Source organism: Amblyomma americanum, chromosome 7 (assembly GCF_052857255.1).
Source record: "Amblyomma americanum isolate KBUSLIRL-KWMA chromosome 7, ASM5285725v1, whole genome shotgun sequence".
Taxonomy (NCBI): Eukaryota; Metazoa; Arthropoda; class Arachnida; order Ixodida; family Ixodidae; genus Amblyomma; species Amblyomma americanum.
Window position 1 is genome coordinate 134248864 of NC_135503.1, and position 107431 is coordinate 134356294.

Here is a 107431-nt window from a genome sequence, read left to right on the forward strand (position 1 = left end):
GGTACAGTCGCGACTGGCTCCTGCAGGTATGGCACAGCAGCGACGGGCGAAAAGGCTCGCATCGCTGGCCCGGGACATCGTAGCGCCTCGCTGTACCTCATAACGGAGGGCGCCGGGTGTGGAGCTAGGGGTGGCTGCACAACTCGTCAGATTTCTTTGCGGACCACGTCCGTTACGGCAGCGACGCTGACCTGTAGAGCTTCAAAGCGAAATTTCGCCAGTTCCTCGCGCAAAAGGCTTCTTACAAGCTCCCGAAGCTCCTCGGCGGGCAGCGACGTAGGCGTGTACTGGGAAGCGGCTGCTACAGTAGCCTAACATCCGTAGTGGGCGCCTCGTTCCTGCAGAGAGCGCTCGACACCCATTGCCTCCTTGGTGAAGTCGGACACTGTTCGTTGCGGGTCACGGACCAGTACGGCAAATAGCTGCTCTTTTACGCCACGCATTAAGTGGTGTACCTTCTGGGCTTCGGGCATAGCAGGGTCGGCCCGATTAAACAGTCGCGCCATGTCCTCCATAATCATCGCGACGCTCTCATTCGGCTGCTGTGATCTTGAGCGCAGGGCGATTTCAGCCTTCTCTTTTCTTTCGCTGCTGGTAAATGTTGCTAGCAGCTCTCGACGAAACGCCTCCCAGGTGGTGAAGGAAGCTTCGTGGTTCTCAAACCACGTTTTGGCCGAGTCCTGCAGCGGAAAGTAGACGTTGCGCAGCTTGCGCTTGCCGTTCCACTCATTGAAACCCGCCTCTCGGTCAAAGCTGGCCTACCAGTCTTCGACGTCCTCAATCCTCTCACCGTGGAATGATGGGGGCGGCCGAGGCGTGTGAAGGACGAACGGCGGGGCATTCCCGGAATGCTGAATTGTCTGGCTATCCGTAGCGGACGTCATGGCCCTTGCTGGTCTTGCGAGTTGGCCGAACTCTGGCTGTAGGCCTCGCAGGCGGCGGTTTGCTTTGTGGACTGGTGTTGTAGCCACGCGTTAAGAACTGACGTCAAGATTGACCTCGAGGTCAACGTACATGGACCGTTACCCAGCAGCTCCGCCAAATATGTCACCGACAAATGGTCGAAGCACTCAAACCAGGTTTAATTAGACGTGCTGGGAGTGCAAGACAGCAGGGAGCTCGAGCGAGGAAGAAGACGAAACCCTCTAGCCCCTCGTGTGCGCAAAGCATGTCAAGTCCCATCTAAAACAGTTTGGCCGCGGCATGGCGCCACTGGATTGCTTTGTACTGTGGCCATATGTACCTCAAGGGAGTAAACTTATTCCGGCCATAGCCACTAGTTTTTCCTACTTTAAAATTACGGAAAACTTCCTTGTCGCCGCTAGGCCCATGTTCACTCTACAAACAACACAGCAATTAAATTGAAGATTACAGACTATTCACTTTGCGAAAAGGATTCCGTTAAGCCGTATGTAACGGAAACACTCTTTTACGAGTGCGTCAGAAAATAGGTAATCGAAATTCATCACTTTCGAAAAAAATCGCTTGTTATCACGCTACATTTATCTTGTCCTGATACACACTATACTAACGCTTACTCCACTGCAGCATTATATCAAAATTTCTTGCTCTGTGAGACATTTTGCATGTGATTAGCTGCTACTACCTGCCCTAAGTTGACCCTTGCCACTTCCAGCACTACGCTGCCAATTGTGAATTGCTGCTCTCATGCTAGACTGCTGAACATATATTTGCTCTTCTGCTTGTCAATTTATAGGTTTATGGTTTATCAGTGTGTAACGTCTCAAAGCGACTCAGCCTATGAGGGACGCCGTAGTGAAGGGCTCCGGAAATTTCGACCACCTGGGGTTCATTAACGTGCACTGACATCACTGAGTGAACGGGCCTTTCCCCTTTACCTACATTCGACCGCCGCGGCAGTTATCGCTTCCGCGTCTTTCGGCCAGAAGCCAAGCGCCACAACCACTCAGCCACTAAGGCGTCAGTATTAATTTTTAGACCCTACTTTCTCCTCTGCATGGCAAATTTACTTATCATTATTTCCAGTTGACCACCTGAGTTACTCGGCAAAGCAATGTCATCAGCGAATTGCAGATTATTTAGGTATTCTCCAATAACTCTTCTCCAAACTATTTCCAATTAAGGCCTCGGAATACCTCCTGTAAAGAGGCGGTGAATAGCATTGGCGAAATCATGTCTCCTTGCCTGACGCCCTCCCTTTGTGAAATTTTATTGCTGACTTTATGGAGGACTATGGTAGCTATGCAGTTGCTATATGAATGGTATTTTGACTTAAGGCTCTTCTATACCATTATTCCGCATTGCCTGTATGGCTGCCGAGGTCCACTGAGTCGAATGCTTTCTGGTCATCAATTAACGCTATATACTAGGGTTGTTTTTTTCTCCGCATTTCCCTATCGCTTGATTAATAGTGCGAATATGATCTATTGTGGAATATTCTTTACGAAAGCCTGCCTGATCATTTTGGTTGATTCAATTCTATGGTTGCCCTGACTCTATTAGCGATTACCTCCGTAAGTATACCTTGTAGGCAACAGATAGTAAGCTGCCCGGTTGGTAATTTTTCAAGTCAATGACGCCTCCTTTCATAATAATTAAGATAATGTTTGTATTCTCCCTTCGGACGCTCTTGGAGGACACTACCATCCACCGCCGCAGTGCCAGCCTGGGTGTTGACCCAGCTATGTTCCTTCGCCACCTAGAGGATAGCGTACAGTTCCTGCTTGCTCAGACCCAGCAGGGCCGCCGCCTTCTCGATGCCCCTACCAACATGAAGGCCCCCAGGTGCCGCAGCCCCTCCCCTGCTCCCAAGGTGACAGACTACTCCCCGGCCCTCACTCGCCTTCGTGCTAAAGCCAAGGAATTCCTCAAGGCCAATGAAACCGCTGCCGCTGCAAATCTCCCTCCTCGCACTAAGAGGAAAGCTCAAGGGAAGATTACCTCTCTCCTGCTCCCCTGGACACATCGTCACAGGAGACTACCTCCTCGCCACTTCCTGAGCCTCAACAAGAGCCCCACCTTCCGACTGAGGAACCCACTGTCATCTCAGTCCCACCCCAACCTGAGGCCCCGGCTGTGGTGCTCAAACAACTCAGCCTCCCCCCAGCTTGACCATCCAGGCCTCCCAGGGGTGGACATCGTCCACTTTCGCCCGCTCCCACGAGAGGACACTGGACCTTCCTGTCCCCCCCCCCCCTCCTACTTCGGACGGCAACCCCCAGCCCTCGGAATCTCCTATACAGGAATGGCAAGGGGACACCAACGTAATTGAGCATCCCAGCACCCACCCAGCAGCAGATGCATTCACCCCGGATGTCCATCCCACGGCAAAAGGAGAGTGGACCACTCAAGTAACTCGTGGGCGCCGCCGTCGTCCTCGCCGCCCTCCCCTTCCCCCCGAGACAGTGGACGGACTTGTGGGGACTATCCTCTTCCGCCCCCAAAAGAAGGGCACCTCTTTCCGGCAGCTCTGCAAGTTCCGCATAGCTGCCGAACTCTCCTACATCCCTGGAGTCTCTTCCGTGAGGGTAAACCCCGCACGCAATATCGTCGCTGTGGACGTCCTCACCACCCAGGTAATGGAGTCCCTCCTGGACGCACGCAGCCTCGTCGGTGTGCCCGTTCGCCCGCGACCTGCCGCGGACAAGGGCACCTCCATGGGATACGTCCATGGCATTCCTGCGGACGTTGGGGATTCAGACCTCCCTTCAGCCATCGAGGCATCCGTGCCTTTTCTGGGTGTTCGTAGAGGCCCGCCCAACACACTCCAGATCCGCTTCGGGGCACCACTCCCGCCACCCCACGTTTCAATATTCAAGCTCCGCCTGCCTGTCCGTCCGGCCCTTCCTCGTCCCATCCAGTGTGGCCGATGCGGCCGCCTCGACCACGTCACGGCCAGTTGCACCCTGAATGAACGCTGCCGCCGCTGTGGACGCCAACATGGCTCCTCTCCCTGTGACGCCCCTGCACCCCGCTGCATTAACTGCGGAGGGGCCCATCCCCCAGACTACCCAGCATGCCCACGATGGCAGGAAGAGCGACCGGTGGCAGCGGCCGTCAACGCAGCAACAGAGCCTGTCTCCCGGAGAGCCATCAGAGCCATCCTCCGGACAGGGGAGATGTCCTATGCCCAGGCTCTCAAAACCCGGCCAACACCTGCTGCTCCTCCCCGGCCACCTCCACCCCCAGAACCGCCCGCAGGCACACAAAGCGACCCCGCGCCTGGCCATCCTACGGGCAACACACCCCCAGCCCTCCTAGGAGGGCATCTCGAGCATCTGACGCGGACTTTGGCAGCCACCCTCCAAGCCATTACGCTGCTCCTCCCCGCGGCTTCCCAGTCGCCAACGAGTGTGGCTCATGGACAGCATCCACAGCCAGTCCATCATGGCTAGATCTCTACCAGTAACCCCCCGCCCAAGGGTTCTCCAGTGGAACTGCCGTTCCCTGCGACCACGCAGAGCGGAACTCATCTTGAGGCTGACCCCTCACCCCCGGATGTCCTTGCTCTTCAAGAGGCTTACCTCCGTCCAGGGGAAATTCGCATTCCTGGCTACGTGGCATACAACAGCAGATCCTCCTGCCTCCTTACCACGTGCTCGGCCGACCCCTGTCTGGACCGTCTACACCCACCAGGAAGATCCAGAGCAGTACTCTTCGTCCGCTCTGACCTCCCTCAGGCAGAAATTAACGTTGACGATGCCACAGTGGCGCCTATGGAGTGTGTGTGCCTCAGAGTCCGTCTCAGGGGTGTCGACACTGCTGTAGCAAGTATCTATGTCCGCCCTGTAACCCCATGGGACGCCTACTCCTTGCCACATCTTGTCAGCCTTATAGGCGGGGACTGCCTCCTCTGCGGAGACTTCAACGCTGCTCATCCGAGGTGGGGCTCCCGCAGAGCTGATCGCCGCGGCCGTGACCTTACCGCTGCCCTGCGTGGTACCTCCCTCCACATCCTGAACTCTGGTGTTCCCACTTTCGTCCGGAGGGGAGGTGTTCGCTCGTGCATCGATCTGAGCATCGTGTCTCAACGGTGCGTCTATGAGTGGCGCCCCTCCCCGGATACATGGGGATCTGACCGCTACCCCATCGTCCTCAGCCCCAAGCCTTGAAGAAGGGCGGACGGACGCATCTACAAAGTGACCCATTGGGACCGCTTTCGGGACCTTCTTGGCAGCCTACCGCTCCAGGGCGATCTCTTCGCACATGTGGCAAGGTGCGCGGCAGCAGCAACCATCACCTGCGAAGTCCCCCCTCTTCAGCCCGTCCCTGATCTCATGTTGCTCCACCTAAGGGCCCAACGACGGCAGATAGAGAGAACGGCCCTCCGTACTGACAGAGCCGAAGACTGTACGGCGTACAACCGTCTTGACGCCACCTGCAGACGCGAGCACAACAGGAGCCGAAACAAATCCTGGGAAGGCATTTGTGCCTCCCTCGTTTCTGCCCGCACCCCAGCCAGGGCTTGGCGTCTCTTCCGCTCCCTCCTCGCCCCTCGGACCCAACTCCACCCCCACCTGGCCATTGCTGTCTCCTTGGGAATCACCTGCCAGGAGCTGGCGGAACGGCTGGCTGATGCCTTTTGCCCCTCCGGGGACTCCCGGCCACCAACCCAGGCTCCTGCCCTACCTGCCCCACCCCAAGGTCCTTCACCTCAGGAAGCTGGCATAATCTCCACCTGCACTGCGCCCTTCACCCTCCGGGAGCTCTCGGCAGTGCTGAACCGCTCCAGGCGTCGCACTGCACCCGGCATAGACGGCATCACCTACCAGATGCTACGTAACCTCGGCGAGGACCACCGGACCCGTCTGCTGTCCTCCTTCAACGAGGTGTGGCGGACAGGTATCCTCCCCGATGCGTGGAGAACTGCCCTGGTCGTTCCCGTCCTGAAGACAGGCAAGCCCCCATCTGCCATCTGCTCCTACCGGCCTGTCTCCCTCACCTCTGTTCCCGGAAAGGTGATGGAGGCCATGGCCCTGGAGCGCTTGTCTTGGGTGGGCAACGTCACCTGCCACTTCCCGGAACAGCAATCGGGTTTCCGTCACCATCGCTGTACCGCTGACTCCATCGCGGACCTGGTGTCAACCCTGGAGGACGCGAAGCACAGTCGCCATATAGTATGCCTGGCTGTACTGGACATACGAGGCGCCTTCGGCAACATCCGCCACGAGGCCATACTGGAGGCTCTCAACATCATGAGAATATCCAACAACCTCCTCCAGTATGTCCAGGGCTTCCTTGCTGACCGCCGAGGGTGCGTCCGTCTGGGCAATGTCACCAGCTCCCCCCGGCATATCTGCCGTGGCGTACCTCAGGGAAGCGTCCTCAGCCCCCCACTCTTCAACGCCGTCTTGGCCCTCCTGCCCAACTTCCTGCCCAAGGATCTCCGTCTACCCATCCACGTGGCCATCTACGCGGATGATATCGCCATCTGGTGCCATGGGCCCCGCAGATCCAGGGTCCAAACCATCAGAAACGTGCAGCGGGCCATCGATGCTGTCGCCGTCTTCTTGGAACGTGCAGGCCTCAGCATCTCCCCCTCCAAAACACAGGCGATGCTTCTCAACACAAGGGTTGGCGCCCGCCCTGGCCGGACCTTCCTCCACGTTGGTGGCCGTGACCTAGCCTGGAGCCGCCAAGTGAAATACCTGGGCCTGCTCATCGACGTTCGGCTCAGCTGGAACCCGGCAGTAAGCCACTTCCTGGCCCAGTCCTCCAGGATCCAGGGGGCTATACGTAGCCTCCTAGCCAAGGGAAATGGCATCACCCCCAGGCTGGGACTCCAGCTATACCAAGGCATGGCCGTCCTGCAGTTCACCTACGCACTACCGCTCATCCGGCTCACTGTGAGCCAATACCTGGCCATCGAGCGGAAACAGCGGGCGGCAATACCACTATGCCTTGGACTTCCCCGCTCCTCTCCCGTGGCCGCCACCCTGGCAGAAGCAGGTACATGGCCTCTGGAGCTGCTATCCAGGCGCACCTCTCTCCGCCACATCGAGCGCCTCCACAACGCGCCCGATGGCCGCCCCCTTGCGGACCGCCTTCTCACGAGGCCAAACTCCAAAATGGGTCAGATGGCCCAGTTCTTCGAAGACCTCGTGGGGGGACTGCCTGAGTGCTTCCCCCTCCCTCTTCGCCCGGACCTTGGACACCTCTACGAGGTCAACCTCTCTCTACCTGGCTCTCGGACGAGGCGGGACACTCCCGCTGTGGGCTTACGTCAGGAGGTCGCTGCGGTTCTTCATGCTGAACCCCCTGGCACCGTCACTATTTTCACGGATGGCTCCGTCCTCCCAGGACCATACTCATCTGCGGCTGCAGCCTGCACAGCCCCATCGCTCCACTTGAGCAGACAGGCCAGGCTTCCTTTTGTGGCATCGTCCACAACCGCAGAACTTGCCGCCATACACTGGGCCGCTGACATCCTAAACCAACGCCCTGGGATCAAGGAGGCAGCCATCTACACCGACTCCAGGGCAGCCCTCCAGCTCCTCCTGAGGCCATTCAAGGGTCCTCCCATCGCCCGCAGGCTTGCTTGGGGGCTCGACGCACTGTGCTCCAGGGGAACCCGCATCCGTCTCACCTGGGTCCCGGCCCATATCGGTGTCCAGGGCAATAAAGAAGCGGACTCCCTTGCCAAATCTGCCCACTCTCCGGGTACTCCGCTCTTCAGGAACCTGTGCCCCTTGGAGCTGGCAAGGAACACAGTGGACCGCCTCCTCCTCCTAGATCACCCTGATACCAGGGTGGCAAACGGCCATCCCCCCCATCCACTCCCAACTCGAGGCATGGACTGCAAAGAGCGCAGCCTCCTACTGAGACTCAGGGTAGGCTGCGCCAACACCGGCTCCCGCCTTTTCCGCATCGGCCTCTCTGACTCCCCGGGTTGCTCCTTCTGCACTTACCCGGAAGAGACTGCCCAACACCTCCTCTGTGTATGCCCTGCCCTTGTCTCTGCAAGGACTATCATGGAGGCTGGCTACCGCTCCCTGGGCCTCCCCTGCACATCAGCGGACCACCTTCTCTTCCCCGGCTGTCATAATCCTGCCAAAGCCCTCCGGCACCTCCTCAACTTCCTGGAGGCCTCCGGCCTCTCTGGCCGCCTATAGGCCACAGGGGACTGCGTATGTCGTTCGACATTATCATTGCGGCTGCGCGCCTACCCTTTCCTTTCAATCTTTTTTCCCCTCCCCTCCTCTTTCTACGACACGCCGGCAGTGGGCGTGGAGGCTATTTCTCAGTAGACAAGCCCGTGTCTCCCTCCTTTTCATCCTTCCCAACAATCACTGAAGAAGACTGAAGAAGAAGCTAAAGGATCGTGGCTTGAAAGATGGCGCTACAAATCCTTCTTCAGCGATTTATTGCATTAGTTATTACATGTGGGGAAAAATACAAATTTATAATAAATACAATAAATTACAGCATTGCACTTAATTCTGCTCAAGTGCGGAGATTCGAAACACTTTCTCAAGCCTCTGCTTCCCCCATTTTCAATTTTCATTTTAAATTATTTTCTCGTTTTTATTTTTCTTTAATAAGATTTATTTAGATTTCTGTTTATCGTTTTATTTTTATTTCCATGTCTGGTTTTTATTTCATTTCTTTTGTCGAACGCATCTCCGATGTCTCCGAGTGCTTCTCCTCAGAACCAGTGCAGCCTCCTTTACTTCCCAGATGATGGCCGAAATTTTTCAGCTAAGCGGTATGATCCACCGTAATACTACTCCTTACCACCTGCAGGCAAATGGGCTCCCAGAGCGGCTGAATAAGAGCGTGGCGGACATGCTGGCGATGTGCAACACAGGACATGGGTCATGATCATACCGTACGTGACATTCGCCTATAACACAGCAGTTCAAGAGACGACCCGTGTCACACCGTTCCGCCTCCTCTACGGCAGGGAGGTTCAGACCATACTCGACGCAATGCTCCCTTGCGCAACGAATGACGAACTTTCTGCTGACGCGGAGAAGTTTGTTTACGAAGCCGAGCAGGCTCGTCATCTAGCACGTATTCACTTCACACAGCAACAAGACAAAGGCTCGCGCCGATACAACCTCCTGCACAGACAAGTCTTACAATCCCGGCGACCAGGTTTGGATATGGATACCTTTTCGACGGCGAGGCTTGTCCAAAAAACTCATTTGCCTCTATTTCGGTCCTTATAAAGTCGTGCGGAGCGGGAGCGACGTTAATTGCGAGGTACTACCGGACGTGGCGCTTTCACAGCACAGAAGCCTTCGACTACCCCGTCCAGAGATCGTCCATGTTGTACGCATGAAGCCGTAGTTAGCATGGTGACCCCCCAGATACTTCGAGCCTTTCTTGTGTGCTTGACTTCGCGCGCGTTTTTCTAAGAGGGGAGGAATGCCAGGTGGCGCTGAGGCACAAAGACGTTGACGCTGGTGGCGCGCGGATTGAAGGACGTTGAAGTTCGCCGTCTCTCCCACCGAAGGACGAGCTGCCGAGCCCTCTCTTGCCGGGTCCCTGTCTTGTCACCAACACCGGGACAATATGTTGCTTATGAACGGTTGCTTGATCAACTTTTACATTTTTGCTTTACTTACCATACAACTCATGACTAACAGTTCATACGGACAACGTCCGTCCACGCCACTCAGGGGCCAAGAATAACGTATGTCTTAAAAGGAAAAGAGAAATGTGGATAAACTCTACAAAACAATTAAAAGTGCAACTATCATAATAAAAAGAAATAAAATCGATTAATTTTGTAGAAAATAATTGTAAGCAGAAAGAACGAAAATTACAGGATCGCACCTGTCTGCTTGCGAGCGCAAACCGAAACGGTTTCCCTGTCCTCTGTTCCTCAAGTTTTCATTCTTTTCATCTATTTTATTTTTCTTGTTCTTTTTATCTGTTATTTCTATTAAATTCCATTCAATATATGTCTATTATAAACTGTTGCTTCATTAACTTTAACATTTTACTATTTATTTACCATAAATCTATGATTGACAGTTCGTGCTAATAACTTCCGTCCACAACTTCCATTAACGCAACTGATGGGCCATGAAAGCCGTACGCCTTAAAAGGCCTCAAATGATACACGAAAATGGCAAAAATACAAATACAAATGAGGACGGTGGTCAAAAACATCAAGAACAAATAATATATGTCAATGGCTCAACAATAGTAGGGCGCATTACAGGCAGGGCAAGATGGTAGTAGTTCCTTTTGTTGACAGGACTGCACACATGAAAAATGAGGGACAAGAACATGGTGTCCGGCTGGTTTTCTTTCTGTCCTGTAAGTTCAGCCGCCTACGTGCACGAAATGGACGAGGTTCACCCAAAAACTAATAAAATACCTATGGCTTAAAGCACAAGAACCCCTATGGGAACTGTAAAGTGGGAGCAGTTTGTGAGATTCCTCCGACATTTGGCCGGGTCTACATTGGGCAGACATGCTGCTGTAGCAAAGTTCGCATGGTTATGCGCGGCCAATTTGAGACTTGAAGCAAGAGAACCAACCGAAAGTATGCTTGGCACGCAAGGTGTGGGGTTTTATTGGGGAGATAAATATGTTCTCCTCCATTTAATCACGGCTTACACAGTTCAAACCCGCCCGGACCCCACCCCGTGATCGCGTACGCTACCGAGCGCACGCCGATCACAGCGGGCTTCGCTCAGGCGGAACAAAAGAACGACACATGGGCTGACATAAGCAGGCATTTATTGCTGCAGCAACAATAACGCCAGCTAGCTACGAAATACGCTAATGAATCAAGGTCGTCCGACTCACCAGCAAGGTTACGACCGAATGTTCGCCCCCGCTAGGGCAAGGGATATTCCGATGGCCGGACGGGATGCGATACGGGAGCGCGTGTCCCCGCCGCTTCCTCGCCCCGCTGGCGAAGAACGGAGCCGCGAGCGAGACGTCCGCTCGCGCCGACAATCCCAGCCGAAGCCTCATGCGCTCTCCCGCGCGTGAGCTGCAAGCAGTCTCTCGCGTTGCAACGCTGGCGCCCTCTCTCGCTAGTTAAGGTAACTAACAAGGGAATGTGCCTCTCATCGATCCCGAGGCTGCTGCTGCACGGTGCCAAGCGAGAAAGTTTACACAGGGGACTACAGATCAGGTCCCCCACAAAGGGCAACGCAGTATTTCAAGATATAAAGATTCTGCGCAGGCGCAAACACAAAAGACCACGAGAATTTCTCGCTGCGTAATCAAGAAAAGAGCTACAGGGTGCATTAGTGACACTTCGTTCAGATTTGATGGTAGTGAAGTCCGGTTCCTCGAAGGCACGGTATCGAGTCTCCATCTTTTCGGCTTTTGATACCATTCTGAGTGTGGCATGCAAAACTATATAAACTTGCTTGTCTTCAACAAATCTCAATTCTAAGTTGCCAATCGTCGCGTCTTGTCCACACTTCTGAGCGTTTTTTGTGAAATATATCTTCCCAGAGTGCTTGAAAAAAATTGTTTTTATATGCTCAAAGTAGCTGGAACGTCGAGCTACGGCTCTGCGAAGATCAATGCGACCAGAGTTGTATGGTACGACTGTATCCCTGCCTGCACAGCGGCTTCATGGTTGTTTTTAATTTTTGTAGGTTCTTTGGGACGCTTTATCTGCAAAGTTGTTTATCAGCTTCAAATTCAACTTGGCCAGAGAACGGCGCTGATTCTATTCTTTGAACGATCAGTGAGCGCTATTCTTGGCGCAAATAAGAGGAATAAAAAGTTCTGTGCCTCGCTAATATATTCGCCTGTTGTCTTCGTCGTTATCACCACCACGTGAATAGAATATTAGAAAATTTTGATATAAAACAAGACAATTCATTTATTAACGCGAAAGTGTTAAGGTCACGTTCTCCAGAAAATCAGGTGTCGCGTCACCTTTGTTGTTGTTATCAGCGTTGTCGACGTCAGCGCTGTGAGCAAAAGATCGCGAGTATGGCTTTGGCAGCTGGTCCCCAAAGAGCAACCTACAAGGAAGGTGGGCCACCTAGGCAACGTGACCTTGCTGCGTCAAACAACCTTCCCACCGGGTATTGAGGAAACCGGCCACCGTGGCAGGTAGCGTAAATTAAAGATATTCGCACGGGAAGAGCAACCTGGGTCGCACAAGGCCCACCATTGAGAGCACCTGCCATTGCAGGGCAGGGCCGCATCTCAACCTCTGAACCACTGCGCCAAGAGGAGTATGAGGACTCCCACGTAACTATGTATGTAGTGAATGATCTGCTTATACGCCATTAACCCATTACGCTATCAAGTCATACGCTTAAGACGGAGGTTGAGTGTCCCCCTCCAATTTTTACGTAGGTTATACGGTAGGACAAGTAGATACGAAGAGGTAGGCTCTTAAAACTTATTTTCCTCTGTAGAGCTTCACTCTGGAAAGTATTTTGGATATTATGTGCCACAATGAAACAAGAATACAAGCTACATTGTATTAGGAGGCTCGATTCTGTCAACACCAATCAAGACTTACTTGATTCCACTATAGTCTCCCAACACACTTCAGCCAGTGGTGAATCCCTATAAGTTCTGAAACCCCAGGTAATGTATGTACCTCCTGCGAAAGGCCTGCGAACAACGGTTTACTCCATTAGTGCACCACCTGGTTCTCAGCGCTACAAAATGGAGCACGGAGGCGGCGCCTGCATAGCTGTGCTTTTTGGAGCCTACATAACCTGTAGATATTTCAGGTTTTACTAGGAATATAAATGATTACTCTAAAGACGCGTCTTTTCGTACGAATGACTTGTGCAGACTTCGAGCACCTAGAAGTCTGCAACGCATTATCAAAATATTATTTATTTAAAGAAACTAGTAAGCTTAGCTCACAACTAAAACTGGATGTCGTCTTGCTACCGAAAACATTACGACCCATCTGATGGAATGTCCGTGATCTGGAAGAGAACAGACGTTAAGATTAGTTCCTGGGTAGTAGAGCATTTAGGCAGTGCTTCATATTCGTATTAATTTTTGACCCATGTCATGAGATCCATGACCTTTTCTTGTCATTGCAGTATCATTTAGCAAAACCAGTAATATTATACAAGTGGCCTTATTTTGAGTCGGGGTTTGTTTAAACGAGTTGAGACGCCAAATGTTATTCATGAGGTTTTCTTTGGAATGACACGTTAGAGATTACAAAACGTAGTCACGATAAAAATAAGTTATAACTGAATTCTTTCTTTTAAGGCTGTTTTGGTGTCAACAGCAAAACAATGGCTGTGATGTAAAAGGCTAGCTGAGCTCACGTGAGTGATACAAAAACAGCAGTTTTGTAGGTTCTTTCATCCTTTTAATTCGACCGACGCTTACGCAAGCGTGCCCGGGTGCTGAAACGGTAGAAAATATACAAGCAGTTGTAACCATGTAGCTTTTGTAATGTTCACGTGACAGCAACTCGTCTTTTACATCACATCCATCGTTTAGCGGTAGAAACCGAAATTACAACGGTATGAACAAAAATATCTTTACCTTACTAAGGTGAACTTCCCGTCGTACCTTATGTATATTGTTGTCTTGGGCACCATTTCAAAGAAAATGCAAGCCTCTAAAAAATGCGCTGTATCTACTGATATAAGCGCTACTGGAGCTGTACTGTGTAGACCTAAAGCTCCTGCGATGACAATATAGCCAACAGGGCGCTCCCAGATATGGCTATAATATACGTGGCATGCAGGAGTGCGTCAGTGCCTACCTGCTAGCATATGGGCGAGCAGAATGCTGAACTAAGGTTTAAGTTTGATTTAGTGTCGTATGGAATAAATAGCATTGCCAAGTTCGGAAGGGTTAAAAACTTAATTTCTACAGCCATTCTGCCAAAGCGTGCCATAGATAAGATATAAAAGTGTTTTCTAAAGGTTTCGTGCTGATAATTCGTTCAAGCAATTTCGCGTCTACACATTCCTCTTTGTGTTTTCGGCTTGTTTTGAAAAGTTGATTTTGTTTTCTGTTATGTTTCCACGGAACTTCTAACGGCTAGATGACAATTCCTACTAAGCGGTATGTCATCCACAAGGTTCAACACCTTTCTTGGCGATGTGCAGTGACTGTCTTGAAAAAAGCGTGCAGATTTGAATCCAATCCCGGCGACAGTTTCTGCGTTTTTGTGACGGCCATCAAGTGGACGCATCATATACTGACCACCGATCTCAGTTTCATGCTTTGCGCGCTAAACCAAACAAATAGCTTGGTCGAAACGCTTTCACCTGCCTCTCCCTCAGCTACTCCAGTCTTACCACTGCCATAGGGCCATGCGTAAGGTGACAATAAGAGCAGCCACTATTTCACGCAATCGGGTAAGTTCTTTTTTTTCCATTTCATGTAGTGTCTGATGTCCTTTGCTTATATTTCTTAAGTTTGTTACATTTAAATTTTATATGAAGTTCATGTTCACCGAAACACCTGCTTTTATGTTAGGAACGATTTTTTTTTACCGAAAACAACGCGTGAAAAAACTGAATTTCTATAGCTTTCTTCCCCTTTGTCGTTTAGGGTGTTTTAGGGCTGCTGGTAGCATTCATGTTTTTTGTAGCATCCATACGGCAGCGAGAATTTTTTTATTTGAGTTCGCAAAGCGTGGCGATGTAGCACGACTGCTTTAAGCACCGTGCCACACATGTACGTTAAATGGCTAGTTCTTTTATACGTGTAATTGCGGCCTACATATATGCAGTGGCACATTGCGGACTCAAGCCTTGTAAACGACACTCTGAGTATAACGGTGTTTCATGAAAAATGATCACTAATTTTTAAAAATAAGGTTTTTGCGATAACGCGAAGCAATTAGGGGCAAAGTAACATGTGCGTTGGCGGACGTCAAAATACAGGTGAGTAATCTTAACTAGATAACTGATTAATTAAATTGTAATAGTTAAATTTTACCCATTACCAATAGGCACCTGATTGCAATTAGAGATTTACAGCCTGCGTTAGTAATAGCCATATAAGTTTTCAGAATTTCGAAAACGTCATTACTTTCTCAGCTCTGGCACGACAAAATTTGGCTAATTAGACAAGTTACGACCACTGTAGGGGCTGCTTTGCCTGCATGCTTTTGAAAGCGCATGTATTTTCGCACAATTCTAAATTTCGTGGAGTCAGAGCGGTGAGATTAATGGCGTTTTCGAAATTCTAAAGACTGATATGGCTATTATTAACGGCCGGCTACAAATATCTAATTGTAATCAGGTGCCTTTTGGTAATAGTTAGAAAGATAAGTATTAGAATCTAGTTAATCACTAGTTAGTTAAGATGATTCGGCTGTTTTTTGACGTCCGCCAACGCTGGCACTGTTACGCCGGAAAAAGCTTCTGTTTATCCCAAAATCCCTGTTTTCAAACACGAGTGATCACCTTCCCTGAAACACGTGGTATGTGCTGTCTTAGGTATCTTCAGGTTCATCCCATTTCACTTAATCGCGTTAGCAGATAATAAAAGCTTCTAATGGCTACAAGGAATAAGCATAAGTAAGCACATTATAGTATTAACCTGACTGTCGATTATATCTTGCTGCGTAACGAGTGACCATGCAGCTTCATATATAGGACCATGGACAAGATGATAAACAAAGCAGCCACTCTTTCACGCAATCCGGTCATTTTGCCGATCCGATCATAGCGTAATCGATCAGGCAGTTCACTTAACCTCCTTCACTAGCTTGTCTAGCCATGTTCTGGCGCAGGTAGTGAACCTAAGGAGCGGAGCATTAATCAGCAGCCTTCAACCACACAGCATGCATAGGCTTCAGTAGAGCGTTAGTTTAAATCTGTGATATTTTCTTTTTCTGAAGTGTGTACGAGTAATACCGATATCTTTCATTCTATTTTCTCCTTCCTTAGTTAACTCAACTGCTCGCAGAATGTATTTAAATTTATAATAACAATACAGATGCGTCATATAGGCTCGTTGCCTGACACTCGTGCATCTTCGGCTATTTACGATGAATAATCTCATTATTTTGTCCAGTGATATAAAGAAGAGAAAAATAATTACACCACTATGAGCATCTGCAAGCGAAATTTTGGCACATCATACATATTTGCTTGTTCTTGAAATGCCTAAAATGCTAATTTATTTCAAGCACTGATTTGACAGACATTCGGCCGTTGTAATATATAGTCATAAATGTGGAGTCGGTGCCACCCCTATTGATTTGCATAGTATGCGAGCTCTTGCAATTTCAGCCATCGCATGTGCCAGTCACATGCGTGAAGTTGGAGTAGGTTAGGACACATAATTCCTAGTCAGAATAAATACACAAACGACAGCGAGGTTGAGTTTGACTGTTTTATCTTTTGCGGATCTCGCCGTCAAACACAGTCTCGTAACGCACTTTAAGTGTGTGAGGAATGCAGCTATAAAAAATAACTACAGCGGCTCGCCCGCAAAAAGCACATGCACGCGTTCAGTACGGACTCCAAGGCGATTATTGAGATCTTTGCACAGTTTAGATCACGTGGATCGTAGAGCCAATATTGTTATTGTAACTTTCGTATTTCGAACCATGCTGGGAGAACTAGTGAATGTGTTTGATGTGTTGTTAAGATCCTTCTTCGTGTTTTTGCGATACCCGCGCATTATTGACAGGGAGGGAGTGGGAAAGAGATGAGGGAATGGCTGGAACCGAGAATCTAGCGTGGGACTGAAGGAATGCGCGTGTCGGAAAGAGAGCCCGGGGACAGTTGAGTTCGTGGCGGCAAGACAAGATGGTTGGGAGCGCTACATTAGCTCTTAAGCTGATGTAGCGCTCTTCGTGCTATTCCCGGCCTAGGTCAGTTCTGAAAGCGGAGATTCCTCGCTTGATGCAGGCTCTGAGCTGATACTTGAGTTTTCTGGTTGTAAAACATTTACTGAGATGAAGAGGGAAACTCTTTCCGGGTGGAATCTGTCCACCGCGCAGAAGTACTGCAAAATAAACAGGTACAGGTTTAAAGATACCTAACATCGCAACGTGCCGTCTTGTCAACTGCACAAACGGTGCATCGAAAAAAACATAGAATCACCATTGAAAATTACTTAGCCCAAGGAAGGCACATTGTGTTAAATTTTAATTTCATTGTTCATGCATTACTTCTTTAACAGCCCACTTCCTCTTCACAGGCAACAAGGAACAAGTAGTGTGATTGAAGTTTGCCTCATATTGTGAGTACAAAAAAAGAAGGAATAGGTTAATGAAAACATGATTTTAAATATGAGGGTGTTTTAAAAGCCCATATTTTTTAGTTATCATGCACGACAGAGGGTGGCCATTGCCCAATATTCTTTCCCGCTCGACGGCTTGCTTGTCGGTGCAAGCAGCTTTATTTAGAGGAACTGTAGTAACAATGATTTATTCGCGCCCTTTATAGCACTTTTGCGAATGATTTCATGTCGCAAGCCAGAATGCGCCGCCTCAGAGGAGCAGCTTTGTACTTAAGGACCTCCGACTGCCTTTAGAAAACGTTTCTATGGTTTAGTACAACATTCTGATTGAATTCGCAATGGGAGAGACGAGTGCAGAGTATTGCAAGATAAATTTTGGAGGACAACCGCAAACTCACAACACACATCACTTTTTTATGAACGCCTCTGCATACAATCAAACACGCGGTATGCGGGTTATGTCCCGAAACGCGATGTCTATTCAGGAAGTGCACATATGAGCGATTAGTTAGCGCTTTGGATATGAGTAAATTTTGTGCTTTCTGGGCCTGCTTAACTAGGAACTCACTTTTGAACGCTACAAAGGTGATCTGGTTGGGTGGTGGACCTTCGGGCTGGGTTGCTGTATTCTTCGCCGTATCTAAAGAAACAACAAGCAAAAGACCTTTGGTCCGACATTAGAAAAAACAGCAGATTATTGCCACCATCACCATCGTCATCATCAGTCTGACTGTATCTACTTCAGGGCAAAGGCCTCTCCAAATAACCCTGTCGTTTGCCAGCTGCATCCACCCATTGCCTGCAATCTTCTTAATCTCATCCGCCACATAACCTTCTGCCGCCCCCTGCTACGCTTACTTTCTCTTGGAATCCACTCCGTTACCCTTAAGGACCAGCGGTTGTCATGCCGTCGCATTACATGCCCTGCCCAAGCCCATTTCGTCCTCTTGATTTCGACTAGGATGTCATTAACGCGCGTTTGTTCCCTCACCCACTCTGCCCGCTTACGGCCTCTTAACGTTACACCTATCATTTTTTTTCCATGGCTCGCTGGGTTGTTCTTAACTTGAGCTTAACTCTTTTCGTTAGCCTCCACGTTTCTGCCCCGTAGGTGAGTACTGGTAAGATTATGCTGTTGTACACTTTCCTCTTGAGGGAAATTGGTAAACTGCCACGCATGATCTGAGAGAACCTGCCATATGCGCTCCACCCTATTCTTATTCTTCTAGTTATCTCCCTTCTCATGATCCGGATCAGCTGTCACTACCTGCCCTAAGTAGACATATTCCTTTACCACTTCCATGCGCTCACTGCCAATTGCGAATTGCTCTTCCCTTGCTAGACTGTTGAACATTACTTTGGTTTTCTGCATGTTAACTTTAGACCCATCATTCTGCTCTGCCTGTCTAGCTCATTGATCATGATTTGCAGTTCACCTCCTGAGTGACTCAGCAAGGCAATGTCATCAGCGAATCGCAGATTATTGAGGTATTCTCTATTTACACTTATTCCCAACTGTTCACAATTAAGGCCTCAGAATACCTCCTGTAAACAGGCGGTTAATAGCACTGGCGAGATCATGTCTCCTTGCCTGACACCCTTCCTTACTGGAATTTTATTGCTGATTTTATGGAGTACTATGGTAGCTGTGCAGCTGCTATACACCTATTTCTTCCAGTATTTTGACATTATGATCTTCTACACCCTGATTACACAATGCCTGTATGAGTGCTGAGGTTTCCGCGGAGTCGAATGCTGCCAGAACTGCACGAACAAGATCGCCGCTACGGGAGTTCGAACTGGCGGCATTCAGTGGCGCGGCTTTCTACAGGGACCACCGGAGAAGTAATTTCTGCCTCTCATATTTCTCGCGTGTTTCTGCATGATATTTGCACTTTGATTGAAAAGGGTGGTTCAGAGGACACGTGGAACTAAAATTTTAGTTCTGTGTGCACTTTCCCTTTTGTATTGCCGGATTGATTTCAGATGTGCAACACGTTGGACGCCGGCATTCAAGGAGGTCTTTTTGAACGCTCCGATGCGGTCGCTAGTAGAATGAGTCGCTAGCGGAGTGGAAGTACTACACCAGGGTGGCCATATCCTGTTCTGGGGAGGGAGTGCGTTGTCGGTTCTGGTCACCGAGATCGGGCTGCACCCCAGGCCTCGTTATGCAATTCCATCGACGCGCGGATTTTTTTTAACCTGGTGAGGAAATGCGTGGCAGCAGTATTCGAGCCCCGGTGCTCTTGTACGCGAGGTGGACGCTCTACCTCTACATCATTGCCGCACCTCACTGCCACACTGAGGCGAAATTTTCGTACGCTCATGTCATTCCTATTGAAAGCGAAATCATGGGGAAGCAGTCTAGGTTATTTAAGCACCTAGGTATACAGAAAAAAAACAATACAAAGTGAAGGAAAATATGTTGCAGCGAAAAGGCAAAAAAATGTGCGCCTGAGGAGCTACAAAATATTGTGTCATATTTTCAATATATTTTCCTAACTCCCGGCGCCATTCCATCGCTGCGTCATTGTTGGACATACATTCATTACTTTGTGCTACAAGGCTGGAGCTTTTCTAATTCAATAAAAGGATTTTTTTCTTTATCAATTGCTTTGCATTTTAGAAGCAAGAACAAAATAAATAATATTCGCGTTAACGCAATTCGGGCACGCTGTCTAGTTCGCTTGATTTTCCGCCTAGTGGCGCAGGACTAGAATCCATCGGATGCATTTATTTCTCTAAAGAAAGTACTCGCTCAGAGTGAAGGATCGCTTTCAGTGCCTCTTTATCTGCTGGGTGAAGCGTTAGACCGTTTGGTGACGACACTACGGGGTCATGCTTGTGGACGCATATTATTAGTTTTGGGCTATTTTCCTCTTGATTTCGAAAGACGCGGAATTAAATATTCAAATTCCCAGTTCCTCTTATCATTAAATATCAGTCCAAAGGCGATCGCAGCTGCAGATTATTCAGAAATGGTGTTTTTGCCGACCAATAATGTAGCCAATTTTCAAAGTTTCCATGGTCGTCCATTGAATGGTTATAGAACAAACGTTAGGCGAGGTATTGAGAGGCCGCTGCTCTTAACGAGCGCGAGAGACCCCATAGAATCTAAACTGCATTTGCAGTCGCGGAGGTCCTAGGCTTAACGAGCTGGAGGCGACCTGAAATTCATGATGAAAAGGTTGCTTTTGGGCTACGAAGTTCAGACGAGAAACGTTAAAGCCCAAGAGATGGTAGAAATTAGCGCCCAACGGAAAGCACAAATTGATTGCATGATTTTGATGAATACAGAAAATATACACAGTATGTACCGAAAGAAGCGTACAAAATATTCAGCCGGCCAATCCGCAGGAAAGAAAATTAAAGATTCATATTACTTATTTGTGCTGGCACGCTGAGAGATTAGGGGAAGTATACTGGCGTAAGGCGTTTTCACGAACCGGCTTTCGCTTATGTTCATAAGGTAACTTACCTGTGGCCGGAAACCCTGATCACGCAATGTGATTCCTCTAGCTGCAAAAAAAAAAAAAAAATGAGACGCAGACTGTGGGCGTTATCGGCACGCATTGATCTATGCCCTTTAAAGCTGCTCTTGATTAAAGGCCGATTTCACGTAATCTTGTTTGGTGGTTGTGCCAACCAAAGTATTATAAAAGAGACGGTGCATAGAAATAGGCTCTTAAAGCATCCGATAAAATGGCCTGCACTGTGTATGATTCTCCTAAATGAGACCCATCTTATCATGGTTGTGACTGCCACAAAACGCGTTATCACAGTAGTTAGCGTACTGATAAGGGCACAGGGATCACAACCAGAAACAATAAGAGTGAGACCCTACAGACGAATAGTTATTCATGATGACAGCAGGTCAGTCTTCTTGACCGCATCTTTTTAGGCTGAAGGATGTTCAATAAACGCTGAATGCCGGTTGCAGGAAAAGCCACATGTCGGCTGCATATGCCGCACAAAGAAAACGTGAGTATGAAGAAATGAACACTAAACAAAACTAGAAAATGTACAAATGATATGTATACAACTGATTAACGCCTTGACAGAGCTCCTGTCTTTGCCGTTCTGACAGATGTACTTTTTACCAGAATATTTTGGATATGTAGTTAGCTTTGTACCTGATGGGCTTGAGCAGAGCGCATAAGAGAAAGGAAAATAAGTGATGGTCGCTTTATATAACCTAGCGTATTCGGTGTTAGGGATGGCAGATTGTCATGTGGGCGGATGAGATTAGGAAGACTGCACCGATAAGGTGGGAGTAGCTGGCAAGGAAAAGGCTGATTTGGAGGAGAGTGGGAGATGTCTTTCCCAGTATTGCAGCTAATCGGCCCAGTATTGAAGTGTATTGGCAAAGGCTGGTCCTACGAAGGACCAGAGTGAAACCATTTATTTCCAATACTGTGCCGATTACCTGTGCAGCTTTGGTTTGTACTGTCTCAGATGTAGTTAGTCTTCTGATTTTGATGATCAACTTTCGGCCGAATCTAGGACCGCGAGCCTCCATGTGGGGTCAGGAGAGTAACTAGCACACGAAATTTATTTTCTTTCTACTTTCAGATGAAGCCGCCCGTTCGGTGTTCCTCTGCACTTCCCATAAACGCATCTCGTCCGGAATTTCTGGAAATATGTTTCCTGGGTTATAACACCGTTTTCTTTCTTATCTCATTGTGCCCGGTGATAGCCATCAGATATCATCTAAGGCTTGCTTGCGATGGCGGCGAAACGCAAAGGCGCCCGTGTGCTGTGCGATGTAAGTGCACGTTAAAGATCCCCAGGTGGTCGAAATTATTCCGGAGCCCACCACTACGGCACCTCTCTCTTCCTTTCTTCTTTCACTCCATCCTTTATCTTTTCCCTTTACGGCGCGGTTCAGGTGTCCGCGCGAGATGTGTGAGACAGATACTGCGCCATTTCCTTTCCCCAAGTACCAATTTAATTTACCAATTCGTTTGTTAGCCAGCTGTACAGCTAAAGTTTAACAGTTAGGTTTTGCAGCGCTACCTGTGTTAGCCTAAATGCACGTGTTTCAGTTCTCGTCGTCCCGCCCAGATGCCCCGAATTGGGGCAAAGCATGCGTCGCTGTGATATATAAAAGCAGGTGGCTCAGGCGACGGTCACTTTACCCATGGCTCCCCCTGCAGCGCATACAAACTTAGGGAACTGAATGCAGAACGGAACGCCTTACCGGAACCGTGATTCAGAGCATAGTTCTGCTCAGTCACAAATCAGCCCAGTCACTGAGAGGCTTAGTGCCAGTTCAGTGCCATTTCGAAACGAGTTCAAAGGCGGAGGGAGTTGCACGTGGCGTTATCGCTCTGTTGATACTTGCGCGCACCAGCTAACACTCATTACCCGTCCCAGACGTAGGGTAAGCGCTCGAATTTTTTAATGTCATTGAGCTAGGCGATTACATTAATTATGAAGTTTTTCGTTTACAACTGTTAATACCTTTACCAGTTCCTAGTTTTACTAAACTATGATCCTCCTCTGTTTTCTATGGATGCGACCAGCAAGTAGCCGCTTACAATATCTCGAGCAAGGAGGAGATGAGACGTGCTGCCCGGTTTCCTTGTTTTCGTATTGTGTAGTGCATTCTAGTGGCATTATCTATGCAAACTTTGCAACTTTAACAGTACTCTGTCGTTATAGGAGGTTCTGCGGCGCAAGAGATTTCGGCCACCCACATGTGCACACACAAAAACCACGGAGCTGAGGGTCGCCCCCATCCACGGATTAATTATACTGTGGGGCCACGGAGGAAGACTATAAGGAATGGAAACTCTGCCGTCTGCAGCGACCAGAAAATGTCACACGCCCGCGGCGCCACTATCATGCTGGCAGCCTGGAAAGAAACTAGTGAAATACAACGTCACGGCGTGCCCGCTGAAGCAAACACCAGTTTCGTTTGCTTTGAGCGCGCGCCGCCTGCCCGAACGCTGCATTTTTTTATTTTTATTTTCCTACTGCTTCTACGAGGCGCCGCAAGGCGCCGCCAATGCATGCGCCCCCGTCGGCGCATACTACTGTTACTTTATCTGGTCCACTGCATGCGCCCCCGTCGGCGCATACAACTACTGTTACTGTATCTGGTCGCCTGCGCTCGCTCGCGCAGACGGGAGTTTCACGTCCTGTACCGTCTAGCTCCGTGTGTGGGGCACATAACTATGTGAGCCTAACAATGTGAGCCTAACAATGATTTTTTTTTTCCGGAAGCGACATTCTTCTCAGATATAAGTCAGTTTATTCACAGGCGCCAGGCGGAAATTTCGCGCGAAACAATTACACATATTCTGAACATTTTGCCGCTGTGAAAAACAACGCCGCTCATAGTGGTAGCGCAAGCAGAAAAACACGTAGAGCAAGCATAATTTCATAAAAAGCTACAAACAAGTAGGCGATAACAGTAAGTTAGGCATCGGCATGCACGGTGCAAGAAAACATTTTTCCTCAAAAATTATAACGGACGGGGTGCTCGTGGTTTCCTCTCCGTAGCCACCAATGGTTAACTTATTACCTAAGTCTATTTTTCGTTACGCTGATCCTTTCGAAAACCTGATTAAGATGGCAGTGACACTACTGAATGGAGAGCTGGCCAGGCTGAGTACTTCTCATCACGGCACTACGACTGCACTTTTATTCAGTTCGTGCGGGCACGCTCTGACCACAGCTTCCGCCCACAGCGCCTGTTCACAGCTTTCAGTGACGCCACTCATGAGCCAAGAAATGCTTTTGCATTAATAACTAGCAAAATAAGGATGGCCTGGGGCGCATACGGAAGGTTCTCTCAGATCATGAATTTCAGTTTAGTAATATATTTCAAGGAAAAATTATACAACAGCTGTATCTTACCGGTACTCACCTACGGGGCAGAAACGTGGAGGCTAACGAACAGGGTTAAACTGAAGTTAAGGGCAACGCAGACAGATATGTAAAGAAAATTGATAGGTGTGGAATGAAGAAGATGATCCAGCACCAACGACAACGACAATAAAGTGCTCCCCCTCCCCCCCCGCCCGTCGGTTGCTCGTTCTGGAGAGCTGGCGCTTGTGTCCCGGTCTCTCGCCTCGCTGGTTATTAGATTACTTCCGCTAAGGTCTTCGTCGCCGGCGCTTTCAACGTGCCAATAAACCGCCCTACAGGTGTAACGTTAAGAGACCGGAAACGGGCAGGGTGAGTGAGCGAACAAATGCATGCTAATGACATCCTAGTCGAAATTATGAGGAAGAAATCGTCTTGGGCAGGGCATGTACTGCGAAGGCAAGATAACCGCTGGTGCTTAAGGCTAACGGAGTCGATTCCAAGGGAAGGCAAGCGCAGCATGGTCCGGCAGAAAGTTAGGTGGGCGGATGAGATTAATGAGATTGCGAATTTTGCGGGGATACGGTGGCCACCACTTGCAAAAGACACGGTTAATGGAAAGACATGAGAGAGACCTTTGCCTTGCAGTGGTCATGGGTTGATTATGATTGTGATAATGATACCTGTAGAATTACATTATATATTCTACCTGGCACTAGAAAGAATCAACTTCTAATTAAGGTCTCAGTAAACTGGAGAGCTGCAAAAATCGAAAATTATGAATGGAAGTGCTTTCTGAGCTCGGAATATAAGAAGGGCCTCGAATCTCTCATACTGCATTGCGGCCGCTTTGAACTTTTCTCCTCAATTTGCTACTGAAAAGTTTAAAGACATGAAATCAAAATGATATCAAATGACGCGAAAATTACGCGCACCATTCGTGTTCCCGGGGGCTTCATGCATTTTCTCATTTTCTCCAATCTGTTCTTCTTGTGAAACCATAGAGAAATTGCTCCGTTGGTGTCACATGACATCCTTAACTTCTAAACAGCAACTATTAGCGCAGGTAAACTAATTCTTGGCTACTAAAAAAAAACATCTAAGTCACAAGTCGCTAAGCCAGTAGTACCGACTTTCGCCTTGATGGTCCCATAAGAGGGAGACTTTTATAAAATTTCTGGTCTTTTTGGGACTACAACATGCAACATTCTTTTTGTGCGTAAAGGCCTAGGAACTAGGGAACTTCGTTATTATACTGATCAAGATTCGTCAAGAAAGCGTTTTATTTAATGTACCAGGAAGAATTATTGCAGCGGGTCGGGGAAAAACAGGGGTAGTCATTTTTAGAAAATTCCTGAAGCTTTTTAGTTTTATTAGTGTTATTTTTTCACGCGAACCTGATGTAAAAAAAAGTCCTGATTGTTCATTTAGGAAGCATAGTTTCAGTGAATATCTCGCTACTTTTTCAAGAAAAACATGCCAATATAACAGTAAATATATTTTGTGTGCGTTCGATTTGCAGCCAGTTGGCTCATCATTGAAGATGGATTACTTCTTAGCGCAAGGCAGGGGACATTAAAAAAGAAAGCAAATTTGAAAAGTTCGGCATTGGCTGAAAATGCAGGTCCTCGAAGGTACAAATTTTTAGACATGTGGCCAGTTCTTCAGTTTTATACTTGTTAAGAACCCGCAAACGTTTACACAGCTACACCGATACGCTCAGCGTTCACACATTTGCTAAGACTGGTGTCAGCATGGCTTTTGTTGCTGTGAAATTACACAGCATGCACTATTTCGTTTGATCCATGGTCTGTGTTACTTCACGCTTATATAATTATTACTCTTCTGATACAACCATTCCTACGCTCATGTTAATTACTGGGATACTCTGTGCGTGTAATTATTTCTACTTTAGTGATGCTGTGTCTTGGTCTGTCAACAAATTCGTCAATAGTTTTAAATATTACCCCCAAACTTACGGCTTGCAGGCATCAGCACTGTAAGAAAAAGACATTAATTGAGGCGAAATTCATTTCGTACAAAAAATATTAATCGTGTTTTGTGTGTCAGTTCATTTTTAGTCACATGAGTACACTGAAAGCAATAAAAACAGCGTTTATGCTCAAAAGGGCAAGGAAATTAAAGGTTATGGTTCCTTTGACAAAATTTCATGCTCACAAGTTAATGTTATAAACTGTGAATTGCAGGCTTTCACGTTCCGAAGCAACAGGCGGACTCTAAGGGACGGCGTAGTGAAAAGCAGCGTGGTCATTTAGACCACGTGGGGTTCGTTAAGGTGCACAGACATGGCATTGCACAGGACTGTTTTTGAATTTCACCTCTATATATTACGGTCGCGGCGCACTATAGACCCAATCCACGACCATCGGATGAGCAGCCAAATGCCAAAGCCACTATGCAACCGCGGCGAGTATGCGCAGAGTGCGTTGCCACCACAGCTGCAATTTGAAAAAAAGGGTATTTGGCCAAACCGTTGCTTCAAGGTGTCGGAGATTTTTACTGCCTTCAAGCAGCTTGAACAGACCGGACTTTGTAAAGTGCAAGTGTAGCCTTGCTTTCATAAATCTCGGCATTTTCAAAACTTCACTGATCTGGCCCGGTTCTATATGAGGTCAACCCAGATAAAGGATCAACTGATAGGTATTTGGAGTTTTAATCGTGGAATTTAGCCCAGGTAATAACATCCTTCCCATTTTTCGCGGAATCGCGTAGAAGTAAACGCATGAAAATATATGCATGGACTTAACTTCAAAGGTGCTACATAAAAACAGTAATTTGCATTCCACACCTGAGGTCACAGTCAATATTTGGGACAATTTTTCAATGCAACATGCAAACATGAGACAAATATAAATATCTTAATTAAAGAGGACCGTACTGCAAGCCATTAACACTCGAAGCGTGTAATCCCAGTTGATCTTCAGGAAGAGCTGCGCACACATAAAGAACAAACATAGGAAGTACACAGGAAGACGGAAAGAGCGCAAACTATCAACTGGTTTTATTAACAGCACTGAGGCTCATGTAGGCAGTGTGCACACGTGCCAAAAAAAACGTAAAACGAGAGAAGGATGGCAAATGAAGCCTCTGCATAGCTCAACAAAAAGTCGCGCTGGAAGTTATTTTCCACATTGTACAGCATTACGAAAGTATCACTGACAAAGTTACCGCCCTTTTCTCTTATGCTCTATGCTTCTAAAAGCTCACGCGTTACTTTATCTTTGCTCCTGGCCAGAATCTTAATGCTCTTGAGCTGTGCCTCACACCCTCTTCATGCATTGCAATGAGCGATCAAGTTCGCTCCTTCTCTAGTCCGAATTGACCAAACATGTTGCCCTGCGCGGTCATTCACACAGCGGCCTATCTGGAAAACATACACGCACCCACACTTGAGCGGGATTTCGTACACTATGCCCGTGGCACATTTCGAAAAAGTTCGTTCATCTTTTATATTCCATCCGTTTCGCTGACCTTTTTCGCCGCTGATCATCGGGCATAAGCGAGAGAGTTTTCGTGGCGCTTAAAAAAAAAAACTGGGACACCATGCCTCTTTGCCACTTTGCCTTCAGTATCTGCTGGCGATCTACAAGACCTTAACCGGCATGTGTAAAGGTTGACCAAGAGTACTGTGAAAGGTGCCTCCTGGAAGGTGTAGAAGCCCTAACAAAAACAGAGAACACGTCTTCTGTCAAGCATATCAAACAAGACCCGAGCTGAAGTGCAGCCTCCTTTGTCGAGGAAAACAATCTGCGGTTATTACAGGCTGATAAGGCTGGAGGATTCTTCGTATTACGAGAAGATTTCAATGAAAATGCAGCTGAGGAGAGAAATTTGTACGCGTAAAACCCAGTGCCACAAGAATCAAGAGCACGACTGCTGCACTATGTAAGGTACTTCAAAAACGTATGCTTGCTAGCTCGGTAACTAACTGTAAAAAGAAGGCACTGTCAGTTTTCTTCACTGCAAGAACTCCAAAAAATTCAGTGGCGTTTAGAACGGTAGTCAGTGAGAAGGGTTCGTGCCAGTTTTTAATTAGCCAGTATCTGCAAAACCACTGAGTGTTTTAAAGGGCCAAAGACATTCACCACAAAGAACTCTTGTGATGATGTACGGTTCTTGAATAACAATTCATATTGGATAAGCCTTTTGTGTTGATGTGGAAGATTTGTTTTATTCTGTGCCTTATGGTGAACTGTTTGTAGTCAACAGAGAATACACTGAAAGGAACGAAGTAATAAGGTCCCGAAACTTAGCCGGTGTGCCACCAGACAGTTTCATTTCTGCGCCTGAATTTTATTTGCAGCAACTTTTTTCTTTTAACGGTGACATTTACATTCAATGACGAGGCATTTGTATAGGCTTGTGGAATATATTTTCAGCTGTTATTGTCCGCTCTCTTAACCATAAGTTTACTAACCATGGAGTACTTAAGGCTTTTAGATATGTTGACGATTTTTTAATTGTTTTACCTAAATAAGAACTTCGATCTGTACTGATAACGTGAGTATTTTGACTCTGGACAACAATGCAAGGGTTCGGCTTTCACGCACTAAGTTCCCACTGACGGTTCGTTGCAGTTTCTAACTTCAACCTGCACTTTGGCATGCGTTATATCTGCTGACACTGTGCCCCACGAGCACAGAAAGAGCTGCTTCGTTAAGACTCTGCGCACTCGAAGATAGGAGAGCTATAGCTAGCTCGTGCCTCGAATCTGCTCTTACAAAGTCTTGTCCACATGCAATGCACACCAGCTTCAATAATCAAATTAACAGGCTTCTTCCAGCCGGCTACCCCTGCGTGGTTCTCTCAACCGTAGCTCAGAACCTTCTTAAGAGAGCCAAAGAAAGAAAACGCCGCAATGCCAATGAGCGTATGGTCAAAAAGAAAGCCACTGTAATAACGTATATGGACGAAGACGCCCACCAAATTGCCGAAAGTAGCAAACAGGCATGGCGTCCGTGTAGTTTTTTCAGCGCCAAGAGGATCAGCGGCGCAAAATGTGAACGAAACGGATGCAATACAAAACATGCCGAAACTTTTGTGAAATGTGCCACGGCCATGTTGTATCAAATCCCGATCAAGTGTGGGCGCGTGTATGTTGGCCACACAGGCCGCTGTGCGAATGAAGGCGCAGAGGAGCTTGCTCGGTTTTTTCGGACCATTGAAGCAGCGAACTTGTCCACTCAGTGCCTTGCATAATAGCATTAAGATTTTGGCCAGGAGGAGAGGCAAAGCAGCGCGAGTTTTTAGAAGCGTATCACATCAAAAGAAAGAGAGAGAGGGAAACCCTTTAATAGAAACGCAGAGAATTAATCTAGCCTACGTGTAAAAATCGCTAGCATGCTACTCTGCGTGGGGATTAAAATGTGAGAGATAAAGACGGAAGGAAAGCGACGCCGGAAAGGCTAAATTATGGAGAAAAAGGAAGAAAGAGGGAGGGACAAGAGAAAAGGCGGCAACTGTATCAGCGATACCTCCGTAATGCTCTACAGTGCGGATAAGAACTTCCTGCGCGGCTTTTGCTGACCGGTGCACAGGCTTGATTTACCTTCCTTTTCTCGTTTTCTCCTTTTTCAGACACGTGTGCGCACTACATAAATGAGCCTCAGTGCTTTTAATAAAACTAGATGACAGTTTGCGCTCTTTCCCCCTTCCTGTGCTCCTCCTGTTCTTTATGTGTGCGCAACTCGTCTTTAAGAACAACCATGCGCCAACTAGCCGAACAAGAAGTTCTGATCCCAGTTAACATAAGCTCCTTTCTTCCTACTCTTTCAGGCATAGAGATATATAACGTTGCACAATATAATGGGGGAACACACAACACAATAACTTCCGCTCCTATATTTTAGAAATGAAGCCATCCGTGCGGAAATTTTGCTGTTCGCGTCCTGGCATAGCACTTTCAACTGCCAATCAATGCTTTTGATCAGTATAAATTAGAAGGTACATATAAAGAAGTTGTGATTAATCTGCGTATTGCACATGACTATTTATCCACGAGTGATGGGCTACCAAGAGGATCATGCGATGCCAACGCCAAATTTAGTGCTTCTGTGTCCCACACGTTAATTGATAAATCATATTGCATTGCACTAAAATGTTCGCTAGATGCAAGTAATCACCACTGCATCGAAAACTACAAACACGTGTTCAGCTGCGGAAAAATGTGTTTTTTTTTTCGGGCAAGATATTTCCTTTTAACGTTATTCCCGATGTCCTTCGCATCGATGGACTACATTTTTTTTTTGAACGAGCAATGAGAATTCGCTGAAGTAGAATAAGAGCATTTTCTTTACGATCATTTCAATATCGCTAACCAGGATGAAAGTAATCCGGAAAATGACATGCTGATATCTTAATGGAAAAGGGCTCGCCTGGGATTTGGCTCCCCCGCCCTCTCCCACTCCTCCTACCTAAAGTCTGCAATTCTCTGTTCTTTACATTACACGCATCATCGCGCGTTTTGTCGGTACATAGTATCTAGCCCTTCGAATGCCTGACATGGTTACAGTGCAAGAAAAACATCAAAACTACTCTGAGCAAAGTAATGGCACCCTGACAAGCATTTATGGATAGATGAATGCTACGTACTTACATTGCATGCTGAGGGGTTCCTTTCACACTCTCTCAGAGAATGCATATCACTTATGATCCTGTTAGTAAATGCCCCAACTCGGCCGATGCTTCCCAAAACACTTCTTGAAGCATTGTCTAGATTCCTACAAATAAGTTCAGACATGTGGAAATCACCGTAAAGTAGTTAATCTTCGTAGTGCTCACATGCAATTGTGCGCTAACATTTTGAGACGCGAAGTCTAACAGCACCACGCATACGAAAGCCAATAATCATTCAAGAGCTCACCGCGCTCTGCGGATCTCTTGGTGACGCTGGTGCGGTTGGTTCTTCTCAAGTACTCCTGGTACTCTGCAAGCCGTGCGCAGAAGCGATGAAGCCACTGATCAACCACGACAGATTCATTATCGACAATAGGCAAAGTTAAACAACTCGTTATATCAATATGAAACTAAGTTGATATTTTTAAATTTTTATGCAATTTTTTCCTTAGCTTATTGAGCGGTCCCATGGATACACCTCAATTAGTCCATTGCAAATATGGGTATGTTAAGAAACTCGCGTAATGAAAACACTTCGTAACATTGCAGCCAGTTACTAATGGAATAAAGCAGAACCTAAAACGTGAATGGCAGTCTTAGAAGGTGCAGTGTGTAGCGGCAGTGGTGGCTTCACTGCGCAGTTGACGAGACGTTTTACAATTAAGCGGCACGCTGGTGCTGATGTGTATGTTCGGTAAAAATCCCTTTTGCTTTTACAAGGAAAGTGACGCTTCTGCTGTGCACCTAGGGGAGCTGTGTTATGTAAGTTAAGCTAATTTTGTGGTGATGTCACTGCTACACACATCTTCCGCCATGCGCTGAGATTGCAAAGTTTGCACTTGAGAACCGCGTATCGTGCGGCTCACTAAACGGTGACCTGCGCGATGACCATGCGGCGAACCACGTAGTGTTTAAGCCTGCGAAGATTGAGCCATTTTTTAAGCGACGATTTTGCTCCCTGTGTCTTATACCTGCCATACCAAAAATTATAATACGGCTGCATGTGACAGTTTTAGGAAGCGGATCTTTTTGAGGAGTTTCTATTTCTTTGCTAGCATATGTCTGTGCCTTAAAAATGCATTCGTCAAGAAAAAGAACATATTGTAGTCCTCCTTCGTCTTGGGATTACTACAGCACTTATTATTTATCTTTTCTGAAAGTAATCATAGCTGCTAAATGGTGATAGAGAAATGAAGTGCGATTTGTTCAGTACACTGTCTTAAAGTGCAACGCGTGCAGACAAGACATGAAAGTTCTTTCTGTTCTGTTGCTTTTTTTTTCACTGTTTACCTTTTCACCCTGTCGTATATTACCGGCCAGATTCTCCCGCTTAGCGAGTGCACTTGGTGGTAGCTATAAAGCGCATCTTCTAACCTGGTAGTCTTGAAGCAAGTATCGGTTCTTATAAAATACCTGTCGCGCAGGCGTACTCATATCGCTTTTTTAGCACCTCATCAAACGTCTTGCGGCACTCTGGTGCAATTCGCTCAAAAGACGTTCCTAAAAGGTACGTATATTGGATTGTCTGTCAGTGTCCTGGTTCTTTCCTGGCGGAGCCAGCTTTTGACGGCATACTCCCCGACCACACCGCTTCACTACATTGGTTTCTATTGAGAAGGAATCCTTAAAACAAAGTCGTGTAGAGACTGAACGAATGACCCTTAGGGGCCCACTGCTCGCATCTTTCAGTGCTGCTTCGCATGCACCACATCTGCCTCACCATGGCTGTGAGTGCAGACAAAAGTATCCTCCACTGATACCACACGCCAGCAAGCTACAGATTTTGGGAAGCCAGAGGACGAAGAAATACGGCATATATATGAACAAGAATTTACGAAAATTATTCTCAATGTCATCGTTTGGCCGTGTGAGTATATAAATTATCTGAACATTCTTGCTTTTATTATTATCTTTATGCTTGAAATAATGCAGGAAGAAAACTTGTATTTCTTACTTTTTTTCAGGATTCAAAATTTTCAGTAATTTCACAACACTAGTCTGCAGTTCAGGAAAGGCCTCCGGGCTAAATTTCATTGGAGATGCTGCATTTTTAGGCTTATAACTGACCGACTGCATTTGACGTGCACTGTGACGATGCTGTATTATATACAATTCTTTCACCTGCCGGAGAAGCCGGTACGGCATTGTACAGTAGTGGCTACCTCTCGCACTTTCCTTGATGGGTCCCAAAGAAAGTCGCGGTATTATTTCAACGCGATAGCATTAAGGATCCCGTTCTTCAGAAAATGCGTTGTCGTCGTTGTAAGCGAAAAATAGCCCTGTGCTTAACCTGGTGCACAGGATTCGGCTCAGCCTCGCGCTACACGCCATGGTCGAAAACTGGACCGGTCACGTGATCTTGTCACGCCATCCTATGTCACATGGCCTTCGGGCGTCGTCACAACCTGCCCATCGGATTGTGAGCAAAGTGCACACCGCGGCGGGTTGCAGTTAAATGAATGATTTGTGGCGAGAGGCACCTGGGTCCCACAAGCTCCACCGATGGCAGTACCTCTCATCGCAAGGCAGTGACGCATCGCTTAACTGCAGCACACACTCCGTCAGCAGTGTTATGGGGACTCATAGGGATCTATGAGTGAACAGTAGAGGATGACCAATTCCGCAAATATGGGCATTAGCCCATTAACGCTATGGCGTCATACACGAAATGCGGAGTTAATGTGTCTCTGTGCATTTTTATTGCTTTGGAAATCTGTAACACCTTGATTAAAGTGCAGTCGTGCCGCGTTGTGCTAAATATGCCAGTGAGAACAAAATCCTTGAACGTTTTCATCCAGTTTTTATTCTTGCCGTCCTTTGTAACTGACATTAGAGCTGTCATACCCCAGCTTTTAGACGTAGCGGCTGGTACGGTAGGTGATAACACTTTAAAAACCTAGGGGCTATCTTAAACACACTCTTAAAAAATAAAAAACGACAACATTTCTGTCGCGTTTTATTCTGTCTACAATGAATGCCTAATGTTGCGATTTTCCCGCCAAAACTCAGGTTGGAACCGGTTTTATTGCCCTTATATGGCATGCATCATTCATTACCTACTTGAATGTCGAGTACGTTGCACTTAACTATTATATGGGATTACACTAATCCCACTCACCAATACAATGGAATCTACTCGAACATTCTATAAGGAGATGTCCATATTGCCGCCAATATTTGCAGTGTTTGTTCGTTTTTCAAATCTGCCGCGACACCACCTTATCGCTTTGTTTGCGACGCAAGACGCGACTAGATTTATCTCGATTGATCGCAGCCAGGCAAAGCTGATTCTACGTTGTTCCGGAATGTTCTAGGAACTTTGCGCCCTTTATCTCGAATGTTCGCTATGAGCTTTAAATTGAGCACGACCGACAGCGGCGGGCATTCTGTTCGACGACCGCCGAGCACGCTTGTCGCTTCGCCGCCGCCGTGTGATTCAGTCCATTTTGGGTGCAAGTCAGCCCAATAAACAGTTCTTTTAGAAGACCCTTTCGTCCGTCTTCATCGCTGCTTCGACTGCCGTCACCACTACGTGACATCTGGTGGAGGTGCTGGGTAGCCTTCCATGTTCCGGACGTCCCCTTCAAGTCATGAAGCCAGCCCTGAGCGCTTCGCACCCGAGTACAAGCCAGCAGCTCAGCGAGCCAGCCGACGTCTCCAGGGAGAGGAGCCTGAGTTCGGGAAATTGCCGGACCGCACAAGAAAGCGAAAAGACGCGGCTACGAGCACCACAACCTCGCCGAAGATGTCGACACCGATCATACTGCAGCAGCCGCGGGTGCCGCCAACTTTCAATGGATCCCTAGGCGAAGACCCTGAAGAATGGTTGGATCAATTTGAGCGCGTGGCATCATTCAACAAGTGGGATGATGCGGCAAAAATTGGACAGGTGTTCTTCTCATTGGATGGCTCCGCACGCACGTGGTACGAAAACTACGAGTCGTCACTTACGACATGGGAGCTATTCAAGAGAGAACTATTGAAGGTATTCACCAGTGTCGTGAGGAAAGAAAGAGCCGAACGACTTCTCGAGTCCAGGATCCAGCTTCCGAATGAGCCCGTCCGCGGTTACGTCGAGGAGATGAAGCGCCTGTTTCGCTGCGCCGACCCCGGGATGACCGAGGAAAAGAAAGTTAAGTTTTTAATGCGCGGTGTAAAAGAACAACTATTTGCAAGCCTCGTCCGCCAGCCGCCAAAAACAGTCGAGGAGTTTATGCAAGAAGCCTGCACGATTGAGAAGACCCTCGACGTTCGAGCTCGGCAGTACAATCGCCCTTCCTCTGCCTGTGCAATCCGTTCGGACACGCCGGCCACCACCAGCGACAGCTTGCGGGAAGTTATCCGCGAAATCGTCCGAGAGGAGCTACGCCGATTACTGCCATCTTTCCCACAGCCACAAGCAGCGACTCTGATGGATGTGGTACGGGAAGAAGTGCAACAGGCACTTGGCACCCCGACGGCCACAGAACCTCAGGCCATGACCTACGCCGCTGCAGTAAGTACTGCTCAGCCCCAGCGACAACCCCCCCGTCCTCCCCGAGATGAGCCAATCGTTCCACAACGCCGCCTCCCAGCCCCCGCCCGCCCAGCCTATGACCGACGCTCAAGCCCCAGGAAATGCTACGCCTGGAGGACTTCCGACAACCGGCCGTTGTGCTTCCATTGCGGTGAGGCCGGCCATATTCTTCGTCACTGCCCGTACCGACGTATCGATCTTCGAGGATTTGCCGTTAACGCCCCGCGACCACGCTTCGGACAACGTCCGCACGAAATCGACGAGTACCTGCGTCGAGAAGAGTGCACGCCGAACCGCTTTTCGCGCTCACCATCGCCGTCAACCTCGCGCTTTGCGTCGCCACGCCGCAGCTACGCAGCCGCGGTACGAGGAAGGTCGCCCAGCCCCCGTAGGGGAAACGAAAGGCAGCAACCTCTGGAGGGGAGGTTGCTCACGAGCTAAACGCCGAAGATCCTCCACCGACCACGCCCCATGAAGACGCTGCACCCGCGACGCCGCATGAAGAACCGACACTCGCTGCACCGACGCCGCACACAATGAGAACCTCGACCACGACGCAAGCTACCTTGAAATCGACGCCGCCACCCAGAGGAGCTTCGAACACACGCCCAACCCGTGACTCGCATACGCGACGAAGCCGTGACCCGACGCCGAGAGCGACATGCGGCGTCGGGCAATGCAAGAGCCAGGACCTCCGACCTAGAAGTGACGATCGACGGCCGGAAAGTTACCGCTCTAGTCGACACAGCAGCCGATTACTCGGTGATGAATGGAACATTCGCTGCGCAGCTCAGAAAAGTCACAACGGCTTGGGACGGCCCACAAATTCGCACCGCTGGGGGCCACCTCATTACGCCATCAGGACGATGCACAGCGCGAGTGACTGTCAAAGGACATACCTATCCTGCGACCTTTGTTGTGCTACCGCAATGCTCCCGCGAAGTGATCTTGGCTATGGATTTTCTTAATGAGCATCAGGCGATCATCGACCCGCGATCCAAGCTGATCACGCTTTCGACGGACGAAGCCATCGCTTCGATGAAAACTCGGGAAAATCACGTTGCCCTAAGTGTCCTGGAGGAAGAAGTGAGCGTCCCACCCCGTTCAAGCGTTATCGTGACCGTAGGCGCCACGAAAGCCATAAACACTGAAGCCATCATCGAGGGGAACATGCAGTTGCTACTAGACTGAGGAATCAGCATCGCAAGATTCATCGCACATTTCCGCAATGGCCAGGCCGAAGTCATCATCATCATCATCATCATCAGCCCTACTACACCCACTGCAGGGCAAAGGCCTCTCCCATGTCTCTCCAATTAACCCTATCCTTTGCCAGCTGCATCCACCCTTTGCCTGCAAACTTCTTAATCTCATCCGCCCATCTAACCTTCTGCCGCCCCCTGCTACGCTTACTTTCTCTTGGAACCCACTCCGTTACCCTTAAAGACGAGCGGTTATCTTGCCTTCGCATTACATGCCCTGCCCAAGCCCATTTCTTTCTCTTGATTTCGACTAGGATGTCATTAACCCGTGTTTGTTCCCTCACCCACTCTGCCCGCTTCCGATCTCTTAACGTTACACCTATCATTTTTCTTTCCATGGCTCGCTGCGTTGTCCTTAACTTAAGCTGAACTCTTTTCGTTAGCCTCCACGTTTCTGCCCCGTAGGTGAATACCGGTAAGATTATGCTGTTGTACACTTTCCTCTTGAGGGAAATTGGTAAACTGCCACTCATGATCTGCGAGAATTTGCCATATGCGCTCCACCCCATTCTTATCCTTCTGGTTATCTCCCTCTCATGATCCGGATCAGCTGTCACTACCTGCCCTAAGTAGACGTATTCCGGCACAATTTCTAGGCTCTCGCTGCCAATTGTGAACTGTCGTTCCCTTGCTAGGCTGTTGAACATTACCTTGGTTTTCTGCATGTTAATTTTTAGACCCATCGATCTGCTCTGCCTGTTTAGCTCGTTGATCATGATTTGCAGTTCACCTCCTGAGTGACTCAGCAAGGCAATGTCATCAGCAAATCTCAGATTATTTAGGTATTCTCCATTTATTCTTATTCCCAACTGTTCCCAATTCAGGCCTCGAAATACCTCCTGCAAACATGCGGTGAACAGCATTGGCGAGATCATGTCTCCTTGCCTGACGCCCTTCCTTATTGGAATTTTATTGCTGACTTTATGGAGGACTATAGTAGCTGTGCAGTTGCTATATATATCTTCCAGTATTTTGACATAAGGCTCTTCTACCCCCTGATTACGCAATGCCTGTATGACTGCTGAGGTTTCCACTGAGTCGAATGCTTTCTCGTAATCAATCAAAGCTATATATAGAGGTTGGTTATATTCTGCGCATTTTTCTATCACCTGATTGATGGTGTGAATATGATCTATTGTAGAATATCCTTTACGAAAGCCTGCCTGATCATTTGGTTGATTAAAGTCTAACGTTGCCCTGACTCTATTAGCGATTACCTTAGTAAATACTTTGTAGGCAACGGATAGTAAGCTGATCGGCCTGTAATTTTTCAAGTCCTTGGCGTCTCCCTTCTTATGAATTAAGATAATGTTTGCATTCTTCCAAGCTTCTGGTACAGTCGAGGTCATAAGGCATTGCGTATACAGGGTGGCTAGTTTTTCTAGCACGATGTCCCCTCCATCCTTCAACAGATCTGCTGTTACCTGATCCACCCCAGCTGTTTTTCCCCTTTTCATTGCTTCTAAGGCTTTCTTTACTTCATCTTTCGTTACTGGCGGGATGACGCATTGTTGTGCACTGCTGTCTTTCTCATTAGCGTTCTGATTACATTGGCTACTGTACAGGTCTGTGTAGAACTCTTCGGCTACGTTAACTATCTTATCCATATTGCTAATGACATTGCCCTGCTTGTCTCTTAATGCATACATCTGGTTTTTACCTATGCCTAGTTTCCTCTTCACTGTTTTTAGGCTACCTCCGTTCTTTAGAGCATGCTCGATTCTCTCCATATTAAACTTCCTTATGTCGGCTACCTTGCGCTTATTTATTAACTTTGATAGCTCCGTTAGTTCTATTCTATCGGTAGTGTTAGATGCCTTCATGTTTTGGCGCCAGGCCGAAGTACTGCTGACTAACTTCAGCGAAGAATACCGGCATATTAACAGAGGAACGACGATTGCTTTCTACGACGAAATATCTGACGTACGAGATTCCTTCGCCCTCTCCGACCCCTCCGCAGAAGAACCGCCTGACCAAGAGAACTCGCCCACTTTCGACATCAACCCAGCCCTGCCCCGGAACAGGCAAGACCAGATCCACAATCTGCTTCAAAACTACAGTGAGTGCTTTTCGACTTCGCCGAAGGTGCGACAGACGCCAATTGCCAAGCATCGCATTATAACGGATCAACACTTCCGACCTCTCCGTCAAAGCCCCTACCGTGTGTCTCCGCGAGAACGACAAGCCATCCGGGACCAAGTCGAAGAAATGCTTCGCGACGACGTCATCCAGCCTTCAAACAGCCCATGGGCGGCACCGGTTGTTCTAGTGAGAAAGAAAGACGGCGCACTTCGATTCTGCGTAGATTACCGCCGCTTGAACAGCATAACAAAGAAGGACGTCTACCCCCTCCCCCGCATCGACGACACACTGGACCGCCTCTGCAACGCCAAATATTTCTCATCGATGGACCTCAAGAGCGGCTACTGGCAAATTGAGGTCGACGAAAGAGATCGCGAGAAGACAGCATTCATAACTCCTGATGGGCTGTTTGAGTTCAAGGTGATGCCATTTGGTCTCTGTTCCGCACCAGCGACGTTTCAGCGAGTAATGGATACAGTGCTGGCAGGCCTGAAGTGGCAGATTTGTCTGGTATATTTAGATGACGTCGTTGTTTTCGCCTCGAACTTTGAAGAGCACCTCAAAAGACTTCGAACAGTACTACCCGCAATCAAGTCGTCTGGCCTAACCTTGAAAGCAGAGAAATACCACTTTGCCTACGAAGAGCTGCTGTTTCTAGGCCACATCGTTAGCAAGGAAGGAGTACGCCCAGACCCGCAGAAAACAGCCGCTATTGAACAGTTTCAACCGCCGGCCGATAAGAAAGCAGTGCGCAGATTTCTCGGACTATGCGCATATTACCGACGATTTGTGAAAAACTTTTCGCGCATCGCCGAGCCCCTGACCCAACTGACGAAGGTAGACGTGCCGTTTAAATGGGAAGCGCCGCAAGCAGAAGCCTTCAATGAACCTCAGCGCCGTTCACAGTCCCCACCGATCCTTGCGCATTTTGATGAAAACGCCGATACTGAAGTTCATACCGACGCATGCAGCGTGGGACTAGGCGCCGTTCTCGTTCAAAAAAGTGACGGGCTGGAGAATGTCATCGCATACGCTAGCCGTTCCCTTTCTAAGGCCGAGGCTAACTATTCGACCACTGAGAAGGAGTGCCTTGCCATCATCTGGGCAACGTCGAAATTCCGCCCCTACCTCTACGGACGGCCGTTCAAGGTGGTCAGCGACCACCACGCGCGCTGCTGGCTTGCCAATTTGAAGGATCCCTCTGGCCGACTCGCTCGATGGAGTCTGCGTCTCCAGGAGTTTGACGTCACCGTCGTTTACAAGTCCGGACGCAAGCACACTGACGCCGATTGCCTCTCACGAGCCCCTGTAGATGCACCGCCGCTGGACGACGATGAGGACGCCTTCCTGGGACCCATCAGCGCAAGCTCTTTTGCTCAGCAGCAACGCTGGGACCCCAACCTAAAAGGCCTCATCGAGTACCTGGAAGGCAAGGTTTCTTCACCCCCCGCTTCATTCAAGCGAGGACTGTCTTCTTTCTGTGTGCAGAATGAGGTCCTTGTGAAGAAGAACTTTACAGCGAACAAAACAGCCTACCTCCTTGTTGTACCTACTTGTCTCCGCGAAGAAGTTCTACAGGCTTCACACGACGAGCCGACAGCTGGACATCTCGGGTTTACTCGCACCCTCCGCCGCATTCAAGACAAGTATTACTGGCCCCGACTGTCTGCCGATGTCGCACACTATGTGAAAACATGCCGAGATTGTCAGCGACGAAAGACTCCTCCCACATGACCAGCAGGATTTCTGAACCCCATTGAACCTCCCTCAAGACCCTTTCAGCAGATTGGCATGGACTTGCTTGGCCCTTTTCCAACGTCAACATCTGGAAATAAGTGGATCATCATAGCGACCGACTACCTGACCCGCTACGCCGAGGCGAAAGCCCTACCGAACGGAACAGCAGCAGAAGTGGGCAAACTTTTCGTGGAGTGCATTCTTCTTCGACACGGTGCCCCCGATGTGCTCATCACGGACAGAGTAACAGCATTTACGGCGGAACTCACGCAAGCCATCCTGCGCTACAGCCAAACCAGCCACCGGAGGACAACTGCATACCATCCGCAGACCAACGGACTGACCGAGCGCCTGAACAAAACCATCGCCGATATGCTCGCTATGTATGTCGATGCCGAACATAAAACCTGGGATGTCATCCTGCCTTACGTCGTCTTCGCCTACAACACCGCAGTGCAGGAGACCACCCAGATGACGCCTTTTAGGCTCGTCCATGGCAGGGATGCCACGACCACGCTAGACGCCATGCTGCCCAACGTTACAGAAGAAGAGAACGTCGACGTTGCCGCCTACCTTCAACGCGCAGAAGAAGCTCGAAGGCTTGCCCGATTACGGATCAAAGATCAGCAGCGGTCTGACGCCAGACGCTACAACCTACGAAGACGCAACGCGGAATACAAGCCAGGAGACCAAGTCTGGGTGTGGACGCCCATTCGCCGCCGTGGATTGAGTGAAAAGCTTTTGCGCCGCTATTTCGGCCCGTACAAGGTTCTTCGTCGGCTGGGTGAACTGGATTATGAAGTCATCCCTGACGCAATGACTGCATCCCAGCGACGCCGCGTACGACCAGAAGTTGTCCATGTAGTCCGTCTGAAGCCGTATTATGCGCGCTAAAAGCCGCTGCATTTCCATGCTCTATTTTCGCAAGATCCGTTTTTTTCCCTTACTAGTCGCATTATTTGTTTCAATGCATCGGGGCGATGCTTCTTTGAGAGGGGAGTAATGCCGCCAATATTTGCAGTGTTTGTTCGTTTTTCAAATCTGCCGCGACACCACCTTATCGCTTTGTTTGCGACGCAAGACGCGACTAGATTTATCTCGATTGATCGCAGCCAGGCAAAGCTGATTCTACGTTGTTCCGGAATGTTCTAGGAACTTTGCGCCCTTTATCTCGAATGTTCGCTATCAGCTTTAAATTGAGCACGGCCGACAGCGGCGGGCATTCTGTTCGACGACCGCCGAGCACGCTTGTCGCTTCGCCGCCGCCGAGTGATTCAGTCCATTTTGGGTGCAAGTCAGCCCAATAAACAGTTCTTTTAGAATACCCTTTCGTCCGTCTTCATCGCTGCTTCGACTGCCGTCACCACTACGTGACAATATGTTATTTTACTAGTCGAGACCACTAACGCATCTTAATCCACCCACCAACCCCTCCCAATCACCGTAACTTATTTTGGGTGGGCCTAGTTATACAATTTGGGGTTGCTTCAAATTTTCGGGGTGGGCTAACTTACAGTGTTTAAAAGACTGAAATTTGCCGGCGACCTATGATTGGCCCACTGGCGGCCATGTCATGATTATGACGTCACATCCTTCTTAATTGCATTCATAGATCAAAAGGACTCGTCAAACCCGTGCTAACGCAGGGCTGGAGCAGTTGAAGGATGCGATTCAATTGGGTAATGCTCTGCAGTTTGCTCACAATCCGTTCGGCATGTTGTGATAACATCCCAAGTCACGTGACCTGTCTCGACCGATCAGGGAGTTTTGTGACAGGCAACCCGGAAATTTTTGTGAAACGACAACCTCAATGCTTCCGCATTAATAAACTCGAAGAAAGCGCATGGAAGAAAACGCATGGGATATATGGTGTCATGTTCCCTTTCTGCCTCCTTCGTGAAGTTTGCGCTGTTTTCATCGTTATAATAAAATCAAGAGAAATAAGGTTTTCGGACACAAGATAATGACGCCGCTGTTGTCACCTTCAATGGCTGTTAGCAACGTTACGTGCTGCATGCGATTGTCCTCATGTTTTCTTTTGTTGGTTCTGCCCGATGTATACATTTTCGCTAGCCAAGCAATAAAGCTTCAGTTAATAGTGAGCGCTCGCCTTCGTGTTTTTCCTGCGTCTCCACCCTTTTTCGCTGTCTGCACTCATGGATTGCCAACTCGCCCAAACTCTGTTTTAATCCATGGCCCTTACTGCCCACCAGTTGGAACATTTCCTTATGCGCTGTGTATCCTCAAATAGCGCTAAGGAGACACTCACCGGCGATGAGCATGAGTGCGACCACCATCCCAGAGAGGAACATGAGCATGCAGAAGCCGACCACGATGTAGATGTCTTGTGTGGCATCCGCGCGGCGGTACGGCGCGTAGTGTGTGGCACTGAGCAGAATGCACACAGGTTATTAGTTAGAGGAATAACAGCAAGTTGCTAATGCGTTTGTAACGTTCTGGCAAAAGAGGTTTTCGCTTGTATATTTGGTAAATATGGCTTGCTATTTCAAATTGCAGTTCGGTGCAAGACGTACTGTCGGCCGCAGAAGTTTGCTGGATCTGCGATGCGTGGCGGAGTGAAGCTTAACTGCATTTCTGCGCCATCTGCCGTCACAGAACATGGTGTTGAGGTTCCCTCACAGTACTGCCGCACCGGGCGTGCCGTGAGCCTCGACACCGCGCTCTGTGACGACAGATGGAGCAGCAATGCCGTTTTTCCTTAATCCGCCACGCATCGCAGATCCCGCAAAATTTTGTGGCCGACAGTACGTGCTGTGTACAGTAGATGATAAGTAACTTAACGCAGAGATAGTTTTGTTAAAGAAACGCAATGGAGAGAACCTAAACGCATTGCAAACAAAGAATCCACTACTTCAAGTAGCGACCAATATATAAGTTATCCTAGTGGCGCAAACAAACAGCTTTAGCGCCTATGGGGCGGTAAGTGCAAGTGGCAGTAGCTATGAGGCAGTGCCCACTTGGCCTGGCGATATTTTTTAGGCATCGCGATTGTTCGTGGCCGGTCACAATATCCATAGAATAAGCAAGGTGCTCTTATTCTGGCTGAACGCAGAGGTGCTCGCGTGGAAAACGACTTACCCTGTCATTTCGGCGAATGCCCTGCAACTAGACTCTGCAATGAACAGAGAAATACTCGGAAATATATACGGTCAGTTAGCAACAGAACATTAGTTCGTTCGTGATTTCAAGCTAATGGCGCGACGTAAGTTGCCTTCAGTACTGCGAGCAAAATCAGGGGCCAAATTCCGTTGATGTGGGTCACTGTATTGCCAACACCAAATGTGAATAAGTTTTGAAATAGAGAACCCCCAACATAGGCGCAGCGAGAGGAAAGCCTCGCACGCAGAGGTTATTCCAATGACAAGACTCCTTAAGCAGTAAAGCGTTTCGTCCCCATCTGCTCTACGCTGCGCGGGATACTCTTCAAAGCTTGGCGCTCAGAGTGACTTCAAGGCGAACATTAATGAAAAAGTGAATAAGCGATGGGTAGCTTACGGTCAAGCTGCAGTAAAACCGTTCTTCTTCTTCCTTTCGTCGGTCTCTGTGAACCGCACGACTGTAAAACCTTCAAATGTCAGCTTGCATTCGTCAGAGTTGTCCAGTGCGTTATGTTATTTGCATTTCAACAATGTGAAATTGCAACGCTGACCGCATTGGTTTCGCTAATAATGGTCATTGAATGTGTCAGTTATTTGGATTCTATTTTATTTCTTTTTTTTTTCATTAGTGTGGGATGATATAAAGTGGGTAAAAGGGCTTTCTTATACGTTTATACTTGACCTGCCTGAGAGTACCGTCGAAACGTCACTATGGCTGTATGGTTTCATTCTGTAAGGATTTCCTAATTTTGCAGAAAATATAGTATTCCAATTATCGTTTACTATGAAATCCATTGAAATTCTTTTTCACGAAACCTCTCTATTTCCGCACATTTTCTGCTGTCATTTATTAGAAAAACGACCTTCACAGAAACTTACAGAGCCAACCACTCATTGGCAGTTAAATATCGTTTCCTAGGGTATTCAGGGATTTTTTACCATTTGCCCACCGCATGTTCAATGATCAACTGAAGTGGTGGTGTTTATGGACGGCACAGCGGGGCCTCTTCCGAGTGGGAATAGACGGCTAATATGCAGCAAGTCGAACATATGTGCGCGGCTCCCGGATTTGCAGCTCCCCTTGCTTGCTTCGCGGTAAACTTGTTCGAATGCCGCATTCATGTCTTCCTGCCGCAGCGTTTTACTGGGTAGAAGATAAGCGCACTTTTCCCTTTTCCTTAGCTTTGCCGTTTGCGGTGGCGGCGTAACACGAAAGAGTGCGAGGAGGAAAGAGAGGAGAAAACGGTTATTACGCTGCAAGAGCGGCCCTAGATGGATAGAAAGATCGAAGATATCGAACTGAATGGTATGTAATGGGACGCGTTGCAAAGAGATTTGGTTGCCCGAATGAACTGGATTGATATGTATGAGACTGGATTGAATACGAATGGATTGATGGAATTCTATGTACGCATGTAAGGGGAGCGTCCCGTTTGAAACAGGATGGTGGTGGGAGCAATTTTGCAGGATATTCTTTTTTTATTATCTTTAACCAATACGCCAATCTAAAACGGGCTCCCTTCTAAGATTCGTGATCTATTGACTCTAGCCTATACCAATTTTCAAACCTCAGATTCTATATTTATATCACTATCTCTTTCGATTGACTTTTCCTACCTATCATCAGCGATCCAGTCTTGCACGCCACCTCATATTATTGTGGGCGACTTCAGTGCTCATCACCCTCTGTGGGGAAGTGCTGTAATGAATAATAGAGGAATAGGCCTGGTCGCCCTTGTTTATACTCGAGATTTCCTCGTCCTCGGTATAAACGACGGCTCCCCTAAATTTCTGCTTGGAACGTCCTAACGCAGCTGTTTGGATCTAGAATTTGTTTTCACAAGTCTAAAGACCTCTATTGCCTCGTGCAGTGATCTGAAAACGCATGGTACTGACCACACGCCAACGTATGAATGCACCAAGTAGTACGCACCTACCACTTCACATCGTGTGCGATGCATAGACTGCTCAGCATTCAGGTCATCCGTGGGGACTTCCTCTGTGTACCTCAAGTCACCATCTCAAATAGAGGGCCTAATTACGTAATCTCGTTTAGACCGTGCGCTCAATATGTGCGCCTACAACGGGGTCTTCTATCGGACACGGAATTCCAGAGGCTATGTTCAGTTCGTCGGCACGCTGAAATAAAATTCAGAACAAAATCAATGCAATCTCGCCCTCTAGCGACGCCTCGAGAGGCTAGGGAAGCAGCGATGGAGATAGTTCTGTTCATCGCTGGATCCTCGTAAGCCTTTGTGGCGAATAGGGCATGTTGTCAGAAGTTTTCATTCACCCCCGCTTGAAAGGCACCCTTTCCTGCTCTAGCCCTTTACCAACGCCGCACTGAGGCAGAGGTAGCGGAAGGTTTTTGCAAAAAGATCGTTGGTTCGAAATCAGACATCACCAGTAAGTTCGGAAGTTTTTCCGCCACCTCCGCAACACGACCACTACGACTTGCTCTTCACGATGCTTGAATTAGACGCCGCTCTTGCCTCGTGTAGGCGTATACATCTGCACCCAGTCCTGATGGCGTTTCTCACTGAACTCTATCTCGCATTGTTATGGATCGTCGATCTGTGCCGCTTAATTACTACAACGAAACACGGGTTCCCGGTAATGTTTCAGAACGCTGGAAGATCAGCCACCAGGTCGCTCTTTTGAAGCCTGGAAAACCTTCCTATCAGCTTACCTCATATCGACCAGTTGCTCTTCCAAGCTGGGTTGGAAAAGTTATCGAGCGAATGGTCATGACGAGGCTTGAGTGGTATCAAGAAACCATTTCTCTTTATCCGGACATAATGGACGGGTTTCAGCGGGGACGATCTTCAATCGACAGCGTCTTTGTGAGGTGCACGCCAAATCGTCTGGGGAATTTTGATCGCGGTGCGTCGAGAGCGGAGCGCTGCGTGGGCCAGCCCAGCGTTGCACGTGTGGACGTGCGAATGGTGTCTGCGAGGCGACGACGACGAAGAGCGTGGCGAGCACGAGGAGTGTAGAGCTGACGTGTAAGAAAACCGAGATGTAAAGGAAGACAGCGCAGCGGAGGTCGGGTCATTCAAGAATGGAAGTGGCAGCCGTCGGACGTTTGGTCCGAGCTGCCATGGACCTCCCTTGGATCACCGACGCAAGCCTCCTCCGTTCCTTGCCAGCGTGAAGGGGGCAGCCGCTGGACTGAGGCTGTGTGCTGCCGAGAGACTTCCTTGTGTAGCCTGCATAAGCCTACGGCGTTTCGGGACGCCGTCGACGAGTCCTGGCTACGCTTTTTCTGCTGCTGCCAAGTTCTTGGAGCTGCTGACGGGAGTCCACGGGCGTCTTCCCGTGTTCCTCTCTGCTCTAACTACTACCTGGCTATCCTCCGCCGCTTCCTTCGACGCAACGCCAGCGATGCTTCGCATCATCTGTCCTGTCTGCAAGGCATCCTCGCTTCACCTGAGACGGTCAATAACTGGTGAACTCTATTCTTTAACCTGTAGTGTTGTTCACGTGTAGAATGTGTGTTTTTCTTAGTGTGGTCGTTTCATACTTGCTCTGTTCCTTTAAAACATAAATACGGCTTAGTTTTGTTTTGTAGGACAAGTTTGTTGTCTTGTTCTAACCTGTAATCAATACCGTTCCGCTGTGGCACTCGGGGACGCGTTGCCAATTCGCGATAATTAGCTTCCGCGGACAGGATGAAGTCGTTTAACTTACATTGAGGTTTTTTATAATATTAAGAAAACGATGAGCACGCTAAAAAATTTAATTGATCTAGGCAGAGAGTTGGGGTTGAGAGATACCGAGCTGCGCACGCGCGTGGCTGCCGAACAAGAGAAGGAACTTGCAGCACGTATAGCCGAACGTGAGGTTCAACGCGAGCGTGAAAAGGCACTATCAGAAGCCGAACGCAAGCGAAGAGCGTAGATTGCAGCTCCAATTAAGGCTCGCAGAAGCTGGTGGGGGTAATCGAGAACCCGCACGGGGGCCTCAGTAGCGGTTAGCCCACACAAGTTGATCCCGGCTTTCGACGATCGCGGGGAGGACTTGGATGCATACCTCAAACGTTTTGAGCGTATCGCAGAAGGGCGCAGCAGGACGGAGGAAAAAATGGGTTGTGCACTCAGCACGTCTTTGACTGGGAAGGCTCTCCGCGTGTTCGGTCCACTGCCTCCAGTAGATTCAATGTAATATGATAAGGCAAAACTAGCCCTACTCCAACATTTTCGTTTCACACCAGAGGGCTATCGTGAAAGGTTACGTGAAAGTAAGTCGCTTGATACAGATACGGGCAAGAAATACGCAGCACATTTTCTGTCTTTTGGATTGATGGTTCGAGATGTCGGGTGCGGCCACAACGTACAATTATATACGTGACTTGGTGGTGGCCGAACAATTCATGAGGAACTGTCATAATCGTCTGGCGATATTCTTTCGAGCGAGTGCATGACGCTCGATAAAATGACAGACGGCAGACAAATTCTGGAGGCCCAGCGGCAGATAAATTTGTCTCCATTCAAACAATCGTTCGAGGTGGGCATCCCGAGAGAAAAGGATGTTCCATCAGGTAGACAATGTGGAGAGGTCCTGGTTTGTAACCTACTTGGTCATAAGGCTGCTGGTTGTCGCTCCAAGCCAAAACAGCTTTATTACGTTTATTGCCGAAAATCAGGGCATGATGTAAGTTCGCGTTCAAGGAAGCAGGAAAACGCGAAGTAATCGTCTTGTGTTTAGCCAGGGAATGTTGCACCTGAAACGGCGTCAACAACAGCACGTAGACTTGAACCAGACGAGGATAAAGTGGCGGTCGGACTTGTCCGCAAAAAGCCTGCAGACGAAAAACACATACCTGTCCTAGAGGGAGAGCTCCGAGGCCTACCGGTACGTGTTCTACGGGACTCGGGGAGCAATACGGTGATTATGCGGAGGGCTCTAGTTCCTGACTATGCTCTCACCGGATCGAGATCTACTGTGTTCCCTGTTGATGGCAGTAGTATCGAAGTTGCCGAGGAAGAAGACTCTATTGCTTCCGCTTATTTTGCTGGCACGGCCATGGTGAAATGCATGGAGACACCATTGTATGATGCCATAATTGGAAATATACCGATGGCCCGTCAGCCGTCAAATCCCGTTATTAATTGGAAGAAGTCAAAGGGTGCTGCTAAACTAGGTCCTGTCATAGACAATGACGAGGCTGCCAGTGAAAATGGCAAAGGCGAGAGCCCAGAAGTGGCGCTGGCTGGAAAGAAATTTTCCGGACAAAGTAGGGAATATTCTGCTTTCAGCGTCGGTCCCATGTGGTTCAACGGAGAAATGCTAGAAAAATAGCAAAGAGAGGATGGGTCATTGAAGGCGTGTTGGGCGAAAGTAGGAAGTGTTCCGTGGCAAGCACGGCACTTCTCACTCATATTCTGTCGTAAAGGGCTTGCTGTACCGCCTATATCACTTTGCCTCCAACAGAGACGTTGGGCAGGTAGTACTTCCAAAGTCTTGCAGATCACACGTGTTCAGCAGCCTTGTCCACGATAGCCTGTTGGCAGGGCATCAAGGCATTCAGAAGACTACCGATCGAGTTCTGGAAGAATTTTACTGGCCAGGAGTGCAGGAGGAGATTAAGAGGTGTATCCGGTCGTGCGACGCCTGCCGAAGGATATGCCCGGAAGGCAAAGTGGGGAAAGCTCCGTTGCGACTCATGCCTCTTATCGACACTTCGTTTGATTGGGTCGCTGTCGATATTGTCGGTCCGCTGTCCCCCACATCGGTCAAAGGGAATAGATATATTCTCACTCTCGTCGATTTTGTCACACTGTATCCAGAAGCCGGGACTCTGCCAAAGATAGATTCAGCAACCAAGGCAGAACGTTTGGCGGAGATGTTTTCACGAATAGGTTTTCTCAGACAGATCCTCTGTGACCAAGGCTCCTATTTCAGTTCCGAAAAGATATGGCAGCCAAATGATCTCTTGGCAGTGGAAACATCTCAGCGTGATCTCAGCATCCAATGTGCAATGGGATGGTGGAGAAATTTAGTGGCACACTCAAGCAGATGCTGCGGAAGTTCAGTCAGGAGCAGCCCAAAACATGGGATCATTATGCCGCTCCGCTTCTGTTTGCATACAGAGAGGTGCCACAGCCGAGCCTGGAGTTTTCTCCGTTTCAGTTTATATTTTTCCGACATGTGCGAAGACAGCTCGCAGTCCTCAACGCACTCTGGACCAGGGAAGAGCTCGGAGAAGACACGAAAACGGTATATGGTTACGTTCTCGATCTCAGAGAACGACTCGAGCAGACTGTGAGAGCGGCACATAAAACGTGTTACGTGCCCAGCAGTCTTAGAAGAGATACTATAACAGGAACAACAAGAAGCGGCATTTAACGGTTGGAGATCGGGCCGTTATTTTTTTGTGGAGCAGCCACAATAAACTCCTGATGGAACGGAAAAGTCTGTTCGTGGATCCTGGCAAAAGAACGACGTAGATTATTGGATTGACATAGGCCACACTAAAAGCTATTCCGCATAAATATGCTTAAAGGTTACAACGAGCGTGCGTGCCAAGAGACCGTGCAGGCGTCATCTTACGTCGCAATCGAAGAAGGCGACTCAGGCTTGGAAAACTTAGGCGCCGATTGCATGAGTAATTGCCAGAGGGTGATGCCCAACATACAGTGCTACTATCCGATGTTTGCAATGGTTGCCCGTGGAAATGTAGTGTGGTAGTGTTCGTGGGTTGTTTTTCTTCTTCCTTCATTTTCCGTTGCTGATTTCTTCAGTGTGTACATATTCCCCTTTATGGTACAGATGTGTTTAAAGTTTCTGTCTGATGTTTCGCACTGTTGCTATTGTTCCTTTTGCCAGATTTATAATGTTCGGCCCCATGTTCCCTCTGTGCGCGTTTCCATGTGCCTCTAAGTGTAACTGTGGAAAATGCCTTCGGAGATTACGGTGGCGTCTAACTTGGCAGTTTACCACGTGAACATTAGTGTTTGTGCTTCGACGCCAGTTCTTTCTATGTGAAAAAGCTTTTCCGATGTTGAGGCATATGTAAGGTGCGCCCCAAATCGACGGGGGATTTTTGAGAGCGGAGCGTCGACTGCGGAGCGCTGCGTGTGCCATCCCAGCTTGCGCGTGGGCACGTGCGAATGGTGTTTGCAAGGCGATAACGACGAAGAGCGCGGCGAGCACTTGGAGCAGAGAGCTGACGGGTGACAAAACCGAGGTGTGATGGGAGACAGCGCAGCGGAGGTCGTGTCATTCAAGCGTGGAGGTGGCAGCCGTCGGACGTTGGGTCCGTGCCGCCGTGGACCTCCCTGGAGCACCGAAGCAATCCTCCTGCATTCCCATCAAGCACGGAGATGGCAGCTGTTGAACTGAGGGTCCAAGCTGCCGTGAGGCTTCCTTGGATAGCCTGCATAAGCCTACGGCGTTTCGTGATGCCGTCGACGGGTCCTGCCTACCCTTTTTCTCCTGCTGCCAAGTTTTTGGGGCTGTTGACAGGAGTCCAGTGGCGTCTTCCTATGGCCCTCTCCTCTTTACTACCTCCTGGCTCTCTTCTGCCGCTTCCTTCGACGCGACGCTTGTTTTTGCATTGTTTGCTTTTGCATTGAAGTAGAATCCGTTAGTTCGAGCGCATCGTCTTCACTTTTGTTTGAAAGAAATGTTTTCTCTAGTTTCCAGCGTCATCATTACTTTTTCTTCCTTCCAAAAGGGGTGTCCGTCCTGGAGTATGCGGCATGGTCCCCTTCACAGTTTGCGCAGCGGGGCGCACCATCACATTCATCCGAACAGTGATCCTTCGAAGCGGATTTCGCGCTAGTTTTGCGACCGCGGCAACTTTGTGAGCCGTGGCCGCACCTCTGGCTGTTAGAGCGTCGTCGAAGGTAAGGAATGTACTGTATCGCATTTATTTTCAGATAAAGCGCATCAATTGAGTCTGGCAGAGTACTCTGCGCAAATGCCAGAACGGTATGTTTTGTCGGGATTTCTTTGCGAATAAACTCCACATGAACGACTTGCATGGCTGACAGCCTTTTGCGATAGAGAGGCCCACAGTGTTGTGCTCTGGACCGCCTGGATCATCGCCCTTTACCAGAGCATTAGATACTCGGACCGTGGCTGCAGCAGTCAACTGCTCTTACGGTCTACTTCACCATTCCTGAGAGAGACTTGCTTGAATGACAAACTTTGACTGTGCTCCTCACCTCTTCATTTCTCTTTTCAATCTCATCATCCCTCCTCCCCAGTGCAGGGTAGCCAACCTGGACACCATTCTTGTTTACATCCCTGCCTTTCTTCTTTCTCTTTACCTGTCTCTGCTTGCCTCTTTTCTTTTTATCCTGTAAACATCAGAGACGTTTTGTGCAGCAAGCCCTTTGATATCGTGTTCATTGAGGCACCCACCATGAAACCCAACGAGGGGACGGAACAGGAACTAGCAAGCAAGCCCTGCCCACGCGAGCTGTACAACCCAAACTATAACCAAGTATAGCCAAAAAATACAAGGTTAACCCTCGCCGCCAGGAAAAAAGAAAAACCAAAAAGTGAATGGGAGACAAAATAGCTGTGAGAGAGAAGATAGGAAAGTGAAAGATGGAGGGGAGGGTGCGAAAAGGCGACTGCCGAATTCCCCCGGTCGGGTAAGCCCGGAGGTGCCGTCTACGGGAAGCTGGGGCCAAAGTTGTGTGTTGCCTCTCCCGACAGGCCATAACGGTTTAAACGCTCTGGACCGACTCAACCAACCGGATCCCCTTTTTTCCGGACACGGCGATAGAACGCACGGATAAGCGTGGGTGCTTGGGTTCGTGGTAACGCACTGTTCTCCACCATCCCCCTCCGGGGGTGTCCCTGCGGATGCTCAAGAACCCGTGGCGTCGCAACTCACCAACGCCTGCATGAAGCAGCTGCCCTTGCGGGGACACTAAATAGAATGATGTGCGCGTCGGGGTGCTTTCATACTAGTAGATTTAGGGGGCCGTGCAGCTTGCGGGGAAAGTCTGGGTTACTGCGAGGTGTCTAAACACACACCGATTAATTGTGTTATAGGTAACACGCGGCACAGGAGCCAAAAAATTTCTGTCTGACGCGACGTGAATTACAGAACAGGATAACTGGTCGAAGACGGAAATTAGCACTCTTTCCCTATAAGCATACTTGCGATAGGTGTGAAATAGACGAAAATTAGGCACATCAAATAGCATCTCTGAGTCACTGACGTCTGCGTCCAATCAATGTTTCCTTCATAACGAGTGGATTGTTGCTTGATGATTTTACAAGTTTGGACGGGATGTCACGCTTTGGCAGGAAGCTTCGAATGTTCGTAACTATAACTGACAAGGTTAAATGACACGAGGCACACGAGAGGGACAGTGCGATGACCGATGAGAATGACTTGATTGTTATGATATTTAGCAGCCGTGTAAATCTCATCAAAAAAGTAACGTTTAGATGCCATATAGAATGTTGATTACTTAAGTAAAAACGATCCTGTTTTAGCCTTACCAAAAGCGACGTGTTTGCGGCAATTTTAAACTTAACGAGAAAAATCCTCACGGACGCGGTAATCAGTACCTTTGATTTTAGGATTTTTGAAAGAACTTGGTCTTTGATTTTTGGCGTTTAACGAATTAATCATTACGATGATCGGGCGTTGCCGGGTCAGACTGTGCTGCCCAAGGTGTTCGCCACGTTCTATTTTATTTGGATTGTTTTGAGTGTCTAAATTGACACTGCAATGGCGGATGATTAGGTCTTCAGAATTCGCATAGGTTTCCCATTGGTTACCATCGGGCAGACCGTACATTATGATATTTTATTCCTTTAATTTATCTCGAACATTAACACGGAATATTATTTTGGTGCCTCATGGTACAGAGTAAACTAAAGGTAGTCTTTGTTGTCGAACTCAGTTTGATCACCAGCTGCCACTCAGCAGAATGACCAGACTCATGATTTTAACAATGCCTCAGAGTGCACGATCTAAGTCGATTCTACCTTCTTTGCCAATTCCAAGTGCTAGGTGCAGGGTGCGCAGCCTTTGAATCCAAACATTCTTGAAACTTTTCAGCATCCAGGAAATTTTCCTTGCGTAGCAACACGCCTGAAGAAGGTCACGGCGAAATGCTTTCTAAGCTCATCATACTCACATGGTCAAATAGAGATAACTGATATCTTCAAAGGAAGCAGCAGCACAGGAAAGTAGCCCTAAAAACTAGCCCCCATCAAATTCACCCACCTGAGCGACAGCAATACAATCTGCACCACCCTGATGTACAACGCTAAAGCAGCACATTACGCTGCAAACAGAGGAACGCCTCACTTAAGCTGCTATATTCGAGAGGATATGACTGCACAGAAGTAAAGATGCATAGACCAACAAAGCAAGTCGTAATGATCAGTGACCTTGTGGTGTGCACTGTCTGACAGCTTTACGCAGTGGGTGCCGCAGGCTGGACAGCGTGTTGAGGAAGAAGCTTCGCAGGCTTGCAGGAACAGTGACACCAACTAATAAGCACTTTTGCAGAGATGGAAGGCATAATAACAGTTATCATTTTATATGATCTTCCTGACACAATCATTAAAGAAGCTGCTCAAATATATATTTATACAGCTAACTTAAACGACTACACACATAAGTTTTGCTTGTGTGTTTCCTTCTTCGAAATGATGTGTTAGACATTAGAATGAGATTATTTCTGTCGGAACGCTCACGCTCGGAACGCTCGGTTTAGCTCACCCGAGGCGTGAAAAAACTGCAATACAATCATTATAATACAAACAAACAGTATAAAATCCCTCCAATACAGTCGTGAGGCAGGAAGTTACTTCCTAAGGTGATCAAAATTTCTTTACTGCCACTCTCCCGTAAACTGGCCTCTGAGCCAACTTTATTTAATAACGATTACTTAGCAATCTCTGGTGCAGTTTTAATTCACTGCAACAATTTAGCCAGCGCGCTTCAAGATTTCGAGTGATAACAAACGAACCAGCGATTATACTGAATTTTGAAGTTTTTTTTAATGCATCCTTTGACCTAATGTCTTCATTGGCCTCACAGTCTTTGTGCTATTAATTAAACTGAAACTGTAGGAGAAAAAACTTCATTATTAATTTGTAGCGGGCGTGGGCAAAAAAAAAAACAACTCTAGAGATACATATATTGAATGTCTTATGCACCATTATAGACAGAGAAGTAAACAAGCAACTAAAATTCGGTGTCTCTACTCCTTTAAATTCGCTCCTTCTATAATACTAGTACATTTAGATTACTGAAAACAAATACGTGTTCATAGATATCCACTCATAAAGAAAAGGCTCAGGTCCTAGAGATTTATAAACCCGAGGCATGACGGAGGCTGCATGGCCTAGCCGTTCATTGACCTAGGTAGGCAACATGCAAATGACTACACGTTTGTTGCGGTCATTGCAGTAACTATTCGAGTGCCTTAGTCGTGAAAATTTGGCAGTGGCTTAACTTCCCTTATCATTCTAGTTATCATTCATGATCACCTGCACGCGATAGCTTTCTCATTCGGAAAGACGGGGACGCGTTAACAATTCGCGACAACGTGATTCTACTTGATCACGTTGTCGCGAGTCGGTAACGCGTCCTCGTCTTTCCGAATGGAACTCTATCGCGTGCAGGTTCGAACGAAACAAAGAGATCAGAGAAAACAAAAACAAGCCGTATTTATGATTTAAAGAAAAGGGGCCAATAAGAAACGAAAACTAAAACAAGAAAAACACACACTCAACACGCGTACAAGACTACAGAAATAAAGGAAAAAGTTCCCCTGGTACTGAACGTCCCAGGTGACACGGGGATGCCGTACAAGCAGGGCGAACTCAGGGTGATGAACTGCGACGTGTCGCTGGCTTTGCGCCGACAGAAGCGGGGGAAAAGACCCAGGCGGTAGTAGGAGCGGAGAGGACTACAGGAAGATGCCGGTGGTCTCTCGTCAACAGCCCGAAGAACTTGCTAGCAGCGGGAGAATCATAGCCAGATCCCACCGACGGCGTTCCAAAACGCCGCAGGCTTAAAGCAGGCTATCCAAAAGCGCCTTTCGGCAGCACGGACCCTCAGTCCATCGGCTACCACCTCCACGCTGGCAAGGAACGCAGGAGGCTTGCATCGGCGATCCAAGGCAGGCCTCTCGGCGGCACGGACCCAACGTCCGTCGACTGCCACCTCCCCGCTTGGAAGACCCTGTCTCAGCTGCACTGTCTACCTTTACACCTCGGTTCTCTGGCACGTCAGCTCTCCGCTCCTCGTGCTCGCCACGCTCTTTGTCGTCATCGCCTCGCACATACCATTCGCACGCGCACACGCGCAACGCTGGGTTGGCAAGCGCAGCGCTCCGCTATCGACGCACCACTGTCGATGCTCCGCGTTCATAAATCCTCCGAGGATCTCTTGTGCACCTCACACACGTACGCCTGCCCGTACTATCATCTGAGTCGCAGGGACGAAGAGGAATTTAATAGCATCATTAGAACAGCATACAAGGTGGTCCCAGGGCTGCCGACATACGCCAACTCAGATCGACTGCTGCAGTTGGGAATTTTTAAATCACTCGCAGAGCTAATCGAAGCCCGTAAGACGGCACAGGTGACCCGCTTGTCGCGCAATGTTCCGGGACGCGTAATTCTGGACAACCTCCATATACACCCGGTTGAGGAGGTGAGTGCAACATCGCATTTATTTGGCGACATTATTAGCAGACTATTTGTTAAACAAGAACTCAAGAACGTGCTGCCAGGCAGACACTACGCCCACAGGAAAGCACGGGCACAGGCCCTTGAGAAACAGCACGAGAACGAACCACGAGCAGTGTACGTGGATGAAGCTCAACACATCAAAGGCGGGACATACGTGGCGTGTATGGCCACTCCAAAGTCAGCCCTCATTAACGCCAAAACCTTTCACGCTAGGGCTATACACGAGGCAGAGGAAGTAGCTATCGCACTGACTATCGCGGATCTTGCATCAAAATATTCTAAGCGACTCTAATAGCGCAGTTCAAAATTTCCCCAAAAACTCGGTAAGCGCGCTTTCAATGCGAATTCTGCGCAACCGACCTCTCGATCCCAATATTAATTTCTTATGCATTCCTGATCACCTGGGTAACTCTACAAACAAGGAGGTCGATCGTCTACCCTGAGGTTCAACCAACTGAGGGACGAGATACCTCCCGAGAACGGGCGCGCCCGCCGGAGGCGCCTGGCTCGTATGCGGAGATTACAAAATTTCAGTTGGTTAGTTTCATTGATCTTAATGGCGCAAAAGCAAATCAAGCTATGACGCGCCTAACACAAGGTTAGAGCTTTTGTTAAAGGTTAGGCTTTTGATACCTAGAGTTTCTTTAAAGCATTGGCTTCTCTGCGAAACTTAAAAACACTTGAAATATCAACCAGTGCTCGATAACCCAAAAGCAAATTGTGTGTAAGGCGATGTAATCATTGTAGAATGTTGTAAAATATTTTCCTTATTTGTTTATGTTTTGTACATGAGATTAAAATGTAGTTTACAGTGAATCATTGCCACATATTTCGCAGAGAGGTTTTTCTTGTTTTGTCAGCAAGAAGTTGTCTGTAAGGTGTGTGTGTACAATGCGTAGCCGACATAAAATAACCTCAGTATAACGCTCCTGATGTCTACATTATCTCTATTCTCCCAAAACGTGCTTTATAGAATGCTGTTTGCTGTTTGCCTGTTCTTCTCTTGCAACCTGCCCCTTATTTCTGAGTTTACTCTGGAGTAATTTCGAAAAATCCCTGAGTGGTGTGTGAACTTGTTTTATTTGACCAATTCGAGCTTGTGGTGCGCATGCATCTGCTCTCTCATTACCCACAATTCAAACATGGCTAGGTGCACGCCATATTACTGTTATGTTTTTTTTGTGATTTTAAATATGTTGTGTATAATATGTTTGCTGTTAGGAGTTCAGTAGCAGTTCTATAGTGCAGTGCTCTGAACATACTCAGGAAATCTGTGTAAATGATGCTATTTTTTGCTTTATTTAACTATGTGTTCTACTGCTACAAAGACGCATGACATTCGGCATTAAAACCCGATGCATACTGTGGCAGTCGTATCATTTTTTTCATTTTTTCCTTGAATTACTGCACTTCTTACATGAAGTTGTTTTTGAGCCATTATTGTAAAATTCAGTGTAGGCGTATGTTTTTCTTGTAGTGCAAAGAATTCTTGTAGTGTGAGCTCATGTGGCGTTTCTATTTTGTGTAAGTGTGTTAGTGTGAAGTCACATACTGTAGGGAGGCTGTACCATGGCGGCAAATATTCATATCTTTGTGCAATATTCGATCGGGCACCAAGTACTGCTAACTCTTCGCATTTATCTTCAAAGCGCATTATAAGTGGCCTGATAAACTGCAGTTTATTGTTGAATAATCATTTAGATGGGCACTTTGTAACAATGGGATTGCAGAGATGTTGAGGAAGAGAACGGGTTTTAGCACGTATGCGCATGTAAGTGTGACTCTTCTATCCACTAGTGCAGGCACACTAGTTTCAACTTATAGACTGTTTACCGGGGACGCTCTATATGCTCCATTTGATAGGCGCCGACCAAGATTATGAACAGGGTCCAGTTGTTTCAAATAGGATGCTCTTGCTGAACCGTATACTATGCACCCGTAGCCCAGCTTGGAGCGCACCAGAGAGCGATAGGTTTGTAATAGGCATGCTCTATCGGACCCCCCCCCCCTCCCCCCCTCGTTTTCGAGGGAGGCATTCAGAGCTTGGATGCTTTCTTTTTAAGGTTGTGAATGTGTGGTAGAAATGTGAGTTTCTTGTCAAAGGTGACGCCTAATAATAATAATAATTGGTTCTGAGGGAAAGGAAATGGCGCAGTATCTGTCTCATATATCGTTGGACACCTGAACCGCGCCGTAAGGGAAGGGATAAAGGAGGGAGTGAAAGAAGAAAGGAAGAAGAGGTGCCGTAGTAGAGGGCTCCGGAATAATTTCGACCACCTGGGGATCTTTAACGTGCACTGACATCGCACAGCCTACGGGCGCCTTAGCGTTTTTCCTCCATAAAAACGCAGCCGCCGCCTAAAAATTTATGTTCTTGTTTAACTGGTAGCGTGGTTTGATTCAAATATAAGTTGGGATCGATCAGTAGGCCTCGTCGCATTGAGAACAGAACCGCCACTGTTTTTTGAGCAAAAAACTTTCATCCATTTTTCTCTGCCAAGGGAGCAAGTTTATTTTGTGTTATTTGTATTTGTCTCTCACAGGAAGATATGCTGCGGGAAATTTGTGCTACTTGTAGGTCATCTACATAAACCGAATACATTAAGAACTTGGGTATTACTTTAGCTACGCAATCATTTTTACTACGGAGAGTGTTGTGCTTAGAATGCGCCCCTGCGGAACGCCGTTTTCTTGAGTGAGTCATAAACAGAGTTGCTCCCATGCGTACTCAGAATGTTCGGTTTGAAAGGAAGTCGTTCAAACAGTTCAGCCGCGGATACCTTGCTCTGCTAAGTCACGCAGGGTGCGGAGCTTCCACGTGGTATCGTAGGCCTTCTCCAGGTCGAAGAAGACCCCGATACAGTGGTGCTTGTGGATGAACGCCTCCTTTTATCGTGTTTTCTAGACGGACAAGGAGATCAGTGGTCGAGCATGCTTTTTGAATCCACATTCCACATCAATCCATCCAGATCCACATGAATCCAATACAGGTAATAGTTTCCGAGATTCGAGTACGAAGGTGAGTCGAATGTTTATTGCAGTTTCGAAAGATTTTGCAATGCAGCTGGTGAGGGCTATTGATCTGTAACTGCTAGGACTTGTTTGTTGTTTTCCGGGTTTCAGAGTAGGTACTATGACTGCTTTCTTTCATTACTCAGGTATTTTTCCAGTTGTCTATATTTTAAAAAGATTTTAAACAATGCTTCTACGGCAGCCTCCGAGAGATGGGCAAGCATAGTGTAAAGGACATTGTTTGGGCCTAGTGCTGTCTTTTTACCACAAGATAATACCCTGTAGCGGAACTATCATAATCAGAAGTGCTGCGCCGCCTCGGCTTGTGACATTCGCTCGCGGCGGCTACGTGGGGCCACGTGCGGAGTAGAAAAGAAGACAGTTGATTCCTGGTTCCCGGCCTGTTCGCTTCGTCCGCGTCGCGCTCCGTTAATTTCTAGGGGACTAAGTCTCTGGCCCTCCACAACCCTATTTAATTCTTGCAGTGTGATGGGCTCGTTGTAGTCCTCATGAATGCCTGCTCCAAATGGAAGTTTTTGTTTTTCAGATATTGCTTTGTGTTTCTGGTATGTGTTTCTGTACTTGGATGACCTTGGGACTTCGGCAAAATGCTCGGTCAATATATGGGCCTGGTCTTCTAAAGATGTTTCCTTACTGGGTGTTGTCAACAGCGAAAGTGTGAATGGAGTATGGTCACCAGTGAACTTACGAACGCTTTCCCACGTTTTCTTTGACGGTATTGAACTGTTAATCGAGGACACATATTTCTGGCAGTAAGTTTTCTTTGTTTTTCTGCGCACGTACCGGGCTCTAGACTTGGCACTCTTAAAGGTAAGTTCTCTGCAGTGGGGTACCCACGGAGGGCTCCCCATGCTTTTTTTGTTTTTTGTTTTTCAATGTGCATTCTTGTGTTTACCATACTTTGTTTTTCTTCTGCACGAGCCCTCTTGTTGGTGGTATAGCGAGTGTTGTGGTCGATATTACGCATGCAGGAAGTCTTTTATTATTTCATCTGCGCTGAAATCTTCAGAAAATTCTTTTTCTAGAGTGGCACTTTCGGTAAACAGTGAGCACTGGGCGAGGTGAATTTTGCAGCGCTTTGGATTTGTGGAGATAACTGGACTAGAAGATGAGAGACTGATGACAGTAGGAAGGTGGTCACTGCCCAGAGGGTCAATTGAAACCTCCCATTTAAAATTGTTAAAAAGAGATGGTGCTGTGAAAGTTAAACCCACGAAGCTCTTTTTCGCTGAGCTAGGAGAACAATATGTTTCTTTTCCAGTATTTAAAAGACAGACAATATTTCCGAGGATAAAATCTTCGATTATTTGGCCCCTAGAGTCACAGCGTTCCCTTCCTCAAAACGGGGAGTGCGCGTGAAAATCGCCAACTACCAGATATGGCTCTGGCAGATCTTCAATCAGGCCTTCTAAATCTTGGATTGTTAATGTGAGGTGTGGAGGAAGATATACAGAGCGGAGTGTTATTGTTTTGTAGGTATCGCCGCTAACCGCAACTGCCTGAAGTTTTGTGTTAAGTTTGATTTCTTGAGCAGGGACGCCACTTTGAAAGGCAATTGCGACGCTTTCGCGAGTCTATTTGCCTGCTCGCGACCGCGTTTAAAGGTTTTATAATGTTTTAAGATAATTACATGATGTGGACCAAGATTTGTCTCCTGAAAGCACAAAGCAATGGGCAACATTGATCCTAAAATATGTGTTATGTCACTAATTCCTCAACAGTCCTCTACAGCACTACTGAACTACAAAAACCATGTTTGCGTTTTAGGGTGGGAATGGAACAGAAGGAATTTACTCTGCTGGGCCTGTTATTAGGGCTGTGCAATTTTTTCGGTCGAGAGAGTTGTTCCGGTGCTTCAAAGCAGGCAGAGTGGGAGTTACATCCATGACCTCACCAGAGGTGCTGGAGGACCGCGAAGCAGCGGATGTGTTAGTTTCAGGCCCTCTCTGGTGGGGGGAAGTCCTGCGGGGTGTGGGGTGCGGGGTGCTCTCGCCTTTGGAGATGGCAGAGCAGCGTTCGTTGTCCCTGCTGGGATGTGGATTGTCCTGCTAAAGGGCCTGTGGAAGTGGCCTGGGCAGATGCCGGAATGTCATGCCGTGCGCCGCCTCGGCGGACCACATCGGCAAAGCTTGTTTTCGTGGAAAAGGTTAAACTATTCTTTGCGTAGAAGAGTCGTCGCGCTCCCTTTAATGTTATATATTGTTTTGTCTTCATTGTAATGATTTAATGATTTCTTTCTCCTTGTATGAGGGACATGACCTGTAATAGTTTGCGCAGCACAGGGCTGTTCCTGCACATTTTTCGGAAGCATGTTCTTTTGAGGCACATTTAGCTCATGTTTTCTGGCCACGGCAGCTTTGCGACCCATGACCGTACCGTTGGCATTTGAAGCATTTTCGCGGATATGGTATATAATGTCTCACGTTTATTTTGAGACAGCCTGCTTTTATGGACTCGAGGACTGTGCTGCAGTCGAACGTCCGGGCCAGGTGTTTTGTAGGTGCCTCTTTGTCTTCCTTGCTTATTTTAATACCATGCACATTTATGGCATTCTGTTCTCTTAGACCATGAAGCACATCTTCCTCAAGCCGCCGCGGTGGCTCAGTGGTTACGGCGCTCGGCTGCCGGCCCGAAAGACGCGGGTTCGATCCCGGCCGCGGCGGTCGAATTTCGATGGAGGCGAAATTTTAGAGGGCCGTGTACTGTGCGATGCGAGTGCACGTTAAAGAACCCTAGGTGGTCGAAATTTCCGGAGCCCTTCACTACGGCGTCTCTCATAGCCTGAGTTGCTTTGGGACGTAAAATCCCATAAACAAAACCAAACATCTTCCTCAGTGAGGTTGATGATAATAATAATAATAATAATAATAATAATAATAATAATAATAATAATAATAATAATAATAATAATAATAATAATAATAATAATAATATTAATTGGTTTTGGGAGAAAGGAAATGGCGCAGTATCTGTCTCATATATCGTTGATGAAAGCCGATTCAGAAATCACACCCCGGACGGTGTTTATAGACCGGTGTCCTGTAAGTGACCCAGGGATTTCCCCAATGGACACAAGGCGGGAAAGTTTTGTGCATTGGGCTATGTTAGTGAGTTCAAGCAGCAGGCCACCACACGGCATTTTGGACAGTCTGTAGCCTGGACCCAAGGCTTCGGTTAGGCACTATGACACTAGGAATGGAAATTTGTTCTCGTTTTTTCTGTTTCTTCACTATAAAGAACATGGTACTTTGAAAAATTTTTTTTTTCAATAAATTGTGCAGTTCTATCGGTCCGCCCTCTTTTGTCAGGGCGGTCGTTTTGTGAGAGGGGGGAGCCATAAAACGTATGAGTTGTTCGGCTGTGGTGCATGCCACCCACCAATGAACCCTACGAGGGGGCGGGGCAGGAACTTGCTGTAAGTCCTGCCCACGCTAGCTGTACACCTCAACTAGAAAGCAGTATGACACAACTCAGGGTGTTTGGCCACACAAGGTTAACCCTTGCCGCCAGGAAAAAAGGAAAAACCAAGAAGTGGCCAGGAGACAAGAGGGCTTCTAGAAAGCGGTAGGAAAGTGAAAGTTGGAAGAGAGGATAGGAAAAGGCGACTACCGATTTCCCCCGGTAGGATCAAGCTGGAGGTGCCGTCTGCAGGAAGCTGGGGTCAAAGTGGTGTGTTGCCTTCACCGATGGGCCTTAAAGGTCCAAACGCCCGGCACCGGCTCAACCACCAGGATCCCCTTTTTCCAGGGCACGGGGATGCACGCACGGCTAAGCGCGGGTGCTCGGGTCCGTGGTGACACACTCCTCGCCATCATCCCCCTGCGGATGCTCAGGAACCCGTCGTGTCGCCACTCACCAACGTCTGCACGGTGCAGACGCCCCCCCCCTGGAGCGGAGAGATTACAAAGTTTTATCGCAAGCTAAGATGCACGTTCTGCGCCCCTCAGCCCGATCTGGACAGGGCGCAAGACACGACGCTCAGCCAACTACAAACAAAGGCCATCCTCAGCTCCTACCGACTATGATTAATTACAAAAGGTGAATAAGACCCTGCATGCCCGCACTGCGATGACGGGACACACGCCACCCAAGACCAGATATTATGGGAATGCGCTAGCAAACCCCCTCTGACGACACTCTTGGCAGCTCCCTCGGCGGAGGAATGGGACAAGCTCTTGGCCTGTTAAAAAAAAAAAAGAAGAAACCCAGCTGAACCTCATCACGTGAGCTCGCGTGGTCGCCCGCCGCTGGACTCGCCTCCGCCCCAACTAATCCCTTCCTTTCTGTGGCAATAAAGTTGTAACCACCAGCACCACCAACTCGGGAAAGCAGCACAATTCGAAGCGCGCGTGCTTCTCCGCCGGGCGGGCGCATATGTTGCCTTTGTGTATTTAAACTCGTGCCAAAAACAGCAGAACCCTGATATCGTCGCTTCGATAGAAAAGAACTTGGTAATAACAATGAAAAGAGACTTGTTTTTTTTAACTCCAATAATAAACCACTGCAAGAGCTTTCGGTATCGACAACCGTTATGAATGAAACACACAGTGCTTAGGTGGCGTGGTAAATGTAGCTCGCCGGTGCAGGTAGGCTCACTAACGGGTCATGTGCACATGCCAAGCTTTTTGAGGGACGGCTGGCTTTGCGTCAAGGCTGAAGGCTGGGCCGACCTTTGATGCCAGCCTTGCGCCAAGCAGCCTGGCATGTCCTCACGGCAGGATCAGTTGCCGAGCTTGTTTTTCGCTCTTGTAGGCTGCCGAAAAGGCGCCACTGAACAGCCGATGGTCGGCAGTCGGCCTGGGCCGCTCAGGAAAAAGTTGACAGTCGACATCCTTTTTATTTGTGCTACGCGCACTAGGAAATCTAGCGTACTGAAGTACAAGCCACGAGCAGGCAGAGAAATCAGCATGCGGAACCATCCCTACAAACGCTCCCCCCCCCCCCCCCCCCCCGTTTGCCATAGTTCGTTTCTAATCCTGTTTGAAAGGCTGCGCAGCAACGAAAGAACAACCTTCAGGCATCGTGAATTGAGAACGAATCGGGCACTTATCTGAACATCTCAACCCAAAGCAATGTCGGGTCACTCGGGACGAGGCGGATAGACACTTTTCAGTCGTGGATTAGTGGCGTAGCGTAATGGTAGATTCTAAACTACTCGCAAGGTGGCGGCCTCGGAAGTGCCACCTTAATTTTTTCTTGATTTCTTGCTCACTCTCTGAAAAAGATTACAGCAGCAGCAGAGTAAAATAACAACATGACAGTCATTGCCGAAGTGGCAGTTGCCATTCACTCAGGCTCTATCGCAAGTGGTATGGGAACCTTCGGTGAAGTATGCCGTGCCAATCGCAGCGCTGCATAACTCATAAAGTGAGAGAAGCGAGCAGTTTTCGGTGCACACGTAGTGGTTTCCCACACCACATTCATGCGCTTATTGGCATGAGCTTTCGCATTTGGTGGAAGCAACACGTGCCGTGCGTAAGCTATCTGGGCTACGACAAGAGAAGCTAGGCAATGAATGCTATCAGCAATACTAGGGCCTCGAATGGTTCAGAAAGTGCTCGCGCGTTTTTAGTGGACCAAATGACTGACGGCAGCAGTTGTTAATCACACATGTTAACTAGTGTACATAGATCTGAGGCACAGACAGAGCGAGGAAAGAGGACGCACGCTAAACTTGCAACTGAAACTCACTGACTGAAGGAAGTATTTACACATTATTATTTGTTTCTTTTTTTCTCTTGTACCGCTGGTGCCACCTATCAGCTGCTATCGCATCATGTGCAGAGAATACAACGAAAGATAACAACAAAAAGAAAAAAATGTTGGTGTTGGGTTTAATGGCGCATAAGCATCTAAGGCTATCATGCGCCAAGATCAAGGTGTAGGAAAAATAGTTTTCTGCTGAATTCTAACAAGATGTGAAAAATCATCACTGGAGTAGAGGGCATAAAACTTTAGTTCGCATTTGTTAGTAATGATAAAAGACAGGAACTTTACGAATGGCTCTGAGTAAAAGATTTAAAAAGGGTCAGGTATCGTCAGCGAATTTTCTTGCCTGGGCAATGACTTCGAGGCTCCAAACCGATCAAATAAAGAAACCTCAACCTTCTTCTCAGGAACCAGAACAAGGCTGACGAGTGTCGCCATATGTATCAAGGCGCCGGGTCGGAATTCAGAGCTTTTCTTGGAGACGTGCTTCTGTTAAAAAGCTAAAGACTCTTGGGATACCAATAACTGCATCTTGACATAAAATCAATCTGGGTGAAGGGGAATCTGTTCTTTGTAGCATGGAGTAAAATACGTTTTTTTTTAGTGATTCAAGTTCTCTGCATGAAAGTGTGGTTTACTCCAATTTAATCTCCGCATTTTTCACAATTAAGTTTGTCTTCTTTCGTTATTAAGAAGTCCTGTGTGAGGTGTGTATGGCCAGTACGGGGACGGCATAAAATTACATTTATGAAATGTTCCTGCTGACTACAAGTTTTCAACTCACTCAGTACGAGCTTCAATAAATGCAGTTTGTTATTTACTTTATTGTTTCATATTTCTCCCATTTAGCGTTAAGGTTACTGTGTATTAATTTTATGCAATCTCTATGAGGAATGCTGACTTTCTTGATTTCATGACTGCGAGCTTGTGCAGCACATTTGCCGGCTCTTTCATTACGATATATTACAACATGGATCGGCACCCGTAAAATTTTATGTTATGTCCCTGTGTTTTTTTTCCTTCATTCTGTAATATGTTTCCTACTATGTGTTCGACTTCATTTTTGCAGTGTTGTGCCGCGATCACGTTATGTGCATCTGTGTAGATTATGGTGTTTTGAATGCTGCTATTCATTATTCTTTCTGCATCTATAGAGACTGCATTACATTCAGCAGTAAAAATGGGTGCATCAGTTAGAAAGCCTCACTATTTTTCGCCTTTTCCTTGTACAACGACGCTTCCGACATATTCCGCTGTTTTTGATCCACCAAGGTGAAACTCTGTATAGTTCGCGTATATTTCTTGTAATGCCCGGCATTCCTGTTATATATGCTCGTGTGGGGTTTGTTTGTTTCGGATGTGTGTTAACGTGAAAGCGTTGATCGGAAAGGCTGTACCATGGCGGCAGTGGGTCGTGCCTTGGGGCAAGATCAGGTAGGGTATTTAATATTTCTAACGTTTGGGCAACTATCCTCGAAGTGGAGAAGCAGAGCTTTGATTGACTGTGGTTTTCTGCTAAACAGCGTTCTGGAGGTGCACTTTGTAACAATTGGATAACAAATATGTTTTGGTGGAGACCCTATTTTTGTAATTATGCGCTTGTGAACATTGTTCTTTCGTTAGTTCAGAATGGCGTATTTGTTAATACATAAAGACTATTTATCGGAGATGTTCTGTACGCACCGCCAGAAAAAAAAAGAACAAATGCCTTTATTTATTTACTTCCGTGTGATAACTGCATTGCTACCGGGTTTAGTAGCAATTTTAAGGATTTAGTTTCATCAAGGTGTGCAGGTGCGTTGATCAATTTCTACTAATGTATAACTTTAATACAGAAGAAACTGAACTGGAAGTAGTAGAGGGAGTTGTCAACTTGTTCCGCGAAATAGCTGTGGGGCTGAAGTTTACGTATGAGCCTCCCATTTATGGCAAGTTGCAATTCCTGAATTTATATCGTTTTTTTTTGAACCTCTGTCATGCTGGATGTATCATCCCAGATACAAAAAAAAGTTTACCATTCGGCCCACTCAAAATTAGCTAAAAGAAGCATAGTAGGTAACTGTGTGTGTGTGTGGTTCCTTGAAAAAAAAAATTCGCGGTGGTTTAGCTCTGGTTAAACCTGGAGTGGCGCGATAGCTACAGCTGGCCGAGTGGAACTTGGTCACGTGACCAAGCACGTGACAGCATGGCGGCGCAGCCACACGGTGCCAGCACCGCCACGGCGCTGCCACGCAGAAGGCTCTAAATGCTGCCGTAATGTAGCTATCGCTACAAAAGTCATGCCCTCACAAAATTTAGTGCAGCCTTGATGAACAGGTGGCCCGGATGAGCAGGTCTGGCTACCCGTTGGATGTAGCCGAGAGCCTACGAGGTCTACAATAGAGATCGGTCTAGTAGCGACGGTAGGTCTGAGCCGAACAAAAGGCGAGCAGCCTTTCCTCACATGCAATGGTTGTTTCACCGGCTCAAGAATTAGGCGGAAAACAGTGACGTCTCGGTGGTGCTGAAAGCGCCCAATAAACTGGACCGATTATGCCGTAGTATCAACAGCACTAAGAAATGCCGTAGCAGAATCGTCGGGTATCAAATGAACGTCGTTTATAACATCCCCTTTCCCCGCGGGACTCGCTACGTGGGACAGACTGGCCGTTGCCTTAACAAACGACTGCAGGAGGGCCAGCTGAAACTTTCAGCTGTTGCCACAGAAGGCCACCCGGCCGAACATTGTAAACTGTGCCCACACAAGCCAGCATGCGCACCTGCATGCATGGAAATGGCGGCATCAGGACCGCTAAGCACGCAAGGAGGTAGGGAAATTCTTGAGGCCTTTCACATAGCAAAGGCCGAAGGAAAATGCCTGAGAAAGCCTTCGGTCTCCCTTCAAATGAAGAAAATACTTTTTTTAGAGAAGTACGTAGTTCACTTAGGCGTATGACAAGGAACTTTTAGTAGCCGCCCGCTTACCTATTTAATCTTAAAGTGAATGTTTGGTTTTATTTGCATAATTTATTTGGGTTCTGTAACGTAGTTTTTAAGCCTTTTAAAGAACATTTTTTTCTGTTTTTTAGCGCTTTTTACACGTCTTTTACTTTTTTCGGCGCATTTATTTTCAGCTTTTAGTGTTTATGCGCTGGGTCTACGCCTTTCATTTCTTGTGTCGCATTGCATTAATAGCCTTTAGGTCTCCAGCGGTTCGTGTTAATTCATGCCTTTAGCTGTTTGAGGTTTTTTAGGTATCTTTCAAGTTATAGTGTGTAATTTATCTTTCTAGGGTGTACTTTTATCTAGTAGTTTTCTCATCGTTACCGACATCTGTTCTTTTTGTTGATTTCTTTTGTTGTATTCTCTTCCCATGACGCTATAGAAGCTGACAGGTGGCACCAGCGGTGCAAGAGAAAAGAGATAAAAAAATAGTTTATAAATATTTCCTTCGGTTAGTAAAGTTTGAGTTGCAAGTCAAGCGTGCGTCCTGTTCCCTCGCTCTGCCCGTGTCTGTATATGCGATAGTTAACATGTGTGGTTACGACAACCAACTAGCCAAGTTGAAAGTCGCCGAATGCAATAATTGCCGTGCCAGCTGGCCAGTGCACGTGCTCTTGCCCGTTGGTTCTGATGCTGTCTAAAGCAACGCACGGTTCAAAGTTGACGGTTTTTTCACCCGTCATCATATTACAGAGTAAAAGCTACGATTACGAGGGACAGTTTCTCGCGTAGAGCTGTGTCTCCTGTGAAAATCGCGGTCTCTGCCTGTGAAGTGAACGCATCGTGTCTTTCAGCTCAGTTTTAAAGATAGTACACAGCGGGAACAAATTTCAGAACACCGGCCTGTCACATATTACACGCTCAGAACGCCTTGCAGAACATGCGTCCAAAGTTGTGCCAAGGTAGATGCAGAGTGGTAGCGCTACTTGCATAGAAGAACGTACCATAGAGAAATGAACGTGCGTTCAAAATATGGCGGCTCAAGGTGTAGTATCAGCGTCGTCCTCGAAATGTGAAGACAACTATACTATGCGTCATAACTTAAAACAAAAACGTGATGGCATATCCATGTGATTTTTGGCGAGAGAAGTAGGTCCTCGAATGCCTCGAGCTTCATCGCGACACACGAGGCAAAGACAAAGAAAAGAGACAATGACCGCAGAATACTGACGATATGTTTAGTAGTCAGCGCTCGTTGTGGCTTCTTCCTTGGTCTTTGCTTCGTATTTCGCGCTGATGTACAACGTGTTATCGTACCGATGGGCCCAAGTATTTTTCTCTGTGCTCGAGAGGCACAATTACAGCTCCTTGCTTGAGAGCCGTTCTTGAGCACCTGAATTCGAGAGCAATGGGTTGTGACTAGCCGACATAAAAGGGGGCAACAGTTAAAATTTTAAACCGAAGTCAATTTATTAGTTGAACACCAGAACACGCACAATTCGGAAAAGTGGCACAACAAGAGGTTGCTGAGTTAACCCAGGAGAAAAGTGTAAACATTGCACGAGCAAAGACCGAGGTAGTTGCCTTCTTGCATAAACGGCGTAAGGTTGCTATATATGGTCACGGGTTGTGCTGCTTTTGGAAGACATGAACGACAGGCATTTTTGGTTGGCATAGGCACTCAGTGCAAACGGCATAACACCGCACCAAAGCGAATGTAAAACCTTGCCATTTCAGCAGCGTTTGCTTGGGGGCTAGTTGGTTCACGTTTCTTCCAAGGAAAATTCTTTTTTAGCGCGACACGGGACCACACATAAACGCTCCTCTCCTTTCAGAACGACCTGTACGTACAGCGGGAAGGCATCTGCATAGGTTGAAGTGTGGCACCTGTTCTGTCTAACATCTTCCTCGCTTCCATAAATCATGACATTAATAATACCTGTAATGACGAATGTGTACCAGGAATCTTTAGACATGGTGACGACTACCTGGTGCTACTAAAAGAGCAACCGGATTTGACCTACTTGAACAAAGGGAAACTTATTTTAAACATCTTTAGACAGTATGGAAAAAGCCTAGTTTTCACCCGTGACCTCCCTGCCGAGAACAGTCTACAATTTCTATACGTTAAACTGACAGTTGAAAAGAAACATACCTGCTGCATGTATAACCCACAGTCCAAAAAACAATCTAGTACAATATTATTCTGCTCACTAGAGAACAGTAAAGAAAGCAAGAGCCAATTTATGCCTTGATTCAGCAAGTCCTTCAAGAAGTCCTTCGTTCATATGACTGAACACAGTTTCTCTGAGCAGATTCACAGGCTAGGAAAAACAGGGTATCCTCAGCATGTTATCGTGTCAATCGCTGAGACCTTGCTGCTGAAAGGGAACGAGTGGAAAGAAACACCGGAAAAGAAAGATGAAGTGACGCAGACGGTATTGCCACATATTTATCGAATGTCCCACAATCTGAAAAAAGTGGCGAACAAGCACCAAGTCCCGGTTGTTTTCTCAGCCTCCTGAAAATTGCGTAGTTGTGCCCCGCAAAACGGATGCAAAATAGAAGAATGTCGGATGCGGGAAGTGCCATGCCAACCCGTATATGAAGTGTGTTAGCGGCATTGTGTATGAACCGCCTCTGTCATGCGATATGGTATACAACGGACAAAGAAGCAAATGTTTGATTGATAGGGCACGAAAGCACGAACTCACTGCTAAACGATGCAAACCTACATCTGTGAAAGCATTGCAAAAATTGTAAATGCAAACCAAAGTTTACCAACATAAAGACCATAGACAGAAGTCCTGACACTGTTGCACATCAACTACTCAAAGGTTTTTTTATCAGAAAAAAAGCTGATATGAGTATTAGCGACACTTAGATGTGCTTGAAACAAAAATAACATTTCTTGGCGACACGTGCGCAAGATTTTAAAGATTCTGATATGATGAATGACTATCGGTATATATAAGTGTGTGCGTGATGATGATGAAATTTTGTGGCGCAAGGGCATCTATGGCAAAAGAGCGCCATGGCAAAGGTATGTTCTATTACTCAAGGTAGAGTCAAAGACCTATTTTCCAAGCATTTCACCTCTGCTATGCCGAGTACCAGGTTAGGGGAAAGCTTGTACCCATTGTATCACCGGCGGGGAACCGGCGGCAGTGGGGATCGAACCCCGCACCTCCCGCATGCGAGGCGGATGCTCAAACGCTTGGCCACCGCTGCGGTATTTGCGTGTGTGTGCGTGTGTGCACGCGCGTTCTGTCCTAATAAATACTTCTGAGTTAGCGCAGGTCTTCTGTTTATGTGTCGCGCTAAAAAAGAATTTCCCTTGGAAAGAACTTAATGAACTGTGATGCCAGGAGAGCAGTTCTTACTTTGGCACTTTCCTACGTAGCACCAGTTATTCGAGTGCCGCATGCTCTACGTCTCGAACCACACTGTCTTTCCAAAGGCAGAAGCGTCAGAACCGTAGTACTGGAACTGTGGCTGCTATGGCAGAAAAAAGCGAGCACACGGAGCTGACGAAAACATAGCAGATGACGAATACTAACTAAGCGCTTGAAATCAGCGGTGATAAAAGGCGAATAGCCGCACAAAAAGTCACGAACTCGCAATATACGCAGGCCAAGGCCGGCAGCAGCGGCAGTAAGCAAGCAGCCGTGCAAGCAAGCCGCAGAATGGTCGAAATAGATGTCATTAGATCCGCTGGCCGCTACCGGCAGGGAACGCAGACAAATATTTCATTAAAAAAGCGCTCTGCTTTCCAATGGAAACACACAATTAAAACTCTTTTTAAACGGCTAATTTAAATTGTGTTTTAAATCGTTATAAATTAATATATGTAACTAATTATTCTTCTCTTATTTGTGTTTGTCTACATACTTCATTTTGGCGCTTCAGTTCCACAGCTTTACTGACGCCTCTGGCGCTTGGTTCCAGACCGTATTGGAGCTCCGGCTTCGAGACCTCAGTAAGTTGGCCATGGTAGGGCCACCGCTTCCGTGATGTCAAGGCGTACTTACAGGCTCCCGAGTACTCTCAGCGGTGTCGAGAGTCGAGATGCTTTCTACTCGTCTAGCATTACTCTCTATCAGCGAAGAAAATAGCAGACCTTCACTTCCTTGTTGTACGTTTTCCTTTATTTCGGTCAAGTCGACACTGCAGATAACGCACTTCTCCACTGCCTCCTTTGTAGGTGCCCGTACAATTTCGTCTTCGTCGCTATTCGTTGCAGTGGGGTCCGTATTTTTCACCGGAAGCATGCCTAGAGTGGACGTGCGCGGCGTATCAGATCCTTGATGGCACACAAGCCCATTCTACAATACGTCCTGTGCAGCGGGCACATGCGGCCGGGCATCCAACTGTCGTGCTTTCTGTCTCAGCTGCGCTGCGGGAGCCTTTTCGGCCAAGGCATGCGTGCTGGCATGGGTTCTCGCCCCCGTGTGTGTCCGGAGGTGTCTGTCGTACTTACGTCTAAAGAAAGTCCTCATTCCGCAGTGGGGACACTCGAGGCACATAGACCTGCCGCAAAAGGAGTGTTGCTCTGCGCTGTGACGCACCAGGCTGGAAGCTCGGCTGAAGCGCTGTCCGCAGACGGCGCACTCGTGAGGGTTCTCCACCGAGTGGACCAGCAGGTGTCTGGTGAGATGACTCCGTTGCAGGAAGCCCTTTCCGCACACCTCGCACACAAAAGGCCGCTTGCCTTTGAGGGTCCGCTTGGGTATGGCGACGTTGCTTCTAGTTGAGAAAAGATAAAAGGATGGCAGCCTGATTGTCAGCTCAGATGATTTCACTATTCCTCGAGGAATAGTGAAATTACCCTTGTGTCAAAAAAGCTCCACAAGAGTTCATTAAACTATCTATAGCAGCCACTGCGCTGACCCGCGTTATGAAGTTTTAAAGGGCCATAAAAATCATATTATTTTTCTTGACATCAGAGGCGAGAAAAAAAAAGGTAAAATACGGCACACGCAATGTGCTCTTCATATATGTCTTAGCGGTTGAAAGCCGTGGAAATAGGTCGCATGCATTTTTTGCAAGGAACAAGACTTCGTACCGACGGGAAACGCGAACAGTTGAACTTCCATGCACATCGGCACGAGCGGTGCCCCTCGGTGTTGCATCAGGAACACACGCTTCTGGACGCTATGATGTCGCGATTCTCCCCGGCTTTGCCTGCTCGTGCTATCTGATGCGCCTCCGTAACGGAGTTGACCGTTTACAACACGCCAATGCAAAAAAAATGGATTGGTTGCCGCTCCGTCGGCACCATTTAAACGCCGCTTCAGTCACTGCTCCCTTCTGAAAGAAGAAGGACGGCATGACACCTTGGCCGTAGTATGGGACTACACGCATCCTGCTGTAACTGCGCATTTGTCTGTTGAATGTACAAAACACTAAGCTAGTGCATTCCTCCCCTTCTGCAGAGAAGCGAAATGCTTGAAATCATTTCAGTACCTGTCCACCACTGCTCGCGACCTGTAGGAATACACAATAGCAAAGTTCAAAGAGTGGTCAAAATTCGTCTCACTTGACATTGCTGGAGTTAGGGCAGTTGGCGCAGTGGTGCGTTCCCTGCAGCCTCTGTGGTTTCTTGCGCCGCCGCTGCTGTTCCAAACGCTTTTGCTTAGAGGACAGTCCGCCGCATGTGTCTGCAGGCGAACACCGTGTGTGAGGTAGGCAAAGTGTTCCCATCGTCGAAGCGAAATGCGAGCTACAACAGTGATCTCAAGGACTACGAATATTCAGTTGGTCTTCTATCAGAGCCGGCTGTATTAGTCGTCAGTCTTCCCAGGCACTCGATGCTAAAAAGAAGGTACGAAACTGTGCCGCCCACTGCTCCGTTCCTCAATTTATACTTTCTTGCTTGTATCATGTACTACTGCATCTTCACGTGTCAACTAGAAACAATGAACAGTAGATTGTTGACATGTTTCGCGATATCTGTAGTTTCCTGTTTGTCACTGTCGTACGTGTTTGTTACTGTGACTTCAAGAATTTTTTAGGCCGGATTAACCGTTTGTCTCGTTATATATTATGTTATCTGCTGCATCGTCGCCTTCGCGCCCCATGCGCTAACGACTCGGAGCTCCATGGTGCAGTGTAAGTGAAAGTAAAATATAAGAAATACCGTTTGCGCAACGTTGGATCTCTTGAGTGCACATATGAATATTATAATTACTATAGGAAGTGATTTATGCAAACTATACGGCTGGCTATCCCGAGAGGACCCAAGTTATGGCATATGGCTTAAAAATGCTCAGGAATAATTTACATCATTTGCCGAGGAAGCAGGCGATATTAAAAGGAGATTCTGTTGTAGTAAACCTTTGGGACATGAAGATTATTATATATTTTGGTTGACTAACACATTGCCAGTGCGTACTATATGTTTCATGCGCACTTTAGTCAATAGAAATGCAGAACGCATCTATCATGTTTTCTTCGCTACTTTGCAGAACACACGAAAAAAGAATTCAACCATTAATCTTTATATGGAAAGCCTGCGTTAGGAAAGACTTGAGAGGGCTCCAATGCAGTGTAATCACAAACATCATTTTTATTGCCGTTATAATTCTCTCTTCTTTACGTTCCTGACAATGACAGTAGTATAATTAGTTGGATATGAATAGAAAAGTTTTCTTTTTGTCTGCAAGGTATGCAGAAATTGTCGGCACCAAATGAATTCAGCTAGGCGACCACACACACGCACACATTGACTGCTGAAAAAAAAAAGTATGCGGTGAAACCGAAAAAAACTTTCTTGAGCTAAGCAGTGCCCGCAATCTGCAGAAACATCTCTACGGCGGAGATAGCAGCAAGAGTGCACCGCGGCCATCGAAGATGAGAATGCCTATCGCTCTCGACAGCGTTCCGTTCAATGAGATTAGCGAACTATCGTGAATGAGATGCATCAAACATCGACTGTCATGCGGAAGCACGACGTCGCAAGAGCGCGTACCCCCAACGGTAAAATCGAAAACATAAACAGAGAAACATAGCGCGCCAGGTTTCATGCAAATGCATCACAACTGTTTTTTTTTTGCTTTTTAATATAGCATTCAGCTCGGGATCTGTTAAGCCATATATGGTGAGTATATTTGCTTTCGAAAAAAGAACAAACTTTGCCTTGCTTATGAAAGCTTTAATCGAGCAAAATGTGATGATTTTGCGGTGCAGAATATGTACCTGTAAATATGCCTTGTCTTTGATCGCAGAATCATGATGTATGCTAGCTGTGCTTATGGTGGCACTGGTTGGATTCTACGTGTGCGAAACAAATGCAGATTAGAGCTGCCGCGTTGGCTGAGTAGTTATGGCGCTCGGCTGTCGGCCCGAAAGGCGCGGGTTCGATCCCGGCTGCGGCGGTCGAATTTCGATGAAGGCGAAATTCTAGACGCCCCTGTGCTGTGCGATGTCAGTGCACGTTAAAGAACCCCAGGGGGTCGAAATTTCCGGAGCCCTTCACGACGGCCTCTCTCATAGCCTGAGTCACTTTGGGACGTTAAACCCCCATAAACGAAACCAACAAATGCAGATTTATGTGGTTTGACGCTGTTTGTCAAAAAGCTTCCGTTAAAGAGCACTATAAATAATATATAGCTCTTTACTTTCGTGCAGTTTAGCAAACAGCGTCATAAACACTACATTTTTTACTAAGAAAATGAAATGGCACGCTTCAAGTAAAACGACCGCTAACTACCCAAAGCACAGCGGAGAACTGCGGATGTATAGACGCGTTAAAGCGGAGTATCATGGGGGCTGCCACCTTTGATCATGTGACCACGCCGGAATTAGACGCCTCCTCACTGCTCGGCACGCTCCTCGTCGCGGCGGCTGCTGCGTCTTATGGTTCGGTTCCGACAGGCTGCGTTTCCGCTGATACGGTTGTAAAGGAGTGAGAAGACGACACTATGTTTTGGCCGAAGATTCGAAGGACATGTGAGCGTCCCTCATAGTCTAAGTAGCTTTGGGACGTTACAACCTAATAAACCAAACCGAAGGATGTGTGAGAACCCTATTTTCATAACTCGGGGCTTGAATGCGTGATCGGGCTTCATGTCGCGGAAAGCCGTTCAGCTCTCCGCCTCTTCGAGCCAACGAATGGATCACCTGAATGCTTATCTTCGTATCCGCGGATAGCTTTGCTGAATGTTTTTTTTATTGCTACTATCTAAAACAGCAAAGTTTAATGCATGCTCCAGCAGCCGCGCAGGTCGTTGTCGTATTGTGTACATGCATGCAGACACCGCTCTAAAACGCTCCCATGCACATGGTGCGCATTTGTTTACAACCTGTTAACGGTGCTTAAGAAACCTAAAATACTTTCTGCAGGTTAAATACAAGAAGGGAAAAATAAATAGACGCATAATGTAAACTATTGCCGCGATCATTTGCAGTGTTTGCTCATTCTTCAAATCTGCCGCCACACAACTTTATCGCTTTGTTTGCGACGCAAGACGCGACAGGATTTACCTCGATTGATCGCAGCCAGGCAGAGCTGATTCTACGTTGTGACGGAATGTTCTAGTAACCTTGCACGCTGTATCTCGAAAGTTCGCAATCAGCTTTAAATTGAGCACGGCCGACAGCGGCGGGCATTCTGTTCGACGTCCGCCGAGCACGCTTGTCGCTTCGCCGCCGCCGAGTGATTCAGTCCATTTTGGGTGCAAGTCAGCCCAATAAACAGTTATCTTTTAGAAGACCCTTTCGTCCGTCTTCATCGCTGCTTCGACTGCCGTCACCACTACGTGACATCTGGTGGAGGTGCTGGGTAGCCTTCCATGTTCCGGACGCCCCCTTCAAGACTTGAAGCCAGCCCTAAGCGCTTTGCACCCGAGGATGAACCAGCAGCTCATCGAGCCAGCCGACGTCTCCAGCGAGAGAAGCCTGAGTTCGGAAAACTGCCGGACCGCACCAGACAGCGAAAAGACGCTGCTACGAGCACCGCAACCTCGCCGAAGATGTCGGCACCGATCATACTGCAGCAGCCACGGGTGCCGCCAACTTTCAATGGATCCCTAGGCGAAGACCCTGAAGAATGGTTGGACCAATTTGAGTTCATGGCGTTATTCAAGAAGTGGTATGATGCGGCAAAAATTGGAGACGTGTTCTTCTCATTGGATGGCTCCGCGCGCAAGTGGTACGAAAACTACAAGTCGTTCCTTATGACATGGGAGCTATTCAAGAGAGAACTATTGAAGGTATTCACCAGTGTCGTGAGGAAAAAAAGAGCCGAACGACTCCTCGAGTCCAGGATCCAGCTTCCAAATGAGCCCGTCCGCGGTTACGTCGAGGAGATGAAGCGCCGATTTCGCCGCGCCGACCCCGAGATGACCGAGGAAAAGAAAGTTCAGTTTTTGGCGCGCGGCGTAAAAGAACAACTCTTTGGCAGCCTCGTCCGCCAGCCGCCAAAGACAGTCTAGGAATTCATACAAGAAGCCTGCCTTGACGTCCGAGCTCGGCAGTACTATCACCCTTCCTCTGCCTGTGTAATCCGTTCGGACACGACGGCCACAACCAGCGACAGCTTGCGGGAAGTTATCCGCGAAATCGTCCGAGAGGAGCCGCGCCGATTACTGCCATCCTCCCCTCAGCCACAAGCAGCGACTCTGATGGATGTGGTACGGGAAGAAGTGCAACAGGCACTTGGCCCCCTTACGGCCACGGATCCACAGGCCATGACCTACGCAGCAGCACTAAGAGCTCCTCAACCCCAACGACAACCCGTACGTCCTGCCCGAGATGAGCCACTTGTTCCCCAACGCCGCCTCCCAGCCCCCGCCCGCCCAGCCTAGACCTACGCTCAAGCCCCAGGAAATGTGACGCCTGGAGGACTTCCGACAACCGGCCGTTGTGTTTCCATCGCGGTGAGGCCGGCCATATACTTCGTCACTGCCCGTACCGACGTATCGGTCTTCGAGGATTTGCCGTTAACGCCTCACGACCACGCTTCGGCCAACGTCCGCAGGAAATCGACGAGTACCTGCGTCGAGAGGAGCACGCGCCGAACCGCTTTTCGCGCTCACCATCGCCGTCAACCTCGCGCATTGCGTCGCCACGCCGCATCTACGCAGCCACGGTACGAGGAAGGTCTCCGAGCCCCCATAGAGGAAACTAAAGGCAGCAACCTCTGAAGGTGAGGTTGCTCACGAGCGAAACACCGAAGATGCTCCACCGACCACGCCCCATGAAGACGCTGCACCCGCGACGTTGCATGAAGAACCTACAATCGCTGCACCGACGCCGCACAAAATGACAACCCCGACCACGACGCAAACTGCCTTCAAAACGACGCCGCCTCCCAGAAAAGCTTCGACCACACGCCCCACCCGCGACTCGCATACGCAACGAATCCGTGACCCGACGCCGAGAGCGACATGCAATGCAAGAGCCAGGACCTCCGACTTAGAAGTGACTATCGACGGCCGGAAAGTTACCGCTCTAGTCGACACAGGAGCCGATTACTCGGTGATGAATGGAACATTCGCTACGCATCTGAGAGAAGTCACAACGGCTTGGGATGGTCCACAAATTCGCACCGCGGGGGGGGCCACCTCATTACGCCGTCTTGAGGATGCACAGCGCGAGTGACTGTCAAAGGAGATACCTTTCCTGCGACCTTTGTTGTGCTACCGCAATGCTCCCGCGAAGTGATCTTATAGATAGGGTATAGATTTCCTAAATGAGCATCAGGCGATCATCGACCTGCGATCCAAGCTGATCACGCTTCCGACGGACGAAGCCATCGCTTCGACGAAAAATCGAGAAAATCACGTTGCCCTGGGTGTCCCGGAGGAAGAAGTGAGCGCGCCACCCCGTTCAAGCGTTATCCTGAACGTAGGCGCCAATAAAGCTATTAACGCTGAAGCCATCATCGAGGGGAACATGCAGTTGCTTCTAGGCCGAGGAATCAGCATCTCAAGAGGCATCGCACATTTTCGCAATGGCCAGGCCGAAGTACTGCTGACTAAGTTCAGCGAAGAATACCGGCACATTAACAGAGGAACGACGATTGCTTTCTTCGACGAAATATCCGACGTACGAGTCTCCTTCGCTTCTCCGACCCCTCCGCAGAAGATTCGCCTGACCAAGAGAACTCGCCCACATTCGACATCAACCCAGCCCTGCCCCGGAACAGGCAAGACCAGATCCACAATCTGCTTCAAAGCTACAGTGAGTGTTTTTCGACATCGCCGAAGGTCCGACAAACGCCAATTGCCAAAGATCGCATTATAACTGACCAACACGTCCGACCTCTCCGTCAAAGCCTCTACCGTGTGTCACCGCGAGAACGGCAAGCCATCCGGGACCAAGTCGAAGAAATGCTTTGCGACGACGTCATCCAGCCTTCAAACAGCCCATGGGCGGCACCGGTTGTTCTAGTCAGAAAAACGGCGCACTTCGATTCTGAGTTGATTACCGCCGCTTGAACATCATAACAAAGGACGCCTACCCCCTCCCCCGCATCGACGATGCACTAGACCGCCTCTGCAACGCCAAATATTTCTCGTCGGTGGGCCTCAAGAGCGGCTACTGGCAAATTGAGGTCGACGAAAGAGATCGCGAGAAGACAGCATTCATAACTCCTGATGGGCTGTTTGAGTTCAAGGTGATGCCATTTGGTCTCTGTTCCGCACCAGCGACGTTTCAGCGAGTAATGGATACAGTGCTGGCAGGCCTGAAGTGGCAGATTTGTCTGGTATATTTAGATGACGTCGTTGCCTTCGCCTCGAACTTTGAAGAGCACCTCAAGACTTCGAACAGTACTAGACGCCATCAAGTCGTCTTGAATAACCTTGAAGGCAGAGAAGTGCCACTTTGTCTACGAAGATCTGCTGTTTCTAGGCCACATCGTTAGCAAGGAGGGGGTACGCCCGGACCCGCAGAAAACAGCTGCTATTGAACAGTTTCCACCGCCGGCCGATAAGAAAGCAGTGAGCAGATTTCTCAGACTGTGCGCATATTACCGACGATTTGTGAAAAACGTTTCGCGCATCTCCGAGCCCCTGACCAAACATACGAAAACAGACGTGCTGTTTAAATGGGAAGCGCCGCAAGCACAAGCCTTCAAGGAACTTCAGTGTCGTTTACAGTCCCCACTGATCCTCGCGCATTTTGATGGAAACGCCGATACTGAAGTTCATACCGACGCTAGCAGCGTGGGCCTAGGTGCCGTTCTCGTTCAAGAAAGCGACAGGCTGGAGAAGGTCATCGCATACGCTAGCCGTTCCCTTTCCAAGGCCGAGGCTAACTATTCGACAACTGAGAATTAGTGCCTTGCCATCATCTGGGCCACGTCAAAATTTCGCCCCTACCATTACGGACCACCATTCAAGGTGGTGAGCGATCACACCGCGCTCTGCTGGCTCGCCAATTTGAAGGACCCCTCTGGCCGACTCGCTCGATGGAGTCTGCGTCTCCAGGATTTTGACGTCACCGTCGTTTACAAGTCCGGACGCAAGCACTCTGACGCCGATTGCCTCTCACGAGCCCCTGTAGATACACCGCCGCCGGACGACGATGGAGACGCCTTCCTGGTACCCATCAGTCCCAGCTCTTTTGCTCAGCAGCAACGCTCTGAAGCCGACCTAAAATGACTCATCGAGTACCTGGAAGGCAAGGTTTCTTCACCCCCCGCTTCATTAAAGCGAGGACTGTCTTCCGTCTGTGTGCAGAATGAGGTCCTTGTGAAGAACTTTGCAGCGAGCAAAACAGCCTACCTCCTTGTTCTACACACTTCACACGACGAGCTGACAGCTGCACGTCTCGGGATTACTCGCACCCTCCGACGCATTCAAGAGAAGTATTACTGGCCCCGACTGTCTGCCGATGTCGCACATTATGTGAAAACCTGCCGAGATTGTCGGCGACGAAAGACCCCGTCCACACGACCAGCAGGATTTCTGAACCCTATTGAACCTCCCTCAAGGCCTTTTCAGCACACCCTCATGGACTTGCTTGGCCCTTTTTCAACATCAACGTCTGAAAATAAGTGGACCATCATAGCGACCGACTACCTGACCCTCTACGCCCAGGCGAAATCCCTTCCGAATCGAACAGCAGCAGATGTCGCCAAGTTTTTCGTGGAGTGCATTCTTCTTCGACACGGCACCCCCGATGTGCTCATCACGGACAAAAGAACAGCAGTCACGGCGGAACTAACCCAATCCATCCGTCGTTACAGCCAAACCAGCCACCGGAGAACAACTGCATACCATCTGCAGACCAACGGGCTGACCGAGAGCCTGAACAAAACCATCGCCGATATGCTCGCCACGTATGCCGATGCCGAACACAAAACCTGGGATGTCATGCTGCCTTGTTTCGTGGTCGCCTACAACACGGCAGTGCAGGAGACCACTCATATTACGCCTTTTAGGCTCGTCCATGGCAGAGAGGCCACGACCACGCTAGACGCCATGCTGCCAAATGTTACAGAAGAAGAGAACGTCGACGCTGCCGCCTACCATATGCTGAAGAAGAAGACTTAATGAGCCTAGTGGCACATTTTTAAAATTGTGCGACTCACCTCTTCACGCTTCCAGTATAATATTTCTTAGTCAACCTTCCGCCTTTTTTAGTGCTGCCTGGTCTCGATTTCATACCCCGCAGATATGTTACGTGCAGTCCCTCCTTGATCGCATAAATATTCATTTCACAGATGTCCGCCAAATATTTAACAACTCCTCATCTGTCCAGATTGAATTCGATGATATTTTCCCATCGAATGCAAAGCTGCAGCCCTTCCCACTTCTTCAGGGTCTATTGCAGGACCACCTAAGGTCCTTTCCCTCTCATGTTCTTATTGCTACTGATGCCTCGCAGGATCGCGAAAAGGCAGGTGTGGGAATTTTTTCGCCTTCACTGGATTGGTCTTTTTCTCTCCGTCTTCCTGACTTCACTCCAATTTTTCTGGCTGAATTATTAGCAGTAATCTTAGCCTTACGAAAATTAGAATCTACAGTTTCCCAGGTCGTGGTTATGACAGACTCTCTGTCCATTTGCTCTTCCTTATCCTCACCCACTGACTCTCGGCCGTTACGCCTCTTTAAGTTCCTGATTCCGCTCCATCTAAATTCGGTAAGGTTGCTTTTGGTACCCGGTCACATGGGCTTTCACTTAAATGAGGCTGCAGATTCCTTAGCAAGAGCCTCTCTCAGCGGCCAAATTGTTGCTGTCCTGCCATCATGTGCATATACAGCTGCGGTAAGGTTTCGCAGCTACACAATATTCAAGGAATTTGCTGCCTCAGCTCTTACATCATCTCCCGAATATCAGCATCTTCTGCATCCTTGGAGTAGCAAAGACTGGCGCTCACGCAGACTAGAGGTCTCTTTCACGCGCTTGCGTTGCCGGGTTCCCCTTCTAAATTTCTACCTTCACAGATCTGGCCTGGCAGCTTCCCCACTGTGCCCTTTTTGTGCCGAACCAGAGACAATAGATCACTTCCTGCTGTTCTGCCGCCGCTTTTCTCATTTGAGGAAGAGTATTTTGCAGATTCCATTTCATCAACTGGGCTTGCCTGTGTCTTCCGCGGTTGTTCTTTCCATTGGCGCTTCTTTGCTTGGACGAAGCGACAGGAGTGTGTGCTCTGCTGTGCAAAATTTTCTTCAAGAAACGCAGCGACTCCCATTCTAATTTTTTTTTCCCGCCCTCAATCAGTACGACATTGCAACATTACAGGCATTGCCTACTATTATGCACATTAAGCAATTGTCCCGTCTTTGATATCCAAGTTAACTGGACCCCTTTCCTTCCCTTTTCCAATCTCTTAGACTACATACTATTACCACTCCTTTTCCCGTCAAAACTTTCCTGTATCCAGTAAGTAACCGCCTGTGTCTTGGCCACTCCCCCGTAGTGGGTATGTGCCAGCAACGTCTGAGGCCTTCCTTCCTTCCTTCCTGGTGGCGGTGGTAGCTCTGCTCTGCTGGGATCGATCGGCTAAGTTTCGGGTGGCTGGTTGTGGCCTTTTCTCTCTGCGTCTTTGCGCGGTAAGGCAGTAAGCCCGGGCTATGTCGACCCAGTCTCCCGGCCAGAGGAGCTCCCTCTGGTCGGCTTCTCTGTTCCCTGATCTCCTACCATTGGAAGCTTTTTTGCGCAGTGGTGTCGGCAGTATCCCTGTCGCGCTGGTGCCTAAGGATGGTGGTGTAATCAAGATGAACAACCCTGGTGCTGTTCGGGCTGCTCTTCAGTCGGCGACTTCTCATTATGGGTCGATATCAGAGGTACGCCAGTTTGGACGCGGCGGGATTCTGTTCAGATCGCCAGACCTCGCCTGTGTATCAGATGTGCTAAACTCCTCATCCTTTGCCTCCCTTCGGGTAAGTTCCTTCATCCCTTCACATCTGGCGTGCACGAAAGGTATTGTACGAGGCGCAGACTCTTCCCTGTCTCCGGCAGAGACTCTTGAGCTTCTGTCGGCTGCAGGTGTTGTTGCTGTGAACCGCTGTAGCCGGGATGTATAACCCTTGCGGATGCCCACTGAATCAGTGATTGCTACCTTTGCCGGCACTTCCTGCCTCTCTGAAATCAAGGCATGGCCTCTAATTTTTCGGGTAGACCCATTATCATCTCGGCCTCTGCAGTGCAACAACTGCTGGCGCTATGGACATAGCGCCGGCGGTTGCAAATCCAACTTGAGGTGTTGCAACTGTGGGGACGGTCATTCAACGAGCACCTGCACTGAGAAGAATGAGAAGTATTGCCTTTGTGGTGGTGCCCACTCTGCAAACTACCCAAATTGTCCCTCTTGAGCTCAGGAAATCCAAATTCTGGAGATAATTGACAGAAAACGCCGTTCGCGCCATGACGCTTTTTCAGAGGTCAAAGAACGTGCCCACGATTATGCCGGTGTGACCGCTCGGCAAGGTGTCATGTTAGACTCAACGCTGTCCCAGGCAGATGCGGCTGCTGTGGAGGCTTTCATGTATAAAATGGTAGACAAGATTGTCGCAAGTGTGTCGGAGTGCCTTACAAACGTTCTAGCGTCTCAGCTTACACGTGCCGTGCAGGCCGGTTTGGCACCTCTTTCGACAGCAATTCCCTCTCCTCTTATCCGGTCTACAATTCCAGTAGCATCACAGCCCCAGGAACAAACTTCTGCCCCTTCCGCTGTACCTACCTCGGGTACTTCGAGCGATGTTGGTATAATCTATGATTCCGAGATGGTGGAGTCTTGTGAGCGGCTTAAGCGCAGTGGGTCCCCATGTCTCATTCGTTGTCTTCTCTGTGCACCCAGCCCAAATCAAAGAAGCAGCAGCTTGGCACCAAACCCAAGGATACAATTTTGGAGCAGGCAGTTGCTGCTGCTAGGCTTTCGCAACCACAGCGTCGTTGCGAGTTCTGCAGTGGAACTGTCGCTCTATTCTTTCCGCTTCCACAGATTTACACTGCATTTCTACCCAGCTTAATCCGGATGTCATAATTCTGCAAGAAACGTGGCTTTCAACCGACAAACATTTTCATATCAAAAATTACCGTTCATTTCACCTAGATCGTCAGTCTAGAGGGAGGGGGAGGGGGGGTTACTTACTTTAGTCTCTTCAAAATTTTGCCACAGGGCTATGGTATCTTTTCAACAAATGTCTCCTGACTGTGAGATTTTGGCTCTGGACTTTGTACTTCCTGGGTGCTCTCCATTTTCAATAGCAAATTGTTATTTTCCCAATGGAGTCTAGGATGTTATACCTCTGGACTTGTTACTCGGTAACTGTAAAAACCCAGTTCTCGTGGCAGGGGACTTCAATTTTCACCATGTGTCGTGGGGTTTTAGGACTAATACATGCGGCAAGCGCCTTTGGGACTGGGTTTCTGATTACAACCTGATGTGCTTAAATTCAGGATCGGCCACTTATCTTCGCTCACACACCCAATCTGTTTTAGATCTCACGTTCATTAGTCCTGGAATTGGCGTAACAAATTGGTCGACTGTTGATAGCGGCACCTCAAGTGATCATATACCTATTCATATTGATATCATATGTCGTGTAACTCCGGCGTCTTCTCAGTTGCGGTCACACGTAAATTACGACAGATTTCAGACGGCGTTGCGCTCTGCCCTTGCTTCAGTGTCTAACGTCATCGAGGCCCACCAGTCAGCAAGCATATGTTTGGCTATAGAGGAAAGCCGTAAAAAGTCGGAGTTCCTGGTGAGGCCAACAAAAGGGAATTCTAACTGGTGGAATGCGGACTGTACAAGAGATTACAGGCGGAGGAAGGCAGCATGGAAAAAGCTTTTTCATAACCAATGCCCTAATAACTGGAGTGATTTTAAATTTATTGCAGCCACCTTTGAACGCACAGTTTCTCGCGCGAAAGAAAAATATGACTCAGAACACTTCGATTATCTTTCAAAGGGGGGCAACCGACGTGAACTAATCGATTTTCTACGGTCTAGGAAACAGCCCATATCCTCTAGTAATTCTCGGTCATTAGTTATGTCACCTAAAGAAGCTATCCAGGCGATTGAATTAATTGCCATAGGCCTGCAGAAGCGGTTCTCGTCTTTACTATCTTTGCGCCTAGTGTTGTTTGCACCAGTCGTGCAAAATGATAATGCCTCACAAGTAAATCTATCAGAGCTTTCACAAGTTCTTCAGAGATTGCCAGCTGCTGCTCCTGGTCCTGATGGTGTTACTACAAAGATGCTCAAGATTCTCTTTGAAGAGTCTCCCAACTCCTTATTGCACCTAATAAACTACTCTATCAAACACGCTTGGATACCTTCTGAGTGGAATCTGTCCAAAGTGATCCCTTTACTTAAAAATCAGGGTGGAGGCTATGAATTGGATAATATTAGGCCAATTTCTTTAACATAAAACGTGGTAAAGTTGATAGAAAGGGTGCTACTTATTCGGGTGTAAGATATTGTGGACCGCAAAACTATACTCAGCCCGTGCCAACTCGGTTTCCGGCCACGGTGTTCGATATGAAATGTACATGCTGATCTTGAGAGCAGAATTCTCTTTGCTCGTCGTCAACGCCTGGTCGCGGCTTTGGTTACGTTAGACGTCGCCAAAGCTTACGACAGTGTAGAACACTCCATGCTGATACATAGGCTACAGTCTCTTCAATTTCCACATTATATAGTTGCATGGATATCTGCTTTTCTTTATAACAGGGAATCCTTTTGCGTCCATAATGGTGTTCATTCAGAGAGGTACAGACAAACGCGAGGTGTACCGCAAGGAGCTGTTCTTTCTCCTGTGTTCTTTAATATTCTGTTGAGCTCAATTCCTCTCCACCGCCATGTACGCACTTACGTCCATGCGGACGACTTTGCGTTTTTTGCTGCTGCGCCGGATATACATTCCCTGTATGGCCTGTTGCGGTCATATCTGAATACACTTGAGCACTGGTTGAGCGCATTACACCTGAAGTTAAATGTTGGCAAGTGCGCCACCCTTGTTTTCCCTCTATACATTCCTGTAGTGGTCTCTCTCACTTGCCAGTTAAAAATAATACCGCCGGTTCAATCCCTAGAATACCTAGGGGTCATTTATGACAACAAACTCACCTGGCGACCTCACATTGACCATGTCGCGGCGAAAGGGGCTCTTGCCGTGGGCATGCTACGGAGATTATGTCATCACCGGTACCGCATGCGCCGAGATGCGCTATTAATGATCTGCATAATGTATGTCATAATAATAATAATAATAATAATAATAATAATAATAATAATAATAATAATTGGTTTGGGGGGAAAGAAAAGGCGCAGTATCTGTCTCATACATCGTTGGACACCAGAACCGCACCGTAAGGGAAGGGATAAAGGAGGGAGTGACAGAAGAAAGGAAGAATGAGGTGCCGTAGTGGAGGGCTCCGGAAAAATTTCGACCACCTGGGGATCTTTAACGTGCACTGACATCGCAAAGCACACGGGCGCCTTACCGTTTTTCTTCCATAAAAACGCAGCCGCCGCGGTCGGGTTCGAAGCCGGGAACTCCAGATCAGTAGTCGAGCGCCCTAACCACTGAGCCACCTCGGCGGGCATGTATGTAAGGCCAATTTTAGAATTTGGATCAGTGTTGTTTTCAGGCTGGGCTACATATTAACTTCGTACTCTCGTCCTTTTAGAGAGGGAAGCACTTCGAATGTGCCTCGGTCTTCCAAAATTTGTGGCTACCAATGTGCTGTACCTTGAAGCCCGCATTCCGCCTCTCTTATCACGACTTCAATTTTTAACTGTGCAAACTTACCTCAGGATACATGAATCCCATTTCCACCGTTCCCAAAGCATTTTCTGTTGTAAGCCGACCTCCTTTTTTGGTGTCCCCTGGTCTCATTTCAATTCCCCTCAGGTAGTGTTTGTGCAAACATTACTTCAGCCTTTAGATGTAAACATTTATGATAGCCTTCCTGCGCTTCGCAGTGGGCCTGCTATCCACATTGTTTTCGACGGCATATTCCCAAAAAATGCAAAACTTTTGCCACTGGGTATTCTAAATGGTCTACTAGAAGATCATCCGAGGACCCTACCTACAGATATAGCAATAGCCACTGACGCATCGCAATGCAATGAAAAAGCAGGTGTGGGAATATTTTGCTCGCATTTAGACTGGTCCTTTTCTCTGCGCCTTCCAGATTTCACCCCTATTTTTCAAGCAGAGTTTCTAGCAGTTGTACTTGCTCTACGCAAGCTAGACCCCTCTATTACAGCAGTTGCAGTAATTACTGATTCTTTATCTTTGTGTTCGTCCCTCGCTGCACACGTTGACGGTCCCATTTTAACAACTTTCTTAACCCTACTTCCTCCGCATTTGAGCCTTGTTCATTTAGTATGGGTTCCCGGTCACAGCAGTGTGACAGTAAATGAGATTGCTGACAATCTCGCAAAGGCTTCCCTCAGCAGCCCCGTGTTGCCAATCATCCCGGCTACAGCCTATATTACATCCTCTAGATATCGGCGACGTGCGTTTTTAAGACCGCAAGGCACACCACTTTTAACATCGGCGGATTATGAGCACCTTAAATATTATTGGAACAGGAAAATTTGTTGCTCTCGGCAGCTTGAAGTGTCACTGACGAGGCTGCGCTGCCGTATCCCCCCTCTAAATTTCTATTTACACAAGTCGGGTTTAGAGCTTTCTCCCCTTTGTGCATTTTACCGTGAGCCTGAATCTATAGAACATTTTTGGCTGTATTGTCGCAGATTCAACTCTCTGAGAAAAAGGTTGCTGGAGGAGCCCTTGCAGCATCTTGGCCTTAGTTTGCGAAGCCCGCTATTGCTATCATTTGGCGCCACAACATTCGGGTTCAGCCACAGATCTGTGTGTACCGCTGTTCTAAATTTCCTGATAGAATCTCACCGACTGCCTTGCTAAGTGTTCCAAAATTTTTCTTTTTTATCATTTATTACACTTTGACTTAATCATTATTTTTTAATCCCTCTCTTTAATATTATGCTCATAATTGTGAAATCAAAACTCCCCTCCCTTTTCTGTTCATGAGGAAGAATTCACCGGTGTTGCGCTTCCACGTGCTTTTCCTTTTCATTAACTGCGTTCAGGTGAATATCCACCCGATTCTTGGCCGATCCCCCAGTGTGGGTATGTGCCATCTTTTCATAGGCTAACAACAATAACAATAACAACCTTCAACACGCAGAAGCTCGAAAGCTTGCCCGATTACGGATCAAAGATCAGCAGCGGTCCGAGCCCAGACGCTACAACCTACGATGACGCGACGCGGAATACAAGCCAAGAGACCATGTCTGGGTTTGGACGCCCATTCGCAGCCGTGGATTGAGTGAAAAGCTTTTGCGCCGCTATTTCTGCCCGTGCAAGGTTCTTCGTCGGCTAGGTGAACTGGATTATGAAGTCATCGCTGACGCAATGACTGCATCCCAGCGACGCCGTGTACGACCAGAGGTTGTCCAAGTGGTCCGTCTGAAGCCGTATTATGCGCGCTAAAGGACGCTGCGCTTCCATACTCTAGTTTCGCAAGATCCGTTTTATCTTTTACTTGTCGCAATATTTGTTTTAATGCATCGTGTCGATGCTTCCTTGAGAGGGGAGTAATGCCGCGAACATTTGCAGCGTTTGCTCATTCTTCAAATCTGCCGCCACACAACTTTATCGCTTTGTTTGCGACGCAAGACGCCACTAGATTTATCTCGATTGATCGCAGCCAGGCGAAGCTGATTCTACGTTGTTCCGGAATGTTCTAGTAACTTTGCACTCTTTATCTCGAAAGTTCGCTATCAGATTTAAATTGAGCACGGCCGACAGCGGCGGACATTCTGTTCGACTACTGCCGAGCACGCTTGTCGCTTCGCCGCCACCGAGTGATTCAGTCCATTTTGGATGCTAGTCATCCCAATAGAGTTTTCTTTTGGTTGCAGTACCGTGCATCAAGCAGCCTCCACTAGCTGGCGTGCAATCGTTTCGAATGATTCCGCGATATATATGGTTGCTATAGCGCGCACAGGAACGCGTTCACACCACACGAAGTTAGCAATTATGTTAGCTTCACACATAAAATTGTGGAACGCTCCACGCTCGATACGTGGACATTGTGCTCGAGGTCTTGTTGGTGGTAAGTAATCAGCTTCACTCTGAGCGCTGGCCTGCGGAGTCAATTTTAGTGACTGTCTCGCATGGACCGCGGTGAAGTGACAGCCACCGAGACAGCAGCCGCAACGAAAATGCTTTATTCTGAATACGGTCCACGAAAACCGCTCTACTTGGAAGCGAAGTTAAACAGTAGCTCCAAGACGGCATGTAATACACGGATTTACGGTAAGCGTTGTCCGCTCGAACGGCTGTGCTCTGCACAATCTGTATGGTGTAGCGGTATGTAGGAGCGTAAGTCGTCCTTCTTTTCCGTCTCTATTTAGGCGCTCCTGTTATTATAATGGCGACGCACCTTAACAGCGTGGAACCGCCAATACCGAAATGGCTTTGCCGCTCACGCATTTACTGGTTTTCGCTCAGGTGTTCATGGTTGTTAATTCAAGTCACTGCTTTCCTGCCATGGAATTATTTGCACTGCATGATGCGTCAACCCTGGATACTGTTCCATTCTTCGAGCCTTCACCTGTGTCCACCACGGTCGACTTCATCGATTGTGTGTGCCTCGCAGCTTATTTTGGACAGTGTGCACTGCAAGTCAACCCACCATGGATTTACAGCCCGTGCCACTACACTCTACAAAAGGCGGGAATCCTCACTTCACCGCTGGGGCGTGCAACCGGCAATACCGGAATGGCTTTGCCGCTCACGCATTCACTGCTTTTCGCTGAGGTTAGCGGCACGTATTTCAATATATGTTGTGTGTACGTTTTGCCAGTTCCACCCCTGTAGTGTATGCATGCGTTCCTTCTCATGCTGTAGCCCACAGACCCATGTTACGCGGAAGGTATCGTTTTTCTTTGTTGCGAAGAGCTGTGTTTTACCTTTTACTTCTTGTTTTGTGTGGCGACGTAGAGCTTAACCCAGGTCCTCGCGAAATGCTCCTGCAGCAACTTTTGCAAGGCCAGACAGATATTAAGAAAAAACTTGCAACAATCGAGAGATATCAGGATGAAAACAAAACCTGCTATGTCGGATTTGAATGTCCGTATGACAAATTTAGAAGCAAAAGTTGCAGGTCTCGACGAAATGCAGGCCGTTGTTGAGGATTGTATGGCGAGTAATGAAAGGCAGTGGTCTGAGTGGCAAACTTTCATGAAGAAAGTGGGCGATCTTGAACATCGATCTCGAGGTGCAATCTGCTCTTTTATGACATTAAGGACAATGAAGAACACAAGTCGCAAACAAATTCTTAAAAACTTGCCCTGGACTTGTGTATGTCTACTCTGGGAATAGACCCTGGGATAGAAAGAGCCCGTCGCCTAGGAGGGTTCAGCTCACAAAGAACTCGCCCAGTAATTGTTAATTTTAGTTCATTCAAAGGGAAAGAGGCTGTTCTGTCGAATACAAGGAAATTGAAAGGAAGTTCTACTAGCATATCAGAGGACTCCTCTGAATCACTATGAAACAAAAAGAAAATGCTGTGGGATTACGTCAAATCTCACAAGGGTACCAGTGGCAAAGCGCATCTGAAATACGATGTCCTTTACTTGATTAGTGTCAAATACATATATGACGAATATCAGGGCCAGGTAGTTCAGACTACTTGACAAGCAAAACCTGAACAGTCTATTTTGTCATTTCTAGCTCTAAATTGCAGAAGTATTAAGAGTAAAGTGGACAAGCTACACGGTCTAGTTGCATGACGAGACCGTCTGTTGTGATCGGACGTGAATCTTGGCTGGATCGGGATGTCATCGATAGCGAAGTTTTTCCATGCAATTACATCAGCTATCGAAATGATGAGGACAGTCATCGTGAAGGCGTATTTATTCTGGCAGACGTCTCGGTTAGTTCTCGTAGGATGGAAATTGATGTTGGAGCAAGTGAAGCTGTATGGGCTCAAATTATTGTTTTAAATGGTAAATCGCTATCCGTATGCTCGTTTTATAGGCCACCTGGAAGTCAGCTTAAAGCCATGAGCGACCTAACTGACATGATTGAACCTGTTAAAACTGACTGTTTATTTATTGGAGGTAATTTTAACATCCCTGAAATAGACTGGAGCTCACCAAGTGTTCCGTCTGGAGCCAATACTGCATTAGGCAAAGAAATGTTAAATCTATGTAATTGATTCAGGTTATCTCAATTAGTGCTGCATCCAACTCGTGACAATAATGTTTTGGATTTATTATTGACTAACCAACCATCGGCATCTTTTTCTACTCTTATATTGCCCGGTATCAGGGATCACCGTTGTGTTTTAGTAGAAATGAACTTTCATTATGTTAAACATGAAGACTGTGGCAATCAGCGCCTTTACAGTTATCGAAAAGCAAATTTCCCGGACGTAGCCCGGGCATTTAAATCCTATGTCGTTGTGTACGAAACATTGCATGAATAACTTAGCTTTGATGAACTGTGGCGCACACTGAAAGTTAAACTTTTTGATCTGCGTGAACGATATGTGCCGTCATGGGTGATGAAGAAACATCGCAGCAAAAGCAAGCCGTGGTTTACAAAAGCGGTACGCAGAGTCGTTGAAAAGAGGCAACAACTATACGTACGCTTCAAAAGAAATCCCTCACAAGAAATCATGGATCAGTTAAAAAAGATTACTAAAGATATGAATGTTTCGGTAAAAGAGGCTAAATTTGCCTACTTTGTCTTCCGACATGCGTATCCGAGATCACCCTAAAGAATTTTGGCAGTATGTTAAAAGAAACAGAAAGGATGAATTTTCTATCCCACCACTCGATCATAATGGAATTATCGTTCATGATAATCTGGAGAAAGTCAAGTGAATTAACACGTTTTTCAGCTCGGTGTTTTCGGCTGCGGTCAACCACAGCCCTGCCGATTTTCGCTCGGACTTTATCAGTACAGAACCTGTGGCGAATATTGATTTCGACCAGCGAGGAATTGTGTCGCTCTTGGAACGCTTAAATGAAAACAGTGCCACCGGACCAGACGGCTTATCCACGGTCCTGCTCTCTTCTTGCGCTCTTTCTTTATAAAGGTACCTTAAAATTCTTTTCACTGAGTCATTATAGGACTGCTCTTTGCCCGATGAATGAAAACTTGCAAACGTTGTACCTACACATAAATCGGGACCTAGGAATGTTGTTTCAAATTATCGACCGGTGTCTTTGACCAGTGTGACGTGTAAAGTTTTAGAACATGTGTTTTTTACTAATAATATGGATCATCTTAGTACACACTCATTAATAAATACCCATCAGCATGCCTTTCGCAGTGATAACTCATGTGTCACCCAGCTAACAGCTTTTGTTCATGACCTGTTAAGCGCATTAGATAAAGGAAATTCTGTCCACTGTATATCTCTAGATTTTAGGAAAGCCTTTGACGTTATATCACATTCCTTATGAATACAGAAATTATCCTGCTACAGCAAACATGACAACGTTATTAGGTGGATAAAAGAATATTTGAGCATTAGGTGTCAGTGTGTTGCTGTCAACGGTAAGTAGTCCCTTCAAGTTGCTGTAACATCAGGGGTACCTCAGGGATCCGTCTTGGGACCTTTATCGTTCATAATTTACTGAATGAGATCTTTTCAGGTATGTCTTCATGCATACGTCTTTTTGCGGATGATTGTGTACTGTATAGAATCAATAATAATCAGAGTGACTGCAATGCATTACAACAGGACTTGTGTAAAGTAGCCCAGTGGTGTGAAAATTGTGGAATGCATGTTAATTTACAAAAATCTGTCTATATGTGTTTCACTAAAAATAAGGTTCCCCACAATTTCACTTATAGTATTAATAATAGTAGACTGCTTTAAGTGTCGGAATTTAAATATCTTGGTGTATACTTAACCAGTGCATTGTCTTGGCGTCATCACGTGGATTTTGTTACTGCCAAAGGCAGCCTCGTTTTGGGCTTCCTGCGACATAATGCAAAACTTTTTTCTTTTAAAGACAAAAGAACTACTATATAATACAAATGTTAGAAGCATACTTCAATACGCTTGCACAGTCTGGGACCCGAAATCCTTGCTTGACAATTAAAAGCTAAAAATAGTTCACAATTTGGCCGTTCGTTTAGTTTTTAATAACTATTGGCGATATTTAAGTGTAACGAGCGCTAAAAAAAGCATTGGGTTGGGACACACTTCAACAAAGTAGGAAATTTCTGCGTTCAAAATTGTTTCATAATATATTTCATTCAAGAACTGCAATAGAGAGAAAAATATATAGTCAACCTTGATTATGTGTCTTTACGGATAGATCATTCACTAAAAGTTAAAGAATACAGACGCCGGACTGACCTTTTTAAAACGTCAGTTCTCCCCACAACAATTATTGAACGGAACAAGCTGCCAGAGGAAGTAGTGTCCATACTATCAAATGATTCATTTTCTTCCATGTTGTGACAGTTTCTTTATTTTTTATGTATAATATTTCCGTGTTCTTTCTATCTGAATGTTGTTTTTTTTTTGTAATCACCTGCACGCGGTGGTATTTGTGTAGTATTTCCATTATTTCCATTAGGGATGCACGCCGGCTACTTAAGAGGACCGTATTGACGCCGTGTTCCGAGCGCGTCTGTGGCGCCATTAGCTATGATGATAAATAAATAAATAAATAAATAAAAATAAAAATGCGGTCTCGCTACACCCGCAGACACAACTGCACAGCAACTGAAAGCATGAAGTGACGGTTTGGGTGGCGGAGCCGCTTCTTCATGCGGCTATGTTGTCTACTTACCCTCGCAGATTTTCAAAGATCGAAACCTCTCTTTTTTTATTGGATATCTAGCGCTGGCGAACGTGTTTGTTGCGTTCGCCCGTTCGGAAACGGTGCATATCGAGCGGGCTCAAACAGGGGCAGTACGTCCTCGTGGAGTTCGGTTCCGTGAAGCTCTCAAACGATCGCATCCCGGCGCCTTTAACTCTCTGTCGCAATTCTTGCAATCCACAACACAGCATGTATTTCCTCTGCCGTCCCCATCTTCGCAGAAAGAACACTTCAGCAGCCACCCACGACATTTCCTTTACTGCGTCGAGGCATGCACGCCGGCGACTTAAGAGGCCCGTAATGGCGCCGTGTTCCGAGCGCGTCTGTGGCGTCATCTGGTATCAAAGGGAAGACCTGCGTGCTATAAATGCTCTATACTGCTCCCATGTAGAAAAATATTGTCCGCTTTCGCTTTTGCTGCTTTCACGTACAATAGAGAGTTTAATAATAGCGTACGAGTGTTCGCATCAGCTAACGAAAGCATGTTCAGGAATGCTAAGCTCTGTATGTCACATACGCCCTTTAGTTACCGTAAGCAAACACAATGATATAATGATGCTGGTAGGAGGCGGCACCTTTTGTAGCGGGATGGCAGTCACCGTGCCTTGGGCGTAAGATGCACACACACACACACGCACACATGCACAAGCACACATACCGCCAGGACATATTGGCCCATATATAGTCAGCTCTGCACCTAGTCGCTGATCCTATGGGCAGGCTGGGCGATCGACCGCCCCTCCCGAAATCTGATCATACCAGCCCCTCACCCCTTCGTCTTCGGTTCATTTTTAGCGAGATGTGGTAACAGCGCGGTCGCGATCAAACCGACAAACCCGACCTGCACCTTGGTGTTAAAGAACGTATTCTAACGCCATGAGTGGCCCCGCCACATAGCCGAAGAGATAGAAAGTGGGGCGAAAAGCTATACTCCTCTTGAGGAGGTCACACAACCTTGGAACGGGTGGAGTTTGCAGCTCGAGTTCTCAGACCGACGGCGTGTGCTCATAGACTGTTTTTTTTTTATTCGCTTTTTTTGCTGACACCAGCCCAGCGTACTGACGCACCGAAAACCCGGCGCTATACGATACTCCTGAAGAGCAACTCAAGAATGACGAGTGCAATTTAGTCTCTTTAACCGGTGCTTTTTCAATGCTTCTGAAGATATAACTTCGAACGTCTCCCGGACCTGACAACACCACTAACGTATTTCTGCACCATTATGCTGAAACGTTGTCGAAGTACTTAGTAGTCACACTCCGAGAAACTGATTTCCTAAATAACAAAGGTTCTCTAACTTCACTGCAGCATGGTTTCAGGAAAGGTTACTCCACTGTAGCGCATTAAACATCAGTTGTGGACAGCTTGAACTGAATTCTTTAATGAACACTGATAGAATCACTAGTTCTTTATGAGTTTTTGTTCAATCCGTCTATACAGAGCCCACTCTTTTCCTATCTTGTTTGCTAGGCCAAATTTCCATTTCGCTTTCTTTCACATTGTATTTCGCCTCCTGCTTGGGCCTAACATGTGAATTTCCAGCATGATTTTTTCTGCGTTGAATTCACTATTTTATGTTAAAATTCATGCAAGTGCAGCCCTGTTTTTTCCTTTTTAAATTGGTATCCTAAATATTTATTTTCCTTATTTAATTCTCTGTTTCCTCTCCTCTTTGGGCCTACCAATGCTTACATTACATTATGAATAAATAAATAAATAAATAAATAAATAAATAAATAAATAAATAAATAAATAAATAAATAAAAATAACTACCGGAATTCAAGGCAGTGTCTCAGCATCATCGGAACGGTTGATTCGGGGCAAGCAGGAGAAGAAGGCAGCTGTTCTGAACCCCTTCGTAATTTGTGTGGAGGCCCTGGTCCAGTACTCTGATGAGGTACTCGTGTTTTTGGTGGGCTTTTTCTCAGAATTCTGAAGGCTGCTGCCCGTAAGACGGGGCCACTGGCTGAATTTCTTCCACGACAATTAAGCCAGTTTGTTTACGCATGGTCTAATGATTGCAGCTGCCGCAACGAGCTGCTCTATACCTGTATGATTGCTAGTTATTGAGCCACTATTTACCGTTTACGCTCGGAGTGCTGTGTGCTTCACTGCAGACATGCTTCAAAATGCGCCGCTAGAAGACACATACTCACTACGGATTTTGTGAAATTACTTCGAAATGGCTTGACCGCGACCTCAGCGATTACTTGGAAAGCTGGAGATTAAGGCAGCTTGACAAAATAAGAACGTTTTTGCAAGGACAGAGGACGTGCTTCCAGAGAAAGAGAAATAACAGGCACTTAAAAAGGGGAGAATAAATATAATCAGCTTTGCGGGTCGAGGAATTTTGCTTTCTAATACCATTCCCTGGCTGATTTCTAGACCGCAGCTAATGAACATGTAGCCAAAGAATGGGATTTGGCGGAATAAAATGCGATTTCTTCAGGATTCTTTTCGAGTGACTTTTAAAATATTTTGCTTTTGCTTGTTTCATTCTCTGTGGTAAACAAGCAGGTAACCTTTCGATCCATGTTGACCTCGAATAAAACGACGCCTCACCTGGGGACAACGAACATACTACTTTTAACGAAATGCAGAAGAAAACTACACTACGTCCTTTAAGAATATATACAATCAGCTTGGCACTAGCGTGACCTCGCCTCTGCAGCGCTAAAGGTAGCCTTAGTGGCTCATCGTGTTCACATTCAACAAATCCAAGGTATTTAGAACTAAACGTTTCCTTTACCACGTCCATTAAGCATTGCTAGCCTGCTAGCGTCTGTTTCACGCGCAGATTTCGGAACCTGGCATGAAGTCTCAGAACCGAAGTTTCGTTTCCGATGCTGATTGCATTTTTTTTTATTTCCACGAGACGACCTTTTTTTAACGTTGTAGGAAGACGCGAATACGCGGTACAGCGCGTATTGTCGGCTACATACGGCTTAGGCGCTCGATGTCGGAGCCATCCGCGTTGCTTACCGGCACGCTGCGTTATATTGCTTGTAATTAGACAAATGAAATTTCGTTTTCGAAGTAGTTCTTTTTTTTTACCGCAAAGCGGATTTTTTGAACGCGCTCCGAAGACGCGGTAGCATCAAAGTCGCCTGGCACCCTCCGAATGACAGACGTACGCTCTAATACGTCGCAAATACCAGGACTCCGCTTTGTATGGTATTGATTTTATGTATTACAGCAGCAGCAAATCTTAATGTACTGCCTTTTTGTCGCCCTTTCGTTGTTACAGGGGCGACAACCAAAAATATCCTCGAACAAAGGCGGCCGCGCTCCGGTGTCTTACTATACGGTTTTCCAGTTATTGTTGTGTAGCGAAAAGCATACTATTTAAGATACAAGTTAGATTTTTTACTGATGGTGGCTAGTAAAATATCAAACTTTTGCATTTTCCTAGAATCTTGTTGTTGGGAAGTATAACTTTTTTTTGCATCACGAAATTCGTTATTCAGAATTATGCGCCTAAAAAGAACTTTTATTTACCTTCGTTTTCTTCTATTGAATTAAATTTTACACTCAATAATTTTGCACGAAAATGCCACTGAAACCTAAAAAAACGGTCATTTCCCCCTCAGTAAGGAAATAAGTAATAAGTAAAGAAATAAGTAAAAAAAACTTCAAACTTAGGCGATTGATCCAGGCTCAGTATTCGCCGTCAATGATTGTTTGCGTGCTGTGAACGACTTAATTTTCGCAAGCACCGTATTTCAAAATTTCCTCGAATCGAGCACAACTCTAAAAAAATTCTTCAAAGGAATAATCTGGCGAAAATATAGACTTAGAGTTCGGTAAAATGTCTTCAATAAGAGAATGTTGATTCAGCTTTCAAAAAGAATTTCTTACAATTGAACGCGGCAAGGCAGAATTCATGCTTCTTCAACAAATTATTTCACTATACGTGGATACGCTTCGTCGATCTGGGTCTTTACTTTTCGTCCATTTCATTTTGTCTCTGAAATAATGCGCAATACACATGCGTGAAATTGCCTTGTGGAAGATGGCTGCACTGTAGGCCGCAAAAGCTAGTGGCCGTGAAATAATCGCAGACTGCCATCTACCGCAATCGGGAAATATTCATATCACTAAAAATAAGTCGTTTCCTGCACATGTTGGGCTCACCCCCGCCGTTGTAACCGCCTTGCGTGTTTCGCACGCGAGAAAACATTTTTCAGTATTAACTCTCCCAGATGGCTGTTGCATCTCTGCAGCCTTTACTAGTTTTTGTTTTTGCATCTGACGCTCAGTCAACTCAAGCGTCATCGCACCATTGTTCATGTGCGCTGAACATATTGCTGCCGGCTACGCGCAAGCCTGCCTTTTGTGCCACTCCGTGTTGAATGCTGGGGAGTCTGTCCGGGCCCCTATTCATACGGCGTGGTCCACACAGGCAAAATGGGGACACGGGAAAGCGGTTTGTTCATCCGGGATTTCACCCATTGCCTTCGGGGCAGGAACGAGCGATGCGTTCCGAGATTGGTTTTGAGGATAGCAGAGTGAGGATGCCCAACTTGTCGGCTTCACTAACAAGCTTCACCTTATTTTAGACTGCGCATCAGAGGCTGACTGCATTTTCCTCGACTTCTGTAAAGCTTTCGACCAAATATGTCACCACTTATTATTTTTAAACTAAATCACCTAAACATTGACACAACGTTTTGAAATGGATCGAATACTTTCTTCATAATCGAACATAGTTTGTTTCCGCTAGCAACCGCGATTCACCTTTCAGTGGTGTTTACTCGGGTGTGCCTCAAGAGCAAGTCATTGGACCACTTCTGTTTCTCGTCTACATCAATGATCTTCCTTCCAAAGTAGCATCTAACATTTATCTGTTTGCTAACGATTGCACAGTTTTTTATGGAGTAAAATCACCTGATGATGCTAACCTTCTTCAGGGCGATCTTATTTATATTTCTACTTAGAGCTATGTGTCACCGATAAACGGTCGAAGCACAGAGTCCAGGATTAATTAGACGTGCTGGGCGAGAAAGACAGCAGGGCGCTCGAGCGAGGAAGATGACAAAATCCCCTAGCCCCTGGGATGCGCTAGGCATGGCAAGTCCCAGCTAAAACAGTTCGGCCGCGGTATGGCGCCACTGGATGAATGGTACTGGGGCATTACTCCCCCTGTCTTAAGGGAAACAGCTCTGTTCCGCCGCAATGAGAAGCAGGAAGGCAAGGGACGGCGAATGTGCCTGATGGCTGGTGTAGAAACGGCTGAAGTGCTAGCGAGCGTGATACGGCTTCATGCGTGCGACGTGGACAACTTCGGAGGTCGGCCGTCTAGAGGAGCGAACTGTTCCCTAGGGAAGAACTTCATAGTTCACCTCACTGACTTGGCAGAGTACCTCGCAGGGGCCAAAATATCGGCGCAGAAGCTTTTCGGATCACCCACACATGCAGATCGGGCTCCAAACCCAGACATGTTCGCCGGGATGGTAATTAACAGCTCAGTGGCGGAGGTTATAGCGACGAGATTCGTGGGCTAATTGCTGGCGCCGGATGCGCTGTCGGGTGAGTTGGCGGGCGGCCTCGGCTTGACGAACGAATTGGGAAGCACCCACAACAGATGAGGTACTACTAGTCGGAAGCAACATGGCGTCCAGCATGGTTGTGGGTTCGCGACCATGCACTAAAGTAAATGAAGTGAAGCGCGTCGTTTTTGGCAGAGCAGTGTTATAGGCAAAGATGACGTAAGGGAGTATGGCGTCCCAGTTTCGGCGGTCGGCGTCAACATACTTAGAAATCATGTCGGCGATCGTATTGTTGAGTGTTCGGTGAAGGGCGGTAAGCAGTTGTTTTGCGGTGACTGGTGCCGCTTAGGCGCATAACCTCCTGCGTAAGGGCCGAGGTGAACGCCGTTCCCCTGGCAGTTACAACGACGATTCGTGTATCGTGACGAAGCACAATATTTGGATCAAAAAGCTCGCACCTTTGTTAGCGGTACCACAAAGGAGAGCTTTGGTTTCACAGTACCGGCTGAGGTAGTCGATGGCGACCACAATGTAGCGGTTACCCAGCGAGGACACCGGTAATGGGCCGAGTAAGTCCATCCTGACTTGGTGGAAGAGAACTTGTGGCAGATCAATAGGCTGCAGTTGTCCGGCTGGCTTAGTCGGCGGTGTCTTGCGACGCTGGAACTCGCGGCAAGCATGTTCCCCCATTCCTCGATTGACAGTATCTCGCCCAGCGGACGTCCATCGCATGTATTTCTAAAGGCATCCCAATCCGTTATTTTTGCTGTACCTATCCGATGCTTTACGTTATCCATGCCGATTTGTGTCTTGATGATGTTATGATCCCTACCCAGGCTTTCCAACGTATTTTTCCAGACCGCCTGTCTCGATTTTCTTAGAAAGGTAGGGTCGGGGCTTGTGTCCTCCTGGACGCTGTTTCCCACCCTGGGGGGACCTCTGGGTTCGTTAGGAGTTGGCAGTCTACGTTGTCCACCGCCACCTTGACTCTCGTATCCTTTTTATCGGTGGTCTTGTATCCCCAGCTAGGATCCTTGGCATTGTAGTCTCCGACGATTACGAGCGCGTTGTTTTTAGCCAGTCTGCTCACACCATGGAAGAGTTCCGCGAATTTGCCCTCCTGCTTTGGAGGACTGCATGCGTTTACAATAAAAGTACTTACCCCGTTCGTCTTCTTTTTCGGTATAATTTCAAAATCTCATGATCTATGTCTGTGTCAGCAATCTTTGTCGTGTGTTATGGCGGCAAGGGTATTGCTGATTAGAATGGCTGTCCGACCATTCTCCTCGTTTTCCTGACATGTATACCCCTAAAATTTTGGCGTGATGCCCCAGGTCTCTTGCAGAGCAATGGCGTCGGGCGGAATTAGCTGCTTGTTAATGTACTGTTGTAATTGTGCCTGTTTTCTTCGGTACCCTCTGCAATTTCACTGCCATATTTCAAGCTTTTCGTTTATGCCGCTTCCTTTACTGGGACTGGCCATGATTAGTTCTCTGAATGCATTTCTAATGTTGGACGTCGCTGGTCAAATTTTTCTTTGACCCCTTGTGTTTTTTCTTGTTTACGCATGTTGCGTATTTCTGTGTTTTGCATGTCTATACGTTGCTCTACTATGTTGAATTTCTTTCTAATCTCTGCCATGAACTTTACAAAGTATTCGGGTGCTTCTGATGCCTGGTCTTGTGGCTGCGATGCCCTGGAAGGGGCTCCCGATTGGAGGTCCCTGGTTGGTCTCATTAGTTCTTCAATCCTTTTATCCTGCTCCTCTACCTTCTGTCTGAGGGCCTTATTTTATTTTTCTAACTTAGTCTCGCGTGCACTTATGTTGTTATTTCGACTATCGTTAACCGAGTGCGAAACAAGCGATTTGGGAGGGCCAGCATCCCAGCTCACCTTGCCATTGTGATTGTTGTTGTTGGGCTTCTGCTTCTTCTGTTGCTGTTGCTGCTGCGGCTGTTGTTCGCCTCCCTTGGTGCCTTTGGACGACTGGGAATCGTTGGTCCGTGACCGGCTCCGCGAACGGTTCCGCGAACGGTTCCGTGAACGGCTCCGCTAACTCCTCCTTTGCTCCTTGCTCTCATTCCAGTATTGGCTCCGAGATTGGATCTGCTCGCCCACTGAGCTGAACCATCTCTTCCGCTGCTGCTGCTGCCCGCTCCGGCTCTTCTGGCGGCTTTGCCGTCCGCCATAGGCCGGCCCGGGAAGCTCTTTGAACTGCTTCAGGCGCTCTTTGCCGTCTCTGGATCCGGCGGCATTGTCGCCTCCGCATACCAGGCACTTTGGCTGACATTGATGTCCTTCCGGCGGGTTCTGTGTTCCGCACTGCCTGCATGCCTTGGCATCCGGTGTCGGACATACGTCGGATCTGTGGCCTTGCAACTCTGCACTTGTAGCACACTTGCCTCGTCGGTCGGTATGGGTGGCATTTGTATTGGCCTCCCCACGAGTTTACCATCTTGGGAATGAAGGGCCCGTCGAAGATAATGAGGGCAGTCTTCGACTTCCCCAGCATTCTGGCCCCCAGTACGGTTACACCCTGGGTGCGCAGTGCCAGGTTTTCCACCAATTCTTTTTCCGTGGTCCCGGCGTCTATCCCGTAGATCACGGCCCGCTTGAAATCTTCAGGTGTCGCTACGTAGGAGTTGTCTTGAAAGGATCGTCCTCCGAAACTCAAGCTGGTGATTCCCCGAATTAACTTCGCGGTCTCGTCGCTTGGTGTGCTCGCTATTATGATGTTGGAGCTCAGTCGCAATCTGACGATAAAGTCCTTGCCGCCTCTAATCTTGTTTCCGCCGCCGCGCCGATGGCTTTCGCTACATCGGCTCCTTGCAGTGCCTTCACCGGCAATCCATCCTTCGGTCTAATAATAATCTTGGCGTCGTTCCTTGGGAGAGGCGGTGCCCTTTGCCCAGGCCACTGCGTTGCTCTCCCGCGGTTTGAATTTGACGAGCTCGCGCTTTCCGCGCCGGCAACTGCGTCGCTCGTTGTGACGTCCCTTGCCGGCGCCATCTTGCCATTGTTTGCCCCTGGGGCTCTCCATTCTTCAAAACGGCGGCATTCCATGAACCGCGTTTTTGAGCCTTAATTTGGCGCTTGCTCAGAAAGAGAGCCCAATCATACTCACTGTTCGGATGATTTGTTGGGTCCGCTGCTTCGTGAAGCAGAAAGGCGCCTTCGTGGTCCCCCATGTCCGCAGCCTCTAGGTCGCAGGTGGCCTCGAGGTGGTCGGCTTCCATTTCTTGAGCTTCGAGCTTATTTTGGGCGAATCCGCTCAGTGATGATTCGAAATTCGGCAAACTCGTGTGGCGGAGACCGATTCCAGGTTGCGTCAATGCCATGGTGTCGGTCTTGCTGCCCACAAACGCCTAAAGCGCTAGGCCTAACGTTAGGCCTAGCGCTTGCGCTCCGGTCACCAGAAGATGGGTCATCATGGCACGCCTGCCGGACTTCGTCGCGCAAGGCCGCAGGTACGACGAGCAGGTAGGCAGCTTCCGCCGGGCTGTAGTTGTTCTTATACAGAACGCCATCGCGCAAGCGGTATGACGACAGTCCACGTGAGAACATTCGCGGGGGTGACAGCGCCGCCTTCAAGATACTCAATGAGAGGCCGTAGTTCATTGTCGTCTCTTTGGTGTTGAGCGAGGACGGACGTGGAGACTACGCCGAGAAAGACAGAATGAGCGTTGGGATCAGCGCGGTCGTCATCGATAGGAGCATGAGACAGACAGTCGGCATCACTGTCTGTCCTACCGGACTTATAAACGATGGTAACAGAGCTCTTGCAGGTGAAAGCTCCAGCGCGCAAGCCGTCCCGAGGGATCTTTGAGGTTCGCAAGTCAACAGAGCGAATGGTGATCACTGACGACTCTGAAATGGAGGCCATATATATGCGTGCGAAATTTGTTCAATGTCCACACCATTGCCAGGCATTCTTTTTCAGTTGCGGAATTGTTCGCCCCCGAGCGTGACAAGGAGAGGCTTGCGTATGCGATGACGCGTTCGAGACCATCCTGATGCTTCACAAGGACCGCACCGAGGCTGATGTTGCTGGCGTCTGCGTGCAGTTCAGTGTCGGCTGACTCATCGAAGTGGCCAAGGATGGGCGTACTTTAGAGATGAGTGCCGAGGTCTTTGAAGGCCTGTTGTTGCTGCTTGCCCCAGAAGAACGGTTCGGCGTCTTTCGTGAAACGGGTGAGGGGCTCAGCGATCTGGGAAAGTTCGGCAAAAAAAGCCGATAACAGGCTCAGAGACCCAGAAAGCGGCGCACACATCGCTTATCGGTGGGCACGGGAAAAGCAGCGACGGCGGCTGTCTTATCGGGGTCAGGACTGACTCCCTTAGCGCTCACGATGTAGCCGAGAAACTTCAACTCCTAGAAAGCGAAGTAACACTTTTCGGGCTTGAGGGAAAGACCGGCCGAGCGAACTGCTGCGAACAGAGCGCGCAGGCGCCTTGGTACTCTTCGAACGTGGCGGAGAAGATGACATCCAGATACACAAGACAGGACTGCCATTTTAGATCCGCAAGCACGGTTTCCACCATCCGCTGGAAGGTGGCAGGAGGGGAGCACAAGCCGAAAGACAGCACCCAGAATTCGTACAGTCCATCCGGTGTAATAAAGGCGGTCTTTTCCCGGTCGCGTTCGTCCACCTCGATTTGCCAACAGCCACTGCGTAAATCTAGCGACTCGAAGTACATGGCGTGGCGTAGCCGGTCCAGGGAGTCATCAACGCGTGGCAGAGGATAAACTTCTTTTTTGGGGACTTTGTTCAGACGTCCGTAATCAACACAGAACCGTAGGATTGCATCGTTCTTCGCTACTAGAACAACAGGCGATGCCCACGGGCTCGTTGACGGCTGTATCACGTCGCGTTGGAGTATTTCTTGGACTTGTCGGCGAATGGCATCACGTTCCTTTGAAGATATCCGATAAGGCGGCTGGCATTACGGTGGCTGGATTGCATCAACTATAATGCGGTGCTTTGTGAGCGGAGTATGCCTAACCTTGGAGGTCGAGGCAAAACAGTCGCGGAAAGGTTCGATAATGCTCTCCAGACAACGTTTCTGATTAGACGGGAGGGTCGAATTCACGTCGGTTTTTATGGGAGTGGTCAGTGACTCCACTGATGCCGAGATTTCGGACAACGCGTGCGTTCCCGCGAATTCGCTAAGTTCTTCGAAATATGCAATAGCTGCTTTGCTAGGCAAACACTGAGGTTCAGAACCAAAATTGGTCACCAGAAGGTCGGTTCGCCCACTGTTCAATTCGATACTTCCGCGAGCTACCCAGACTTGCCCACCCAGGAGCAGCGAGATGTTGGTTTCAGCGATGCCATGAGTGCTAGGACTGCTATCGCACTCTACAGTAACAAACATGCTGGCTCTTGACGTGATCAATACCTGGTCGTCACAGACGAATAACTTAGCCCTGCGTGGCTCGGCATCGTTGTCGACAGGGCCATGGGTGGAAAACGACACGATTAGCTCCTGGAAGATTGATAACGGCACCGTTCTCCTGAAGGAAATCAATACCGAGTATGAGATCCTTGGAGCACTTGGGTAACACAGGAAAGCAACCAGGAAAAGTAACACCGGGGATCTGGATTCGCGAAATGCAGACACCAATCGGAGTTACCACATGGCCACCAGCTGTCCGGATCTGCGGCCCAGACCCAGGGGTCAGAACCTTCCTCAGGGCCGTGGCTAACCGTCTGCTTATTACAGAAAAATCGGCGCCGGTGTCCACGAGTGCGTTAACGTCGTGGTTGTCGGCGGATACCGGAATTTCGGCGGAAACCAGTCGGTCGCAGCGCGTCGTCGAGGTTGTCGGGTAAGGCCGTCGTCGGTCGCAGCGTGGCGGCGAATCGTCGGGTGGAGGCGCTTTACTCGGTCCAGTAGCGGCGGCCTTACCCCCGGAGGACGCCGTCTTCAGATTTCCCGACGTGGGGACGTACGTCTGAACTGGCCAGAGGACGACGGACGGCCGGGCGATGAAAACCACCTTGGGGATGGTGATCGGGACTGGCGTCGCTGCGAGATGCGTCAGGTGAAAACCCCCTTAAACCCATTCTGTGGTAGGAGCTGTGGCGGAGGATGTGGCTGGGCTCCCCGCAGTGGTAACAGAGCGGCCGATTGTTTGGCGTGCGCCACACGTGCGCATTGCTCATGGGGGGCCTGGACGCCTGCGGCACAAACGGTACTGTTGCGATTGTGTACTGCAGAGGTGCCACAGGAGAGACGGGGGAAAAGGCTCGCATCGCGGGCCGGGGCTTGGTAGCGCGTCACTGTACGTCATAACGGAGGGCGTCGGGTGTGGTGCGGGGTGTGGCTGCACAACTCTTTGAATTCCTTCACGGACCACGTCTGCTACGGCATCGGCGCTGACCTGTGGAGCTTCAAAGCGAAGTTTCGCCAGTTCCTCGCACACAAGGCTTCTTAAAAGCTCCCGAAGCTCCTCTGCGGGCAGCTACGTATGCGTGTACTGGGAAGCGGTTGCTACAGTAGTCTGACGTCCTTAGTGCGCGCCCCGTTCCTGCAGAGAGCGCTCGACACCAGTTACCTCCTTGGTGAAGGCGGCCACTGTTCTAGGCGGGTCACGGACCAGTCCGGCAAACAGCTGCTATTTTACGCCGCCCATTAAGTGGCGTACCTTCTTGGCTTCGGGCATAGCGGGGTTGGCCCGATTGAACAGTCGCGTCAAGTCATCTATGAAAATCGCGACACTCTCGTTCGGCTGCTGTGATCTCGAGTGCAGGGCGATTTCATTTCTCTTTTCTTTCACTGCTCGTAAATGCCGCAAGCAGCTCTCGACGAAAAGCCTCCAAGGTTGTAAAGGAAGCTTCGTGGTTCTCAAAGCACGTTTTGGCCGAGTCCTGCAGCGCAAAGTAGGCGTTGCGCAGCTTGCGCTCTCCGTCCCACTCATTCAAACTCTCCACTCGGTTAAAGCTGGTCAACCAGCCTTCGACGTCCTCGAACCTGTCTCCGTGGAACGGTGGCGGCGACCGAGGTATGTGAAGGAGGAAAGGCGGGGTATTCCCGGAATGCTGAGTCATCTGGCTAGCCACGGTGGATGTCATGGCCCTTACCGGCGCTGTCAGTTGGCCGAACTCCAGTTGTAGACCTCGCAGAAAGCGGCTCGCCATGTGGACGGGTGTTGAGTCCACGCGTGGAGAACAGGCGTCAAGAGTGTCCTCATAGAGTACATGGGACGGTACCCAGACCTCCATCAAATATGTCACCGATAAACGGTCGACGCACAGAGACCAGGTTTAACTAGACGTGCTGGGCGAGAAAGACAGTAGGGCGCCCGAGCGAGGTAGGTGACAAAAGCTCTAACCCCTGCGATGCGCAAGGCATGGCAAGTTCCAGCTAAAGGATTTCGGCCATGGTATGGCGCCACTGGATGGACTGGTACTGTGGCAAGTGATTGGCTCATGGACCTAAACCCTAACAAATGTAAAGTTAATCGCGCATACCGACACGCTAACACTCCTTCCAGGTACTATTTGAATAACGCCGTTTGGGCGTCCTCATACTTGGTCGTCCATATTTCTGCATACCTCTCGTGTGCGCACCACATCGAAGACGTTATTAACACTGCTCACCGCACGTTAAGCTACAAACGCCGAAACGTTACAAAAACTCATTCTTCTCTTAAATTATTGTTAACAAAGGCTAATGCGGTTAAAATCTGTATTATTGAGCTGCTATATTGGAACCCTATCACGAAAAACTAATTACTGCGCTGGAGAGGGTCCAAAATAATGGCGCGCGTTTTATTTTGTCTAGCTTTATTCATATCGCAAGCGTAACCAGCATAAAAAGTTATCTCTCTTTACAGCCTTTAGCATGCCGCCAAAAATAATTCCTGTCTTTTTCATCAGTTGTACCATCATTCCACTCTACGGAACGCACTCATTGCTCCTCCATATGGGGTTTCAAACCGCACCGATCATCGCCACAAGGTTGGAATTTCAACATTCAACACCTTATCGGCATTTCAGTGCTTGCCTTGTGCTTCCCGCTGAAATCG

The 107431-nt window shown here is 48.0% G+C and overlaps 1 protein-coding gene across 1 annotated transcript; it reads right to left on the reverse strand.

Annotated features, from left to right (window-relative positions):
• Positions 1 to 12809: 12809 nt before the first annotated feature.
• LOC144097469 (uncharacterized) lies at positions 12810 to 43279 on the reverse strand. The gene is made up of 7 exons (XM_077630190.1): positions 43252 to 43279; positions 42422 to 42540; positions 30803 to 30865; positions 25899 to 25916; positions 20585 to 20625; positions 17675 to 17746; positions 12810 to 12860 (listed from the first exon to the last, which is right to left on the reverse strand). Exons 1-6 carry the CDS (start codon positions 43257 to 43259, stop codon positions 17684 to 17686), a joined length of 312 nt encoding a protein of 103 aa, XP_077486316.1. The 5' UTR covers positions 43260 to 43279; the 3' UTR covers positions 12810 to 12860; positions 17675 to 17683.
• Between the last annotated feature and the right edge of the window lie 64152 nt (positions 43280 to 107431).

Bases quoted from the DNA above. Each gene is read 5' to 3' on its own strand.
- LOC144097469 (XM_077630190.1), bottom strand. The intron at 30,866-42,421 runs GTGAGTGTCTCC...CACGGCTTGCAG, and splicing joins CGCACTCATGCTCATCGCCG to AGTACCAGGAGTACTTGAGA. The intron at 17,747-20,584 runs GTAAGTTACCTT...TTGTTTCTTTAG, and splicing joins ATCAGGGTTTCCGGCCACAG to ATACGGCGAAGAATACAGCA.